Consider the following 143,317-nt stretch of genomic DNA (forward strand, 5'->3'; position numbering starts at 1 on the left):
GTGACCCTGCCCTTGCCGCCTCTGCTGTGTTCCCTGTTGGCTCTGCTGCAAAAACACTGTTCAAGAATCCTGTAGATCCAAGGGGGAGCATCCGAGACCTCCAGACTGTCCCCCCAATTGAGGTTGTTAACAGGAGATTTTTTAGGTGCAACCAGGCTTGTTTCTGACTCAGTGGCTTCCAGCTGTTGCCCCAAAGGTGTGCTGTGTGTCCATGCTTTAAACATGGAAAAGTAAGAGAGAGAGAAAGGCATAGAATTAAAAAAAAAATTATTTTATTTTAATCTTTATTTTAAAAACCAGGATTCTCCCTGCCCCATGCCCTGCTTGCACAGCCATTGTTCCACTACACATGGTTCATATGTTGGAATACAATGTGTTTTAAAATAAAATAAAATAAAATAAAATAAATAGTGGATTTTTACACCTTTTTGAACACTCGGGAAAAATTTCAGATAAATGTAGTCACAGGTTTCTGCACCCCATGTTGGCGTCCTGTGGTACCACAGACTGGTGCCTCGGGGGACATTTTTTAATTATGCAATTTGAAAGCTTTGATCTGTTTGGTGCTATTAAATCCGTTAAAGCTCTGTGTCCTCCCAGGCTGATGCCCGAGCACGGGCTGTTTGAACTTGGCTGCTCCCCAGCCCACAGAGACAGCTCAAAAGGAAAGCAGGAGTGGGACCGATGGCACTCGCTGATGAGCCCTTGCTTGTTTAGGAAATAGTGCAAATGGGTGTTGGTCACAGGAAACAAAGCTCCGGAGGAGCAACTGGGAATGTGTCAGGTGGCTGGTGCACTCGCTGGACTAACAGGAGTTGGAGGGGCTCAGGTGCAGTGTGCCCTGTGTGCCCCACCCAAGAGGGCTGAGAGGTTGATTTTTACCGTTTCCCAGTCACTCACTGGGAAAAGAAAAAAGAAAAATTACAATCTATAACTCTCTATATATTATATAGATTTTATAGACTGTGTAAATATGTGTATTCATAATATAAATTTATAAATATTTAATATATAAATACATAAGATATAGAGAACATGCAATTATATATTAATTATATATTAATATATATTTGATAGACATATATGTTTTTATACACACATACACACATATGTATATATATAGATCCTTGGGGATCCATGCTTGCTTTGCTGGATGCCCAGACACACCTCCTGGGATTATATGTATATAACACAAATTCTTGGATTTCTAAATGTATATTTATATTGTAGAAAAAGCTGTAAATATATATTTATATAATACAGAAAAATATATCATGTGTGGATAATATACGTAAGATATAGAAATCACATATACATATTACTATGGTATTATATATTATGTGTATTATGTGTAGATATCATATGTATATTATACATATATTTGTAACAGATATCATTATTAAATATATATAATTAACTGAGAAATGGCCATAAAGCACCTGTGTTACTATTTATACTATTTGGACAACAACAAAAAAGTTTTCTTCTATTATTTCCTAGTCAGTAAATTAAAATGTTCACACCTTGGCTTTCCAAGTGCCTCCTGGCCATATTTCCTTGGCATTTGCACTGTGTCTTTTGCCCCACAAATGCCCAGATTCCTATTATCTGCTGACCCTGCTCAGCTCGAACGAGTCAGTTAATTGGCAATAAATGAAGCGACTGAAAAACAGAGAGAGGAGAGAGGGATAATAAATGTCCTCAGCGGGAAACTTAACAAGGAATGCTGAAGAAGAAATAAATGAGAGTGCGATGCAAGGATGATGCTGGGTACCCATAAGGGCTTTTCCACCTCCCCTTGCCACCACCCACTTGCAAATCAGAAATGAGCCCACCCAAAAGATGACTTTTCCAGCCAAAAACTGCCAGTGCTGAGCCAAAAGTGGGATGGGGAGAAGGGATGGAGTAAGGGGAGGACAGGACCAGTTCTTTTGGCAGCGTCTTGCATTGGCGTAAACTTCTCTGTTGACAAAACCAAAGGAAATCGTGACAATTTTATTTATTTATTTACGAGGCATATTCATGAGACAGTTTATTTTTGAGCCATAAAACCAGGAGGTGGTTTGGGTTTGGTGCCCAACAACAAGCTGCTACTTTGTGATGCAGTCCAGCCTGACGTTCCCGGAAGATGCTGAACCGCCTGGGTGAAATGGTGACATCAGGCATGGGGTGGGGGGGGAGCAAAAGCTTCATTTTCATTCGGGCCCTTTTGACTTGTTTTTGGCATTTCTATGTCTACTTAACCCAAAATGTTGGTGCAGATGGATGGGCTGCCAGCGTGTTGTTCCCTGAGCATTCCTGGTTGTGTTTCAGGAGCAGCAGCGTCGGGAGGCTGCAAACCTCTCCTTCATTTTAATACAGCTCTAGGGCAATTAAGTGGGTTTTTTTTGGTTTTGTGCTGCACAGCCTCTCCTCCGTCCATCCTCCAGCTGATGCCTGCCAAAGGAGTCAGGAGAAGTTGCTTGGGCGTGGACTGACCTTATCAGCCCAACAGCTTTATTTCCTAAAAGGACACCGCCAGAGCTCTGAGGACTCAAGAGTTTTACCAAAATTTGCTGGTTTTGGTTACCTTCATCCTAAGCAACACAGTGATGTGACTGACACCATTGGTGCTCAGTCTTGATTATTCCCTTACTTCCACAAAACTTAGTGATGGAGGGAAGGTTTTCTCCTGGTTTCACCACAGTAAGACAGGTCACTGGAATTAGTTTTATTGCTGGCAGATAAAAAGTTATCTGTGTTTATTACCCTATAAATCATGCCTGTAATTATCCTGTAATTACCCAGGACAGCTGTACAAAAGTTGCTCTGGTCCTATCTGGAGAACATCTACGTTGTGTTCTTGGCTGGCAGGTGTTGGATGTGGGATCATAGGAGAGCTGAGCTGTAGGAATGGAGCAACAGGTTTAAATCAAAGCATTTTAATTACCAGTGCAAGGACAGGAGTAGGGCTGCTCTTGCACTGAAGATAACAGCAAGCTCCCATCAATGTCTGGAGAAAAGGCTCAGGACTTTGCTGAAGTCCTGGAGTGAACCCAGGACTTTTTTCCTGCTGGTGAATCTGGGACAGAAAGAGGAACATCTTCCCTGATGTCGAGAAGACAGCATGCAGTGAGCCACTGCACCCATCTGGCAATACAAAATGCAAAGGGATTCTACCAGGTCAAGTGGACTGGGACGAAAAATTTGCAGAGCACTTTAGGTCTTTGCACTTTCGGTTTTCTTAAAAAGCCAAGGAACAGGCAGAGGTAGAGGAGAGTTGTCTCACCCCAAAACGGACAGGCTCATCCTGGGAGTTGCCTGGTTTTTCCCAGAGACTGTACAGGGAGCTTTAGCCAGGAAGGATGAAGGCAGGGCTGCCTGTGCCTCCCACACATCCGCCTCTTGAAACTGGATTTCAGCAGAACCCTGCCAGTTCCCATACCCCTCTCCTCATGGTAAAGGGGCACTGGTCTGTGAAGGTAAAAAACCAGGGCGGTGCCATTTACCTGCAGGGTGCTGGGTGTTACTTACGGCAGGCAGGGGGCACGGGGTTTTCTGCCATAACTGGGTGTCGCCACCGAGCAGAGGGAAGCTCAAGCACCTCTGGGAAATGTCTGCAGGCAAAATGGGGAAAACATCTGTCGAAGAGGGAAATCACAGCCTAGTTCAGGAGCGACACTTGGCCTTTGGCACCTCTGTGCTTGCCAAGGGCGCTGCACCAGTGTGGCACCTCCCCAGCATCGAACGTGGCCCAGATACCTCCCCAGCACTGAAATGTGGCCCAGGCACCCGGGGTGGAATGCCACGGGTGGAGATGCTTTAAGTCACGATACACTTAATAAGTCAGAAATATTACAGAACCACACAGAGTCACAGAATCAATCAGGTTGGGAAAGACCTCTGAGATCATCGATTCCCACCGATAACCAGTCACCACTACGTCCGTCAGACCCCGTCGCAGAGTGCCACGTCCAGACTTTCCTTAAACATCTCCAGGGACAGCGACTCCACCACCTCCCCGGGCAGCCCACTGCAATGTGTAATCACCCTTTCTGTGAAGAAATTCTTCCCGATGTCCAACCTAAACCTCCCCTGAGGCTGTGTCCTCTCGTCCTGTCGCTGGCTGCCTGGGAGAAGAGGCTGATCCCCACCTGGCTGCACCTTTTCCTGTCAGGGAGCCGTGGAGAGCGATAAAGTCACCCCTCAGCCCCCTTTTCTCCAGACTAAACGTGTCCAACCGCCTCTCTCAACACTTGCGCGCCAGACCCCTTCGCCGAGCCTCCTTTAATCGCGGCTGTCGCGACAAAGCCCAGGTCGCCGCCGCGGCCCCTCACGGAGGGCGGGGCCCCGCCCACTTCCGGCGCGAGGGGCCCGCCGGGACGGTCGCGGGCCCCGCCCCCGCCGCGGGGGGAGGGGGAGGGCGGGGCCCCGCCCCCCGCCCGCGGTGCCGCAGGACGAGGTGGGTTCGGCGGGGCCGCCGCCGCCACCGCCCGGACACAGCCCCGGGGGGGCCCCGGCCCGGCCCGGCCCCGGGGCAGCACCCGCCGGGACCGCCCCCCCCCCGGCCCGGCCGCCGCACGGGGCGGGCGGAGCGCGGGGCGACCGCGCCGGCCTGGCCCGGCCCGGCCTGTCCCGTCCCATCGGTGTTCCCCCCCGGGAGTGGGGAGGAGCCGCGCCGGGAGCCCCCCGGGGGAGGCGGGCGGGCGGGCGGCCCGGCGGGGAGGGGAGGGGAGGAGAAGGGAGGGGAGGGTCGGGGGTGGTGAAACCCGGGGCGCGGCGGGTCCGCCTCTTCCATTGATGAAATTTAAATTGCTCGGCGTTCGCCGCCCGCCCGCCGGCCCGGGAGGGAGCGCTGGGCGGAGGGGCAGCGCGGCGGGCGGGCGGGAGCTCCCAGGGAGGCCGGGGTCGCCGTCGTTCCCGCCGCAGCCTCCGCAGGGGCGGCAGCCGCGGGGCGGAACCCCCCGGTGCGGGGCACTCCGTGTTTGGCCGAGTGTTTATTGATTAAAGAGCGAAAATGTCGGCGCTCGTGAAAGGTAAGCTGACGCGATTTGTTTTTCTCGGCTCCCTACAGCTGTGTGTTGTGGCCCCGCTCTCTCTCTCTCTCCCGGCGGCTCGGGGGCAGCGGTGGGTGCAGCAGCAGCCGAGGTGCGATGTGCGGGATATTCCCCGCAGCCCCGTCCGTGATCCCGGCGGGGCCCCCGCCGGCCCGGCTCGGCTCTGCCCGCTCCGCGATCCCGGGAGGAACCGGGCGGGAGCGGCGGGACTGTGCAAGGGGTCCCCGCCAGCGCAAACCTCCGCTCAGCGCTCCGCTAAAGTTGCGGGAGGAAGAATGCTGAGGTCCGACGTCTTCGCTTCTTTTTTTTTTTTTCTTTTTAATTTTTTTGAAGGCTTTAGTGCATTTTGGCGTTTTCTGATCCCAGCAGGGCTCCGGCGCTCTCCTTTACTCTCCGCATGTGTGTACGTGGTCTGAGTTTCGGATTCCCTGTGAAACAGGGAACCAAACCCGCAAGAGGTCATTTCGGGAAGAAAAATTACTTTGGTGCATTGCTGTTGCAGTTTTTTTCTCCCCCTCCTTTCCGGTATCCTAATGGTGTTTTTTGTAATGAAATCCGTGCCTGTGGGGTTCCTTAATATAAACCTGTGCAGGCCTATCAACAAATACAGTGCTGCCCGCAGAAGGAACACGAGGAGGTCTTTTGCTGTACGAACTTGGATATTGCAGGCAACTTAGGGCCTTTGCAAGCTTTGGGAAATCACTGTCCCCTCACACATTGGGTGTCCAAGACTGTACAACGCTGGCTGTGTAAATGCATCACCTGTCTGCAAATGTCCTGTGATATCTGGGCGAAAGGCAGAGAGCTGAAGGAGGAAAGTGTTTCTCAGCACGTTGCTCAACCGGCCACTCTGAAAGTTACCAAGATGAGCCCTTGCGAAATACATTACGAAAATACATTCCTAATTGTTCTTTTTAGATGGAATTGGCTTATCTCAGGCTACTGCTGGAGGTAGCCATCTTGCAGACAAGTGATGTTATTTATGAAACTGAAAGCTGTAGAAACCTGTGTAAAGATCATAGTTTGCTTTTTAAATATTACCAAAGATTTGACAATCCTAAAAGCTTTAAAAAAAAAAAAGTATCCAGTATTTAGATACTCTTTTGTCAGGCCAATGGTACTAAAACATGTTGCCAATGTCAAGTGATATTTTTAGCGTGGGGATCAGCTGCTAGACTGAGAAATCCAGCTGTGTCTGACTGTAACACCTAAACTCTTGGTGTGAGCAGCTGGCAAGAACGGCTTCCTACCTTGCAAATTCCTGAGTTAGCTCAGGCTAATGTGCTCATCTGTCAAGGAGTGTCAGAGCATATAGCTTTCACTTCACGTATTCTTCAGTCCGACATGTGTTGGCAAAGTTTGCCTTTAGTACTAGGAAAATAAAAATGTTTGTAAAGACCAAGTGGGTACGTTCAATTCTGAAAATCAAAGTGGTATTCATTAGCATTGCACTTTATAGTGTGGGTATTTAAAGAGAGTTTTATCCTTGCCAGAGATAAGGATTGCCTTGAACTTTAAGCAGAGCTGTTGAAAGTTATTTACTCTGTGCCCTCAGCACAGAGTTCAAGGATAGAGCATTTAAAGTTTAGCTACGTGTTGTAACTCACTGGCCACCCTTTCTTGATCTTTATGCTGTAGTCTGGCTCCAAAGAGACCCAGATACTTTTCTGCTGTAGGTCTTTCTGGATTGTTACTTGGATTGCAAAAGTAATCACAGTTCATAATCCTCAGTTCAAGAGATTCCCCATTTTTCTCATGAGAGAGAGAACTTCTTGCTTGACTTGTCCCATGACTCCCTCCTGTGCTGGGTCCTTGTATGCTGAATACCAAAGTAGTGAACTTCTCTTCTGAGTGGATTAATGAATAAAATTAATCAATCTTAATGTGTTCTCTGCTTTTAACATAGAATAAGATGAGGGGTGACAGAAAGGAAACACGTGCAAGTTTCTAAGGGGTCACTGTTTTTCTGTCCTTGTGCAGTTTTCCTGAGGACAGGAATTTTGTTTCTGATAGTGTACAAAGCCCTCCTTTTTATTGGCTTGATCTATCATACTTTGTTTTTTTCATATGTCAGTTATAAAATGATGCATCATAAACCTGCTGGTAACTCTGCCATGTGCTGAGGCTTGTGCTGTGAGGGCAGGGGCCAGGTTAGCAGTCAGAGCAGAGCACAAAGGCGTGCTAGAAATAACAGTGGGGGCAGGAGGGCTGGAGTGAAATTCTCCACGCGTCAAACACCATCAGGAACTTGATTAAAGAGCTGTCCTGTCTCTGCGACTCGGGAGGAAGCACTTTCTACCAAAGACATTAAAATAAGATATGCTGGGTGGTCATTTTTGCAAAACCTAGTGTTTTCTGAAATCTCAACTATTTAGTCATGCTCTTCTGGTCTGTGCTCATTTCCTGTGTGGGCAGGTCCCCCATGAGTCTTCCATTACCCTGTCCTACCCATTTCTTACTTCTGATGAGTGTTCAAGAGTATTGGTTTTGTAAAAGTGGGCTTAGGCTGAAATCTGAGGCATTGATGGCGAAATAGTTTGGAAGAGGCATTTCTATTTCAACACAATTTGGGATTTTATGGCTGCATATATCCTGGGAAATCTCTTCCTGCAATTATCCAGCGCCCCCACCTCCCATCTGATTTTTAGAGGCACAATAGTTACTTTTCATTATGGCCTTAGGAAATTTTAGTTGCCTGTAGGAAAGAACCGCTTTAAGATATACAGTTACACTGGCCTTTGCCCTAGTTGCTACTCAGGTGAAAAGGGAAATCAATCTTCACCCAGGCTGTTAAATTCATCTGTAGCTCACGTTAAAGGACTGCAGTTGCCTTTCTGCTGGCAGTAGGCTGGGATGCATAAATACCAGCTTCTTCCCAAAATCTCTGAGGGGCATGGGAACAACTAGTACTGAGATTGTTTGGAGCATGTGTACCAATGCTGATGGTGTGGTCTTGTTTTGGGGAGCCTTTAGAGAGTACTTCAGGGAGCCTTTAGAGATCCCTGTCCAGCCCACATCCTGGTGGACGTCTCTTAAGAGAAGTGCTCAAAGCCTCTGCCTTGCAATGGCGTGTTATAAGCAGAAGAGCTTTGTGTTGCTGTTTCTTTTGGCTGCTTAGTTACAGTATTCAAAGTCTTATGTATGCAGAATAGATACTTTTCCTGCACCAGGCAAGCACGTGTTTTTATGGACTCCAACCACGTCCTTCCTCTCTCTGTCCCCAAAATAATAATTGGACCAACAGCACTAACGGTACTCTGCCTAAGAAACCTTGCCCTGACACATTGAATCTGGATGAGACTGAGGGGTTACAGTAGTTGTTATGTGGTCAGTGTAAACTAAATATCCTCTGTTGCCATGAAGGGTGCAACCCCCAGTGCTGGCAGCTTTGGCAGGCTGGGTTTAGGTAAGAGCTGTCCCATCTACTGCCGCTCTGAGTGCCTGATGCTTGGTATTGGAAAAAGCAACAGGTTTACTTTGCTTCTCTGCGAGGGTGTTGACGATCAAATGTGTTTAGCATTTGCTCATTCAGTTTGTGAGAATTCATAGTATTACAGGAAAAAAAAAAGATGCCAAAACGAGGACGTTATCATGCACTTACTTTTATGATGCCTTTTTATTTTGATTTATTTAGTATGCTACTTAGTCTCTAAATGGCTTTATCTGGTAGATACAAGTCTTTTGGCCAATATGAGCGAGCAGACTTTTCCTACTTACATGGCAACCTGGGGAAGTTGCTGGCTAGCTCTGCCTCCTTCAGCCCCAGTGTGTTTAACAGCACGACTGAAAGTCTCTGAACACTTGGGAGGTGTGTTGGCGTCACATTGGGAGGTTCAGATGTTTTACAGGCTGATGAACTGTGAGAAATGGCCACTGTGTTGCTGTACCAGAAGTGGTGTATTGTAATATGTTGCAGGGAGGATTACAAACATGTGAAAGCATCTCCTAGCCGTTGTTTTGCTTTGCATCAACCCAAAATGTGTGAATGAAAAGACAGTGCTTGTAGCAGTTTGGTATGAAAGTATTAAGCTGGTACAGACCTCCTTGTTTTTCTGTAGGAAAAAGTGCTTCCTGATGAAGAGCTGTCTGTGTTTTTATGTATTTGACCTGGAAAGATGTGCCTAAAAGGCTTTCAACTCTTACCTGCTTTTACTACTAAATGAAGCATTTGATTAAAAAAAGAACCTATTGTTCACTGCACTGTTCATCTTGAGCTGATGTTTTCCCGTGTTGCACCACACACAGTATGTGCACTGCAGCACTTGTCTGTCTTTTTTTTTTTTTTTTTTTTCCTCCCTCCCCTACCTGCAAAACAGTGCAGTCAGGAAAATGGCTTCTGTGGGCTTCAAAGCAAGGATTACATACTGTCACTGAGGCTGAGGCTATGGAATACTTTGCTTAAAAAAATAAATACAATCAGAATTATATTAAAATGAACCGTCTCTGCCATTCTTAGGCATTCTCAATAGGAGAGCCTTTTAATGTGTGTTCTCAGAAGGTAGACTTTAAATGCAGGTTCCTCTCCTAACAATATTTTCTGTCAGTATCACTGTTCACTCGCGAAGTTCCCTTCTGTCCCTTTTTGCACTAGTATTCAGGGTGTTTCTAAAATCCAGCTATATTTGGCAATACATCACTCTCTGTGTTACAGGGAAGTCATTACTCAAGGGATTTGGCAGAAATTAAATTAACTGAGGTCTTTAGAGAACATACTCAGAATGTCTTTTGAGAACACACTCGCTTCAAATGCTTTCAGTTGGAAAACAGTCATGTTCTCTCCCGGTTCTTCCTGCGGGGTGGACTTTATAGAACATTTGTGTATTTACTCTTTTCCACATTCATGAAGCTTATCACTTTCAAAAGTAAAACAAATGCTGAAGTGATAGACAGCCCAATTTTCTAGGTTGCTTAGTAACTGAAATGCATGCTGTAGTGTGAAAATACTCACACGATAAAGTGAGGGAATATTTACTGGAACAAACAGAAGATCGTGTGAAAACGCGCTGTATAAATAACGAAAGCGTATGTTTTATTTGCTTAGGTGAACAGAAGGATACGCTCAATCACAATGTTCTGCAGAGCTTTCCACTAAGAAAATTCTCCTTTTTCACACTTACACTTGCTAAAGTGTGTTGATGCAGTAGGATGTGAATTCTTTAGCAAAAAAAATACGCTGCTGTGGATTTTTGGACACTTCTTGAGACGGATCATCGGTCTTTTCGGGTTCTTTTGAGTTTTGAAAGAGGGGTTGTTATTCTTTGGCCCCAATTTAAGGTCTGTTCCACAAGTAACTAACTACGAACAAAAACTTGAGATTCCTGTAGTACAAGTGATAAAATGAAACTAGATTATATGAGTTTATCATGTTTTTTTAAACAAAACTGAAGGCTATTTGTAATCTAAATAAACTAGGTTTGTTTTGGTTTTTTAACCCCTGTTTTCATTTTTATTCAAGATTTCAGCAAAGCAATGTCTCAAGCTGGCTCTTCACAGTTTCAGGAAGTCATTCGACAAGAGCTGGAGTATTCAATGAAAGTAGAACTCGATAAGATACTTGCGACCGCAAACTCAAATGAGATAGAGGTAAGGAGCAGGACGTGGGTGCCACTCAGCATGAGAAATTGAGTGCAGGACATTGAGGCAGATCTTAGACAAGGCCATAAATCACATACTACCATGTCCTTATTTTTAGGATGTGCTCTGATCCTGTGTGGAAGAGTAGCCTGGATACAATGTCAGTAGGAGACTTTCAGTTCCCTATAAACTGGGTGATGGAGTTATTAAGTGTTTAATCATCTTTAGTTATTAAAGGTTCTATGTAATCTTCAGTGGATTACAGAAAGGGAGGGTAAAGCTGTTATCTTAAAGATTGGGTCAAATTGTTAAGGTTATGATTTTCACAAAATACTTGTTGTGCAGGTATCCAAGTTGGTTTTGTACCTTGAGTTTTAGTGAAAATGAGCTTTTGGTACCCTCTAGAATTTTACATAAATTTTAGCATATCTACTTCAGTGCTAATGAAATTACTCTTGTGAATAGATTGTACATAAATGTGTAGAAATGCTTCTGTGATTGAATAGGTATGCACTAAATATCAGCATTTAGTAATGTATTTCTTTTTTGTAGCACACTAAAAAGGACCTGGAAGGATTTAAGAAGTTATTTCATAGATTCCTACAAGAAAAGGGACCGTCTGTGGACTGGGGGAAGATTCAGAGACCTCCAGAAGATTCTGTAAGTTGCAATGAAGTGGCAGTCTGTAAGGAACATAAAACTGATAATTGCTACTTAAGGCAAATGGTGTATCCACCCCTCGAGGGGATCTATCTGCCACGGTTCCCTAAAATCAAGTAGGACAACGCTTTGGGTTTGAACTGAGAAATAAATATTTGTTGACATATGCTGTATGTGCTCCTGAACATCAGGTCCTGCTTACCATATGTGTCAAGTTCTTTGGTGTTATTTTGTTAGCTGTTCTTTGAGCAGGGGAACAAAATGGGACTGATGCCACCTTACCATTTGGTACCTTTTCTGGAGTAAACTGGAACTTGTGTCAGAGGGGAAGTAGGTTCGACCCTTGTTGCTCCCATTTCCCTCCTGCCCCTAAAAGAAGGTTGCACGTCTCAGATGAGACTGTTTCCAGAGATCCATTATGCTAAGTAATTTGAAAGGGGACATATGGTGAGTGGGCTGGGTAATAGAGCTCATTTAGCAACTCCTCTAACTTACAGCAGCTCAGTAAAAGAAAGGGATCTGAAACAAGAAGTTGACTGTGGGGGGTTTTGGAGAGTAATTTCCTAGTGCCATCTATGTTGTTGTAACTTATAACCTGTAACTTGAGCTGCTGCTGAAAAAGCACTATATATTTTCTCTGCACTGTTTAGTACTGAAATAAATACTTCCTATTAAACCTAACCTCATTTTATTGATTCATCTGTGGCCCCAGGCTGTCCCTTTGACTCTAATGGTGTAGTTGTGCTACAGATTCTTGCTTTTCCCAGCGTAGTGATCTTGGCATATTGCAGGACTTCTGTGTCCTCACAGGTTTGTGGTTTCTCTGAGGCTCTCTGTGTGATTCAATCGAGGCTCTGTTTCCAACTGAAAGGCAGGCTGTCTGGTTACTTCCAGAACAGATGCAGTGCTGCTCTATAAAGCGTTGAAGAATGATGCTGTTTTAGAGCAAGTCTAGGGTTTTTCCAAGGTTGAGTGTTTTCTTTTAGCTTCAAAAACATGTGATGTCTTTCTTTTCTGTACTGTAACACTGAATGAAGTGTTGCTTTGGGGAGAAAAGCCCACCCTCAGTGAAGAGGCCAAGGTGAGAAATTGGAATTCTAGATAAGGCGACTTAGAAGGAAGGCTGAAGAAAAGGGGATTTCTTTCAGTGTAGGGGGGCTGAGACTGGAGGGGGTGATAGGTCTTTTAAATATGTAAAAAGGTAGTTACGACAATGAAAGGAATAAACTGTTCCCTGTGTCAAGATAAAGCCTGGGATTAAATTACAGAAATCTGATGCAAGTGAATGGGCTGCTTTGTGGAGAGGAAGAGCTGTTGTCTATTTTCCAAGGGTTGCACACCTTCCGTGGAAAAACTTACAAGTTCTGTAAAGGACTGAAAATGACTGAGTAGGACACTGGGAGCAAATGTCAAACAGGATGGTTATGGAAAGGCACTAAAATAGACTGAGGGGATATTCCCAGGCATGGCAAGGTGTTAAAAAAGAACTAAGGCAAAGGTCTAACTTAAGATCACAGAGGGCTGAATGGAGAAGGGCAGTATCTGTCTTCTTCCTTGTGGTCTGTACTGCTTATTCTCAAATGTGTCCCTGTGCTACGTAGCAACTTTTGACAAGGTAAGAATTCTGCAAGATCGGATCGCTGCTGGTCAGATGAGATGCATGCATGATCTTAAATGGAATTTTGCTTCCTAGCATGAACTCTAAATTAAGTAATCATATTTGATAAGTGCTACAGAAGAAAGCTAGGGCAAAATATCTGCAAACAAACTTCCTTCCATGCATTCTTCATGTCATAGTAAATATTTCTTTCTTTAGGGTGATACTTAAACTTCCTGATCTGGCAGGAGGTGAGTTTAAGAGCTTGCAAAAACCAAAAGCAAAATTAAATTACTTGAGTATTTTTTTCTTTTCTCTTTTTTGCTGACCATAAGAGTTTCATCTCCCTACCCTCCTTGAACCCTGCTCATATCTACCCCCTCCTTTTTAATACATCAGCCACGTCAGGTACACAACGTGGAAAGTGAAATGTGTCTTATGTGAAACCCTTTTCAAGTGACCTTCTCCCAGAGGATTCTTTGCTGAGGGATATGACTTGTGGAATTATTAGATAAAAGTTGATTTCTTAAAGACCAGAATATCAGAATTATTAGTCTAACTAGTACAGGTAAGAACAGTATGAGCTTTTAGAAGAGATAAAGAGGGATGATTTTTGAAGGGCTGTAGTAATGAGTTCTTTGGGACAAGTATCCATCTGTGAACATACGCTTGTTTTGTCTGAGTGCTTCTGTTCAGTTCCAGGTGAATTTTCTTTTCTGAGCTATAAACCCTCACATATATTCTCCTCCTGGTCTTGTTAGAACAGTGCAGAGGTTTTTATGCACAAGACTTGTTTACTGGTGATCTTGCAAGTGATTTATAATTGCCTATAGGGATGACCTTGTTTTATGAGGTGGTGGGTGTTTGGGTGTTTGGAGAATCTCACACTACAAGGGCCACACCCTAGAAAGCACCAGCTTACTCTCCCCAGTGGAAGTCTAATTGCCTATGATTGTTTTGGAGAATTGCTTTGCTGATGAGAATTCTGGGAAGTATAATCCTCAGCTGATGCTTAGCAGAGTAAAAAGCATCTGTTTAGATATATATGTGTGTTTATATACATACAGACATGCACATGTATCTGTAAACAGAGGCACCCAAAAATGTGCCAAAGTGTTAAGTTGCTGGTTTTTTGTTTGTTTAGCAGCTTAAAAAAGTTCATGAATACTTATAGGCTTTGTCTTTTAGGTGGGAAGGGTGTTTCAGGCTTTTGCCCAATGCCAAGGGACTGTGGTATGCAGGAGCAGAATTTCTGATCAGACTTCTGTAGGTCGTCTACCTGTGATATTTGTTCTTTGAATGTAGCTTTCTGCTTTTTCCTGAAGCATGTACTGACAAGTAAAGGCTCCTGTCAGTTAATTTAAACAGAAATTTTTCCTTTGCAATATTCCTCCATTTTTCTCTACAATGGGAAATTTCTCCCTGGCCTCCATGTTTTCAGTGTAACAACTAATACTGATGATGGTAACAGATGATTGAACCCATTTCACACAATATTGGTAAACCTTTGACTTGTTTTTTCCTTCCAGATGCTTTGCTTTCATATGTCCAAAGGCTTACAGTGATAGCTGGCATAGTTAGGACCCATTACTGTTACAGTCTCCAGAGAAGAAAGTACACTGAGAGTGCCAGTTAAAAGGGAGAGGAGGTAAAGAATGTGGACATGGCAAGTGTAACTTAATCCCCTCGATGTAGATTGCAGCAATGTGTTTGTTTGAATTGGAAGCAATAGCAAAGTCCTGCTGGGAGGCCTCAGAGAGAACTGCAGTGACCAAGTTAACCACAGAACAGCAATGCAAAACCTCATCTGGGATGTAAAGAGAGCATCCAAAGCAATGTGAGTGTGAAAGGAACTTGTCTGTTAGAGACATTTTTTTTTCTTCCCCATTGGTTGGATTCTTGTCTGCAGCTCAGGTTGTCATCTCAGTGAACTGAATCATGAAGGGAAAGAATGAATGTTATGCCCTTACTCAAAAGCAAAACACCTTTCTAATCTTCAACTCTGGAAACGGGTTTTAAGGGTTCGTAGAATCTTAGAATGGTTTGGAAGGGACCTTGAAGATCATCTTGTTCCAACCCCCTGCCATGGGCAGGGACAACTTCCACTAGACCAGGTTGCTCCAAGCCCCATCCAACCTGGCCTTGAACACCTCCAGGGCTGGGGCAACCACAGCTTCTCTAGGTGACCTGTTCCTCTACTTCACCACCCTCAGAGTAAAGAATTTCTTTCTGAGATCTAATTTAAATCTCTCCTCTTGTAGTTTGAAACCATTCCCCCTTGTCCTGTCCCTATCAGCCTGTGTAAAAAGTCACTCTTCCTCTGCAAGCCCCCTCTAGGTACTGGAAGGCTGCAGTGAGGTCTCCCGAAGGCCTTCTCTTCTCCAGGCTGAACAACCCCAGCTCTCTCATCCTGCCTTCACAGGAGAGGGGTCCTATCTCTCTGATCATCTTTGTGGCTTTCCTCTGCACCTGCTCTAACAGGTCCATGTATTTCCTGTGCTGAGGACTCCAGACCTGGGTGCAGCACTGCAGGTGGGGTCTCACCAGGGCAGAGACTTCTTCACTTGGTGGTATTTCTAGAACTGTCCCTTGATGCTGAGTAAATGTTTCCTGGTAGTGTAAGTACATATTAACTAATATGGGTGTACTCCTTTCCCGTCTGCCCACAATGACAGCCCTGATGCTCATTTTGTCTGTCTCTGACAAACTCTTGCAAAGCCTCCTTGCAGTAGGAGTATGATTCTGAAATCTGTTTGTCAGACTCCCAATGCTGCCTCATGCAAACTGTTCTGAGAAATCACTTTTGTGACATTGGCTGCAAAACAAAGGAAGCTGCATATGTCATCTTAGAACACTCCCAAACCACGGCTGTGAGACCTGTCTCAAGTGAGTAACACTGCAGCCAGGCAGCTGTAAGCCATGTCATTCCTGCCCCTGTTTTTTCCTGAGGAATTTCCCCATCAGCATTTACTTGTCAAGCCCACTGTTCCAAACCTTTAGAGCAAGGATTGATTTTTATTACTGTGGAGCACTTCTTACACTTGCGTATACGCTTGTAGATCATGAGGTAGTTCTGCATATTAGTGCCTACACGTGACTGGAACTGCTACATGATAGCACTGGCACCCAGCAGTCCTGATGCTACAACATTCCTGCTGGAACTTGAGTTCTTGACATTTGTTATTTTCTGAATTAAAGACCCTTCAAGATCCAGGGCTTCATTGCCAAGTTGTCGTTTCCAATGCCTGTGCCAGAAGAAACTGAAACATTTAGTGAGGCTGAGTCATAAATTGTGTTGTAACTGATGCAACATCCAGTGAACTGAGTCCTTGTTGGAGGGCCTGGATGGAACTGTTAACTTCTTCAGGATTTTTTACTTTGAGCTTTCTGCATAAGCTGGTCTCAGGCATGATGGTGAAGGCATGAAAGGGTAGTTGGCACTTCAGCAAAAGCAAATGATTTTTGAGGCAGTCTAGCCCTGAGCTGAGTGTCAGTCTTTCTGCTTTTTGTGAGTGATGCAAGAAGAACATAGTGAGACGTGAAAGTTGAGATAATTTTTCTGGATGTTCAGACGGTGTCTGAACATTGTGGATGTGACTCACGTCCCACCCAGCTAAAGCTCAAGCTGAAATGCTTCTAATCCATTCACAGTCTAATACAGAGCGCTATTGACCTTGGAGTGGATGGGAAGCAGTAAATCTGAGTGTAAATCTCTGTAGGTCCTGCTGGTAGTGAATCCTTCATTAAGCTTCCTGATGTATCTCCAAGACATTAAAATCAGTGTTTATCATCTCTTTGTTAATGAGAAGAACGGTTGTTTGTCAAGGTGTCTGCCCAGCCTGAACACAATCTCTGTTGTCGACAAAGCACAGCGAGATTCTGCTTTTTGCGCTCTTCTGTTCCTGAAAAGTTCCTGGAACCTTGGAAGGAAGTTCCTGTGTTTGTCCTCTGGGAAATGGCAGTGTTTGTGTTACTGCTTTCTGTCTGAGCCACAAGAACTCCGTGTGGAGTCACCTTATCTTTATATATATCCTATAAGCTTTTCAGATCCCATAAGGCAGAATTTCCCTAATGTGAGGGAACCGCTCTAATCTGCTGCCTGTGGTACACTGGAATGCTGGAATTGCACAAACTCTCCTCCTTACACCCACACATCCCAGTAAGAAATATGACTCTTGTTCCAGTGCAGTGCGAATTTCCATTTGAACCCCAGCCCAACTTGCCCAAAGCAAACACAGTTCTGAAAACTACTCTGTATGTATTTGTTCTTGGAAATCAGCTGTGGATCTCACACACCCCTTATCAGCATTTAAAATAATTTTCTTGCAGCTGGAACACACACAGCACTGAAACACCAAGGCTTTTCTGCAAAAGAAAATCTTTAGAAGGGGAGGCTAAAGGATAATTATATTGATTCTGCTCTAACAGTTTTGGCATGATTCTTACCGTGGCATTGTTACTGTTGTCTCTCTGCCTGAGGTGCTTTGGATTAGGGAACAAGCAGAGCCTAATGCGAGACACACTGTCATTACAAGCCTGATTTTGCTCTCCACCACTAGCCCTAAATGTAGCCCAGGCTCTGTTTTTAAACCTGTCAGTGAGGTAGAAGACTCTCTCTAAATTTTATTGTGAGCTGGATGAACACATCCTGAAAACAGCAGGATAAGAACTAGGAACTTTCTTCCACTTTGTATCATGCTGTTGGGAGAGATGAATTATTAGATCGGACTAGTAGTTGGAATAAAAGTTAGTTTAGCCTGAGTTAAAGAACCAACCTTTTGCCAAGAACGTTGCCTTTGACAACCTTAGAGCAAAGTATAAAAAAAAATAAATCTATGAGTTTAAGCTGCTCAGGGAAGGAAAGTTATATGCCCTGCATGCATATGAGTTCCTAAATTGGGCCTGACTGAAGAGGGAGAGGGGGTCATCTTACTGGGACAGTGAGTTAGATGGCACCCAGGGAAACCTTCTGCAGGACAAGAAGAGGGTTGTGACTTCTTCCTTACCCGTCTTTACCACTGAGTCAGTTCTCTGAACCTGGAAGAGCAGACAGAGGCATCTTCTTATCTGAGTGAAGCTGATGGTGACTGGTGTCACAAAGTCTATAGAACCTCTCAAGGAAAGAGGTTATTGTAGTAACAAATCAGGTTATTTGTACCATAACAAATCAGATTATTATAGACTCACTTTGCAGATGTTCTTTAGTGTCCTAGAGCATATAAATAAGTGTGGGTTTTCTCACCAGATTTAAAGTTCTGAAAGTTTTTAGGAGAAAACAATTTCCTTCCAAATACCTGACTGCTGGTTTTGGGGTTTTGTTTTCCCAGATCCAGCCCTATGAGAAGATCAAGGCCAGAGGCCTGCCTGATAACATTGCTTCTGACTTGAACAAGCTGGTGGTTGTGAAACTCAATGGTGGCCTGGGCACCAGCATGGGCTGTAAAGGCCCCAAAAGTCTTATCGGGGTGCGAAACGAGAACACCTTCCTGGATCTGACGGTTCAGCAGATTGAGGTAACGTTTGATGAGCTTTTCCTTCTGCGTTGGAGGAAGCAAGACACACTGAGCTGCTCCTGCTTGACCTTTTAAGAGGGATCACAGTGGAGGCTTGCCAAAAGGAAGAGGAGAGGGAAACGAGGTCTGGTCACAGTGCTGGGGTGAAGTAGAGAATTCCTTTGGGAAGAGTAGACTCCAAAGGGACGGAGCAATCAGCACCGTCCCCTCCACACGTGTTAGCACAAGTGTGATCCAGCCTGTTCACACCAGCCTGGACAGTGGGAATTGTGTCCAGAAACACAAGCAGTCACACTGTAGAGCTGGTCTGGCCTGGGTAACTAACTCCTGGGCTTGTTTCCGACTCCTCCAGCTGCAAGTTTATCTTTTTTAAAAAGGGGTTTTTAAAGTGCATTAGAACAAAGCTTTTCAAGCAGCTCCAAGTTCCTTGTTGAAGTTAAACTCTCATGCTGGAAGTAATTGCTGGCATTTTCCTCTGAAGAAAGAAGAGGGAAAGAAAATAACAGCTGCTGGTGTTGGGAGAGGACATTTCAGCTTATGCTTTTAATGCTGAATGTTCCTCTTCCAGCAGATAATGAAGATAGTCATTAGAGTAGGAAATTGGGTGTGCCTGTTCCATAGTTTCTGGAGTGCCAACAATTTTTGCCTCAGTGTGGTGTTTGTTTGGAGTTACTCTCCCATATGTGATAGATGGTTCTGTAGCAGACTCAAATTTACATCCAACTGATGCAGCTCTTTATCCAAAGGATCATTGTGGAAGTCTCCCAACTCCACCAAAGGATAATGATCCCAAACACGCTCCAGCAGATGAGGGCAAGCTCATACACAAAGCTTAAAACTCACTGAAATGAGTTTGGTTTCTTTTTTCCCCGCACACTGTTTTTGGTGAAACACTGTCGTGATCTCCAATTTTTTGCTGCGCACATGGAAATGCTCCTGTGTATTTCAGCTCCATTCTATAGATTCCCAAATAATTAACATGGTGACATTTCATTCATTATGTACTCTTGATACCGTTGTCCATCTCATGGCCTCCCAAGAAGGCTCAAAAGTGCAGAGACAGTTTGGAAATGTCATCTTGACAGACTGTAACAATTTGATGGAAAACATGCCTTTTGTACTCAACAGTAGCTAAAACTTAAAACCATCATTTTGTGGTGTTGTGCTTTTCAAATTACAAATTTTGATGCAGATTTAAAAACAAAGATTAATTAAAGCTACATTAATTAATACAGGCCCTATCTTTACTACTAACAAGGATTTATTTTCCTTTACCCAATTTATTATCCTTTCTGTCAGCATAAGTGCATCTCTCTTTTCTCTCATGCATTTATTATTTCTAGTCTGTTTTATCTAATTTCTTTCTCCCAAAATCTTAGATGTCAGGAGTTAAAGCTTAATAATACATGCTGAATTTACCATCTATTTCCCATCTCAGCATTTAAACAAATCTTACAACACCGATGTTCCTCTGGTTCTCATGAATTCCTTCAACACTGACGATGACACAAAGAAAATCCTGCAGAAATACAGTCACAGCCGTGTGAAGATATATACTTTTAATCAAAGCAGGTATCAAAAAACTTCACCACTTGGGGTAAAAGGACTAATTAGCTTGTTTCTCCAAATTCCAAATGGGGTGGATTTTAGTTTGAGGTGCTGGGGTAGCAATAGTGTCTTCTGTACCCATGTTCAGTCTATTTTAGGTCTCTTTTTGAGACTGAAACATGAGGGTGTTGGGCAGAGTCAAGGGCAATGTATTAAAATCAGGGAGAGGGGTATGTGTGGGACCCAGTTTCTAAGAAATTTAGGAATAATGGTGTATGAGATTCTGGCCACTTGATCCCTGAATTTGCTTTTAGTGTCCCTAGGCTCTGGAGGGAGACAGACCATGGTTCCTTATCCAGAACAAACTCTAATCAAAGTGGCTGCTGGGTCAGAGGTGTGCTTGGCATGTTCTGAACCTGCCTGTGAAAGGCAGGTTGGTTTACAGCATGGTCTGAGAACTGGCTTTAAATCCTTGAGTAGAGAGATTGCATTCTGTAGCTTCTCACCTCAGAATTTGGATGGGTCTTCCAATTGGGAGTACTTACAGTAACCTGGAGGGCACACCTTCAAAAGCTGTGTGGGAAAGCCCAGGGAGTTGCACCTTTGCTGTTGTATTTTTTTCTTTATGCCAGTCTGACATTGGTGAGAACTTAACAAAACCCATTGTCTTCACAGGTATCCTAGAATTAACAAGGAAACTCTGCTGCCAATAGCCAAGGATGTCTCTTACTCAGGAGAGAACACGGAGTGCTGGTACCCTCCAGGCCATGGAGACATCTACGCCAGTTTCTATAACTCTGGTCTGCTGGATAACCTCATTGCAGAGGGGAAGGAATATATATTTGTGTCCAATATAGATAATTTGGGTGCCACTGTGGACCTTTACATTCTTAACCACCTTATGAACCCACCCAATGGAAAACGCTGTGAATTTGTCATGGAAGTCACAAACAAAACCCGGGCAGATGTGAAGGTAAAGGGAGATGGGTGTGAGTGTGTCTGTGCCTGGTGTGTTGGTGGTGATCTCCAGCCTCTCACCTCCTCTGAATGCATGGATTCAGACATACATACATCCAATCTCCTTATAGCTATTTTAGGCACCATTTAACACATCAGCTTTGTTCTAATTTGACTTGCACAAAACCAGCAAGTTTATGACGTTCTAATTCACGGAACAAATTTGATCCACGTTCTGGGCAGCGGCAGACAAGGGCAGCCTGGGCTTGACCACAAACACGAGTGATTTCTGCAGGGTGCAGGTCACAACCTCTGTGCCTTCTCCAAACTGTCACTGACACAGGGGGAGAAGCTTGAGGGTGGTAAAAACAGAGCACTGAGGGCTGGGATGCAGCAGCTACATCCTCTGACTGAAAGCTGCCTAAGCTACTTACTGAGCTGTCCAGGTATGCATTGCACAACGTGTGGTGCAGCTGCACATCTGCTCCTGTCCTAGACCCTTGACTTTTGTACAAAGTCCAGGTGTGCCACGTGTCAGAGGCTTATGACGTATCAAATACTTGTGGCCTGCGCTAATTTGTCCTGTAAGTGTGCTTTGCCTCTGTTCCTGTAAATGTGAGTGTGGATGATATGTGATTTTTTTTTTTCCTGTGTTTATTACCTCTTAAGAAAGCTCTGACTTAGTCCTATAAAAGCACAGAAATGCCCTGTAAGAATCCAGTTCAGGTTACTGAAGTACTCAGATTTAATTTAGCTTTTGTTCTGTCATCTAGCAAAGCACTGCTGAAGGTGGTTCTTGACAACAGTGGCACTTGCAAAAGATTCCCAACAACTTTCATTAAAGGAATTAACTGTCTTGGAGTGCTGAAATATGATCGTTGGAGAGTTCTGACTGTACTTTAAACACACTCTATAATTAGTAACCTGCTAGCTGGTTACTAAAAACAAGAAATGTGTTCAGTTGAACCTTGCTCTGAGGCTCAAGTTTAAATGCCAACAAACCAGTGCCTCTGTTTGGGCTGAGGGGAGGATTTCTCTGGCTTCTATGAGCAGGACTTAAAACTTCTCATTTGCCCCTCACAGGGTGGCACGCTCACGCAATACGAAAATAAGCTGAGGCTTGTGGAGATAGCTCAGGTCCCAAAAGCACACGTGGATGAATTCAAGTCTGTGTCAAAATTCAAAATATTCAATACCAACAATCTGTGGATTGCTCTGTCTGCAATTAAAAGGCTGCAGGAGAAGAACGCCATTGACATGGAGATCATTGTTAACCCAAAGGTAACCAGCCAGGGAGGGTTTAGGGGAACTGTTTGTTTCCAGGTAACCAACAGGCACTGCTGCCTTCAGGAAGTGGGTGAAGGCAGAGCTCTGGCTGATGTTTGGCTCTAGTTCTGAGACCCAGAACCTGCTCGTTGTGCTCATGTGAATTTTCTCTTCCAGACTCTGGATGGAGGCTTGAATGTTATCCAGCTGGAGACTGCAGTTGGTGCTGCTATCAAGAGTTTTGAAAACTCTCTGGGGATAAACGTACCTCGTAGTCGTTTCCTGCCTGTTAAGACCACATCAGATCTCTTGCTTGTGATGTCAAACTTGTACAGCCTTAATGCTGGGTCTCTAACCATGAGCGAGAAGCGTGAATTCCCAACAGTGCCTCTTGTCAAACTGGGAAGCTCTTTCACAAAGGTAAACTCCTATAATTATACTTGGTGTTTATCTCTTTGGATAAAAATACAGTTCATAGCAATAAATAAGTTAAAAGTGAGGTTTACTTTATCTCCCTCTGCCCATCTGGGCATTGCCTTTTGCTCTTTGTAAAGAACTGTGAGAATGCAAAGTACTTAACGTGTACATGTAGCCTCCTCCTGTTGTTGGGTGCTCCTGTACCCTCTCAGCTGAGGAAATGGAAGGTGAGCTGGGCTGTGTGTGTTCTCTAGAGCTTGCCCAGCACTGGTGGGAAGCTGTCCCTACTGTTCCTCACACTTATCTCTGAAAGAAATTACAAAGTAGCAACTCCTATACTGATTCAGATGTAGATTATAGGAAGGTTCCTGAAAGGAGCAGTCAAGAGGCTTGTCTTTAATCCACAGATAGATTTAAAGCTGTCTCTATTATTTTCTCCTTCTAAAAGGTTCAAGATTACCTACGGAGGTTTGAAAGTATTCCAGATATGCTGGAGCTGGATCATCTCACGGTTTCAGGTGATGTTACATTTGGGAAGAATGTTTCATTAAAGGTGAGTGTGTAATTAGGATGCCCCTGCACTAAACATGACTGATCTCTGCTCCCTGGGCATTGATCCTGCCTCGGTCAGTGCCTGTACACACAGTCCATAGGAGCACTCCTGGGAATTAGGGAACTGGCCCAAGGATCATAGAGGCCAAGGCTGGACAGTGACCCCTGTGAAGGAGTGCAGGGTGTTAATTGCCAGAGCTGCTGCTCTATACAGGCCCAGGGAGAGATGAGGATTTTTTTGTGAGCCTTGAAAGTACCACAGACCTCAGGTCTCTGTTCAAACACTGCTGCCATCTCTGTCCTGTGGCTTCACAAGGCATGTCCCACCTCACCTCCCAGGCTGGCCTTACCACACCTTTTCCGGCCCCTTCTCATCAGTTTGATTTATTAGTTCTTGATTTATTAGTAAGTATTGGCGCTGAGCAGGTTAAGTTTCTCTCCCAAATTCTTCCTTAGCATCTAGGACAGTTCAGCAGCTGACAGATGGGTGCAAGGTGGGGCTGTCTCCCCCAGCAGTGGCAGTGGCTCAGCTCTGAGGCTCGAGGCTGTCCCTCTGTGCCCAGATTTGCTGTACAGCTGCAGCGGGGGGCTGGGCTGTGACACAGGGACTGATGGGGGTAACATTTTTTCACCTCAAAGCAAGCAGACATGACAAGAGCCCTTACAGCAAGTATGTATCTTCAAAGAAGTTACAATTCTGCTTGTAGGCTGACAGTATCTAGTCTGTTGGTAATTACAGTGTTTCCAATAATGCTTGTTTAAAACCTTTGTTCTGGGGGGGGGGGAAAACCAAACCATAAAAAAGCCTATGCAGAAACAATACAACAAAGTGCATCCAGGCTCTGGCTGTGCCACCTGTGACACCAAAATGGTCCTCCAGACAACCTACTCCCTCCTTCCAAATTAACAAGTAACAAGTTTCTAAACACTTTGTTTTCTTTTCTTTTCTCTAAACCCAGGGAACAGTTATCATCATTGCAAATCATGGGGACAGGATTGACATCCCAGCTGGAGCTCTACTAGAGAATAAAATCGTGTCTGGCAACCTGCGGATCCTGGACCACTGAGTCCATGAGAGGGCACGGTCAGGTCTGAGGCTGCTGTGCTAAACCAGCCTCATCATGGAAGAACCTTTTAAGCATTAGAAATCTAAGTACACAGAGGGCCTATGCTTTGTCATCTTCACAGTACCCTGCAGTATTAATTTAAAATTAATTTCTCTTGCTTATCTCTAAGCAGCCACATAGTGCCATGGATGTGCGTAAGTAATGCTTCAGTCCTTAAAGAGATTCTGTAACTCAGTTAATATAACCTTGAAGTGCAATACTGTTTGTCTTGCGGGAAGATGGACAGATCTTCTTTGATAAGAAGTTAAGAGGCTTGCCTCGAACATTCAGTAGTTTTGAATTGCTTGTAACTGCAGAAATAAAGCTGTGAAGCAATACATGTGGGACAACATGGTTGGCAACTCCTGTGACGTTTTAGGAAGGCACAGTTGAAAACCAAAAGTTTCACTACTGCTAAACAGGCTCTTAAACCCCTGTATTTCATGTGCTCACAACCTGTAGCCCTCTTCAACCCCCCCCAAACTACAAGTGGGATGTCCTATCCCAGTTGTACGTCGAGGTACTGGGGTAAGGCTGTCAATACCTCCATTTCCGTATCGTGAGAGTGGGAATCATCCGTGTTCCAAACTTGCCCAAAGAATCCAATACTTGAGAAAAATGCCTCAGTATCCACGTGTGGTGTTTGCTTTTTCACATCCCATTCAAGACTGGATCTCCTGTTAATATCTTAATCCTTGATCTGCCCTCTTTTTTCAATAAATGGATCACGTTGACTACACCTATGTTCATATTGTCACAGCCATGTATGTTAATTTATCTTCTCGAGTCATTTCTAAATTTGTACAGGAATCGAAATCCCTGTCCTGATCACTATTGATTTCTTAATGTTTCTCTTGTATTTACATGCAGACAACTTTATTTTATAAGCTTAGTATAACACTGGTATGTATCATTAAAGAAGTTGGTCTTTAAAAACAACTGTGATTTTAGAGCTTTATTTTGACTGACAATTAATGACATCTGTTATGCTGACAGGTGAGCATGCCTGGCTGAGGGAACCACAGGCACACACACACGGCAGCAGATCATTCCATCATCCATGATCATCACAGGGTTAGGCACTCAGACTGGGGTCAGGTAAAGAGGGGTGAGGTGAGATACACAGGCACTTGTACTTAGTACTGGCAGCCTCCAGTCCGTAAAAGGTAGTATTAAAAACTCTCAAATTAAGTTTATTTCAGTTGCGCCTTCCTTAATGGTGCAACCTTTTATAAGCAGCCTAAAAGCTTCAAAATTCTCTTCTTCCTGCCCTGTTTTCTTCTGTCCCAGTCCTTCCCACTGCCTGGGGCCATGCCAGCCCAGGGCTGGGCAGCTGGGGGTGACCATCCCCGCACCAGCCTTTCTGCTACCTTACAGTTCCCCCAGTAACCCCTGTCACTGCTAACAGTGATCAGGTCACCCCTCTGTCCCACAGGTAATGGCTTTGGGGAACTTTTGTTTGTTAGAACATCTTGCCTTCAGATGGCAGGTTGGAACCCAGCTGTGGGAAATCCCCTGGAACAGGACTGCTCCCTAACAAAGCTGAATCCTATATGCGAGCAATCAAAAGACATTTATTTATATAAAGTTCTGTAAAAAAATAAATTTTAGAACAGCATAGTTTCATAGAGAAAAACATTTTCTACAGAGTTCCAACTGCAAGATTTTTATATTGTACCATCATTAAATAAGGTGGGACACCATGTGAATTTCATTGCACTAGAAGAAATGCAAAGCATCTTTTTAATATAAAGATATACAGAGCATTCTAGACAACTACAGCTGTGTTACAGCTATGTGTTCTTTTGGATTTGGTCCAAAGAAACCTGAGTCTGTTTCCAGAGAGAATGAAAAAACATTGCACAGACAGCTGATCTCTTGTTTCTTGCTGAAGGACACTGGAAGGATCACTCCCTGCAGCTCCTTCTGAGTCTAGCTCCCCTGACTATCAATCGTGCCCTTTCCTGGAATCTGGGCTCAAGTATTCACCTCACCGTCGTCACGCTGCTTAGAAGAAAGTCAGTCTGTTGTCAGAGCCAAGTGACTGCTCCCAGTGGATTATCACCTCTTCTGCTCCCAGATTTCAGCCATGTTTAGGTCTAAGTTGTTAAGGCCTTTCAGAGCTTGAAGGTTTCCAGTGTAAAAAGCTACATCTGAAGTAACCAGCCTGCAGTGAAACACATGACAAGATTAGAATCAGACCCCATCCCATCCACCTGGAGTGCTCAGACAAATAGCCAGGGTTTGTTTAGGACTTTGGCACACAATTACTACAATACATGTTCAAATCCTAGGCCTGGATTAGATATTTTAAGTATCAGTTCAAAACTCAATGCTATGGCTGTGGTTTATTTTACAGCAGTGATCATCCATAACAGGATTACTGCTGGGCATAAAACTAGTTCTAGGGAAGGGAGATCAAACCACGAGTTCAGAAAACTCAGCAGGAATTAGGCATTTAAAACTTCTATTCTCTTGCTGTAATCCCAGGCTTATCTAGATTTGAACTCCCAATTCCATTGAAACCAAGAATATTAATTATTGCAACATTAAATTCTGTATTCTAGAGGGTAATGATTCTAAGGATAATGTAAAAAGTAACAGCTGCATTGTTTGTAACAGTTTATGCAGAATTAAAATCCCTCAGACATTGCTGAAACGTCAGGGGTCATGATGCTTCTAGCTAGCAAGATGCAGGAACAGAAGCTGTATTTTCATATTAAAAACTTAAGCAGGAGTCACAGAACTGGATTTTTACTATTACTACAGAAACAAACAGTTTAAAACAGGAGGAGGATCAGAAAACCATGTTAAAAACTCAGTCAATGAAGACTGCTGGAACAGCAGCGAGTGACATCCAGTGTTTGATGTTCTCAAACAGCCCCAACTATGTGCTCCCAGGGAGCTGTGTCTGAGGTAAGAACTGCTGCCATCCCAGTTCCTGGGCCAGCTGAGACCTTCTGCCTGCTGGGAAATACACCCCAGCATGTCACCAGAACACCTGCCCCAACCCTCCTGTCAAAAAGGGATTCATTTAATCCACCCGACCACAAATATCAAACAAACCCGACAGCACAGGATGACGACAGCACAGCTCAGTGTTCGGGACTGGAAATCCGAGTGTGAAACACCCCAAACACACTCCAGGTGCTCTCACTTCACTGGGGCTGCAGTGGCCTCACCCCATAAATACCTTTATTAAGTACCAAAGGGAACAGGATGTCACCTTGTGAATACACACCAAGGACAGAGAACCATTTCAGATAAACCCTCTCACAGAGGAATACTATCTCACAGAAGAATATACACAAGCAGGACAAACCAGAACAAATCGGACAGGAACAAAACTCTTTCCCTCCAGCGACCTTTGCAACATTAACTTCCTTCTCTGACTTCTTCCACCTAAGACAATCTCTTCCTGCACATGGGTAGGCCGACTGAATTTCACCCTTACTACACTGCAAACACCACATAACCCCCCTGAAGGTCATTAAGAATGATTATATAAACCCCACCATTTCAGGGGACAATCCAACTGACAACAGCATTCAGCCTGCAAAAGGCTGTAGGTTTTCCTGGGAGGTGGGGGCATCAGGCACAGCCAGGCACCCTCAGGAGAAGCACCACTGACCCGCTTGGGGATGGAGGGTTGAGCTGGAGCAGGAAAGGGCAAGAGCTCTGTTTCAAATCTAGTTCTGCTGTAAAAACCATTTCTGTAGAGCAGCTGTTCACTGCACAGATGAAATGCTGCTTTTTCCTATTTTTACTTTGCCAGTGCCATGAGTCACCATCCACGTTTCTAAACTGCTTCGGGAATCACGTAATTCATGTGAATTAAACTGGCTGCTGCTGTCACACAAAGGGAGAAAAAGCAATCCATGAACTGAGGAACCTACAGCAGTTTTCCAGTCTGACAGTGTCCACCTCCCAACCTGTTACCAGGTGGATTGCATTCCTACTTACTGTGGAACAGCACAAGTCATGTCCTTTACTGTAAGAAAGCTCCAAACCTGACATACTAAAACACGGAGCGTGGCTGCATTCTGCAATCACAACTTTCTTGCAGGAGATGATGCCTGACTATCTGAGCAGTAAAAAAGGAAGAGTGCCCCAACATACCCATTTAGAGGTCCTCCATCATTGACCACGTTGAGGTGGGCCAGCTGCCTCTTCAGGTGGAGCTTGTAGCTTGCGTTGATTCGTAAAAACAACATCTACAAGAAACCACAGCACCAGAGTAAGGATCTGTCCCTGTGCTTGCATCACTGCCTCCAGAGAGGAAATACGCTGCCAGTACGTTCAGTCACTAACTTTTGGTTTTGTTTTTGCAACTCATGTGATTTTTTTTTTCCTTCTGCCAGTCCTTTGGCCTCCTCATCTTTCTGGCCAACATTCAATTTGTAACACACAGGACAGAACATACCCTCCCTTACTAATTTTGTGTTGCACATTGTTAGGAGCATGAACTTTTCTTATCTGTTTGAAGCATCTAACAACTGGTATGAAGGCTAGAAGATAAAATCTCTTTCCTGTACTAGAACCACTTAAAGTGGTTTTTCCAAGAAAAAATATGAAAAACAGTTTGAAGGGACCATTTAATCTAATGTGAAAAAGAAATGACAACTTGGTGTATTCAATGACTGGATCAGTCCTTTCTGTTCTTTGCAACTCTGCAGTAGCAATAACTGCAGCAAAATACTGGAAAAGGACATCTGGTACAATTTCAGTGCATAATACATTTAGGGACTTTTGGAAGCCACTGATTTTGAGCATTACAGAATTATCCTCTGAAAAAGGGCTGTACTTGAGCCCTAAAGTGTTGCAATTTGTGTAGAATTTCAGCACTAATTCCTGAATTGAAGATTGTCCTCTCTAGACATTAAAAGGCAGCTCAAAATACTGAAATCTGTTCTTTTTGTGTGTCTCATCTCCCTACACATCCAAACACTTCCCTCAGTTCAGCCCAAGCTGTCTGCATGACTGCTGCCAAGCCCTTTAACATGTGGGTTTCACAAACACTCAAAAAAGAATTCCCCTCTCCACACATGAAGTCCTTCTTGTTACTGAGTTCATGTACGTTTGCAAACGAGGTGTTAGATGAGGCTCAAAAATAACATTCACCTGAGTTTGCTCCTCAGGAAGGAGATCATATATAGCTTCATGCATCTTTGCCATTTGCTTGCAGATATTCCTGAAGCATGCTGAAGGAACAGGAGCTTTCACTTCATACTGGAAATAAACACACAACCAGTTACTCCTTCCTACGACTTTAAAATGGTTTATATAGGAGAGTTCCCAACAGCCACCTGAAGCTCTGCTGTGCTAATGACATCAAGAATCAAAGTTCATTTAGCACATCACAAATTAAAATAGTCACTGGGCATGAACTGAGCCAGCCATGAATTACAGATGCAGAGAGAATAATCTGTGCCAGCCACCCCAGTGCAGTTGGCCCTCTCCTTCAGACTGGGACGAGTCAATGACAGACAAGCACTTCTACCTCTGAGAAATATGCCCCTCAAGTAACTCATGAGAGAAAACTACTTCTCTAGGATCACATACATCCAAATTTGTGAAGAATCAAGGAAAAGAAACCATCAAGAAATGGAAACTCCTGAAAACTCATCATTGGCCATAAAAAAAAAATGCAACCACACCACCAAACAAAAACCACACAAAAGCGTTGCAGAAATACGTTGGAAAGCAAAGTAAAAAACATCCCTTCTCCTAGTGCCTGAAATCCACTAGAAAACACCAGATGGCAAGAGATTTGCTACAAAGGGAACAAAATGCTTATGTCCCTACTCTGGACAGGGAAGATCTGACCAGAGATCTCAGTGTTTCTGAAATCCTCTCCCAGGAACAATGACACAAGCTCTGCAATTCCAGTTGGAGAGGCTGTGCCAGCAAAGGCCCAGGTGACACACTGGCAGGTCATCTTTGGAACAGTGACACTTCTCCATGGAGCCTTGCACAATTCAGGGAAGAACCAAATCATTACAACTACCTAATTTACAAACAGACTGGAGGAAATGCTTGCTCTTCTGCTGGCCTGAATTGCAAAAGAAAACAAAGTTTATCCTGACAGGAGAAAAAGAAATGGGGAGTTTTGAGAAAATCTTTACAGGAAAGCCAAACCATTGACCTAATTTTGACAGGACAAGTAGCAGAAAAATAGTGCTTACTGCTCCAAGGGACAACCATCCAGCATGCAGGATCATGCCTCGAGACAAGGAAGTTAAGCAAGAAATTATTTCCAACTTCCCAGCACATTGTAAAGCCAGAGGGAACTGGCAGGCTCTTACATGACTACAGCCAGAACAAACTCTTCATGGGCACAGAGAAAACCAACAGCCCCAGGAAGTAAGCCAAGCTCCAGCCCTGCAAGGTGCTGGCCATTTTATCTCCAGCTGAGGTCAATAGCATGTAACACCATGAGGGATCAGACAAAAATTCACTGCTCTTCTGTCCAAACAGTCACAAGAGACAAGCTCCAAGAGAACTCAGAACCTGCACTGGGTTTTCTCCGTGAACACTTATTCATGGAAACGAATGAGCCTTTTCCATTCTTTAATTATATTATTTCCACTGTTCAATATCCCCATTCCTGTTTTATCTTCCTGTCAAGGATAACAGACAGCTGCTGGGAAGTGTCGCTGAACCTCCTCCGCACACTGGCACTGGGTGAGGACATTCCATGGAGCTCCCAGGGGAAAGCATAGCCTGGAAACTCAGAACTAACTTGCTCATATTACCCAAGTGCCAGGTCTCCTGGTATCTCCTGTCTGCTGCACCAAACTGTTTGTCTCCTAAAAAGCAGGATCATGCAATTGCTGGTTTCAAAGCGTGCCGGACACCCATTGCTGTGGAACTCACTGACTGGTTCAGATTTACACACCTCAAGGCAGGTGTGCAATTTTATGCACAGGACTCTGAAATATTTGGACTCTCAGAAAAACATATAACCCCAAGAGCACACTGACATGGTTGTACTGACATGCCCATTTGCAAATTTCCTGGGTTTATGCACTTCACAGCCTTCAGATTTTATTATTTTCAGGAATGAGATGAGCCAAATGATGGGGTATGGTGGGAATGGCGGCAAATCAACACATGGTGTCCTTTGCTCCTGGACTCTGTGGGTTGCATTCCTGTGGGCCAAGCACTGTCACTCAAGCCCTTAAAGGCTCTAAAGGACAGAAATATTTGCAGTTTATAACTTGTGCCAGCTCCCAAGGGGAGAATGGGCTGTAAAGATGGAAGGACAGTAAGGGATGAGTTCTTATTAACTGTCATCAAGAACAAACTGTGTTATTGGTTTGTTGTGGGCTAACTTGTTTGGTATCAATGATGTAAATACCTGCATTTGTCTTTTACTCTCAAGAGATATGGGGTAAAGTGGCCAAAAAGCCACGTTAATTCACAGGACAGCTATTTTTATGGGGGATAAAACCCCAAAAAAGCAGCAGTCCATTTTTGTTTTCAGAAAAGAGCATAAACACATTTTTAAAGAAGTAAACACAATAGGGGCAGAGAATTCCAACTTAAATGCTTTTGGCCTTTTTTTTTCCTCCCCTAAATTTAGGTAACACTATTTGATAGACAAAAGAAACAGATGAAATGAAAAAACACAACATAAAATAACAGAAACAGAAAGGAAGACAGAAATGCTGCCTGCTACAGCTGCCTCGCTGCAGCTCTTATCAGCCTGTCCCCCACCTGTGCTCCCGTGCTTCTCATGAGCCCAGGCCTATCAATCAAATCTGTCACTAAAGAATTAATTTATTTCTCTCATGAAACAGCTTTTTTTTTCCCCCCAAGGACCATAAGATCCAAAGCACAATACTAAGCTTTAACAGCTCGTGTACTTTATCTGTTGGATCCGTGGGCCCAGGAGGTCCCATCCTGGGGAGGTCTCTCAATGTATCCCACCCTAACGTTGAGACACAGTGAGTAGATCCAGCCCAGGACCAGACTGAACCACTGAGGAGTGTTCAAAAAGCAAAATACACTAAGAGCAATTCATGGGACAGCTACTAATGCTGCTGCAGAGCAGGAACTGCTGAGCACAGACCTCCAGTCCCCAGGCCTGCAGCCCAATAGATGGGCTGGTCCTTCCCTTCCAAAAACTCTTCCTCCTCAGCATTTTTTTGCTGTTTCCTCAGCTGCTGGAAATGCCACCCTCCCCACTTCCAAAGAGGGACCACCGGAAAGAGCAGGAAATGGGACTTGCTGAGCCTGGCTGCAGACAAGAACTGTCAGTGGCAGGAGAGCACTTCAGCTCCTGAACACCTGAGCATCTGGGCCAGGCAAAGCACTTCTCTTCCTGCTGAAGGAGTCAATGGAAAATTTATTTTTTGTGTGATTGATGCCCCAGTGGCAAATGTTAACACAAAATATGTTCATGAGAACAGCACAGAGCTTTCTGTTTACACAGTTTAAAGGAGTTCAAACAAGTCCTGATTAGGAAAGTTTAAGACTCCATTTGAAACATCTAGGCTGCATACAGTGAGACTTCCAATTGCAATTTAGAGAGCATATAATTATTTCCATAAATCATTACCTTGGATAATAGTTTGTCAAATAAGCTATCCATTATGGCAACGAGCTTTGCTGAAATTTCAGCTATATGGTCGTGATAATCCTGTAAGGGAAGAAAGCAGGTTTCATTTTCTAATGGCATTCACATTCTTCAGAGTACAGTTGAAAAGCAGAACTTTGTGTTTAATTAGGAAATGCCACCAGAATTACCTTTGTAATGTGGTCAAAATGCCTGAGCATGCTAAACTGCTTCGGCTGCAGTCGAGCTTCAAAATGAGCCCTGATAATGGGAATGTAGTGTACAATGAGCTGTAGGCAACGTGAAGAAAGGGCTGTAAATTCAGAAAGAAAAATAATGTAATTATTGCACAGGAAAAGTAATTTTGTATGGACTGTATCTCCTTTAACATAAATAACAAATTGGACACAATTTATCAATTTTTTGTTAGTCTGTTTGTTTCCACTGGGAAACCCCACCCAGTGAAGATGCCAGACTGGTACCTGGCTATTCACACCCAGCTTCGGAAAGATACGGGATAAGGAACTAATTTTCCCAGAGGCTTTAAGTGTTTACTTGACATTTTGAGCCCTGGGCACACACAGACATTGGAGAGATCTCAGAAGACCTCACTCATCATCCACCTAACCACAGGAATCACATTCTCAAGGCATCAGTGTTTCTTCTGCTGTGGTGTACAGAAACACCCTGCCTTGCCAGTGCTGACGTGCCCTGAACCTGCTTCTGCTGCAGTGCCAACAGGATCCGCAAAACTGAGCTTATCCTGAGTCCAACAAGGCCTGAGCCAGTAGGAGGACACACAGTGTGACATATGGTCACCACACTGGCCAAGCGTTCTGCAGCAAAAACATGACCCAGCTGTAGCCCACAGCCCCTTGGGGGGCAGCCTCTCAACTTATTCTCCTCAAGCTGTTCCCTTTCCGAAAGGGAAATGCAGACTGCTAATCAGGACACCCTGAAACATGGGAACTGTAAGTTCAGACACCTGCTTCAACTCATCAGTCAAAGGCTCTTAATTTTAGGAGACAGTTTAAAACTGGAGGTCTGGAATAGTGTGTCAAGACTTTTCTGCAGCATGGAACAGGGCACCTGGTTCTCCCGGGCCTTCTGAGCAGCCAAAGCAGCCCAGGCAGGTAACCAGTAAGGTCTTATCACCCTCTGTGTCCATGCATGGCACAAAAACTCAAAACACAACATCATAAATGTTCAGGGTTTTTTTCGCATTTTGGTTTAACAGGCAGAAGAACAAGCTTTGACCTTTTATATAAAAATCCATACCTAGGTTTTTTGTAGTGATTGTTTTCAAACCAACAACTTGTAATGCACCAGCTCCAAGCACTAGTTGGCAACTTCTAGAGTTGAAATACTGTGAGAAAGAAAAAGACAGTGAAAATGCATGCTGACTCCTTATTAACCATACATAACCACAGTTCAGAAATACCATCAACAGAATTTTGCAAGATAAGACAATTATTATGAAGGCCAGTTTCAGAGCTTCACATATTTCTTACTCCAGAGGAGTCCATGACTATTAATTAGTAAGACAAAAGGAACTTTTTTACCACTCTCAGTAGTCACTGGTCCAGTGTTTTTTGACTCAGCTTATGGCAAAGCACTCAAGGCAGTGCTTCAGCAATGGGAAGCAGAAATACTGCTTTTAAAAACACTGATACCCAGTGATTTCAATTCAAGGACTAGTTTCTGCTTCTCTAAGAGATCTTTAAGTGAGGCTTCTCTCCGAGTAAAAGAAAGCAGCAAGACAGATTTGCTGCAGACTCACCACGTTCAGCCTTCCTTTCAAAGCTGTAACAAGAACAGGCTCGTACTACAAATCTATAAAACAGACTTCTCAAACCAGGACCTTGGATGGGGAAAAGGGTAAGGAACTTGCTAGTTTTCTTCAGTAGATGTGTAAAACACTCTGATAGGCCACCCAAATCTCTGGACAGTAAGACAGTTGCTGTCAGCATCTTCTGCCTTATATTGTAATTCTGCTTCATCATCCAGCTTGAGACACCAGATATTCCAGACTGGCCCGGGTGATGCAGTAGAAGAGCCACTGCTGTTGTCCCTGCACTGAATGGAAAGCAGAAGTTCCAGGGCTCATGTTTAAACATGTTTGTCTATTGACACTGGGCTGGAAATTGGGAGGCAAAACTTACACAGAGCTGATCCTTTCTCATACACCTAAAGATTCAGAAGAAATTGTGACAAGGTTGCCCTGCAGCTTGTGTCTGCAACACAGAGGATCTTCCTCACATAGACCTCCTTTTTTTAGGGGGGTACAATCCTGCTTCACAGGTCTTGCTTCACAATAATACAAGAACAAACCCAAAATTTCAAACGCTCCTTGGGCAAAAAGAAGAAATAATTTTTCTGGCTATTGCCTGGAGTCAGTCACAAAACACAGGCCCACAGAGAACACACCATGAACCCCACACCCCCAGCTCTGGGCTGCCAGTGGTGTATCCAGGGCCAGAAGAGCAACTCAGACCTCATACCACAACCGAACCAGAGCTACATGTGGCCCCTGACGTGAGAGAGGCACTACCTACCTACCCTGCTCTCAGACAGAGGTCAGGCTCTGAAACTGTCTGACATTCACTTCAACTCCTCTGGAAAAGCAAGACCTTTTCTTACACCTCTGGGTGGACTTTAGAAGTAGAACAACTGAGCTGAAGACAGATGTGTCTCACACAGCCTAAGTTCCTCTGAGATATTTAGCTCAGGTTAGTGTTAACTGTGAGGCAGACCATTAAAAACTCTGGCTGTAAAGGACGAAGGACACAGTCGCTCTCCCCTGCCTTCTGTGGGCATGACACTGTTTCCAGATCGCCTGTTGCAGACAGAGCAGTGAGGAAGCAGCACGTCTGAAACAGCAAAAGAGCAACACCCCCTCCTTGTGCCTGCTGGGAGGAAAGCATTTCTGCACCCAGCACGTGGCCACAAGCCTTCTCTTGTTTGCACCATCTAAACAATCCATTAATTACAACTACGTGTGGTCAGTTTTGGGCCCCTCCCAACAAGAAAGACACCGAGATGCTGGAGTGTGTCCACTCCAGGGCAACAGAGCTGGGGAAGAGTCTGGGAGCACAAGTCTGATGAGGAGAAGCTCAGGGAGATGGGGGGTGGCTCAGCCTGGACAAAAGGAGGCTCAGGGGGGACCTTATTGATCTCTACAACTCCCTGAAAGGAGGGTATAGCCGGGTGGAGGTTGATCTTTTCTCCCAAGCAACAAGTGACAGGATAAGAGGAAATGGCCTCAATTTGCACCAGGAAGGTCTAGTTTGGATATTAGGGAAAGGCTGTCACTGGAACAGGCTTGCCCAGGACAGTGGTTGAGTCACCATCCCTGGAGGTATTTAAAAGATGTGTAGATGTGGCACTTGAGAACACAGTTTAGTGGCAGACTTGGCAATCTTCAGTTAATGACTGGACTTGATTGATCTTAGAGGTCTTTTCCAATCTAAATGTTTCTATGATTTTGCCCATACACTGGTGTCATTTCACTCAGGTTGCAGCCACAGTTCATAACTGCCTGGAATTTCAATATCTTGAAATGGAACACTTCCTATTTTCCACCACAACAAAGTCTAGCTCTTGCTACCAACCCTCACAGTTTGGTAGCTCTGACTGTTGTCAAACAAAAAGCGTAGTGACCTGCCAGGACATCTTGAGTGGCTCTATTTTGTTCACAGCGTAATAAACGAGCTTTTGTTTCTGCTAGTTGTTCTTGATGTTTCTCCAATTGATGGCACCTTGCTGACAGACAGGAAATACAATAATTAAACTGCACATGATGTTTGAACACAAAGAAGTAAAGCACAAATGGCAGAGCTACAAGATAAGGTAAGGACAGGGAAGTAAAACAGAGATACAAATCTTGTCAAGTTTGAGACATCTGCTGCTATTCTACCTGCCTGTGAAAGGATGTTGCAATTTTTGAGAGAAGCAGCTGGAGAAGGAGAGATGAAGAGGGGCAGGCCCAAACAGACTGACCTGCCTTGGATAGTGCTTTTAAAGGGGAAGGTTTGTGGATGAATCTGAATGACAACTGCAGGGAGGAGTGTTCCTGCATCTGGTTATTCAAATAAGAACTACCAACAGGAAAATTATTTAAACGTCCATCTCCCTGAGTGTGTTTCCCCTTCCCTGGCATCTACAAAAGTAAAATATACTTCTGGAGAGTAGAATCTGGTTATCTTTTATTGATTATGTTCATGTTCAGAACTCTAATACCTGATATAACCTTTGTGGGTAAAGGCACAAGTGAAAGTCTCGACATAAATTAACTGCTAGGCCTTGGAGCCTATACAGATACATATATGTATGTATGTGTGTGTATATATATATATATATATATATGACAGTTTTAAGGTGCATTAACGTGCTCCTTTTATTGTTGTTTACAAATATTACCTTGCAGTATCTGGGCTTCACCAGCTTTCCCCTTCTCTAGTGAGAAATAAATGAGAAAGAGGTCCTGGTGTTTTATCGTCTTTACATTTTACATCAGAAGCTTCATCCCATACTATTTTTCATGCTTCTACTGACTATAACTCTACTGACTTATAAAAAACCAAGGGACTTGTTTTCCTTCCTCAATAAAGATGTGTTCATGTGGCATCTGAGATCAACCTGCTTTTTCTTCAGCAGCATTAATCGTACACCCAGCCTGGGTGGTTGGTGTAGATGGACAGGCAGCTGTGACAAATACTGCTAGATGGGATTTCCAACATTCCAGGTGACCAAGAGGAAAGACAGCCCTCCCAAAGTTAATTCCCACAACAAATTGTATCTTTAATGCCTTTGACTTAAAAGGCTTCCTTATGGCACAGTAGAAAACACAATGATTTCTAGATAATTTATATGAAATTACAAAAACCCAGGGGCATTACAGAGAGTAAGACATTTGTCCACCCTGACTGCCCCTGCTGAGCACAGGTGGTGCATCCTGAGTCATACCTTCAGTAAATCAGACAGGCGGGTCAGCATGTCAGTGGTGATGGAAGGAATGTTATCCACACACTGGCAGTACTCAAGGATTATTCTTATTAGCAGCAATACTGTCCTACAAGAGAGGAAACAGCCAAATATGTCATCTCAGGGCACAGAAGATGCTGAAAAAAAATCAAACACAGGCCAGTCATGTTGACAGAAAGCTACCCAATGCTAGAGATTATAGCATTGAATAAACCCACTAACTGATGTGAAATAGAAGTAAAATATAAAAGAAGGTATACATAAAGATAGTTATAATGAATACTCCTTCCAAAGGGAAGCGTGGGGAAAAAAAAAGTATTTTATATCAGAGAAAAATCTCTGAAAAAACATGTAATAAATTCTAAGGAGTCACAAACAGAGAAAGCAGTGAAGAAAGAAGCTGCGAAGAAATAGCACCAAATATTCAAAGATGCTGAACACCTGTAATTTCCCCTGAAGCCAGCAGGCACTGGAGAATTTGGGAGCTACTGGATGGAATTACGAAGGCTCCACACAGAGCAGGCATGCTCCTTTGAATTCAAATACATAGAAGGCAGGAAAACTGAGGCAAGATCAAATGTTCAGAGTAGATATTATAACATTTCAAAGAGTTAAATGTCTTTCTTCCTTTAGGCAGTAGAGTGCAGAGAGATGATGAAAAGTCAGCTGAAAATACACACCTGAAGAATGCTTTGCGAACATCAAGGCATTTTTGATGAATGCCTTTTATTTGATTAAATACAATGAAACTACACGTAAAAGTGTGCAGAACTGAAACAAATATTTGCACCAGGAGGCTTGCAATTGCTTCAGAGAGCTAAATGTAACAAGTTTCAAATGAGCAGAGATGGATCATCAAACACATCATATATTAGGCAAATTTTATCCCTTAAAGCAATGCTCCTACACAACCTGAAATGCTCTTTTGCAGTGATATCAGTTGGCTGCCACAGAAGTTCTCAGCTACAGCTTCTGCTTCTTATTGAACAACGATGCATCATCATGAAGCAACTCATAAAATGACAGCTGGTCCAAGACATTCTGCACATCACAACTTTTAAGTATGGGTAAATTGATGTGAGGACTCTGGGGAGTGAGATCTTCCAGGTTTTTACTCCCTCCTCAAAAAACACTTTCATGCATATTTAATGCTTAAGCCTCACAGTCTTCGGAAACACAGCACGCTTTTAAACGAAAGAAGTATGTATTGTATATTTTAAAATGTCTTTGATATAACCAGTTCTAAAAAATTACTTTCCAATTCAAAGCAACCAAGATGCCAAGAAATATCAGTGTATGCAGCTTCTGAGATGGCCCACTTCTCCTTCTGAATAAGAGAAGGAATTTTTCAGTAACGGACTCATGTATTTTGGTGCTGTTCAGCCTGGAGAAGAGGGCTCCAGGGAGACCTTACTGCAGCTTTTCAGTGGGCTTATGGGAAAGATGGGGACAAACTTCTCAGTAGGTCCTGTGGTGACAGGATGAGGAGTAATAGTTTTTTAAAGCAAAGGAGGGTAGATTCAGACTAGATATAAGGAAGGAATTTTACAATGAGGGTGGTGAAACACTGGCAGAGGCTGCCCTGAGGGTGACCCATCCCTGGAACATTCAAGGTCAGGTTGGACAGGGCACTCAGCAGCCTGGTTTAGTGGAAGGTGTCCCTGCTTACTGCAGGAGGGGTGGGCTAGATGACCTCTGAAAGTCCCTTCCATCCCAAACTATTCCAGGAGCCTATGATTTTTGCCAGAGATACTTCAACTACATAAGAAACAACTGTGTGCTACGAAGACAAACGTGTATTTTCACAATTATGTGTTTTCATGAAATAATGGAAAAAAGCATTCAAATAAAATCATAAATTTCAGCCAAGTCATTCAGAGGAAAACCAGCATTTTAATGTACAGAAGAGCTTTTATAACTGTTTGGGAACTAAAGAGAAACTAGTCTGTGAAAGGAGAGGGATTTCCAATTTAAATAAGATTGCTAAAGCTGTTAGCATTCATCACAGTTCTACTCAGAAGTTCTTGCTAACTAACCCACTGCTAAGAGAAAAGTGTGCATCTTACCCAACTGTTGCATATTTTTGTCCTTCAACAATAAGGAATTCAGCTGGCTTTCTTTCTTCAGTAGCTAGACATTTTAGCAAGACAGGAAAAGGAATGAGTTCAACCAAAAACAAGGGCAAAAAATGTTATTTATAAAAACGCAATGTTCACCTGTTAAAGTTTGAAAAAACCCACAATCAGTCTTTGGAACACTGCTCTTTTTTTTTACAATATTAATTAGACACTCGATCACCCATCATAATTATTACAATCCACAAAGTTACATTATTATATGCTGTGATTTTAGGTCAAAAATTCCACAACGTCCCACAGTCACTATGGTCTTAAAAACCCCAAGTACAACAGGTTACAAATAGAAGAAGAAAAGCAGAAAAAGTCACTAGGTTTTCTACTATACATTCTCAAGTCACTTGCTGTGTATATTAATATTTTAGCTTCAAATCACTTCTTCAGGCTTCACAGAAGCTCTTACTGATGCAGTTTTTCATGCTAAATTATCTGCCTGAAGGGAGCTGCAAATTTTAAGAGCAATGGTTGACAAATGTATTTTGGTGTTGTGTTCCATAATTGGAGAGACTATTACTAACACACTCTCTGTATCTGTTTTTTTTTATATTGCTTTTGGAAGGGTTTCTCTACGAAGACATCACTGTACTTTCTTTCTTCTAGTCTATGGCCATTTTTCTCCCCCTCTCTGTATGTTTTATTCCTCTTCTAGATATTCACACACATCCCTCACTGCAATATTGGATGAGTTTCCCCACGAGGTAAGAACACATTAAGTATTCCCATCGCACACATGGGGAAATAGGGCACGAGGAGAAAAAGTGACTTCTCTGAGGTCAAATGAGGTTTCTATGGCAAGGTAAATAATTGAATGAACATGAGTTTTCCCTTCTATGAGCAGCCACATGGCATGCTGCCTTTCATTGGAACTGGCAGATGAAGTAGTGGCAAGGAGCAAGCTTTGTTTCACACAAGGGGGGCTGAGCACATGCACGTGCTCCTCAGTCCCTGGCAATTCTTCAGTGGTTTGTTCTCGGAAAAGACCGAATTTGTGCAAAGACTGTAAGCCTCTACACTGGGAATACTTGTATAAAGAGGCAGTTCCCTCCCTGTGCTAACACTTCTGGGTGTTTTCAAGAAATAAATAAATAATTTGTCAAGGTCAGGACAAGAAGTTTCAACACCGGCAAGAGACAAAAAAAATAATAATAAAAAAAAGAAAACAGATATCAATTTCCTTCTGATGCCCCCAGAAGACAGTGAGCAAACGCAGATCAAGAGTGGCATCAGAATATGTCCATCAGCACTCACTAGCAGAATTTGCTGATAATAAATTCATTTCACAGTAGGACTGCAAGATACACACCTGCTGGTTTTTTTTCAGGGAGAGAAATTCTGCCATCTGACACTGAATCGACAAGGTCCTGAAACTCCGCGGGAACTTCAGCTTGCTTCCAGCGCTCGTTGTCCAAAAGCAGGCTGGTTATAAACACAAAAGAGAGGAGGCTGAGAAAGAAAAGCCTTGTATTGATCCTCCTCCTGCCTGTAAAAAGCCACTGTCCCAGAACATTGTGCTAGTCATCTTCATCAGAAGGAGGTGTCCAACAATGGGCAGCAACACAACAGAACAACACTGCGTTGGTCTAGAGATCTCACAGTTTGTTCATTCAACCCGTCATAGGGACCAAAAAACTACACTAGGCAATAAAGGTCTTCATGAGATCATTGTCCATGAAGTAATGTGCAAATACAATACTTCAATTTTTACAGCTTTTGATGGATGAAAGCAAATAGACTTGATGCACGTTCCCCAAGTGGTTTAGTTTTATCTTTTTTGTTTTAGAAAACAGTTGAAAGTGAATTATTCTTAAACTTCTGAGACAAAGCCATGTTGCTCTTCAATGTTAGTCTTGTGTACTTTCTGTAGCCATTACTGTCCTTAGAACAGTATCGTAGAATACAGTTTGAGGAAATCAAGTTACAAAGACAGTAAAAGTCTAAACCACTTAGAAATAATTGGGGTTTAATACAGTTTTTTCACCCCCTGCTCTTAAGTATAATAGGCTTACTAGTGCTCTAGGCAACAAAAGATTGCGTTTGGCTGGCACACAATTGACAAAATCATTCATGGAAGAACAATAAAGATCTTCTACCCAGAAATACCTTAGTTTTGTCTTTCTCTCCTCATGAAATCTATTCACAAATCTGTTGGCTTGACTCTGAAGTGCTCCTCGTAAGGACATACTCTTCTTGCCACAGATCTGCTCAGTATCTAAGATAAAGCCTTCCATCAAGCGAGAGAGAGTAACAAACTCGTTGGAATTCAGTTTCTCTAGGAAGCCATCCTATATGCAAAGAAAACCATTGTAGGGAGACAAAACACCACAAAAAAAAAAAAAAAAAGAATCAGAGATGTAAAGAAGTAACTGGTCAGCATATCTGAGGGTTACTAGTATTTTAAGAGGCACATCATTTAACCCTATATGGGACAGACAAGGTAGATCACAGTTACTGTACTCCCATCGTGAGTGCCATTTCAAAACCCTGGGAGCAAATTCCCATTAAGAATGATCCATGCTCCTTACCTTTGCTCTTGCCATGAGGAACTTGACTGAACGATCGTGGCAGATATCAGAGGCATTATAAAGTAACTCCTGAATATTGTTCGCCAGCCTGACTAGTTCCAGGTCAGTCAGCTTCATGTCATCACCGATCCTACAAGTGACAGAACCAGTAGACTGAGCATCAGTTTATAGAAAAAAACCAGTATTTCTGCACACAGATTGAAGGAGGAAAGAGCCTTGCAGCGACTGTCAAATGCAGACAGTCAATTAATCACTAAAGTCACTTTGTACATATGGGATCTTCTAAGCTGCTGTCAATGTCATGTCAGTCCCTGTAGCAAGGAAATGCATAACTACCTTTTTTTTTTTTGAATCCACATTCTAATTGCTATGAATGGTCTAAGAGGAAACTGGATACAGTCATTACCAATCCAATAAATAAAATTAACATTTACTGAGCTAAAATTTACCTAGCTCCTGTAACACTTGAGCAACACAAAGCATATGACAGATAAAATACAGCATTTATCTTCTGATGAAAGTATAAGGCCTAAAATATAGATATTGGCACTCCCCCCAACCTTACTCCACAGGCTGTCGTTCTATGAGCTCTTTAGACTTTAGGCTCTTAAGTTGGTTGTTTTTAAAAAGCTTGTACGACTTGTCTACTGTTTTGAGGTCAGCACATAGCTCAGCTCTGCCGTTCACGGCTCATGTCACTAGTGAAGATCACAATCTTCTGGTTCAGCTCAAGGGACTGACAGTATGAGAGGAGAGAGAAAACTCAGGACGCTACAGAGCAGCAACTGGGCTAACACTGTTCTGTGTATTTTTATTAGCCTGCTCCAAACACAGAGCAAAGGTGCAATAAAAAACAGAAGAGGGATAAAGCAACTTCATTTCAGAATGAAGTTATGCAACCAGCTGCAGAAACAACTTTGCTCCTCAAGAGCTCTAGCTGAGTGGTGTATTTTTAGCACATTTGGCAAACTGCTCCAGACTAGTTTGGATCCAACCTCTTTCTCTCTCCACCCTCTTCCCTGTAGCCCTGGACTCCTCTTCACCTCTTCACATTTCATTTCTCTTCCACCATAATGTATGCACAAAAGGATGCCAAAAAGTTACACCTCTGGAGTCTGGAGCACCTCAGGGCAGCACTGCTTATGGAACCAAAGCATTGAGATGGGTTTATTTATTTAACTATGCAACGACAAACGGGAGATTTTTCTCTAGAATTTATCAAGGTGTATTTCATGAAGCCAGCTAAAAAAGAAAAAAAAAAAGATAAAAAACTGCCAGAGGGAGCATGGACAGGGAACAGAGATGATTTTGCCTGCTAAAGGGACAACAATCTGTCTTTCATGTACGCTGGACTTGCACCTCTCCTGCTCTCTTCTGGCCTCCCCAGAAGAGCCTATGGAGAAGGAACAAGTGACAGTCCCTGTACCACCTACACACAGAGGTGAAAACAAGGCAAATAAATGAAACAAAGGTGAGCTGGAAGCAGTGCACTCTGATGGCAGCCTCTAGGGGCAGTGGTGGAGGTTCACTACACCTACCTAAAAAGTACTTTCCTCCAAAGTCAATTTTTGTACTGTATCATTAGAAACGACTGCCTGCACCTCACAACTTGTTCCTGCCATTGCTGCAAAGTGGAGACAGGCACCGCGTTCACTTACATCATCTCTACTCCTCCTGGAGTAACAGAAGAGGATGTTTGCTCCTTGCTGGATGAGGAATCGGTCGTGCACTCGGGTTCAGAGACTGAGTCGCTGCTGCAGGGCTCACTGTTTGGGGAGGTGTTCCTTTGAGAGGTAGTGTCAGCTGCTCCGGCCGGGAGCTCCCCTTCGCCGAACGCGTCGCTTATGAACATGCCCTCGTGGGTCAGGTAAGCCACTTCGGTGTCCACCAAGCTCTCCTTGGCAGAGTTCTTTTGTAAGGTGTCCTCCAGGTCTCTGTTTTTTTGGTTCTTGTCTAGAACCAAGAAAACCACGCTACGGATAGTATTTAACGTTGCCTGGAATAAAATATAACTTTTATTACAAAAAAACCCTATAACAAAACCCTGTGCCACAAGCTCATGCTAGGATGAGATTTTCTTTTACCCACAAAATTAAACTAAATCCTGGTTTTATTTTCTATTATATAATTAGTATTCGGACGCAGACCCATCTGTCTGATGGGAACCAATATCAGATGTTTCTGAGAATGAGGTTTCTTTCACCAATCTAACACATACAAAAGTTCTGTCCTAATCCCTAGCAGCCTAAAATAGATGTAATCATGCAAAAAGAGGTATTATCTCTTTGCCACTGCTCCCTTTGTTAGCACTAATCATTTTTGCCCTGGATGCCAATATTCACATCTCCCTCTTTCAATCAGAAGTTTGAACTCTATAAGCAAAACCAACACCTTAAGACTTCAAATGGAAAGTAACTTCATTCCCTTTCATGCCTGAACTGTGTAAAGCTCTTTGCAAATGAATGTCTTACCTTTATTCTCTTGAGGAAGATTGTGAACTTAGAAAAAATATTCTTCAGTAAATCAAACCACTGAGGAAAATTCATCATCCTCATCTGGTCTGCAAGCCTAAAAAAAGAGCAGTATTCAGCAAACAGCAACTGTTTGCTGGCCATGATGCCTACTGGCACATAAAGAAAAAAAACACATGCTCTAACCTGAATTGTAAATTGTAAATATAGGGAAAACTATACAGACTTCTATCTGGCAGAACAACAGACATTACCTGAACAACAGTCATGTAAGTGGAATGGGAAAGGAGAGATACAAAATGAGACAACACTATAAAAAAATGAAAGCTTCACATTCACCGTTTAGTTTCTTTCCCTAGGCATAATGTACTTTTCCCTGGCATAAGTATGTGTTACCAACAAGGGAGGGGGGGGTTAATAACACTTTCACAAATCATGTGGGAGGAAAACAAAAATTACAAAAAAAATTAAATGAAAATATTTTGTGTTACAAAAGCTGTGTTATTAAGCTCATTTTGTGGCATTGCAATGAGACCACTTGTGCTATTAAAGTACAAGTCAGCTGTTTGTGGCAAAGGGCAGAAAAGTCATTGACAGAACAGAAGTTAAACCCTGTAATACACAGTTAGGACCCAACAGCAGAATAGTAAACACTGGAGAATCGTGACCAAATATCCAATGTTTAAAAATGACCCTGTGCCCAGTCTTTTCCCAATCTGGACATGAATCCCATGTAGATTCTGCCACTCACTTTGCTTTATCAGCTGGACTATTTTTATTATTTTGGGGTAACACTTTGCTGAGTCAAGTGAATCATAAAGCCACGGAAAAAACAGAAGCTAGCAGGGGCCTCTGGAGCCCGGGGCCTCTGGAGCCCGGGGCCTCTGGAGCCCGGGGCCTCTGGAGCCCGGGGCCTCTGGAGCCCGGGGCCTCTGGAGCCCGGGGCCTCTGGAGCCCGGGGCCTCTGGAGCCCGGGGCCTCTGGAGCCCGGGGCCTCTGGAGCCCCTTTGGCCAAGCCCTGCTCAAGGCAGGTCCAACTAGACTGGGTTGCTCTGGGCTCTGCCCAGTTAAAGCATGACCACGTCCCAGAACACATTTCTCTGGGCCCCTATTCCAGTGTTTGACTATCCTTATAGGGAACAGATTTTTCTGGCCTTTCTCATCTTTCGTCTGGCACCCATTGCCCCTTGTCCTTCCCCTGTACACCTCTGAGAGGAGCCTGACTCCATCTCCATCTCTGCCATGGTATTTGCCTTTACTGGGCTTTGTGAGGTTCCCGACGGACCATTTCTAAGACTGAAGCTGTCTGATCTCATCTCTGGATAGTTCCTGTTCTCAATCACACAGGAGGAACTGAAACTACTGACGCATCTTAATACAAAATCCTGGATTATGACAACAGGGAATGCTTTCAAGTGGATATATATTTAAGAGATATATGCTTCATGTAGTGAGATTCACAGAATTTTATTATTTATTTTAGAGTTAAATTTAAGATAACATTAGAATCTGAATGAGAAGGGGAACACAGTATCCACACAGAGGCAGACAGAAGCAGAGGTTTAAGATGAAAAAGAAGGATAATCCTTAATTATAGCGAAATTTAAGCAAAAATTAGAACAGTAAATTTATCTATGCTAAAAAACATCCTATCCCCACCCACCACCAAAAAACAAAATCTGGCTGCATACTTACTTAACAACCACTTCTGTATCTATTTCTTCTATCTGCGATACCGTATTAACCACACACTGTCAAATTTTAAAGGGGAAAAAACAAAACAAAAGAAGATCTTAGCTTCCTTCTAACCGCTTCTGAGTTTCATAACATACACAACAATCCTCAAGTTAAATAAGGTAAAGTAAAATAACAAAATAAAGACACATTTGTATCACTTTACCAACTTGTTTCTCTACAAACAAATGACAAAAACCCCAAAAGAAACCCCCAAAAGCACCTGGTACACACAAAACTGGCCAGTTTCTTCAGGTCTCCAGAACAATCTGTTTTCATTCCAAACACATCTATTGTTTTACAGCCATTTCACTGATCTGTTTTCACACTACTTGTAAGCCCAAGGTACAAATCAACTCCATTCAGAACAAAAAAAGGGGTTTTCTCCCAAATGCCAATCAATAATCTGAATAAATGAGTCAGTAGCATGTGAATTCATCTTGCCTTTAACAAATATGTACAATCCCAGTGGTGACTGAGGGCTGCCATCTCAAGCTACATGGATTTTACCTGTGTTTTGAGTAATGGTGGTCAGTACACCTGCAGAACAACAGGTGTGTTGTTCTTCAAGAACACACTTTGTCCTTGAACTGTGTGTGAACTGTGTTCAGTGCTTACAAACCTCTGCCCTTTCACCTGCCTGGCCATAAACAGCTTCTAAAAAGCACTGACCAAAACAGCCCAACAATGCATTTGAAGAGGAAGCACATTTGAGGTGTGGGAAGGGAATAGTTTCCTTCATTAAGGAAAAGTATCCCTAAGAGATGAGACAATGGGCCACAACACAAAAGTGTTGCACAAACCACACAGAAATACTCCAATCCTATCTTATTTTCCTTATTCAACAGAAATGTACAGTCCAAGTTGATTAAACTTTACCTATTTTCAAGCAGAGGTGACACCCCAAAAAATTCAACATGACAAATATTCCCAGCAGAACACCTGCAATGTGAAGGGGATTGGGAGAGCCAATTCTGGCTTAAAACAGAAACCTTCAAATAACAATATTAAAAAAATAAATCCAAACTTCTTAAAACTAGGTTCCCAACCCAGTTCACAATGCAGCTGTGGACAGCAGACTACATACTATGAGGACAGGAGATGGCAAACCCAGCACCTATCTCCCAGTCACTTAGCTCCCAGATACAAGTCAGAGGGAGCTCACAGCACATCAGACCATAACTCTCAAAATAACTATGCATCTTTAGGGAAAAAACCCACCTCGTACACAATAGTCTCACATATGTGTGCAAACAAACAAGATGAGTAAAATTAAAAGTACCAAACACACTCAAAGTTCAGTCTGTGTTTTTGTTTGCAAACAAAAGCCGTCATGTCACTACCCAAACTAGCCCATGCATTTTCCCCCAAAGATGTAATCTGAACTTTGTTCAATTGTTGGTTTTAGCTGGTTTTCTTCATTACTTCACCTTGTTCTCTCAGAAAAAGGCAAGGGTGTTATCCAGCTTTTTAATCAAGTGCCTGTGCTAGGTCTCTGTTAACATTAAGGTAAGCAAAGTTTTCTGTAGCCTTTGCTGGGAATTCGATTCTTTCAACTGGCAAGTTCTTTGATTCTCTTTTATGTGTTTAAACCAAGAACTTGGGGAGTTTGCTTTTCAGAGGATTGGGGGTCAGGCTTTTTGGTGTGGTTTAGGGGTGTTTGTTTTGTTGTGTGGTGGTTTTGTTGTTGTTTGTTTTTTTAATGAAACATAGTGTTATAACACAACTACACTACTCAGGAGAGCCATGTGTTGAGAGAAAGGAAAATAGAGAACAACTGTAATTATACTGAGAAAACTGGGGTGTGGTTATGCTATCTACACCTTCCAAAAAGTCTTTTCTGCAAACAGACCTCTGTGCTTCTGGAAGCCCTTAGTGTCTGCAAGCTCAGCTGCTCTAAATCAGAGACCATCAGCCACCAAAAAACTTCATCAGAGCTGTTCTTAACAACTAAAAAAATAATTTGTAAGGGGTTGAGGCTTGTCAGATACATCAGAAATGTTTGGCTTACCTGTTTAATTATGTTCTTTGCAGTATTAATCATTTCATCTCCATATATTTCATAAAAATTTAGCTTCCTTTGTTTTAAAAGTCCAAAGACTAGAGATACGAGTCTTTCCTATCAAGAAAAAAGAAAATTAAAAAAACACATGAAAAATATCAAAGTGAAGACAAGAAACAATTTTAAGAAATTGCACAGCAGTAAGAAAGTTCATGTATCAAACACACAGTGAATAGCATTTAGATCAGTCCAGTACCTCGAGCCTAATTCCATGCTTTACTTCTACAAAGTTCCCTGTGGCAATATCAGCTGAGTTCCTTTCTCTCATCCCCTTTCCTGCCTGTTCCTTAGTTGGGCTCATTCACTAGGGCTTAAAAACATGGATATTTCTAATGATGAGTGAGTTTCCTTACCCTGAGCAAGACTAAGTACAGCCCAAGTGAGAGGCTGGCACACTGCAGCACAGAGGGGGGAAGAAACTATAGGGCCAAAATGGGTGTATTTCACTGCTATTGCCAATCACTACATTTTATGAAACAAGACTGAACAGTTCTTAGGGTCCAGTAATTACTGAAGAACAGTACAGGCAAAATCCAGAAAAATCTCTTCCAGGCTAGAGAGCAATCACAACAGCTTAATCTTCAAATGTTTATCATCTTCAGAGGAATGAGGAATATATATATATATACTGCAAATGAAGCATGTATTCAGGGCAGCCATAGGCTTGATATAAGCACCCATAAAAGCATAGGGAGACAAAATGAGAACAACATGCCAATATCAGCTTTCATTGCAAAACTGAAATTTTACAGCCAAGTCAATGAGAGTGTCCATGTTCTTTTCCACTTACATGCTGAGGTTCATAAAGTGAACTCAGGATACATATAACAGAGAAAAGTGAACTGATTATTTTTGAAAAACTAAAGTGGGGCTGGATGAGAGTTGAGTTTAATTAGAATTATTTAATTTTATCAAGCACAAAAATAAAGGGGTGGGGGAAGGTTTGGATGAGAAGAGAAATAGTCTAAAATTATAATGTTGCTACTAGGGACCTGAGTGAATTAGTTGGTGCTAATTAAGTATGTTAAAGATGCAAACATATTCATCAGACAGTTTATTTCAATAACAGACATACCTCTTCTAGAATCTGGCAATCATCTTCTAGGGGTCTATTTAAATCATTGCGAGCATAAGTTGAAAACTCTGCAATCATCATTTTATCTATCAGCTTTTCCAGTTCACAAAGCTGTGAGCCAAGATGCCTAAGAAAAACAGCCATTGAGATATGAGCTAAATAATCAACCTGAAAATGAATCATTAGTTCACAGCTGAAGAAAATAACCACCCAGCAGGTAATTTCCATGCAATCAACACCAGCTTAATGGGAGGCTCCAATCTTTCACTCCTCAGAGCAGCTGAAACCATGCATTTTTCAGAGACACTGTCACCTTGCACCAAAACATATGGACTTGAATATTGATGGAGGATAAAATTTGGAAGTAGGGCTTTTTTTTATTTTTTTTGGAAGGTGTGAAGTACCTCTCTGCCCAATGAAGCAAACCAGAACTAAGAATACACAGTGCTTGTCAGTATAAAGGTGTTGAAAAGAAAGAATACTTCTTTTGCTTGTTGAGTTCCTCAGCTCATCAGTCCATAAGTTCTTCTGATTCAAACATCTGAGTTTTTGATGTGGTTACACATTAAATTCACATGACTGAGATGCAGTAATAGCATTACGTGGCAGGATGGCTTTCAGAAAACACAGAAGAGTTTTTAAATTTTCAATTTTTATGCTACTCTAAACAAAAAACGGTTTTCCATGTACTGGAGATTTTAAACCATATTTTGCAGACTGTTTTCATACAGAATCACGAGGGAATTTCTCACATCAGAAATATCAACCACTCTTTAAAAGTTGTGCAGCTAGAGAAATTTCTAGCAAAGTAAAACTAAAAGTGGGAACTTGAGAGATGTCAAACACTCCAGGCTTTTCAACTTCCCCTGACAGCTGGGAACAAATATCTGTAAAAATTAGACTGCTTTTTTTTTTTTAAACAAAAACAAACAAACAAGACACTTTACCAGTAAGAATTAGCAGAAACTGTGATATTTTAGATAAAGAACCTGGATACAAAATAAGGAGGATGAACATGGCTTTAATTCAGTGCTGGTGTAGCTGGACCATTAGATCATGTAGTTCATGACTCCCTGGTATCTCCTCCCTGCAGAAACCTACATGGCCAGTACTGAGTTGAAGTCAATGAATCTTGCTGGATCTGGAGTTGAGCAGACTAATTTTTTGTCATTTCAAGACGATCAGGGACGTGCCTGCTTTTGAAATTGTTATTCAATGATTCATCCGAATGGACAAAGCAGATACATTTCAAATATTTAATTTAAGCAAAAATAGCCTCTAGAAAATCCAAGCCAGTTGCATCACGGACATTTCAAAACAAACACAACAGCAAAACCCCCTAACAATTATTATTTGTAACACAATAACTGGAGTCTCAAAACCTACTGTAGGACTAATACCCACGGCACAAAGGCTCTTGGGAAAGCATGAAGATGCTCTTTGGTACATTATTTCTGTAACTGTGCTTAACTGCACTGAAACACAACATAACCTGCCCTCTCCAAACCCAGGTATGGAAACATCCAACTAGAGTTCCCAGCACTTGCTCTCACCCTTTGCCCATGATATTCTAGTCCCTAACAGCAACAGAAATGCCCCCAGCCTGAAACATGCAGAAACAAGTCAAACCTTAAGTCACACTCCAGCAAAACACCTTGGCAATTATCTCTTAACAGGTCCCAGATCCCTTCAGTGAGTACTGAATATGACAACTCTGTGATACAAAATTATGACTGCAGGGCAAAACTCCATTTAAAATACACAAAAGAGAACTACTTTTCATGTACCTGGGTTTTACTGTGCAAAAAAGTATAAAAGTGTGGTTTGCCAGCATACCTGTGCAAAAAAAAATAAAACCACTGTATCTCCATCACCCCAACAAGGACTGTGAAAACAATACAGAAAGTGGTAGAACAGATTTGAAATTTAGTTAACTCATTAGTTTGGGGGGTTTTCGGTAAAATTAAAAAGATAAACTTGAAAAGGTTGGAGTTCTAAAACTTTAATTGTATCCCAGAGTAGTAGCAAGCAGTTACAACTGACACATATATAATTAGGGATATTAACCTAGATTAAAGACACCAATTTATTACTTCACAGAACCATTAAGGTTCTTTCATTTTTTCCTACAACTAGAAGCAAACCACATTTTTTTCTGCATATAGTATGACAAGAGAAAAATTATTGTCTATGGATGATCTGAGTAGTTTTCTTACTGTTTTATATTAAAAGACATGACTCAATTTAAAGCTGTCTGTTCAAAAGCAAATTCTAAAAGCTGCCATAACAACACTAAAGCAACAAGTTGTTTGGTGTTTTTTTTAATCAGATATAAATTATTTATGAAAAAAGACAGTAATTATTCTTTAAAAATGAGATAGTGATTTAGAAGTTCATCTCTTCTTAGAACAAACCAGGTATTTAACTCACTTGACAACTGCAGCAGTCTTGCTCAGAACAAAGCAAGAAGATCCCTTTGGTATTTCTTGGGAAAAGCTGAAGTATATGTTCTTGCCATCAACTGAGATTTTTAAAAATTTTACTTATTTTTTGAAACACAACATTCTACTCAGAAGTTTTAGCAAGATCTCCATCTTTCCATTGCACATTATTTTTCCACACAAGCTATATATATATGTAGACAGCCCACTAAGAGATTTGGGAATTGTGCTGGGAACTTCTTAACTGCACTTGCATGTCTGGTGGGGCAATGGACTTAGGCTGCCCTTAACTCACCTTTCCGAGTCTTCGCTATCCAAAGCAGTGGGGACATTTCCCACTCACATCACTATTTGTAACTCTATCAAAAAAAAAAAAACCCAGCTAAGCTTTATTCATAGAAATTATTCCTTACAGACAAGATGAATATCTACCTGCAAATATGTTCCACGTCTGAGGGTAATTTTAAAATATGGCACATTTTTGGGACATCATGTATATCAACCACAGTGACAACAGAACTGCACTCCCTGCTGACAGAGCACCCAGGTTACTCAACTGCAAAACACAACTAATTCTGACTGATGTTGTCACAGGGTTGTAGAAGTACATTGACTATCATCAAGATCAATACAAATGGGACTGAGTCACAGTCTATGCACCATAATCAAGTGGTTGAGAATAGGAACCCTAAAGGGGACAGAAACTGTACTGAGGTGTCTGAAGAGGGACAATCTACACTTTTTGGATGGTCTGTTTCTAGGTTTTTTAGAGAAGCACTAACAGCTTCCAGTAACTTTCGCCCCAACAGTTTATTAGCTCTTTAAATTAATTTTTTCATTTTTTTTTAATTTGTAACTACTTTTCCCAAGATCTTTTCTACATAAAATTTTAGTTTTCCAAACCTGCTGGAAGGGTGTTAGAAGAGGAGCTTTGACAGAACAGATGGACAAGAGCAGTAACCATAAAAACTTGTCAATATTCCTGTTACAGTCATTGAGCAACAACCATGCTTTTATTATGCAAGCTGAGGACCACCAGGCTGCAGGAACCACGTAACCTCGAAACAAACCACCCCCTCACCCAGCATAAATTTAAAAAATCTAAGCATACAGCTCCTCAGCTGACTGATACAAGCCTTGAGCTGATTTAACCACACACTATTTCTGCCAGCACCACACCACACTAGCAGCTTTGCCCGCAATATTTTTAAACTGTGATGGTTGTGATGGCTTATTTTACATCAGCTAAAAGAATTCTACTGTGTCAATACTCTTGCATATGACAGAGGACCTTGCCCAGTGCAGTGGCATCTCCCAGAGGAGCTCTAAGTATCTACTACTAACAGATTCCATCACATTCCCATTACTGTAGCAAACATGGGTAAAAAAGCAGCAGCAACAGCAGCAGCCTGGGCAGCACCTCCTCACTGTTTCTTCCCTTTGCAACTTGAGCAGCTCACAGAATTGGACTTCCTCAGTCAAATGGAGCAAGAGAAAACACTCCTGGCCACAGGAGCAGATATGGCTGAACACATCCCATCTGACCAGCTGTCAACCTCAGATCACATTTTGAGCCGCTGCTTGACAGTTTTGCACTGGCTTCTGCTTGCAAAGCTCCTTCCAGCACAAGCTCAGGCTGGGGCTGACCCACCTGACACATGGTCCGTGCATATTCCCCTAACACCACAAGCCCAGATCAGTCACTAAAGATGCAGGCCTGGAGCACATCTGTGTATCAAAGACCCCACCTCTGGGGTGCTACATCCATGAGGATTGCAGACCCCCACGTGGAAAAAACCCTCTCAGCTGTGGGCTACAAGCCGTGCACGATGAGAGTCCAGCCACAGCTCACCTCTCATCTTTGCACCCCTAAAACATCTGTAAACAAGAATGCAGTAAAAAGCATCTAGATGTTAAAAGTTCACCCCACTTAAAAAAAAAAAAAAAAATCATCAGGCATTAGTCACACTGCTTATGCCACACTTACATTTTGTACCTTTTGTACTATGTCCTCTAAGAATGAATGAACAAAGGTAGAACAAACCCCTTCGGCCCACAGAACGTGCTCAACACATTCCAGCTCTACTTGCATTTTATTCATTTCCTAGATGGTTACCTACCGGAAACTGTGAATACCTTGAAGCTCTTGCTGTAACACCTCCTGTGTTGTTGCTATTAAGTCCAAAGCTCCAACAAACTCAGAAGTGGATAGCAGCAACTGTACTGTGGGCTGTGTTTGGTGTACAGTAGCCATTAACTTCAATTTATTGTATGCTTTTATACAGTTATTTCTGGTGAGTGACAGTCTGAGAACTCTGAGTGATCCTTCACACATTACTTTATCAATTTTAGAGATTTTCTCTCTAAGCAATTTTACAGCCTGGGAGGTTTTCCTGAGGTAGTCCTGCAACTCATGCTGAGAGGTCATTGCATGAAAAAATGCTTCTGAGCGCAGAGAAATCTGATGAGCAATATTGACTTCCACAATGTCCAGGTAATGGCTCAGCTAGAAAGAGCAGGGAAGAGGAAAAATGAACACTGTTGTTATGACTTTGAAGTTTTATCACCATGCAAATACACTTTCAGGGTATTTGTCTTATTGTATCATGAAGAAATTTTGCTCATAAAAACTAAACCTCTTTGTCATATTAGCAAGCAAACAACTATCCATTGTGGTTTAATAATTTCTTTGTAAAGGAACTCAAAATCACTTTGGGAAGGCTGATTTGATGCTTCTCCTGCTTGAAAATAACAAAGTTAGAAAAGCAAATAACTCTAAAATACCCAAACTTTTGTAACACATGGTTGCACACTGGCTCTGTTAGAATATGGACAATAACCAGGAGACTGCTCTGGAATACTGGCTTGCAACCAACAACAGTATACACATGCAAATATTCTATGTCTAATTTGTGCCACTGAAGCTGCTAAAGGTGTAGCTGACTCTACTTGATGACATGCCATTGGAATGGCTCTGCTTATTTCAAGAGCTGTAGTACCTTCTGGGTAGAAAAATCTCCAGGATACCTTTGGCTCTGGTTTGCTTTTTTGCCAACCAGTAGGAGTTAGTAGCAAGCATATTTCCTGTGTGCTGGCACTGTGAGATTCCCAGGGACAGACTACACCTACATGTTCAGAACCTGAAATTCCAATTCTCTATGTTGAACAGTTACCAGACCACTGGCTTGTCCCGATTATTTGACCTGCAAAAGTTCTGTGTTCTGGCTGATGCTGAATATGCAAACTCAAAGGACTGAGGCATTAGGATGCTTGTCTGAATGCTAATACTCAGATGACCTGGTTTCTAAGAGATGCCAAGCATTCAAACCTCATCCTGAATTTCAAAAGGCCCATCCAGAGATGGAAAGGAAATCGCCTGGACAATGTTTCCTTGTTAACAGTTATTTTCATGCATTTTCTGTGGATACACTAGGGATTTATACAATATGCAAACCCATCTTTTTTTGTGCATATGTTTAATCAAAAGCATCCTCCACCAACCACCTGTGACACATGTAGCCACAGGAAAAATGGAGACACAGGGATCAGAGAAGGGGCTATTTATGTGATTGTACCAACCAGATGTCCCAGGTCCTTTCACTATGCTAAATGAAGTAGAAAAACCAGAACAAAATGATAGTACCTGCCTCAGAGAGTTTACAGTCCCAATGTAGGGCAACACATGGAAGGAGGTAAGGAAGAGAAAAACATCATGGGGAAATTGTTGAAGTAGATCAGCAGCAGCTCAAAAGCACCAACAGCCTAAGGAGGTGTGCTTAAGGCACTGTTTTCAAAATCCTGCTGAAACACAGTGCCTGGAGCTAAGGACAATTATGGCAGCAGGGTGCATATTTACATGTGGTAAGTGTAAACCTCATGCAGTTCAGTCTTTACAAAGTAAAACAAAAAATTTGGGCTCATTTCAGTAATATGAAGCAGTGTAATAATTTGTTTGTTAGGCAATTGGCTTTGGAGGCAACAGAACAGTTTTGTGCTATTTGTATCACCTCTCTCCAAAGCAGCTTGGCTCGTGGCTATTCGAAGCCTAATTTTCACTCCTCTGAGGGCTCTGAGTCTCCTTCACTCAAAGTCCTTCTTGAGTGTCCATCCTGCTGCTACCAGGAACACTTTGGAAGTTTAAAACACATGCCAGACACTGCTTTTTCATATTCAGATGGCAGCTGCCTCAGGAAACTCTAAAGTATTCCTCCAACTTTAGGTGTGGAGGACAACTTGATGAGTTGGCCTCCAGCAGAGCTTGTCTCTTCCTCCTGACCTGGCAGGAGTGCAGGAAGACTAACTCCTGGAAATTTGGAAACACTTTCCAGAGGATCTCATGTTATTTTTTCTTAACATACCTCACTATTTTTTTTCCCCTAGCTCCCAATAGCTTTGGTAGATTAAACAGAAGGAAAAATTAAAGTTAGAAAACAGACTCCACAATTATGCAGATTTTCTAAATGCATTTTATGGGTATTTGTACCATAAAGATGATTCATTATGAGATTTTCTACAGTGTGACTACATAACTAACAAAAAAAAAATTAAAAAAGACCAAGTAAAGACTTCTCTTTCCAATATGAAAGAAACAGCTCTGCTTTCATGCTCTCCTTTGTGAAATGCAAAAATAGATCAGTGCAGATGCCATGACAACTAATGTAAGAGGAATCTCCTAAAATACAAAACCCATAGGATTTAGTATTGCTTTTAGCATAGAAACCACAGTGCCTTGAATCTGGAATTTTCCTGAGATGTGAGAAAAATAATAGTCTTACACAGCGTACAACCTCTAGCTTTCCCTTGTCATGGAAATGCTCTCCCTCCCTAAAAAACTGCTCCACATCTTTGAAGTTCTCAATATATACCTGCTTCACTAAGTTTTAGCCAGCTACTACATCATATACAGATTCTTTTTTCCAGATTTGACAGATTTATTTAGCAGGGAAAAAATAGTTCTCTTTTGGTAAGATGCTTCTCTAGTAACAATCTGCAGCCTGATGTAAAATGAGAGAGAACAAAGCCCACAAGAGTGGTGTCTCAACAAACAGTACCCAACAGCAGCAATGGGGTTTCTTTGTAGTACCTAACAGCTGCAATGGATAACAACATCTCACATCAGCTGTACCTTTTCTTGAAGTAACTTGGAGGAAGCTGCATCACGATTTCCTTTCCCACCAGCGGTACTAAAATGAGACCATGGTAAAACGGTATTAAATGTTAAGGAATCTTCCAAGGCAAAATCTGGTTTCATAAAAATCTGAAATAGAAAAACAAAAGAAATAAATGTGCCTCACTCAGCCCTACATTTTCTGCCCCAGTTAAACACACCTCCTGTCTCATTAAGCTAACAGAGACCTTATTTGTTGATGTCAAAATCCAGATTTTCATTTATCGAGGCAAACAAATGCATTCCAGACCTTACAACCGATCTACTTTACACTTTAAAAGCTTCTGTGATCTGACAAAATCTTATCTTCCTAAAAGTGGAAGGCACACGTCCAAAATTGCATGGGTGTTCAAGCACCTGAGATGATCTAAGCATCCTGAGTGTGCAAACATAGGCAGCATTAAAGTGCAGGTGGGTCCTCTAAAGAATCTGAGCCAACCTTCTCCACTAACTGGGGCACCCTGCTGCTGGATTTCTGGGGCCACAGCTTCTACCAGACTGAGCCAGCTGTCAGGGTGCAGCAAGTGTTGCCAGGATGGAGCAGAGCTTCAGGCTGATCTCCTTTAGCAGGATGCAGCAAACACGCTCAGGAAGAGTCAGTAACATGTAACATTAATGCCTTGGAGAACTATTGATCTAAAATTCTCTCCAATAACATTATTTACACTTGACAAAACCAGTACAAACCTTGAGCTTCCAGGCACACAGTAGAACCCTTCTCCTTGTATTTATGGAGTGTAATTTCAAAAGGTTCAACATAAACTACAGTATCACACCACACTCAAGCATTCTTGTTTCCTGGACTTTAAACAATGCAGTGACAGCTATTCAAATCACAGCCCACACAACTGGCACAGAGATGCTGCCCACGTTAACACTCTGACTTCTTAATGTACCCAGAAAAAATTATTCAGACTAAAACAGAATCTGGAGTTGTGTCTTTGGCCAACCTAACACCGAAAGTACATATATACTGCATGCATATATGCAAGAGCTTTGATCAAGGATTCAAGGAGTTAAACCTAATGCTAAGTTGTACACTATGCAATATTCAAGCTTCTGCCAAACTCTTCAGTTTCCCTTTTCTCCTAGGGTGGCTAATTTTGTCAGTTCTGAGGTTTTAACTTTTTCTTATTTAAAGATGAAAAAAAAATGGTATTTATATTCTACTTTAAGTGAAAAATCAAGACCATGGGTCTAACAAATCGTTCTTCATTTTTTTTTAATTCTGAGCACTGCAGATCCTCTTGAGAATCAACCCAAGTCATCAGCAAGGACAAAGTTGCTACAGAGCACATGCATATATTCAACACTTCATGTGAGAAAACCTTACAAAAGCTTAGAGTGCACAGAAGCCATACCTTAGGTACTTGTTCCAGATCTGTTCTGGATTTATCTAAAATTAAACAGAACACAAGTAGTCATTCATAAGCAAACAACAGAATACAATTCCCTTGAACAAGACAACGATGCCATGTTCCTCACAGAGAGGGAACAGGGTTATAAATTGAAATGAAACATTCTGACCGAACATGAGGAGAACCTTTTCCCCCATGAGGACAATCGAGCATTGGAGTAGGCTGCCCATCCTTGGAGATTTTCTGGCTAAAGCTCTGAATGGCTTGGCCTGACCTCACAGCTGAACTAGTTTTGAGATGGCAGCTGCACTAAAGACATTCTGAAGTCCCTTCCAACCTGAAATATTCTGATTCTTTGAAATGCTCTGTTGCCCTTTGTAGTTCAGGTCTCATGCTCGGAGCACTCAAAGGTGCTTGCACTTGGCTGATTTGACAGTGACAATGACATACAAAGCACTTCACATTCATTAATGCACTAGAGCAAGGGCCAGTAAAAGGTCCTTCTACCATCATTCCACTTTTGATGCTCCAGACTGAAGCTGCCAGCATAATCACTTCGGCAGAGCGCTTGGAGATTGGATGCACAAAGACTGGCAAGAAGTACAAACAAGGGCTCAGGACAGAGTCCCAAGCACAGTGAGCAAGCAGCACAGCAGCTGTACTTCCCATGAAGTAAGCTGACCTGACAGCTGCAGAGGGTGAGGGAGTTGAGCTGGGGAAAGAGCTGCATTATTATACATCAGCAGAACTTGAAGAAAAGGCAAATTCAGACTCTTGAGGTTCAGTCAAAATCCCCTTTTCCTTCCTTACTCACTAACTTAGGAGCATTATGGAGGGAGGGCACATTGGAGGACAAAAACGTTAAAGAATTTAAAAGCAACAAGCCCATGTCTCTGCTGGATGGTCTGCTCACCCCTGACAAACATGGTAAGTGCTAGCTCAGCATCCTCTCCCACATTGCTCTCACCTCTTTGGTTTTCACTTGATTTGTTTCTTATTTTATTTGTATTGAAATACAAAAGACAACCTCGGAATCATCCTGCTGTCCTCAGTCTTTGACAGACCAATTCTTACGGAAGTGAAAGGCCAAGTCTTGTGGGCTGGAGTTAGAGGAAGACAGGAAATGCTAACAGCAGAAATTACAGAAAATTTTGAGATTCAGTTAACCAAATGATGCTTCAGCTAGGAACTTTCTGGCTACTAAGGACCTCCCAGTTAATTTGGTGACACTAATTTTCTTTTGAAAAACAAAAGACTCAGACTCTTTCAAAATGGATTAAGGTAAGACTGAAGAAGGAACTTTTATTCTGCCATATGTGCCATAGACATTCAGGAGCAGCTATTCCAAAATAACACCCATATTAAAAACACCCTGCAGAAGGGTTTCCTTTTGCACAGAAAAGGAGGAAGAAAGTCAACTGAAAGAACTTTATTGAAGTAAAGTACTGAATGCTTCTTGCTGCATTATCTGTAGACATTGATATAGATAAGCCTTATCAAACAAGGATTGGTAAATGAACCATTTTATGCTAGCATTTTTGAGAAAGTAAATTAAAATAAATATTAAAAACTATCTCCAAGCTATGAAGTGTTTCTTTTCCTTTTGCTCATCTTTTCTTTCTCATTTTGCCTCTCACCTTCCTTTGTCTAGTTTCATATTAATTGAATATTGCCATAAAATCTTGAAATTCAGCCTTGCCCAGTTCTGAGCTCCCCAGCACAAGACATACTGGAGTGATCCTGTGAAGAGCCACAAAGACAACTAAGAGACAAGGAGGAGAGGCTGAGAGAGCTGAGATTGTTTAGGCTGCAAAAGCCCAGGGGAGATCTTACCAATGTGTCTAAAGATCTGATGAGAGGGTGTAAGGAAGACATAGCATTTTTTTCTCAGTGGTCCCCAGTGGACAGAGGGCAAATGGGCAGAAACTGATAAATGAAAAATTCCATTTGAACATAAGGAAATCCTTTTACCATGAGGGTGGTCAAACACCAAAACAGGTTGTTCAGACGGGCTGTGTAATCTCCATCTGTGGATAAATTCAAAACCTAACTGGACACTGGCCTCCCACTGGTGACCCTGCTTGAGCAGATGGTTTGGACTAGACCATCTTGAGATGTCACTTCCCACCTCAGCCACCCTGTGATCCTCGTAGCAGAGGCACAGGAATGGCCCTGCACTGCTGTTCTTCACTGCCAACACAACAGCTGCTACAGATTTGATGCAACAGTTTCAGTGGATGTTAAAATAAAAAGCAGTTAAAGAAAACACTGCTGGGGACACAATGACCTGCCATGAATGCAAACATGCCAAGAAAAAGTTTCAAAGCAGATATCACAAGCATTCTGACCTATAAAATATCAGCAATGTTCTTGAATAATTCTAGTCAACCATGTTTGAGTTTTCAATTACTGTTACAATGAAATCATCACCAGCTACTACTGCACATGAAGCCCTTGAGCAAGTAACAGATGATCAGTATGTTATAGAATCAATAATAAATAACATTCATAACATTCATTATTGATGACATAACATACTCATACAAAAAGACATTACTTTTTAATGACTAAAGGACAGCTTTGACTGTACCGTGTGTGTGTAATAGAGTCCTGCCAAAGGTATCTTTAGGAGTACAAATATTCTTGCATCTTTCATGAACCCTCTCTCTCTGCAAAAGAGAAGATATATTAAAGAATTATTCTGAGGCTTAGAAACCATTTTTAAAAAGTAAGTTTTTTTTCTTTCAAGTAGAACATTCAGTGAAATACAACTGCATTATGCCAAATAATTCTGACAAGTTCACAACATTATTTTCTTCCTGTAATAAGCTCAGACAGTTTGTCCAGGTAAAAGGTACCAAAAATTTCAACCTACAGTAGATAGGTTGTTTTTTTCCTGTATCTTTACATTTGAAAGAAAATGAACACAGAAGTTACTGAAGAAGTGTAATAACTTCTCTACATAATGATATATAAACATAGATCAACTGTAATTACATAAACATTTATTTGATGTCTAATCCAGAAATCACACTAACACACAATGAATGCTTTTTCATTACTAAATTAAATTGGATCAAAGTAGAAATTGCTTCCATATCTTACTAATGAGTACCTTGCTGAAACCACATATCTTGTTTCATCATGCTGAGCTTCAAGTTTCATACACCACCAGAGACCACAGTGGTGAGAAATTATGTTTCTAAAGAACACCAATGTTAACTAGATTTCTGCTAGAAGCTACCTCACAGGTCAGCTCCCTGTTTTCAAAATCTTCTTCCATTTAGCAGTCACTAATGAAGTGCTAATTTTACAGGATGAAATCTTAAACATTTAAAATGCTGAATATGTGAGTTAATGGTGGCAATAGTTCAGTTGTAGTTCAGTTATAGACAATTCACTTCCAGTCTTTAACTACAATTACGTAAGTAACATTTCCTGCAGCAAATTCTGAACCAGCAAAAAAATAAGGAAGTTACAAACCAAGGAAGCAGAAAACAGCAGGAGACTTCTACATGTTCTTTCAGTGAAAAAGAAAAAAAAAAAGAATACTACATACTTACTGATACCTGTATTTTAAGAGTTTGTAGAAGTCTCCTACTGGTCCTGGTGTCCTTAGATTTAGCTTAAACCTTCCTGTTACAAAAGAAATCATCAAGATAATAGGCCTATTTATAGTTTAAGAACTTTGTGTATAAATGTTTAGATTGAAGACTCTTAAGAAAGTATCTTCAACCCTTGTAGCATGTAGTCATTTGACCCAAAGGTCTGAGAATGCTATGTTGGCACTGTAGAGCCCAACCATTAAACAACCCTCACAGAAAAAAAAAGTATTCTGAATCAGAAAGAATAAATATGAACTGTAAGCCTTGGTGCAGAGCTCAGTATTCAGAGAAAGAAACTAAAAAAAAAAAAATATATATGAAATTGGCCTGGGACAATTCAGACAGCATTTCCCACATGATGGATACTGAGATTATAAAACAAGAAACATCTAATGAAGGCCCAACGAACACTGAAAAGGAAATTAATTATCAGCTAGCTGTATGATGGACTACTAGCAGGGACATTCTAATCAGAAGAAGGATATCCTTCTGGTCCCTTGCACTATGTGCATCTACCTGGGCATTCTTACCGGAGTGATTTCCTGTTGGTATAATGCAAAATGTTCCTTGGTGATCTGTGGGAGGTAGAATGAAGGCGTGACTTCAGTGTCCACAAAGTCCACTCCCCATGTTTTTGTAAAGAAATCAGATTCCCTTTTTGCTAACCTAGGATCATTTAGTGCTGCTGGGAGATTGACTTTGGAATGATAAATAGTCCATCTTTGCTGATCCACAACTAGAGATGGGCTGTCACATAAGTTACTTGGATCGCCTGCAGCACAAAAGACAAGACAGTTTGTTAAGGTCAGAAACAAAGCTGTAGTTTTTGCTAAACTGTGGTTCTTAAGCCATGTTTTCCCAATTACATAGTGGATTAGCATTATCTATGCAAAAGACAGATGATGTTCTTCAGCAACACTTCAACTTGCACTGCTATCAGATTAGCCAACACAAGGTTCCAACACAGTATTGGTGTATTGACACTCATTAAATATATTTAGCTCAACAGCATTAGTTTCCACTGAAGACAAAAAAAATTCGAACCACAAACAGATTTCTAATATTCTGAACTTGATCAGAATGACAGCTGCAATTCATTAGCATTATATATCATAACTCTGAAGATCCCACCCCACCTACTCATTTTTGTAAACTAAGCTTTAGTGCACCACAGCAGCTGGAACTGTGACCAAAACCTGGTTTTATGACAGCACTAGAGACTTGTAACAGTACTACAGACAAGTCTCTTGCTTCGTAGTGCAGAAGGGCTGGGACGTTCCACAGAAGTAATGCAGCCAGACTCCATGCACACTGGACACATCTGCTGCAGGCTCTGAAAGACTATACCCCCTTATTGCATGGAGTATGGATTACAGCTGCAATGTGGAATCATATCCCATCTCTAATGGGACCATCTTAAAACAAGCTGCAAATAGGAAGTCTCTCCTATTGCTCCAAAGGGACACTGGGTGGCACAAAGCAGAATTACAGCACACTTGGACAAATATGACTATGGCTCAGTGCACTACACCCACTACGACAAACCCTGACTGAACAACTGCAAACAGTTTAGTAAATTCAACTGCATTCTCACTCTCCCTGCACACCAACATTACCTGTGGGTTCCTTGGGACACACATCAGGCAGTGACTGCACAGGGCGAAAGCGTTTCGTGGCATCCATTTCTTTTTTAAAGAAAGCATCACTGCTGTTTGACTGAGGCACTGGTGAAGAACTGTGGCTTGATGCCATTGCATAAAATCACCACTTGATAAAAGCTAAATAGGAAACAGTAAATATCAAGGCTTTAATATGGCTCTGCTGACACACTGTAGCAAAACAATGACATTCCAGTATTTTTTAAACTGCAATACTTCAACTGACACATTTCAAGAACAACAGGAGAAAGTTTACTTTAAACATAAAAACAAAGGGCAGAATATAACTTCATAGTCTGTTCCTCCCACACCTCTAGGTTTGGAGGATAGCTTGTTCTTGTGCACAGCACCAATAAAATGTTACATTAAAAAGAAAAAAAAAAAAAAAAGTCTTTCAGGCACTTCTTGCTTCCTTGCCATACTTACTGCAGCCATAGTGCACACATTCACAGTAGAATTTCCTCTCAAGTATCAGGAAACTTGGAACTTGAATCAGGAAAATTGATAATTCAACTTTTCATGGCTGCCTAGTAAACTACAGTTTACTTCACCACAAAAAGTATTCGCACAGACAAGACAATTAAAACATAGATCAAAAAGCTTCAGAGCAAGGAAAGTCCCACTAATTTTCAGTTCAATTTTAAGCTTCCAATTTGAAAATAAACAGCCTCAAAAAATTTATATCAGGGCTGAACTTAATGAGTTCTTTCCATCTGTAAACAAAACTGCATTTCCATCAAAGTATCAGTCAGTAGTAAAATGCAGAACTACAAGAGGTTTGAGAGTTTATTAAAACCCTTAAACAGAGATGTTTATTAAAACACCCCCATAATGTACAGCTCAAAGAGAGCCTGTTCAAAGGGACCGATCTGGATCCTTGCCTTTAAGGAGAAATTAAATGCATCCAGCAAGATCTTAGCATTTAACTATCAACCCTTAATGGACACCTAAATTACTCACTACCCTGTGAAGGAGCACAAAAAGATAAAAGGCCTATTTTATCTTCAATCACTGAAGGAGGCACAAAGAGATGACTGTACCTCCCCCTGTCAGATTCTAACAGCATCACACACATTACAGCAAATCCCATTTGGAAGAGAAAAAAAAAAAAAAGTTCTACGTTCTGAATGAGGTTGAAAGTGTCCTACAGAACAATTCTCAAGACCAGTTAAGATATGTAAGTACAGCTGTAATAGAGCATCCCAATGAAGAGGCCCATAGTAAAAAAACCCTACTGGTTGACACAGAGAATTGCAACAGTCAGAAATAGAGAAAACCTTTCCAGACATCTGACAAACATCATAAAGCATCAGTCTCTCTCCACAAAAAGCCCCAAAACCTCCTTTTTCTCTACTACTTCAATTGCATGTTCATATTTTTATGTTCTTCCTTTGACATTTCCAAAGCAACTTCTTTCTTCATGAAGCTCTTCCCGGATGTTTTGGGGTGGTTTTGTGAAAAACCTAGTTTGCTAAAATGACAGTGTTTTGTCATAATATTCTTAAAAAACACATCCAGTGCTCTGCTGCAATGACCAAGTCTCCCAAAGGCATACAGTAAATTTATCTGCACTTGGAACTGCTTCTGAGTGCTGTATTTGCAGCTTTTCTCCTGTAAAAGGCTCTGTAATATGAGACACAGTCTGTTCTAGCCAGATGTATGAGCAACTAGGGCAATTTGTAGAAAGCACTGAAACCTTGTACTCTTGCTAGCAAGTCTTTCATTAAGCCTTGCTCCTTCCCCACAACGAAGTACTACCTAAAAGGACTGTCTAGGATGTGAACTGTCTCAACTACATAAATCTGAGTGGAGAAAATGCTAACAGCATTATGCTAGTCAAAGATTAAAAATAAATTCAAAAGACAGTTTAAGACTGAAGTCTAGCTCAGTACCTCAGCTTTTCAAAAAACAAACTATACCTACTCTTGCACAGATATTTTTGTTACTTATCACCATAAAATATTCACTGACTAATCTTAAAATAGAATGAAAGGAGTACAATAAAATATCAGTGCAAGCAGTAACCTCCATATTACTGAGTGAATTTAAACAAGATATAAGGCTTCACAGGCAGAGGCCTTCTTAAGTGGCAGGCAATCTGATGCTGTACTAAATTATTCATAGTTAACAGCTATTCTAGTATCCTCATAAGTCAGGACCTTATGGATAATTAACCTCAATGAACAGCCACATTTGCACAGGAATAAACCCATCGGTACTGCCCCAAACCAGGCATTCCTCAAAATGCAGTCCTTAAATCAGGCAAGGAAGTGCAGCTTCAAAGAGAGAAAGAAAAATGGGCAATAATGCCTGAATTAAATTCAAATTAGAAAGGAGCATTTGCCAAGTCCATAAGTAGACAAAAATCCTGCCCTACACCCAAACCCTCCTCTGTGCACTAACTTTGCCCACAGCTGGAAAAGTTTCATTTGTTCACCAACAGAACAGCTGTTCCTTCTGCTCCACTACAAAGCATTCTATAGCCAAACAAACCTATAACCAGCCTCCCGAATCAACATTTTAAAATATGCAATAATACATAAATTTGCTGATCTAAACATACCAAAGCAAATGAAACGCAATGTTAACACAGAACAGAACTGCTGCAGAATATTTTATCTCATTCAATTTCCCATGCAAGTGAAAGGCAGGTAAATGCAGTTAACTGCACAAACTGTGCAGAATGAGTTATGAAATGGTGACTCCCCGTGAGTATCTTACTCAGAAGAACCTATGGCCACAGTAAGAATATGCAACCGTGTAACTTCATGACATCAGTATTTAAATTGTATACAATTATGTGTTACATAAACTGTGTTCTCTCCAGTAATCACCATAAGTTACTCACATTTTGTCTAGCAATGTGTATTAAACTAAGACAATTAAAAAAAAAAACAACAAAAAACTTTAGAGGTTAGATACAAGAGTAATGATGGAACCTGGAGCCCATGATTATGGTTTTAGTTACAACATGCCTTCAAATATATTACATCTATTTTGTACACAATGTATTAATTTCCTTAGCTAAAATTAAATTACACTGTTACTGTAATGACTCAATATCGCTGAAGTTAAACCAAATGAACCGTGGCAACAATGAAAATATCTCTGATGAGTTGAATTTACAGTTTTCTTACAGCCTGAACACATGAAGGGTAACCTTTCATCTTACAGCTTCCTCTTTAAAAGCATTCCTGTTCAATAACACGCTCAGCAGCTACGATATGACACAGCTGTACAACTCACAGCAGGGAACAAAACGGCTGCCATGACGAAAGTAATAACCACATGCCTGGATACTTGTACAGTCAGCAAAACAGAAGATCTGTGCAGTTAGTAATGTATTAATCACATGACTCCTAAGAAGTTATTTCTGTGATGACTACGCTCTGACTCTGGAGTTTCGCACCCGAGGTTTCAGCTGTTAGAAGAGAACACAACAACCAACCAAGTGTATTACTCAGAAGTAATTGCCCAGGGCAGTTGTAACTCTGCAGCGTTGGCTTGTTTTTCCAAGACTTGTACAAAAGTTCTTTGGAAACTGTCTCTCCATATTCCGAGTGTTATTCACATGCTTTGTGCTTATGATGGTGAGTCTTCGCTACCGAAACATCCAGTACTATCACAATATAAACACCTTATTAGAGAAGGTGCAAACTAAGCCTTGTCTATTCATGGATACTAACTTCATATTTCTTTATTTTTGGGGAGATTTTAATTAGCATTATCAACCCATTTTCTATTTCCTACTTAAGATGACAGTTTTGCACAAGTTAATAATTTTTACCGGGAATTTTCACGTGTGCATACTTTGGTTTGTAAAGCTTTAATTTGTATTAATGCAAATTAGAATTTATTAAGCCAGTATAATCCCTGCAAGGTGCCTCACCATTTATGCATTAAATAAACTCATATTTCTCCTTTCTCTGCACTCTCCCTCTCAAATGAAAATAAATCTACAGCCCACTAGTAATACCTTCAACTTAAATTGGCAGTTTTGATAAGCTAGCTGGTACTTCAAAGGACACCCAGGAACATGGAGTTTATAAGCTTCAGCTCTTCAGACACTTCTAGAACCCGCCCTCCAAACTTTACTTCGGCTTCAAAAGCCGAAGTCATATCAGAGAAGAGACACTAAGCACCCAAGGGAAAGACAGCGGGGTTCCAACTGACCATACAACACTGTGCAAGCTTCCCTTTAAGTATTCCACATTGTCCACTGTGTGCCCATTGGACACCAGCAGGTTCTTCTGAAGAGGTACACTCTGCATCCCAAAAATAAGGCAGGAGAAGTTTCTCTGTGAACACAAATGGCACAGGAAAGTCCCCGCTGCTTTTCATGGCTTTGGCAACCCAGGGTGAAATGAAAAGATTGCAAGTACTGTTCTGGTTATCCAACACCCTTTGGAAGAGAAAACCATAAGAAGCCACACATAAATTAAGCTAAAGCAAAATATTTCACCTCTTCTAGAAGACACCATAAATACCAAAGATCCTTATTAAGAAAAAGTATACCTGAAACATAACTGAAGGAGAAAAATGCCCAGGGGATTCCTTCCAGGGCCTCAACAGCCAATAGCAAGTTGTTATTGATCTAACGTATTTACTCTGTCCTCAAAAGTTTAGGTTTCCCTACCTATTATTATGCAGCTCTTTTTGCTAAATCACCATGACTTCCCCTGTAACAGGGAAGTCATGGTACGAGCAAAGTACACACCACCTTTGCAAGACAATGTGAACCAAACTGTGTTAACACAAGCTTTCAGGTTTTTTTTTCAACCACCTAATAATTCCTCAGGCTGAAATTTCCACACTTGTCCCTGGTGCCCTGAGACAGACATCCCTATTTCAGAGGAGGAGCTGAGAAGATTAGTTTGGAGCAGAAATGTTGAAGCAGTTTCAGAGAATGAGCTGTAGCTGTTCTGCTAAGCCAAGCTCTTTCTGAACAACCTACTTCCACCCTGGGCTTTCAGACTAGGAAGCAGATGACTGTCAGGGGGATGATGAGGCCGGAGTCAGAGGACAGCTGTGACTTGTCCCCATGGCAAGGCATCTACATTTGGGGCACACTCCAACATCAAACCTCTTTACACAACTTGGAGAGGAGCCTGGGTCAGCCTGGCCTTTCTGAAAGCCTAATAAATATACATATATTTGTATTCATAAACACACGTGTATTTTAGTGCATTTTGCACATCCAAATAGTATCCCAAATCTCCTGTTCTCACACTGAGGGTGTGAACTTCTCTGCAAAGTTAGCAGGAGTGTCGACCACACATTAGCTCTGCTGGGATGAAAGCAACCCAACAAGGAAGCAGTGTAAGAGTTATCTGCCTTTCTCATCAGCCCTGCTTAGCCACATGTGCTGTTACAATCCAGCAGATTCTGCAATTCCTCAGACTGTGCCACCTTCCCAGCGAACTGCATAGTGGGGACTGGGGAAAAGCAAGAGCACTTGAATAGCTTAAAGAGTAATGCCACCAACCCTCCCCTTAAATTGCCTCTTTCATAAAGGCATCTCAAAATGCTCTCCTCAAACAGGGAAACAGGGAAGAAAGAACAGTAATCTGACTCCAGAGAAAGAACTGGACAGCTGCATCCTCACTGCAAAGCACCATGGATAGACTACAAGGCCAGGACAAAACATCTCATTTTCATATTATTATATTTTGTATTTTGTTTCTTTTGCCCTCCCCAGCTGAAGATACCACAACAGCAGATGAAAAAAAAACCCACCCAAAACCAAACACAAACTAAAAAAAGCTTTAGTTGAGCTTCACTTCTTTAAACCCAAGAATAAGATCCTCGGAAAAAAATTACCCAAGAAGGTCCCATCACTGAATAACATCTTTTGACTTAGAATAATACAAAAATGTAAACATTTTGTCAGAAACTGGAAAGCAATTATCTCCTTATAGACAAACTATCTGGAAAAGTAATATTTCACTTTTGTTCAGGTACTGAATAAAATAATTACACGAAACATCTGTGATGTACCCAATGTACCAAATGTACTTCCTCTCATCCGGAAACCCAAGCTCCCAGTGCCGAACACTAATTTGAAATCGGAAGGCAGCTTCTCTGCTGGAGGAACAGACCTTTCTACAGCTATTTAGGTCATTATGCACCAAGTTCTTCTGTGCCAGGGGTGCTAGAATCATTCAGAAACAATCAGCAAAGCAGTAAAAATATATGCCAGAAAAGGCCTGTGGTTAATTGCCCACACTTTCACACAAGATGGGAGTGAAATCTTTTTTGTACTAATTTTTTTCAGGCATCAGCATTACAGTGTGTATGATCCTCTTGGAAAATGGTGAAATATGAGCATCTTCTACAGCTCCACAGAGGCCCATGCAGCTGAACAAAGACCACGGAGCCCCGGCAGGCATTCCTGCTACAAGTCCGTCACGGGCAGAGACTGCAGAGCAGTGACGTGTGGAGGAAAGGCAGAAGAATTTCACCAGCCCCAGCAAAAATCCCAACACTGAAGTCCTGACTTTACAAAAGGAGTCTGACAGAAGCTCAGGGCAATTTGCATCAACAGCAAGTTTCCCTGTGCAACCTCTCTGCCTGCTGTCTCCAGCAGGGTCAGGCTCGTCTGAAACTAATCTTTCAAATATGTGAATTTTCGTGAGAATTTCATCTTTCCAAAGCCTTACCCAAGTCCTGAACTGCAAGTAGCTATGAAGGAGTCGAATTAAAATACATAACACCTTTGACATCATGCATAAAGCTGAGCCCAGAGACCATCAAAAAGCAGGCTCAGCATACCCCATATCAAGTCTTACTGAGCAGTCTTGACACAGGATGCCAGTCCACTGGCACGAGGCAGGAAGTCACTCTACAGGGCAGGTCCTCAGCAAACAAGGCCATCCAAACTTCAGCTTGGTGAGAAACAGAGTGTGCCACCCACGTTTGCTGACAGTTCTCGTGGTACCTGATACCTGCCCAACAGAAGGTCAAACGAGACTGATCACCTCTGTTCACATCACCTCCTTTTCATCCCTCAAATGGCTTCCGCTGACACAAAGGATAAATAATTCTATAACCTAAAAACCAGTATAGTTATGCTGCATCTAGAACGCCAAAAAACAAATGGGAGGCCTTACACTGCTGCTTACAGCAACTGTGTAAAACTGGTGGGAACTCCCCTGGCATATTGCAAAGTGTCAGATACGCTATTCCAACTCTAATAACCCATCTTAAACATGCTCCCACACACATCCAAAGCGGCTCCTCTCCTCTTTTTATTTTTTATTTAAGAACCAGCTTGATAGAGAAAAGGCTGGGATATTTCAGCTATTACATATGAGTATTTCAGAACATCTGATCAGTAAACAGATCTGTCATTTTTGACTACGAGGGAAATACATTAAGAGTTCTTTACCTTTTGAGAAGAATACTTGGTTGTTTTTTTTTTTAATCTAGCACCTAGGTGAAGTGGGTGCAAAAAGTTAAAAACATGGGGAAGATAAATCTTAAATGTGCCAGTAAATATTTCTTTGGACTTAATCACAGGAGGCCCCAGAAACATGTACGTAGAGCCTCCACATTCATGCTCGTCCACTTGCTTTTTCTGCTCCATTCATAAAACAAGACGAAGAATAAACAAAGGGTAAAGAAAAAATAAACCAAAAGAAAACTGAGCCTCCCAACTGGAAGGATAATATGATGTTTGTTGCCCTTCTCTCTTCTTAAGAGACTCACAGCTCCTCGTTTCCCCAAAGTCTGAAAAGGAAAAGCAGAAGTGGCTCCTACACAGACTTGCTGCCCCAAAAGAAGAAATAATATGTACATGATTCCATTTCCCAACCTCTTCCCACCTGAACTGCCAAAGAGCAAGTCTGCAGTCTGCTTCCTCCACTCTTTCTAGTGCCTCCTGACACCTTCCAGGCAAACAATATCCTCCTTCAACCTTGGAAATGTACATACTCTTCTCCTCCCATGAGGTTTGTGCCGTCAACAAGGCAAGATTCCAACACGCACACCAGACTCCTGCTACAGAGAAAGATGGTACTGAAGACACAGGGACACTCAGGACAGATCCTGTTACTGGCAAATCAGATGACAGAGGTAGAGATGCTCCTTGGTGTGCAACCTTCTGACCCCACTGTGAGGCTGCCTACATGATGCACAGCGACTTTTGCTTAAACAGACATGGATCTCCTGTCTGTTAGTCCATTTTAGGCATTGTTTTCCTAACCAACAGAAGCACTATCCTATCTCCAAAGAACTGCAAGGGAACTATAGCTTTTGCCTACACTACAGTTTGGCCAAGAGTTACACTGACTCCCAGGCAAAAATAGTAATTACTGCAGCCACTACAACAATTAATGTACTACCGTCGGGTCTTTCAGTAAGAGTGTTTTTTCACAGGGTCGCAAAGCAGATGTTATAGCACAGCTACAAGGAAATCCATTGGACTTCTCATTCACAACTTCATCAGACAGGGTACAGGTAACACACTGAAGACACTACCTATGCTTGAAAAATCTGAAAAAACCCACACGTGCAAGTCTGAAGTCCAATGATTATTTTGACGTACACTCAATGTCATGTAAGAGAAACCCTAAGTATTTAGAGAATATAAGAAAAACAGAGAAGGAAAAGAGAACCAATAACATACTAAGGTCTAAACCAGACAGTCGGAGAGGGAAAGTTTTGGTTGAGCGTGCAGAAGGTTGGTATTTTACACACACATATGGGTATTTCTCTCAACAGGACATACTGTGCTTGAAAAATTACAGTAAGGGAAGGCGAAAAATTGCATTTGCCCATGCACACAATTTTAGGATCATCTACAAACCCGGGAACCATCGCAATCCTAAACAGCTTATGGAACCAACAAACCCTTCAGCGCTCCGCAGCCCAGTCTATCCCATTCCTGCTGCCATGCGCCAGCGCTACAGAGGAAACCCCAAAACACTCGCTCTAAACCAAAGCCAGGAGCCGGCCATACCTTGGGGAAAACACGCCGGGAGTATCTCCGGGAGGCCGTCGTCATATCTGTCCCCGTAGCATCGCTCGGAATGCTGCCGGGGGCTGGGGACCTGCGGGGGGGGAGAGCGACCACATGAGGGAGGCCCGGCCTCCCACCGGCACCTCCAAACACACCCGGCGCCGCTCCCAGCCACCGCCCGCTCCCCGCCGGGGGGTTACCATGGAAATCCAGACCGTGGATTTGCAGGAAAAGGGCAGAGAAAAGCGGGGAGAAGCGGGCAGCCACCCCCGCCGCCCGCCCTTCCCTCACGCCGCCCTCCCCGCCACCCGGCCCAGGCCGCCGGCGCCGCTCACACAAAGGGGCGCCCCGGGGAAATTAAACTTTCCCGGCCGCTCCCCCGGGGGGAGCCCCGGCTGCGGGTGGGGGCGGGAGGCACCTGCGGCGCCGAGAGCGGGCGGGCGGGCGGGCCGTGGAGCGGGCGGGCCCCGCTGCCTCACCTGCGGCGGCGGGCGGGATGCGCGGCCTAGCGCGGCTCCTCCGCCGCGACACGTCGGTGCCCCCGCGCAGGGCGGCGCAGGAAGCGGCCCGGGCGCCGGCGGCAGCGGGAGGAGGGAGGAGAGAGCCGGGCACCGCCTCTGCCACCGCCCGGGGGAGGAGCCGCGGCCGCGGCCGGCGGAAGGGGCCGCACTGGGGCTGCGGTTCCGCCCCCTCGGGAGAGGGGCCGGCTGAGGGTGGGATGAGGGGTTGAGGCGGCGCTGCCGCCGTTCGGGGGGCCCTGCGAGTGAGCCATTGCTGTGAGAGCCGCCGTCAGTGACCCACAGGTGCAGCTCTCGCCCCGACCCCCATCAGTGCCACCGCCGTCCCGGTGGTGAGATCCTCCCCCTCGGTGATCCACAGCTGCAGCACCAGCCATCGTCCCCCGGTTGGACGATGGGTGCTGCTCCACAGCCAGTGTTATTCAGATTTATATTTATTAATTCTTCATCAGGCCACAGGAGATTCTGAAGTAAGGGGACGCTGTTAGGTCGCAGTTAAGCGACAGCAGCCTCGTGCCTGGTCGTGCCTTAGACAATGATTAAATCCTCGGCCACGGTGGCACAAGGAGGTTCTGATTAACAGCAGCGATTCTCGGTATGTTAAATGGCAGAAGCGTGTGAGCACGTGGCCATGGGCTGTGTAAATGGATGTGTGTGGAAATCCGTGGGGTCACGCCTGGGCTTGTGGCTCGCTAAGTCGTGTTTGTGTCTGCCCCCGTGCTGACACCAGACAGAGTGGGCTGAGGATGTTGTTTTGCTCCTCGGTGATTATGCTGGCAGACACTTGTCGCGTTCAATTTGTTTTGCAGACTCAGCAGATAACCCCAAATGAGTGTCGCCAAGATCAGATGCTCGAAAGTCACAGGGACTCCTGGACTTCCTTGGGAGATGTGTCCGACCTGACCAGTGTTTGCCCTTCAAAAGGATGAGTTTAAAGAGCAGAAAATGTGACACTATCAGACAGAAAGTCCTGTTTATTATTACTGTTACTTCATAACTGTGGCCTTCAGTGTCAATGGTTGTCACCACCACTGCTGCATGTGCATCCTTTATACCTTTTGTAGACAAGCTAGAAAATAAAGATGTACCTTCTTTTCTTCAAAATTGAATCCTTGGCTTTCTAGAGTTATTATCAGCTCAGCACAGATCAAACAGACTTTATTGGAAGCTGGAACAGCAAAAGCTGTCAAAAAAATCAACTATGTTAAATTTTAAATGCTTGTTAGGAAGCCAATGGGAATTTCCCTCCAGCAACCTGCAAACGTCACTCACAATATTTTCATAGCGTGTTTTCCACTACCTGGCAGAAATCTCTTTGTGCCTTACAGCCTCTGCTGTGCTCAGACTGCAGACATGCATTTGACACACTCCTTGTGGGCAAAACATGGTGGTTTGGGGTTTTTTCTTGGTTTTTTCCCCTTGGGGATCACATTAGTTGGCGTCTGTCTGTCTTCTAACCCCTAAAACCTGACACAACAGCAATAAAGTGAGAGATCATGAACATAAGGTAAAACTGATCACTGTGTATCGATCCAGACAGCAGAAAGACTGAGTTTGCAGGATTTGGTCATGTGGATAAAGTCAAGGAAATCGAAGGGGCTGTGGGAGGGAGGGAGGTGGTGTTGGCCCTGTCCTACCTGCCGTTCTGCTTTACGTCACTTACTGTTTTCCCTGAGGAGTGTCCTCAGCCACGTGGATTAGGGATAGCATTCCTGCCTCGGCATGGCTGCCAGCTGGCTGGGGGTGTCTCCATGGCTTCTGCAACCGCTCACAAGTGAGTCAGAACGTTTGGATTTGCCCAAATCATGTTCATTGTTTGCTTTCAGTAATCTGACTTTCTGGAATTGAACCTGGGAGTATCTACATAACCGCTTTCCATTAGGAAAGAGACAGATGGGAGGGGATCAGAAGGGAGAGGCAAAAAGAAAGGGAATCCCCAGCAGAGAAGCAGCTGTGGGTGATTATTAACTACAGACACTGGTTTTGAAGGGAAAGCCCTTCCCACAGCCTTGGTGGCAAACCAAGTTTCCCCTTTCCAGCCCTATGGGTCAGGCTGAGGCTGAAGGCAAATCCTGCAGGGTGGATACTATTTTCCATGCCTCCCTTGCATGAATCATGGACTGATCCACTTGCTGCTGCAATGTGTTTGGGTCCTGGTGAGTAAACTGAGCCAGAGCCAAGTCCAGTCATGCAGGACTGACCTCAGTTCTCAGCTGGTGAGGTTCACATCACCAATCTTGAAGCATCTTCACTGAGTCAGGGGGATACCCTGCCGGGTTCATCTCAGTTGATTACTGAGAGCAGCTCTAAAAAGAAATTTTGCATCAGTGGTTTAGCATGAAATGTCCTTTATGTAGAGCTGGGCTTACCCCACAGTTGACATTTGCCCAGGAAGCCCTGATCTGGCTGAAAAACGTCAGGTCTGTGTTTCTCTTGTACCAGAGAGGTACATTCAAATCCAGTGATTAATTGTGTCAGAGACACATGGGAATGCCATACCCTCAAAGTGACCTTTTAGCCATGCACCCTCCCATGACCTTTAATATTTTCCAGTTGCAATGAAAAGAGTCTTGTTATCTGCTCACACAGGGAAAATAACAAACTGTTTGATTTTCTACCTTATGCTTCATTGACGTTCTCTCTGAGCTGAATGTTGTTACTCTTCTGCTGCATTTTGTATTAACAGCAAAGCCCTCTGTTCCCCTTGAGAAAAATAAACTAGTGCTGCATCAGAGTTGTGGATCGGAAGGAAAGGGTGACAGCCAAGCAGTTACCTCCTGCTGCTTGCTTTTCTGACTGTCACCTTTCAGCTAAACCCCGTGGTGGCAGTGACAACACCAGTCCAGCCTGAGATATCTCCTCTCCTCTGGACCGTAGGATACTCAGTGGGTGATTTCTAGAGACTTTGAGAAGAAAGGCTGCGGTTTAAAGCATAAAAAGCCTCCCCAAGGCACGTGGAATGGCTGGGCTTGTGAGCTGTCGTCTGAATGTGCTGACGGATCTCTGCGGGTAAGAGCAGCCATTGCTTTACCAGCAGGGTTGGTGAGGTGAGGGAATTGTGAGTCAGCAAACCACAGTTCACTTGATCTGCCCCTTCAAGTACAGCTTCTGTCCCTAAAGTCTGCTTTTATGGTGGCATTTCAGTTATCTTTGCTTCCTACTGATTGCCAAGGGCCACGTCAGCTTTGCAGGACAGCCACGACTCAGCCCTGGTGGTGCTACAGTGCCCGGGTGACATAAACCAACAAACACTCCTGGGCATGTGGGACATAGTCCTACAGGGAGTCTCTAAGGGAAAAAGTACAGTCCCAAGTAGTTTTAGCCAGGAAAATATGTCTACTGCTACTTTTTCAGCTACATGAGTTAAATTGGCATTCTTGCAAAACAACAGAAACATGACGGGGTTTTTTCCTACACTCACGCAGGTTCAGGAGTCTTCTGCGGACTCTTCCCGGGAAGGAAATGGGAAACAGTGGGTTTAGTGCTGTGGAAAATAAACAGTAAAAAGAACAAAGTAGCTCAATGTTTTCCCAGATACGAGAGAGAGCAAGAGACAATAAAAGTAAGGAAATGCTTATTACTGCTCAGTGGCAGAACCAGCAGCCAACTGTTGTAGCAGCTGGGTTATCTCCAGGAATATCTGGGCTCCTTTCTTGGGATGCTATAGTGTTTTACAGGGTCCTTGGTTACAAGGTCCTGGTATCACTAGCTTTCAGAAACTTCCATAGAAAACCTTTGCTTGACTTGTACTGCAAGTGAAAAAATTAGGAAGGTACTGCGATCCATAGGGAATATGAGGAAAAAGAGTGATTAAATGTAATTAGAGGGCAAGTCCCCTAGGAACCCTGAGTGTAGTGGGTAATCTTGTCTCTAAAAGAGCAGCATTAAACAATGATAGGAACAACCAAACTTCGAGGAAAAGCTCTCCCTGGAGGAAGCAAGGGATATAAAAGAAATATGTAAAATAATGAACACTGCAGAGAAAGCAGATGGAGAGTTTCTGCTCTTCTTGTCATAAGTGATGCGAAGTGATATTAAGACTGAATTTTTCATGCCAATAGCAGGGAAGATATTTCCATGCCCTGTGTAAGTGGAGCGTAGTGCTCAATGCCACGAGAAACCTTTCAAGACAGGAGCTTAGGAAGATGCAGAGTGGGATGGCAGTTTTATAGGGCAACATTGCTGGCTCTCAAAATTAACGCAGATGACAATTTTGAAGATTATTTTTATAATGTCAACCAAAGGCTAACTATTATAGCTCAGGATCAGACCTGTGTAGAGAAGACATGACTGGCCTACATCTACACTCATGGGCCACCACCTGACATGGGTCTTTCTAGGACAGTTTCTTAATGGACTCCATGAAGACACTGTCATAACCTAAGGACAACCCATAAAACTGGGATGCCAAGTCTCTCCTGTTGTTCCTAAATGCTCTGGCACGTATTCCTCCATGTTCCTCCTGGCTCTAAGTCATTCCTCAGCACGTTAGACATGCTGCATATGTAGCTACATTTCACGCAGTTTCTTCTTGGTTCTCTCTGTCTCCAGTAAAGAGGCTGTGTAAAATTAAAAGCTCTTTCTTCTGTATCTGGATTGAGCCCAATTTATCACATAGCAGTTTATTCTGATGGAGTACATTAATACCTGAGTCATCAGGGGCTCTGGCTTTTTTTATGTCAGCTTTCCAGGCTAGCTTTGTTATGTGCAGTGCTCTCTTTGAATCTGGACACTGCCACCCCAACATTACAAAAAGAGGCATTCTGGTGGGATGTTTTCAGGAAAGTGTAATGGGAAACAGTCTTGTCTGAGCAGCACCTCAGGCAAGGAAAAAGCTCTTGCTTCTGAGATTACTTGTGAGTTAAAATGTGCAGTTTCAAAGTGAGTGATGGTGTGGAGTGATAACAAAAGTACAGAAAAAGCAGGTCAAGTTGGTGATGTCTGAAGAAGGTAACAAGGAAGCAGGGCTGGGATCTTACGGACTTTCAGAGATCAGAATTAGATTATGGATACCACAGGGTTCAGTACAGGTTTTATTTTAAAGATCAAAGATAAAGGCCTGGAATTATAGATGTTTTGAGACTTTACTCTGCTCTAGGTTGCAAGATCTGTGGGTAGAGGGTACAGCCACTGGCCAAGTTCTCTCTCACACACACCCCACTGAGAGGAAAAACACCTTTCTGCATTTTAAAATTCTATAACTGAGAGGCTGTAGAATGATGTGGGTGCCCAGATTAAACAGAGGAAGCAGCACCCTGTCCCCTCACCGCAGGCTCACCCAGCCAGCAGCTTTCTAAATAGTGCCTCAGTCCTCTGTCTTTGACCTTGAGTGGAAGTCGCAGGGATTAAAGCAGGTGGGGACCACAGGGAGGATTCTCTTCCTCTAAGGGCATGATAGGTAACAGCCATTATTAGGAGAGGGATCTGTGTGGAAAGCATCACCAGGTTTTTAAGCGCACAGTTCATCTTTGCTTATCTTACCCCGCTGTTGCCCTGAGCTCATCACAGCTTCAGTGTGACTGCTGTGATTTGATTTAGGTCAAACGTATTTCCAGGAACCGCTTTGCGTGACAGCAGAGGGCAGCCTTTCCCCAGACTTCCAGAAATGACGAGTACATGGATTTCAGACAATCTTTTCTTGTCTCCTGGTGTCTGCTAGCTGCCAGCAGAAGCCTCCGTAGGAACAGAGCAACTGATTCAAAGCAAGCAGAGATAGAAACAGCACTTCAAATCATCTCCTTGCATTTGCACAGCTTGGCTTCTCACCAGAGGGTGATCAGCTCTTGCACCTCCTCATTATTCATCTAAGGTGAAGTTTCCCTTCCAACTTATATCAGTGTTCAACATCAAAGTAATTAAAAATCCACGCTAACTCATTTCTTCACCTTGACAACAACGCATAACAGAAAATACATCGTTCTTGGTGGGGAGTATGTCAAAATCAAAGTGACACTTTTCAGTGCTTGACATGCTGCATTAAAAAGCACCTCTGTTAAGAGACCTACGCAGCTGGCTGAATAAACTGTGGTGTGGGTGAGGCCTCAAATTACTTCATCTGCTGGTGACTTTTCAAAAGAGCCTCAGATATGCTCTGTGGATTCACCCAGCCCTGAAAAGCAAGGAGAAAAGTGATCAGCACTCTCATGTCCTGCCCCTTTTTATTCCCTGCTTGCAGAGCCAGAAGAGGAATGCTTACTGGGACAGGGTGTTTTGAGATGACCAGAGCCAAGCTCTTTCTAACATCTCCTGGATCCTGTGGAAGCATTTCTTATTACCACATGGCAACAACCTTGTCCAAACTGTGTTTTTGTACTTAATTGACTGATATTAGTCTGGCTGTTTCACAAGCACAAGAAAGATGCAAGGATGTCTTCTTCTGGGAGGTTGCTCCTGATGCAAACACAAAAGAACACAGACTTACTTCTATGTAGGATCTGCTTTCAATTTCTACTTTTTATCCTGCTTCTGTTCTCTCAAAACATGTTAATGGCATCCAGATGCTTATTAACACGCTTCATAGTAAGAACCAGAGACAGGAAATACAGGCCAGATGAGGAAGAGAACAGCTTAAACAACAGTTAAGAGAGCCGAGAGGAATCCAGAGTCAGCAGGACCAAGTTAAAATTTACTCTGGAGCCTTCAAGAAACTAATCAAATGGTTGTCAGTGAGTGACAGTATAAACTCCAGGAGACAGAGGGGGTCCCACAGGACCAGAGAACCTGTTATCAATATTTAGGGGGACATCCAAATACAACATTAATTAATATTAAAGGCCCATATGAGCCTTAAAGCCACTGCTATGGGCTTACAAAAACAGACCGTGCCTAATCAACTCTGTTCCTCTCTTTGATAAGGCAGCTGCTGGCCTGGAAACTAGGAAAGGGAAGTCACAGATGTGCTGCATCTTCACTTGAATCATGCTGGCTAATGGAGCCACCAAAGGAAATGGCCTAGACAGCATTACTAGGAGGTGACCAGGCAATCAAGTTGTTTACGCTCAAGGTGTAACATTCACCACGTCCCCGGCTCTGTCAGTCCCATCAGCCACTGCCACGGGAACATCGGCTCCCAAAATCTGACTGAAGAGGTAGGAGACTGGATTTCTGTGCACACACCATGTGGGGTGGGAGTCACAGGGAGACATTTATTTTCACACAGGAAATCACCATCAGCGAGGAAATGACGCCAATTCCCTACACCATACTCAAGGTCTTGGAATTCTCGAGCATCTTTTCTTTACAAGACATGCGGGCAATTCACCCCCAGTTCAGCTTTTAATGAAAGAAACACTTAAAACACTCTTCTACCAATCTCCCCAGCCCACAGAGCCTGCTGCAGCCTGCTGCTTCCAGCTGTCCCTCATAGGAGCCTTCTCATCCTTTGAAAGTTCCCCTCTTCTTTCCCAGCTCTGCAGAGAAATGTGGCTAACTAGGAATCTCAAGGCCATTCTAATCCTGTTCTCCTCTCTTCCTGGCTGCATTCATTATTAATAGCTCATCATTAAATGTTAATACATTGAATATCAGAGGTTTAAGGCTTGTTAGGCACCTTTTCTCCCTTTTCTTTCTTTCAGGTCTATTTGTTGGACAAGTTCATTCAGTGTCATGCTGGGGAAGGTGCTGATCGATAACAGACATACCTTTTGCAGGAAGCTGCTTTTTTGCTTTATTTCCAAGCTCTGCAGAAGTGCTCGGAATACAAAAGCTTTTGCTTGGAGTTGTTTCTTTTTCTCTAAGAAAACAAACCCCAAACAGCAGGTAAATATTGGGTCCCAGCTTGCTCCTTAGTTCATTTTAGTAGAGGTGAATTTATGAGTTCTATCTTTGTTCACTGATGAGTTGGTTTCACAGGGAAGATGGTCTGTGTAGGACTGATCCTAAGGCAGGATCTGTCCCCCGAAGAGTGTGAATGGTGGGTGCTCCAGGAGAAGCACTGAAGGCCATGGTAGGGAGAGAGCCTCTCCATCATGTTTTTCAGGATGGAATTTGCTCCACCCCCATCCCAGAGGTGTAGCAGTGACACTGTCAGCAGCACTAATATTTGCTTGCACAGGGTTGTTTCAGTGTGGATCATCCCCCTCACCTTGCAGTTAAAACCTGACAGGAAGATTCTGTAGAAGATCCAAATTGCTGAATGGTCAGGGCTCAGGCACCCAAAATTGAAATGCTTCTCTCTGAGCAAAAATGTACTGAAACAAAGAACCGTCAGGACATTTTTCCTCAGTGGAGGAGGTGGGTAAGTCTTTGAAAGGACATACAGCACGTGGGACATGGGCAGGGACCTTCTCTCTTCACTCAGCAAGCAGAGGGACCTCAGGGAGGATGAGGTGAAGCTGAAGACAGAGTTCAGGAAACAGAAGCAAGAACCTGTCAGTCTGGCAAACACAACCTATGAAGAAAGATCAAAAGGACTGCTCCAGCAAAGAGAAGAACAGGCTGAGGAGAGACATGCCGAGAGCCTTAACTACGTAAAACGCTGCTAGAAGGAGCTATGGCCTCCACGTGCTCTCAGTCCTAACTGCTTTAATCCTGATGTGCTAAAGATGTCCTTTTGAGGGGCTTTAGGTTCAGGAAGAGGAGCCATTTTTTCACTAAGAGGATGGCTGAACCAAGGACCAGGCTGTCTGGAGAAGCTGGGGAATCTCCATTACTGCAGCTTTTGAAAGAATAAGCAAGTGGCACGCTTGCAAGCAGCATTTGGGTAGAACTGACCCTGCCACAGGGCAGACTAATGAAGGAGAGGACCTTCCATGGATCAGTGGTTACATTATGAACAATATGTTCTTAAATCAGCTCACGCAAAGGAACTTGCATCTTAAACTTGCAAAAAAATTGTTTCATACAACCTGGGAACTCTTATTGGTGGTGGTTGGTTTTTTTTTCCTTCGAAATAGTGAGGAAATTCCAGATACACTGATGTTTTGAGTATTAAGAGCAGAGTTGGGTTAAATATTGCCCATCCTAGGGACTCCCAGAACTGCTCTTCTCTTCTTCTGCTGTGTCCTGGGGAAGCCCACCTCAGACATACCACCTTTATTCTTCTATACTGTGAATTAGCCCCTAAATTACAGTCTGAAACGTTATTTGGGGCCAGCAGAGCCTAACTAAGCCTCTTGCATGATACTGCTCAACATATTTTTTTCACTGCAGAAGCATAAATAGAGCCTGGCTTTATTAACCATTAGCCTATAAAGTTAAAAGTATAACAAAATGCAGGCACACATGGTCTATAAATATATATGCTGTTGTGAGGAACATTAACCCCAGGCCTCCACGGTATGAAAAACACTCCACCATATAAATAATGTGCATTTGGCAATACTGGCGTAGGGACAGGGGGACTGGGGTTTTTTTTTTGCTTTGGGGCTGGCAGGGGCTCTAGGCAAGCCCCACTTTTGCAGAGGCACTGGCCCCTGCTCCAGCCATGGCTTCCCTGGCAGGCAGCTGCCAAAGAGTTTGCCATGAGCATGATTCATCATCACCCAAAGGTGCTTGAACACACCTTCTGCTTCTCCTGCTCCAGAACAGGTGGAGTGAGATTTTCAAGTGATAAAAGAGTGACGCTGGCAAAAAGTGCTGAGTAACACTGAAAACCCCCGGAGCGGTGGTGGAGCCGAGTCTCTGGCATCGCTTACCCTGCCTCCTCAGGAAAGCTGCTCTGGATCCACTTTTAATGTGAATAAGTGAAAAGGCATTACATATCCGTGCCCTGGGTGGTTATGTGGTATTTAAAGACCCGCTGATTGATTTAGCTCCCCTTCAGAAGTGAAGCAAGGGCTACTTCAGTGACCTGAGGCCCTGGCAGCTTTGCTCTGCTGGTGTGTGCACAAGCTGTGGGAAAGGGCAGAGGATGGGAAAGGTGCCCACATCCCTGTGACCTAGCTCAGGCAGCATTTATCCCCCAGCACTGGTGCAGGGTGACACCACAGCCTCATTCTGTGGTGGGAGCCATGGAGATGTCCCCTTTACAGGGCAACACAAGCTGGGCAGGTAAGACCGTGACTTCTCAATGCCCTGCAGCTTGGAGCCTTTCATCCCCTCTGGAGTCATAACTCAGGTGACTGTCCCGGCAAAATCAAAGTGGGCACACCTGCACCACAGTCCTACAGAGACTTTGGAGATTGCCAGCCACTGTGCCAAGGGGAAGCACGGGCCAGAGAGAGGAAGGAGGCCAATTAAAAAGCCAGGCTCTGCCTCCGTGTTGCTCAGGGCTAACTGAACAGTTGATGGCATCGCTGGAAGCTGCATTTGCTTTTAATTGTCCTCGTTCCACTGAATAACTAATTCTCTCCTCCTCCCACATGACAGAAAAAAAAAAAAAAGAGGCATGGGATTTTTGGATAGGATGAGTTGACTCAATTCCTTTCATCCAGCACATGACAGCAAGCTGCAGTTTTTAGCTTTGCATCCAGGCAAGTTTAGAATATTACTGCATGCATTTGTTTTGTTTCAAATCTTCTGGGATCAGCTAAAAATATTATTGTGGAGAGATGTAGATATGGAAGCACTAAAGGCTTCGTATTCATCCAGCTCCTGAATTACAGCCAGCCAAAGGAAATTACCCAGGTATATCCCTTTTGTAAGATGGTTATATTAAAAAATGATTTTACATGTGTCAGAGGGCTGAGAAGTGGGAGGTGCTGGGAATCTGAGCATGATCCAGGGAAAGAAGTGTATTCCTTCAACCCAGAGACAGGCTTAGCTCGTCCTTCACAAGCTGTTGCCCAGGAAAGCCATTGCTCTCTCCTTATCCTTGACCAGCTCGTGTTTCCAGCCTTTTCCAGGACAGACTGAAGGGAAACCCTATCTAGGCTGAAGACTAGATGACCAAAAAACCCTCAAAATACATTTTGCAGGGCCTGAGAGCAGACAACATGGTTCAGTGCATTAAAAGTCACATATTTCAATAGAATCAGTTAATAACCACAGCAAACATGACAGAAACTTTCAGATAAGACATTTGCAGAGAAAAGTGAATTTAATTTTTTTGGGGGGAGGAGAGGGGATGTTTTGAAGCAGAAACAAATATAAGGGCCAACAGAATGAGATATAAACAAGCAGACAGTTAATCTTGGGAGTTGGTGGTAAAGAAAAATACTCCTAAGGAAGCTTTTCCCACTGAGTGATTGAACTGTACACTGCACTTACATCTACTGTCTGACAATGTGAACTATCATTTCCTCCCTCCTCTCTCTGTGCTGTTCACGCTTCATGTGGTGCTCCTGGGGAATCCTCAGGAGTCCAGTGTGTGCTCTGCAAGGGCTGTAGAGAGGAAGCCTTTTCATGAGACCTTTCCACTACAACAAGGAAAAACAGACAAATCCTGGCATGAGTTCTAACTGCAAAGGACTCCACTCTCATTGTATTTCTGAAAGGCAGCAGATCTCCAGTACCGATCCCAGTACAGGACTGGTATTCCAGACATAGACAAGGTAGAGGAAGGAAATTGGAGCACATTCATAATTTACTCTTGCCTCAGAGCTGTTTAGGGACACTAAATCAGCAAAGTATTCAAAATAAAAACATCACAATATTGCAGGCATTGCCATATTACAAAGGAGTTGCCTCTGACAGGAGGAAAGTCCTTCTGAAGTTGATCTCTAAGGTCATTTGCACCCCTGCAAGGTATCTGAGCCGCTGTATGGCAGTGATGGCAGAACTCAGGACCTGCTGGTGCCTTTGTTGCTGCCACAAACACATCCCCACCAGCAGAGCCAGGCAAACAGCACAGACCAGCAAACAGGGTGACTTTGGTGCTGGTTCCCATTCCCTCCTGCCAGCCCTGCAAAAGGGGCAGTAGGACAAGAATGGAGAACTGGGCACAACAGCAGCAAAATCAAGAGTGGCAGGGAGTGGGCAGGAAGCTCCTGACTGCCAGAGCTGGCACTTTGCCTCTGGTTACTCATCCTCCCTTGAGCTCAGCCTTGGGAAACACAGCCCCAGGCAATGCCTTACCTGATCCCACACAGGCTTGTGCCAGGCAAGGTGAACAGGATCTGCTTCTGCAGTTCCCTGCTCCTTGTGGCTGCATAATGGAACGCATCTGCCAAGGATGGAAGGCAGGAGGATGGGCAGCAGCTCACAGGGAGTCCAAGGCAAGAACATGAAGATTCAGGCACTGGGGCTTACAGCTAATGCCATTCCCTAACGCTGCACCAATGCCCAGGCATGTCCAAAGCCACCGGCCCTGCTGCAGGCTGTGTTTGGGATGGCTGCTCTCACAGAGGCACCTTAGGCTTGAGGGAGTAACAGCCCATTTTTTCTGCTCTTCAAATCTGCCCCTTTTTTGCTTTCAGGACAGGAGATGGGACCACACCAAACCAACAACCAGTAGCACCCAGCACAGCTGAAGGAGGCGGCTGTTCCTCGTGCACCCATCAGTGTTTCCCCGGCTCAGCTTGTGTCACCAGCTACGTTTCCATGGGATACTGCTCCCAACAGCACGGCGACGTGGTGCTGTTCTCTGTGAGGAAACAGGGTCCTCTGCTCTTGCTGCTGCCCTGGAAGCAGCACCTGGGAAGGGGCAAGGTCTGCTGCTGCCCCTGCAAAGGCCACACTTGCCAGAGAACCCCTGACCCATGTCACAGGGACCATTACAGCTCCTGCAGAGATGCTGTTCCAGATCTTTACAGGATGCACAACAGCACTTGTTTGAGTGATCTCCTGCAGCCACAAAGGAGCCTTAGAAACTGCATTTCTAGGATGATCACAGCCCTTGGTTAAAGCCAAGTGCTACGATTAAAAATAGATGAGCTTTGCCAGCATTTTTACAGAAAAGGGATGAGCCAAGACTAGAACCAGGAAATGTGGTCTAATGCAACAGCAACCAGGCCTAATCCAGGCTGAAAGACAGCGTGCAAATAGTGGTAGTCACGATGATAGATTTATATTGCAAAACTGGAAATGTATTTTTAGAATGGAGCCTGGAAAGTGTCACTTCAGAAAGCGATCAAGCACGGCACGGCAGGATCATTATGAGATTTGCAGAGCACCTTCAAACACAGGAGTCCCCCGAGGTGACTTCATCATGGTGTCAAACCTTCCAGGAGACCAGGCTCATTCTTGCAGGTATAACAAGTCTAGCACAGATGGGATTAGACCACCTCATCCACAGCCTGCACAAAACAGCTCAGAGCCACACCAGGTGCACATGGGACTGCTCCAACCTAATGGCTGTGTTGGCCAAGGAACCGGAGCGCACTCCGTTAGTGACAGGCTGCCCACCCAGGGAAAAGCCCCTAGGAACCTCCCCATCAGCTCCTGCCCTGCTGCCAGCCAACACACCAAGCTGCCCCACTGCTGCTTTGGGGGAAAAAAAAAAAACCAAAACCCCCAAAACAACAAAAAGCCTTTGTTAGCCAGCTGCTGTGCCAAGCTGCTGCCTTCTACTACTGTTAAACTCCTGCCATTTCTTACAGCTGAAGAGCAAATTAAGTTAATTAAATCACATCTCACTGCGCAGGACAGAGCAGCCATGCACAAACCAGCTGCAGAACACTGGCTGCTGATTTCCAGAAGCACTTCTGCAGCACTTCAACAAACTTTAAGGCTGGAGAAGCACCTACAACCTAACCTCATTTTCACATGCACTCCCATATCAGTTCCTCCTAATGGCAGTGCTCTCCAAGGGAACAGTCCTGTCCCATCTGCTGTTTGCATCACCAATGCTTCTGCCAGTTGAGCAAACCTTTAAAACCAGGTGAAGGCCACAAATCCCACCTGGGGCTGGTTTTTGCAGGTGCAAGAGGCTGACTGAGGCTGTCACAAATGGAGCTGTGGTTTGTCTCAAAGCCAGCATGGTGCCGCCTCCTGCACCTCGCCCAGCTCCAAAATTTGTTCAGAAGCAATGGCCTTAAAGTTCAGAGTGCTTCAGTCAGCTGGTTGAGTCTAAGGGATCATTTTACTTTTAATCTGATATTCATTTTACTGTTTACAGAGGACTACTGTTCCAAAAAAGAACAGAAGCCTGGGGGACCCCAAACAAGGAACCCCAGTCTGAGCCGCTGCTATTAGTGATGGAACTTGCTCCTCAAACTACTCCACCGTTACTATCCTGCTTTTGACAGTGGGATCTCCCTGTCTCAAGCATTTGAATGCCCGTGTTCTGCCCTTTTAAAAATGGGATTAACAAGCCCAGCTCGGGTCAAAAGAAGTATGCAACAGGCAGAGAGCATGGGGCAGACTCTGAAGACTGATCTTAGCCTAACACTCCCCAGAGACACAGCCAGTTGTGCTCTGACACCTTTGTATGGGGAGTCTCTTTTTGGGGGGGGTGAGGGTGGCGTAGGAAAGTACAGTGAAAGCAGAATGTATCATCTTAAAGAGGGCAGAGGCTTAAGGATGGCTGCATGTTGGGCGTGGACCTTTCTTCTTCCCCTCTGCAGTCTGATGTGCCTCCACCCAACGGCACCACTGGCTCCACACGAGCCTCCAGCTGTGCCTCCAACACAGGGTGAGTACATCGCTCTCCATACTCCTCCTACCATCCCCTGCTCAGTCTGTGCCCACAGTTCAGCTGTATGGTACTCACACTGCTTTGCAGCTTTCATCATGCCCCTTTCTGATTTTTCATGTTCCCATAGTCAACAAGATCAGGGCCACGGAAGTGTCAACCAGATTTTGTGGAAGACAGAATCAAGAGCTCTTATCACTTTAGAAGAGCCCAGACATTTAGTTCAGGTTTTGCTCACATTTCAGTATTTTTAACTTACTCGGGGAAGAGATCATTTAACTGTGTCTTTTAAACAGCACTCTCACCTTTGTTAGCACACAGCTAAATATAAAATATGTTAAGAGGTCACATCTGACAGGAACCATTCAAAGCCATGACCAGGAAAATGTGCAAAGTCTTTACAGCTGCTGCTTTTCTGTGCTCTTAACCCACATGAACAGTACAGACACCTTAGGTGACAAAAGAAGGGCCATCCCCATCTCTTGGAAACAAAGCCACAGACAATCCCAAATTTCTATTTTTGAAAAGTGTTTACTCATGTAGTTTGAATAAATTAATTTGCAAATAAAAATTAAAACTACAGTATACTATAGTTTGAATAAGATGATTAGAACAACTACAATACAGGGATTTCTTGCTGCATAAGTTTCATTACTTAATGCATATAATCTGGAAAATGTCAAAATCAGTTATATTTCTATGGAAAGGGAGTAACAGCAGTTACTTGTACATGACAGCTAACTGAACTTATAGTACAGGTTTCCTGACACATGCATTTCCTGAGTGAACCAAACAATATATATAATTTCTTTTTAAAAATGGAGAAATAATTGACAGTCAAAGTAAGTAATTTATGACATCTAAGCAACACAGGTATCTTTAAACCAAGAAAATTTTAGAACAGCTTCAAAAGAAAAATGAAAGCTATGCTATAAAGTACAGAAATTTGCTACTGTCAATTAATTATACAGTACATATTTTGGAAAAAAAAAAAAGTACGAAGCTGGCCGAAAAAGCTCAAATCAACCCTAAAAAGGTCAGGTTGTGTGTTTGCCTTGAAGCACAGTGGGTCAGCAGCAAAGCTGCATGTAGTGCACTGGTCTTTTCCGGTGGATATGGAGGGAATGGAAGGGGAGAGAGGGGAGAGCAGAGAGAGACCAGTTAATCAGAGCCCAAGCACAGCATCCCACACTGAGGGGTCTGAGCCCAGTCCAGCCCCAGCTCCCTCCGACAACAGACAATTGTGACCAGCTGCCCAAGGATGCTGGGACATGGGCACACATCCCCTGGGTACCAGGCTCCACCTGTGTTCCAGCTATGGCCTCGATGAGCATCTGCACCTGGTAAAAGCCCCCACGTACCAGTCTGAGGGTGGAAGGCAGAGCATCCACCTGACAAACCCCTCCCAAGCTGGGAAGTGGCCAAGTCACAAGTTGCTCCCCACACTTGTGCCCGAGTGCCTCTGCCTCTCCCCTCACCCCCACCCCAAACAGCAAGGAACAGAACAAGCCTCATCTTTCAGGTCTGTTCATTTTAACATTGGAAAAACCCTCACAAATGTCACTAATGCTAAATAAAGAGAAGTGTTAGCGTGAAGGGAGAAAAAAATCCTTAATCTAGACTAAGTTGCATATTCAAAGAGTCTGGTAAATATTCTCCTCATAACCAGATCTTAAGTACAGTCCTACCAAAAAGACATTTTAAGAAGTCCTTCTTCGCTACCTTTCGACGCGGTTAAAGTACAACTTTATGCCATCATAATTTGCATTAGCTTTGTTTAAAAAGCATTTTAACTATTCTAAGAACTCAGTATTTTAGATTAAAAGATTTTTCTACCATTTCCATCTCACGTTCTTCTCCATCCAGAACTACTCTACACATCCAACTGCCAGATGTAACACACTATGACCATGCTACTCTCTAAACATTCTACGTATGTTCAATAACAAAGATAAATAGAAAAGAGTTAATATACATGTTATATTTTACAATGTTTGCATCCAAGCTGTAAACTAATGTTCTTTGAACTTTTTACCCTCCATATACAAAAAGAATGAAACAACTTTCAAAGACTTGTGGGCATGTGATTCAAAACCATTAAACGGAAGGCATCGAAGTTCACTCTTACAACACTTCCTTCACCTCTTCAGAAGTAGTTATTAGCTAAAAAAAAAAAGCAGTTCTCCCCCTTCTCCCCCCAATTTCTTCTATTTCCAGACTTTTCTCAACAGAGAGGGATTTAGCTGTTGTAACAAAAAAAAAAACAAACCAAAAATTCTTCATCTTAATGCAAACCAGCAAAGCCCAGAGAATATGAAAAAACAGTTGGTTTAAAAATCAGAATCGCTTAGCTTATCAGTTTACTGCAGTCCTTGGTAACACCTGTGTTAGTCAAGAGGTCCTTGGAAAATGAGTCTGATGTAGCCCTGCTCACCAGCCAGCTGATGGGCACAGAAGGGACAGGCTGCGTGGAAAGTGTGAGTACCGTGAGGGAGAGGGATTTGGGACCAATATGCAGTTGTCTTTTCCGAGCACACGTGTCCGCACGGGCTGAACGCGTGAGTTGGAGGTCCGGCGTCCACATAAAACCCCGCCTCGCACCCGAGCCACAGCGGCACGTAGGGGCCGACGGAGCGGCACATGGGGCACTCGCGGTCCTTGCCGTCCCTCTCCTCCTTGTTTCCCCAGTTGTGGTAGCCGTGCACGTGGCCACAGTTCAGGTACACCCACGGCTGCTTTTCGTCTACAACATCTTTCCTCTTCATGCTGGGGAAGGCCAAGGTGTTGAAGCCCACGGGGCACTGGGGCCTGGCTGCGTTGATCTCCTGCCGCAGGGCCTCCAGGTGCTTGACGGTGGGGGTGCGGGACAGCCCCTCCGCCGTGCGCCACAGCAGCGTCGCCCCGCACAGGTCGATCAGAGACCCGTCCTGGAGCTGGTTCGTTTCGTTCTCAACCTTGTGGTGGACAGAGACAAAGAGAGGTGTCACCTAAGGGTGCCTGAAGAGGAACATCGTGCACTTCCATAATATAGATCCCCCTGGAAGATCCAGACAAAGTTTCGAGCAGTTCCTGACTGTCTATATAAGATGCCCATGGAGAGCCCAGTATCAGCTTCTCTCTCCCCTCTTTTTTTTTTTTTCTGAAAAGAACTTCCACCCCAACATCTTAAGAAATCAGTGTGTGCATTAAAATAGACCACATTAAGTCATGAAAAGTTCCTAGTTCCTCTCCAATCTCAACTTCTCTCAACCCCATCCCTTCCTCGAGCGCTCCCAACTATGCTACTTCAATTGAGGAATGGCACAAGCCTTCTCTAGTCCTCCATCGTATTTTAGACTGTTTTCTTCAAACACACCTTTACACATGGCCTTCCCCTCCTCCAGAAAGTCACCTGCTAGTACTCCAAGCTAAATACTTCACTGAAAGTATTCAGTGTAGCATTTCTTTTTGCTGAGAGATCCCAAAACCAATTATCTCCTGAAATATCACCAAAGCTTTGTAAACAGAGGAAGGGGAAAACTCAGAATGCAAAGGTGGGAATTAATATCCAATGACATTATAATTATTCTTTATTGTTCTATAAAAAAGGAGAAGTGGGAAAACCTTCAAAGCATACACTCAAGAGGTAGAATCAGAAAAATGGACACTTTGGAGAAGTACATAGCAGACCAGCAACTCAATTTAGAAGAGCAGTCTAGATGTGCAATTAAGTACTAGTTTGCAGATAAACTCAGTAATTCAGGTTGAGCAAGACATCTTTGTGCATGAAGACAAGACACACAGAAGTCAGTGTAATTAACTGCAGAGGTGACAACTACACTGAATTACAGCAGATTCCAGCTCTATGCCCCAACTTTACCACTTATGGCTGTATCCATTTTGAACAGGTTGCATAAAACACTGGTCACTACTCTCACCATTTTTCCCCTCTGCTGAGCCGATCTGGTTTCACGGAGGCTGAACACATTCCCACACACAGAGATCTCTCTCCACACCCCTGGCTTGGAGTCCTCTGTGAATCCATTACGAGGATGCATAACAAGAACCCCATTTGTTGTTAGTCCATCCATTTGCCCATCTGATGTCTTCCACTTCGCAGCTTTCTCCTAGAACAAATTACATCAACGAGAACTTTAATTTGTCTGAAGCGGAGCTATGAATTAATTCTAAAATAAGCCTGAACTGAACTTCTGGGGGAGAAAAAAAAGTCTCCTTACCCCAAGAAAAATGTTTTTTGAGGAGTCAAATCCTGCAGCATATATTCTTGCTGTGAAAGGAGGGTTACGTTCACATATGATTCTGCAGGCAAACCTTGATATAGTGCTCTGCACAGACTGTGTATCTGAATTACTCTGACTTCCAGGAACTGTATCTGTTACCACAAAGTCTATAGGGCTCTCCGTTGACCGACCAATCTGGAAAGAGATTAAAAAAAAATAAAACCAAACAAAAACGGTCAGAAGTTTGTCTTTGGGTCTGGGAATATTCAAATTCGAAGCACTTGTGATAATATAAAAATCATGATGTTATAGTTTAAAGCATTCCCCTCCACCCATCTAAAGCCTAATCTGAATTAATGAATTATTCTGCCTTCAAGTGATCACAGTTATTTTGAAAGCTGGATATGGCCAACTAAAGGAAGGGGAAGTAAAATGATGTAATTAAGTCAATTCTGAGATGATTTCCCACTGAAGGCCTTCTCATCAGAGAAGTTACACTCAGGTCAGGTGGATGAGCTGCAGCAGCACCAAAACAGCCAGGAAACAGCAGTTAGAGGGAAGAAAAGTGACATTCAGTCACTTTGCATGCCTGCAATATTCTGAACAATGCCAGACTAGGTGGAGGGGTAGATGTAGGAAAATTAGATAATGTGAGCTGTCTCTTCAGCTCCAGTGGGGCACTGAGAAGTAGCAAAACTTTTGTTAAAGACCAGGTACAAGGTGCTTCTGGCAGAGAGGGGTTACAAGAACACTCAGAGAACACAAGAATTCAACATCTGACAACAGTCAGATTTTTCTGAAAGCTGACTTCTTTTCAGAGAGTTTTGCAGTCCCACACAACTGTACTGAGTATCTGTACAGGTATTGCTGCTTTTCTAGTCAAATCACCTTGTCCTTTTCTTTACAAAGTAAGAAGAGGAGTAATATCCCTCTCCCAAACATTCACATAGCTGGGTTTAAAGCTCTTATACACTACTACTCACTCACTGCCAAAGCTCTCAGGCTCTGTGAAAATAGCTGGTTATATTAAGACTGATTAACTGCTGAGCAGGACAACTCAAAAGCTTGACATGCTTTTTTGGTGAAGGCTGGAGAGCTTTCATGAGACTAAAACTGCTTTGTCAGAATGTATTTTTCTATTGCTTCTTAGGCAGGATAACCCATCAGTACATGGGGATTGCCAGGGGCAATTTCAGAGCAGCACACATGCCACAGCATGCCTGAAGAGAGAACACTCACACAAACAATAGCTTATGCTGCAGTGAGTTCATTACAGTCCTTTTGCTCTGTTGTAAGTATTTGCAGTTGCAGAGCAGCTTCCTCCACCACTTCCCAACACCTCCCACCTCCTTAGATCTCGCAGTGGCATCACAGCTAAATGCTGTGACAGCAAAACTCCTTGCCATAAATTAGTGACAATAACGGGGGGGGCGGGGGGGGAAATCAATGCAAGATCAGTCTGGGAATCAGAAAGAACAAAGCACACATTAAAAAATAAAAAACCAAAACAAAACCCTTCCTTTTGAGAAAAACAGGAAACAATTATAAGATATGAGCGCACACCACAGCTGCAAATGTGTTTGTGGTCCCTTCTCAGACACACAGGAACTGCAGCAAAGTTGCTCTGAACTGCCAGTGTCAGCATTGAGGCTCCTCTCTCCACACCTCCCAGCACTTTAGACATTTCTGGGTTTGCTTAAAGAAGTTCAGGGTATTTTTCATATTAGTTGTACCAGAAGCTTTCCTGTGTTTCCACACTGTATTTCTTCTACCCCGTCTCCAACTGGCTGATCCCAAATCCCTTTGTAAATTCCAGAAGCAAAGTCCCAAGTGCTTAAAGAGAACTGTGCACTTTATTCTTCATTTAGCAGAGAGGGACTAGGAGACAGGTTACAGGACTTGCCAACCAGCAATCAAAGGCAAAACCATAATCCTGTGCATTAGTCACTCCCCCCCCCCCCCAGCTTTCACCTTTGCCCAAGTCTGAGAGAGATGCACAGACACAGCCTTGTTCATGGGATGGCCTTGGGAACAAACAGAATTAAATTGTTCTGAAGAGTAAAATGTAGAAACTTGACACATGCAAACTTTTGAGTCTGAGGGAAAAAAGCCTGCAGAGAGGATGCCTTGTTAGAAGCCCACCAGAAGTGAGAATACACTTACATGTTTACTTCACATACCTGGAACATATCTGTGTTGCTGTCATGTGTATATTCAACTACTACTGTCTGGGCCCGAGACAAAGTGTAAGATATGCTGTGTTGGTCCTTATTACTTATTGCCTATGGAAAAATGCCAAATATTATTGAACCAGTGCACAATAACTCTTCAGTATACAGCAACAAAGTAGATTACATATACATCTGTATCTATATAAAAAAATCAGGCTCCTATTCTACTAATTATTGCAGATGGTTGTTAGTAACATACCTGTAGTTAAACTTCACAAAACCCTGTCCTGACTATTAAAAAAAAGCTGCAGGACTGATTCAGCAACAGACCAAACTGGTCTCTTCACCACATGCTGCAACAAAATACACTTAACCAGGGCATATTATTAGTCATGTTTTGTGTTAGTGCAATGCTGGCCTTAACACAAAAGAACAAAACAACCAAATGCAAAGGCTAAAACTGAATGTAACACCTTCATGGCCATCTCAGCCTCAACCTGTCCAACAGCAAAGTGAGGAATAAAACTTAGGAACTTCATTGTAAAAACAGGACCCAAGTTGATACTAAAATCAGTGATGACTGATAATATATATAGACTAAAAAGTGGTGGTAAATAGGGTAAAATGGAGCAACTCAGCACAGGTTGCAGAAGTTGTAGCTAAGTAATCTAGTTTTCAAGTTTGTTAGTCTGAATGTTCATTCTGCAACTCCCTAGTAGGAACTGAGCAAAGACTATTCAGAAGTGCATCTAAACAGCACTTAACTTGAAGACCATGAAGACTTTGCAAAAATAAGTGTTCTTTTCACAGATCTCCTATGAATGTAATTCTACTACAAGAACTTGGGTTAGAAAAATGCTTTTGATTTCAGAAAACTTCATGGCAATTTCCTGAATTTAGGGATCTATATTTTTACGTATCAAGGTATTCAAATAGTCAAACACTTAACACTACAGTATTTGTTTAAGGGCCTGATCTTGTCACTGGCAATTTCTAAGCAACCACCAAACCTCCTCAAATTCCATTGTTTTAGTAGAAATGCTCAATTAGTTTTTGAACATAATTGCACACACACTTGAATAGCCACAATACAGAAATACTGCATGGTTAATACCTTAGCTATAATGTAGTTTTGACATGACATACAATTCAATATCAGGACCTAAGCCCCTCCTTTAGTGCTTCTTTATTGCTACTGATTATAAGCTCTATGAACCACATCCTGCAAAACCCACCTGGCCCCATCCCTGAGGAACTCCTACCAATTGTATGGAGCAGCAAATGCACATGGAGCTTTGGTAAAGAATCATTTAAAATTCAGCTTTAGTGAAGCAAAGTTAGCCCTAAAGCACGAGTGACTGTAAAACCACAAAGTCTAGAACAGATGTCTGTAGTGAGTTTGGAAGGAAAACAAAATACAAAGTTTTACATGACCGGTCTGTGCCCGGAACATTCATGTTTCAAAAATAATTATTTTTCTTTCTAGCTACAGCAAGGACTAGGCACCAAATCTGCCTTGCTGAACTGTTTCTTGCCAACCCTGACAGGTACCAAAAAACCTTGGATAAATATGAACCATTCTTTTCACAGCCAGAACTTCATGCTTTTTACACTGTTTCATAACAGCTCTGACTTGATGGAGCTCTTTGTTACAGCACTAGGAGAAATCAGACTTAACTAGAGAAATGGAGCTTACCTTTGCTGCTTGAGGGGTACAGGCAATGTGCACAGTGCTAGGTTTCACCCCATTTGCCTTGGGTCTTTTAAATAAAGCAAACCTACTTTTTCTTCTTCCTCTATCTCCATTTGGGAGAGACCCATTGTACCTATCAAAAAGCACAGAACAAGAACAAAGTCCATCTTCCTGTATTGCTTAGCTCCTCATGAGATACCGGTCCACAAGACCTTCCATTCTAAGCACAAAGTATCCTTAATTAGTATAGTGTTACTAATCACAGATTTTTAATTAATCATACTTAAATCCAAGAATCGATGAACACAATATTGAAACATGCCCACAGAATCACAGGACAGACACACAAAGCTTGTAGGGCAAGGAATGCTACCCAGCTGAATCTCAAATCTGCTATCAACAAGCCAGTGAGTCTTGGGTCCCAAACATGAAACCAAGGAAGATTATCTGCCTTTCTGGGGCTTTACCTCTAAATGGTGTGTTCATGCTGTAAATGAAACATTCTAAATATTCACCAACCCTGGTGGAGAGACAGTATTTTAGAGAATTTTGATTGAAATAAACCCCTTAGATACACTGTCCTCCAAGACTCCAATGTAACCCATGAGAAAACCCTCAGACTTTCACACTCAAACACTTACCCTAATACAATCAATTCACCATATTTGACTGGTGCTTTTGATGGATGATTTTCTTGATCAGGAGAAAACATGAGCTTAGCTAATGACTTCTTCTCAAATTTCAGATCTCTGATCAAGAGTTGTGGCACACTTTTTTCATTATTTCCTGGAAAGACAAAAACAAATTTAAGTGTCAGAGAAAGTACTCAAATCCATCAATTACACAAACTTGAACACCTATCTGGTACAGTAGGTACAATATTTTGTGCTTTCCATATTTTGGTTTTGGCTGAAATAACTTAAAAAAACATTTATATAAACCCACATGAACTAAGGTTGAATTGCCTTGAAGAACTAGCAGGTCACAAAAAAGTGCACTCAGAAAATTCCACTCTGGCCTTGAAATACCCACACCACTTTTCCTTCATGCTAGCTTTTAGAATAAATGGTACATGGCTTCATTTACTATATTTTGTTCAGCTATTAAGAAGTAGAGCCAGATAAACACTAAATGCAAAGAAAAAAAATTACAAAGCAAGACCAGTCCATTAGCCAGAGAGGTAGAAGCTTTCATGGAAAGTGTCTGATTCAGAGCTTTCCAAGAAGTTTCTGGATTTGCAGACGGAAGGAAGTTGTTTGACAGTTTGATATTGAATCTGTCATACAAGTGTGGGGTGTGCAACGTGATCTCTCATGTTTAACCAAGAGACAGAAGTCATACAAACATCTGTTTGAAGGAAATTTCCTGAGGGAATTCCACATAGTTCTTAATGAAAACAGTCTTGAAGTGCATTTTTTCCTCAGATTTCTGCTTTGAGGAACAGTTCATACTATTATATTTTGCAGCTTCTCATTAGGAGCATTTCCAGACACTCCTGACCTATCCAGCACACCTCTGACCTTCCTCTAAGAGAAAGCCTACCCAGCTGAGCACTTGGTCGATAAAGAATAAAGCTGATGCCAGCCTGTTTGAACCTTTAATAGAAATAAGAACATTCCCTTCCTTCCAGGTAAGTTTTCACACCAACTCAAAAAGCTACTCATCTTTTTTAGTACTGATGGTTAACATCCTGCCTTCCGCACAAATATACTTTTTGACACGCACAGCATTTCTTGAATTCCTGTCATTCCTGTCATCAACTTTGATCACAACTACAGTGCTGTATCTCCATTTTCTTCTACCTTAGCTAGACCATAGTTATTAGCAAAAAGACATCATCATGCAGATTCTATCTACCACCAACTCATGTGGTAAGAACAGAGAAAAGGATGTGGCAGTGCTTGACATCTTGCTCGTATTTGTTCAGAAGCTGATGCGAAGATCCCACTACTGACCTTATCTCTACACCCTCTCCCAGTCCTCTCTGCTCCTTCACTGAGAAGCCTGGCCTTCAACATGTCTTCTCAATCTACCAACTTCTTATCCAGCATGGACATATTGATTGCCACCTGCAATCCACTCACTGTGCTCCCTAAGAACTCAGTTTGCTCCTTCACGCTACTCCACATACTTGTGAGGGCTTCACGCAAATACAAAGACGTCTCACTGTTCTACAGATGTTTGCTGTGATGCCGGCAGAACACAACCAGGAGGATTCCTCCTTTAATCTCGCATTATTTTCCAAGTCTTTTCTCCTTTGTTTTCAAGTATGAGTACTGTAGATTTCATAGTGCTTGACACAAGTTAACTGCAGACTGTCTCTGTGGCTAGCACATGTGTAACATTATCACAGCTGACCCACTGCCATATGTGCAAGTGCACTGCAATAAACCTGACTGGCACAACACTCCCACGAAGTGTCTGTGTCCCATCTACGCAACACTTACACCAATATATTTTTGTTGCATAGGAAGCACTGTGCATTTTCACTGGGCAGCTGTCCTGGCTCAAGCCTTTGGGACCCATCACTTTGCTGGTGCTGAAAGTGCCTTATACTGATGCAAGAGTCCCCATCTGTCCCACAGGAACAGCAGCAGCAGCACAGGAGGGAGCAAAGCAGTAGAGTTTGCTCCAAGGCATTTCTAGATTGCTGATCCGAGTTTAGCAGTAACTCCACTGGGATTGTGAGGGTACTTACTGCTGTAGGGTTTGCATTTAAAATCCTAAGATAAAGAATTTAAAGCAAACTTATCATATGAAAACGAGACCTTAAGCCTTTATCGTGCCAGTAATCACAACACATGGAAGTGGGAATTGCCCCATTTGATAAGAGGAGCCCCACAACATTAACTGTTCACAATTTTCATCTTCATGTCTTCTAGAGTCCTCCTTGCCCCCTGACATCACACCACACCTTGGAGCACCACACCAGCAATTCTCTGAAACCATGTGCCTACAAAGACACCTCAGGGCTGGTTTACTGACAGTACTGAACTGTATTGATCTTAGTGTTCTACAGTGCTCAGTTCTCTAGCCACATCTCCTGTCTGAAGTACTTCCTCTTCTCAAGAAGTGAGGATAAATATTCATGCTTTATCTGTATATAAAAATAAGGATATATTTTCTATGAAGTATTTTTACTATCAACTTCAGCATTTCTTGTTTTATTTTAAAATCTCACATTATAGTTGCTTGTATGATTATCATCTTAAAAACAACTCATGTTTTCACCTCCTCCCCACATGATTAACCTATTTTCTACTTGAATATTGATCTCCTCAGCAGGCTCTCCCCTGCAATTCAGTCTTCTCCACATAAAACTAATTTCATCTTGGCCAACAGTTGTCCTTTGCATTGACATTTAAGAACTCACAAGAAATACTGCTATGAAATCTGGAGCACTGCCTATTAGGAAATAGCATACAATGAGTAAATACCATGACACAGTAACCAAAGATTTAAATAGTATAACCCCAACATTGCAGTGTTTGATAAAGAGCTAAAATCCTTTCACTCAGAGAAAGTGGGAAGGCAAGCATTAAAAATAACTTTAGCTATTAATACAAGAACAGGTTTGGTGTAGCTTCTCCTCTTCCTCTGTTCATCCAAATGAACAATTTCACAGAAAGCTAAAAAATACATCTCCCAGTGTGAGTCAGCTTCCGAGTCTCATTAAAACATGGACAGTTAAAGGAGACTCTAAAGAGTTACCTGAGCAAATGGTCAGTAACCTCCTCTTAAGAGATAACTCAGAAGAAATGATGTGCCCAGGGACAGACTTCAGCAATACAAGAAATTATACAGAAAATCTTAGTATAAGGAAAAGTGTCCAATGTCTAAGACTCAGCTCTTCCTTAAAACATTTTCTTTTGTTTTACACTTAAAGAAATCCAGCCAAGTTTACTTTGTACATATGATGGAAACCCACTTCTTATTAGATTCAAGGAAGGTTTGAGAGTTAGGAATCTGGAGCTATCAATAAAACACAGCTTGCTCATCCATTTTCAAAAGCCTGGCTTGAATGTTAGAACTTTGATTTTTTTTAAAATACATCTCAGAACCTTTATGAGCTGCACACACCACTTTCACAACTACTAACACCCCCAGATTACTTCAACTCAAGCACATACAAAATTCAGCACTCATGAAAAAAAATAATCAGCCCGACATACACACTACTTCTCACCCAGTGTGATCTGCCTGGTACCCAAAAGGAAACCTTTTCTTGTTCACATAAATAACAAAGATCAAGTACATCCTCCCAATGAGATCCTGACGACTAGTCCAAGGGAAATTTGTTGTCTGCAAATAAAACTCGAGTGCTGTCCCACTAGAGAGGAGTCTAATCTAGCCATGGGATAACATTTCCACTCCTGAAACAGAGCAGACTTATGGATCATTTAAATCAGAGTAAAGAAGTTACAGGAAGCAATGCTTTTGAGTTGAGAGGAAGGATCGACTAATATATAATATATAATATATATAATGGGTCTTCTCTTGTAGTATAACCTGATCAGTTTTTATTCCTAGAATACTACAGGAGACTTCCTTGAAGTGTTAGGAAAGGCTAATTAAATATGTTAAAAAGACAACTTGGCCCTGAAGTGACAACTAAGGAACCAACTGCTTGAACAAAATACATGCAAGTTACAATTCTGCTTTTTGCAGCAGCATGTCCAAACATCACTGCAAGATGCTTCAATGGAGCAGGCTCTGAACAACAAACCGCTCTAAACTCCTCCAAACACCTTCAGTGCTGATGAGGAACAAGGCGTCGATTACAAGATCCCATCTCATCCAACGTTCTTCCAAAATCACAGAACTGGCAGCAGCAAACTTTTCACGTCAAGACCTCTGCTTCTGCCAAAGAGAAGAGGCCAAAGCCTGAAAACCCCTACCTGTGCACAGTCCTGTACTACAGATTTGAAAACATCTTCTGAGTAATGCAACTTGCACGGTTAAGAGTCGAGCACAACTGTTTGCAGTTAGCACAAATCCACAATGGGTACCAGTTAAAATCCTTCAGTCTCAAAAATAGGAAACTGGACCAGGAAGAACTCATGAACAAGTAGTACCTTTTTATTCTTAACACTGGCTCCTCTGGAGGCAGGAAAAAGCTCAATGAGGGCAACTTGCTCAATACTATCACGTGAAACTGTTTTGAAAGACTGGAAAGAGATAACAACTAAGCTGAGAAAAGTATTTGTTTGAGGAATGTAAATCTAGTTTCTTACAAGCCTTCCTGTTCTCCAGGACTCACTGAAGTCACAGAAGGCAAAGACAGAAGGAAGCAAGCTACAGATTTCTGACTCGATTCAAGTAGAAGGAAAAGCCATATAATTCTAATCTCTCCTGTCTCATGCAAGCCCCAGTCTGAACCCAGACTATGCCCTGGAAAGACCTCACAAACCATGCTTCAGAGTACATGAGTTTAAGAGCTCACTTTCACTGAACACATCATTTTCAGTGGGGGACAGGCTAAATTTAGGTGGGTTTTGAACTATCAGCTTTAGTTACCAGCCATCCTCAACCACTCAGCTGCCTTTTCTGATCAGGAGACTCACATACAACCAGGCTTTGGTGGCTTCTACAGCAAGTCTTCAGGTCTTGTTTGCAGGAAGGCAGGAGCGCCTCGTGAGTAAGTTTGCTATTTAGCAGACCAAGTATAGCTTTTGGAATTGCAGCAGGAACAGCAGCATCTTAATGGTTAAAATGGGGCAGGGGGAGGGGAGAACATAAATTCAATGAGCCCAAGCAGAGATTCATTAAACACTCGGCTGTGAGCTAAAAATACTAGAATAAAAGTCTCTTTGTAATAAATTACCGTCATTTTCTAAACACAGAGCAAGCATTATAGGCTGCTAGCAACTGTAGCTAGTGCCAGACTAGCCCTTTTCTAAAATACTGCATAAAAACCCACTTTCACAGTATAGAAAGAAGTCCTCTGTCACTGAGTACATTAAAATAAAAACATGCTGATTCAGATGCAAACCCAGGAATTTTCCCCTCCATTTTTATAACATTATCTTCTTTACGTTCTATATCTATATCTAAAGTCTGGGGTTTTTTGGCTTTTAGAAATAAAGCACAAGGCATCTTGTCTATTACTGTTTTTATTTTTATATGATTTGCTATTTGCCGTTCTCCATTTACTATCCTTGCAATTCTCACATCCAGCTCTTCCCTCAGCAATTCTGTGTTAAATCAGGGGGGATACAGATGAAATAGAATCTAAGTACGCAGAGACAGAACAAGAGGCAACAAACAACCTACAACCCGGAAAATCCTGATTAGCTATTGGGGGGGGCAGGGGGAAACAATCCAGAGAGGCTGTGAGATCTCCATCCTTGGAGATCAACCTCAGCTGCATCTGGCCCTGAACAGGCTGATCTAAAACAGTCCAGTCCCACTCTGAGTTCAGGGACTGAATCAGACAACCTCCCAACCTAAATTATGCTGGGAATACAGTTAATTTTAGGAAGTCCAACACAATTTTATCAAGCAACTGAAACTTTAGGTGCACGTTTGACCAGTTAGACATAAACTATGAGTAACTCCATTACCAATGAAACACAATTTTGTCCTTATCCTCCTGAAATTTACCAAGCCCAAAAGTAATTCCCAGCAGACTGACTTCTTGTTTGAGTTCCCATCAAGTCCAGGCTGTCAGGTTTCACAAACAATATCAATGTTGTTACTGATTTCCACTGGTGTGAGCAACAAGGAATCAGCTCCTTTGCATCACTATGTTTCTGAAAGCTGAGGTTGAGAAATCACTTTCTTCTACGTGATGGTTAAATCACCACTGGAAAGTTATTCCCCTTTCACTGTTTTTCCTATCAATCTTTTTGTAAACTTGCACTGAAATAGTTTTTACTGAAGTGATCACTAGGTGAAAGAGTATGTGTTTATCAACCATAGTTTTCATACTTCTTCCAGTTTCTAGTTAAAAACGAGCTCATGTTTCCTTCAGACGCATTCTTGCAATTTTAAGATCAGCAGGCTTTATACTCCACTTTTGAGATTAGCCAGTTTCTGTTTACAGCTCACATCCTGCACTAGAGATGCACAGGGAAGGTTTGGTGATGCAGCTGACAGGCAATCAAACTGCACTATCACTTTAGATCAGTAGCCATACACTACCTTTCTAAGGAAGGATAATTCATTTTCTTTCCAGAAAAGGGAGCTTTTCAGCATAACCCCCCTTTCCCCCCCCAAGAATAAGCCTTGAGAGTTTGGAAAAAATCAGTCTAGCCTTCTGCTTCTGTATGGCTCATTATTTTCTTAGTCTACTCTGTACACCTTTTCTTTTATAACTCAGAATAAAGCTTAGCCATCCACTATACACATAACAGTGTCTTATGATATGAAAGCATCAAAAATAAGACAAGGCCAAGCTCTGAAATGAGCAAGGAGGCTCTCCTGACAGGATACCAAGCATAAACCAATGCAAACAACTATCTGCTATTGTGCCCTGAGAACATCTGTAGAGTCTCAGTAGAAGAGTTTTTCATTCTCATAAACAGAATGAAAGCATCTTTTTACCATGGACATCTGCCATTAGTGGGTTGGTCATCCTGGAAACAAGTCATGCAAGAGTCAGAGCACACACACACACAAAAAGGGCCGTTTTGTGTAGACATGTTCAAAGGGGCATTAACTTGATACACAAGAGCAAATCTACTGTTCTGCTCCAAGGCTACAGCTAACTTTTTCCAGGCTAAGAAACAGCAGTTTTGGTTGAATTGGCATCCAGCATCCTGCTTCGAGTTCTGTTCCAGCCTCAGAATTAAGTCTGAGTTCTCAGCAATTTTAGGAAAGACAGGAACAGCCCTATGAGGACAGACAACCTTGCTCAATGAACAAGGGAAGTGTTTTAGAACAGGACTTCTATTATGGGCACCTATACGAAAATCTGTACTTTATGATAGTAGTCAAAAATAGCATTCCTGTTCAGAAGATGGAAAAAAGCCATCTAAGCACAGGAGGCTGGTTTCAATCAGACCTCTGCTAACTTCAGTTCTCTTATTCTGAGCTGCCATTGATGAGATGAGAATGTGGTTGGGTGTACTAAACCTGGAAGATTTATGTAACCAATAACGATCCACTCCAACAGACTGACAAAAATCAATCCTGAAAATATTCCCCTGGGAAAAAAAAAAAAAAAAACAAAAAGTCAAAAGAATCCAGCATTTTTTTCAGTTATGAAAAAGTAACAGCTGATCCTCCCCTGAGGAAACCACGATAGCCTCCTACGGGTTATAAATGATGTAATTCAGACTGCGTGTGGGAAGCCAAAAACATTTGTCTTTTAGCACAAGGTGTCTATTTTAAAGCTGTCACCGCAATATTATCTCTATCCTTAATTAGCTGAGAAAGTTCTTCACCAGTGCTACATTTCCACACAGTCTAAGCCCCCTTGCCACCTCCATCCTCCACATCAGCTTTTGGATACGCTGGTGACGATGCACAGACGCTCACACGGGGCACGGCCCTTCTGCCAGCACTCCCTTTTAGCACGAGGGACAAATGCTACAGCCTGGACTTGCTCCATCAGCTGAACTACCTGTCAAAGTTACTCACAAAAGCTACTTCAGGAGATCAATTTGCAGCTTTCTCCATGAGGTTTTGGCTGCACCTGCACTTCAGCTGTTACTACAAACTCTGGGGGCTACGTTAAAAAAGGTATAGTTTTGATTTCGTTTCACTCAGATTATCAAATGAAGATTATTTATAATCTCAAGAAGCCATAAACCAATGCAACACAGAGCCATGCTGGGAGAACATCACGTGTTCGTTAGCCATAGCACTACCTATTTGTACCTTCAGGGAGTGCCTTGCCAAAGCACAGGCAGGAAAGAAAAAAAAAAACAACTTTGTTCAATATGGGTACGATGTGGCAAAAGTACAGTTCTCATAAAGAGAACTCTGCAGGTAGAAACCTTTAAAATTATTGCCTCTACTGCCTTCAGACAAATTACAAAGTATTACCTTAAAAATAAGCAGTCCCAACTTTCATTTCAAGTCAGTGACAAAAGCAAAACTTCTTAAGAGTTTAGACCAAAAGAGATGCGTCTTATTTTTAAGAGGGCTGTTACACAAATCAGCTTTGATGAATGAATCCAGGAAGATTCACTGTCTGATGTACCTGTACTGGACTACATGGCTGAGAAGCCTGTAATTGCAAAAAACCACAATGACTTCTTGTTCTACATTTCTGAACATTACAGTTTTGGCTTTTATGAGCCTCTGACTTCCTGATGAGGCAGTTCGTGTACCAAAGTATCTGCTAAATAGGTATTTGTATTACATTAAAGCCTTTCCACATAGCATACTGCACCATCTTGCAAAAATAGGAGTTACAGTTACATTTAAAGCCTCTATTTCAGTTAAGAAAACACAAATATTTAACAGCTCCATGAGAAATTCCCTTAGGTAATGATGACAGTTTCAAGGCATCTTGCTCTGCACCCTAAAAATGAGAAGTGACTGGTGCTTCCTACGAGCAAACAGCATTTATTATACTGGGCACTTTGAATGCCTCTTCCTCTCTGAGGTGGAAGGGGCAGCCTGCAGACACACTGCCCGCTCTCACATTTCCTTTCCACCACATCACTGAAAACCACTGCAACTGAGGAGGCTTCTGAAGACAGACTGAAACAATACCACACCGAAAAGGGAAAAGCGATGGCATGCAGAGCACTTACCGGAATCTTTGTGTCCTTTCAGTATTTCCACACAGTAGAGAAGAAAAAACCCCAACACTTCGATCTCGTTAAAAACCAGCCGAAACCCACCAACTCCTTTAAACCTCCGGCAACTGCCAGACTGAGTGACTCCGCTCTGAGTGCTTTCACTTCAGCCGTGGGTAGCGCCTTCTGCCTGAAGAGGGGCTGGCTCTGCCTTGCGTAAGCCGGGTAAACACGGCTGCAACCACACAGCATTGGCTGGAGGCAGAGCCGGCATCCTGCTCCCGGCTCCATCAATTCATCCGTCCCTCGCCCCGAAAAGGAAAAAAGGAAGCGGAGGGTGTGCTGAGAACAATACTGCGGCCCAATTGCCTGGCAGCTCTGTGGTTGAGGTTCTCAGAGAAACACTGATTTATTTCCTTCTCTTACATAACTGTACCCATGCATGCTATACCTTTTCTTTTTTTTTTTTTTTTAAACCATCATTTATTAGCCCAGCTAGCTTTCCTCACCTCCCACACAAAGAGTAATTTCTTAATACAGTCACTGTTATACCAGCAGAAACTCTTCAGGCGTTGCTACCTCGGTTTTCACTAACGCCGTAGAATTGGACACACCACACACCCGCAGACACCACCTGTGGCCAATGATTCTAGAACAGCTCATTCCTGTAGGATGCACGTTTAGAAAGGCAAATCTGCACGTGCCAGACCAGGTTATGAGCTCATTTCTCATTCCACCAACATCGAAATCGCTGCATCGAGCCAGTGGGTGGGATAATTTAAATGTCTGAGCCATAAAGCGGTGATCAAGTTACCACAGCTTCCAAATCGCCGCCTCTCGCAATCAATCATGCAAATGCTCAAAGGCTGCTGCAAGCATCATATGACACAGCAGCTTAACCTTTACATTAAGTTTTACATCACAGTTGTAGTGGGCCAAGAAGGTGTACCTGGTTAACCTGGCTCAAGCAACGTATAATACACAGGCTGACTTTTCGCATCCCCCGAGTTCTACAAGTGACTGTTGCTCCTGTTTCTGCTGCTCCCTCCTTGGCTTGCCACCTCAGCTTTCTAAGCACAGTTTTATGGTCTGATCTGTCAACATTTTTTTAAGTTGGTATATCCACTCTGTTGTTTTTCAGCTGGATCTCTTTCCTACTTCAGCTCACTGGGTAACCCTTAAATCTAAGAACTGTCAAACAAGCTTTCTGTTCATAATGCCACAACACAGCATAAGTTGCAACTCCACATATGGCAGCTTCACTGCTGAAAACCAGGTGAATGCATACCTGTTTTCTCTCTCCTCAGCCTATCCTCCACAGCCAACCTTCCCCTAAGTAATACTGTATGGCTGTCCTGTTACAGGATCTTGGCACCTACCTCAAAAATTCAGCTGCAGAACACCTTGCCACAGGATATTCTGGGTAATAAAACTATACATAGGCTCAAAGACATTTTTTTTTTCTCCTATCATAGATTACTAAGCACAAAGATACCACTTTGCTCCACAGAAGTGATTGAGCCACAGCTGCTTGAACACTGAGAAGTGCCTGGAGAAATATCAATGTACAGGTGCTCCCTTGTTTCCACTCTTCTAGTCACCAAAAAAATCGTGCTCCTGAACACTGATCTGAGATGGTATGGTCATTATCACAGCTATCAGATTACTAAACTGGTAAAGGGCTAAGGGAAAAAACCAAAATAAACAAACCTCCAACTATTTTAACCCAAATAATTTTGCTTATCTGTCTGTGGGTTTATTCTGTAAACCTGCTATACCAATGCAAGTGGGGGGATAGGGACCTTCTGGATCAATCTCAACAGTAAAGCCAGAGACTCATCGAGTCCCATCTTGAGACTAATGTTGAGTCCTCCTCCCTGCCAAAAACGTCAGTGGCTTCACCCTACTGGCACACGAACCCAGTTCTTCCACTGGTAACACGAAGATCCTTAAAACAGCACTTTTTACTGGGTTGGAAGAGTCACACAACCCCACCTCCCCTATCACTTTCAAGTATTTTCTATTTTGTCCTGGCCTATACAAAGCTGACAGCTTTAATACTGTTTTAAGCAGGGCATAGGGTTTGCTTTTGCAATGTTGTTTTTAAGAAAAAAAAAAAAAAGAAAACCACATCAGGACTGCATTAGTATCACTTAACACACAGATATGGCACCAAGAGTACAAAGGGTGCTCTGTATTCAGGTATTTAACAGCAGAGATAAGTTATTGGTAGGACCACTTCTAGGTTCCATTACTTTTCTCACACAAGTTGCAACACTTGCACTGTTTCAAAAGCATTCATCCTGAAAAGCACAACTCAAAGACTAATTTGTTTCTAGAGCTCCTTTATTTTCTCATTTTACAGACCCAGCTGTTCAGAGTTCAGGTTAATAAGATTGTGGATTACTTTATGCCACCTAAGAAGCTCCAGAGTGAGCAGCTGCAGGTGGATATGCCCCACCCAGCCTCCCTGAAGATAACAATCCTTCTCTCTGCGCCCTACCTGCCTTCCTATTAGTGACCCACTGTATTCTGGAGCACAGGCTTCTGCTATCAGGCAACACCAGATAACGTCCTTTTCATAGTTAACCATGCCCCACCTTAATGCAGGTTTTCTTGGGGTTTATTTTGCCCCTAGGCACACTGCTGTGTGGCTGCCTCTGAATCTCACTCTACAGAGTTTGAACCACTTGTTTCCCTGCCTGTGTTTACTCACAGCCATGCTCTACTCAGCTGTTCCTGTGTCAACAATGTCCCTCACTTCTATGAGGAGGAGGGTTTAATGATTTTCACTCGACACAAGACCCAGTGCTCTGTCTTGTGTACTGAAAGCAAATGCCTCCAGCGTGCTGTCGCTAGGCAAGCCATCTGATTTCTCCTGGAGCAGAGATACCATGCCAGACTAAAACAATGGAATCTGTAGCCCAAGATATCACTGCTAATTTCATGAAGTGATGCTGAACTGCAGGGGAGGTTCTTTCCTTGAACTTGTTAAAAGAAATAAAGGGCTGTATCGTCATGTTCCTCTATCTGACTCACGAGCAGATGCTGTACAGTTTGATACAATTACGTGATTTCACATGACATTCAACATGAGCTTTGAAGAGGAACACATTTCTAGCTGTTCCAGCTAAAAAGACAAGTCTTACTGCTATGGCCTCTGGTGTCCACACTGCCAAGAAGCCTGAATGGCAAGCTCTGCACCCTGGAGTTAACCTCATCAGTGTATTACTGCCAAATTTCAAGGTGGACGCTTTAAACAGCTGTTGATTATTTTATTTAGCAGAACAGGCAGGGAGTGGAATAAAAGCCTCACACAGGATAAGTGCTTGAAATTGCTGTACACAGGTATATAAGAACTGAGTCTGAAGGAAAGGAAACACTGAGAAAAGGGAGTAAAAATGTGGAAGACCAGGACCTGTAATGGTCCCAAGGGGGAAGCAGGCTTGTAAATTCAATACTGAACGCTGAACATGCACTATACACCACCTTAACTCTTCTTCCCACAAAGTCAGTGGCTGAACTCTGAGCAAAGCAAACAATATCCAAAAAAACCCCAAATATTTCATGTGTTGCAAAGCATTAACACTGTTAAGGGGTTCCCAGAAGCCTAACCCTAGGTGCATGAGGGAAGAAGAAGAAAGGGAAGATTACTGACTTACCAGCCCCATTAATGTTTTATTGTGTTACGTCACATGTAATCTCTGTTCAAGGAGTTCCCATGTTATACAGTTAATAAAAAGTCATACTACAGTGTTTTAAGGAGATTATGGGGGGGAAAGGGGGAGAAGCAGCTTGAAGCCAAGAACATGCTATTTAGAGTATACAATAGAAATGTTAATCAAATAATCTGCAGGAAGAGGAGAAGGGAAGGAAATGACCTAATCCTCTGCACTACTCTGTGGTGGCTTATGGTGAGAAGTAAAAAAATTCTTGAGCAAACAAAGGTCCATTGTTAGAGCTACAGCTTCCAGATAAGAACCCTTTTCTGCATCTCAAGTTTCTGTGCCATGAAGAGTAGATGGTACTTCATGAACTCTTCTACACTGACCACTTCAGGAGGGGGTAGAAGAGGCTAATTAGATGTCCAGGACAGCTGAGTGAAAGACCCAAGTAGAATCTCAAGTTCTTAAGGTACAATAAATGCTCCTTCAAATGGATCTGCCGACTCTAAAATGTCTTTCATCCAGCCATGGTGATCCTTGAGCAACAGTAGAGCAATTTGTCGCTGAGGCAGGCTACTGACACAGAGGCAACAAGTCCTCATGCTGCAGAGAGGCACTTCCCATGACACTAATCACACTTTGCCATCAGACAAACCTAATGAGCATTTCTCATCAAGTTCTGTTCCACCCTTCCATCTTCATGTGCCTGCTCCTCAGGTACACCAGGGAAGCCCTTCTACTCAAGGACAGCCTGTTGCCATCAATCCACATCCCATCCTGCAGACTGCAAAACACAATTGGCCCTGTCTTCAGTCTGATCTCTGCTCACACATGGCTTTCAGCACTGTACCAACTCAGTACTTTCAACTTCCTAGGGGACAGACCCCCATCAGGAAAAGTGCAGGCAAGATTTCTAATCCTTGGACTGAGAACATATTTCATAGTTAACCTTACTAGAAGCTGAAGGAATCTCAGGCAGGAATGAAGGAATACCTTCAGGACAGCAGGACAGCTGACTTTTATGTCCTTATGTGTTTTCAAGAGGCTGAGTCAACTCTTTTCCTCATAAGGGACTTCATGGAATCACAGAGCAATTCAGGAGATCATTTAATCCAACATCCTGCTCAAAGCAGGAATTGGTTTACCAGATATGGAGCTATCATTGCAAGAGACTGGGAGCTTTAAGTATGAAATGGCCTCTCAAGACACACATTCCCTCAGAAAATAGTAAAGGTGTACTGAATGCTGGAGAACAGCAGATGACAAGCAGACTTGCAGACCAGTCTGGGGTTTTGTGTTTGTTTACAGCCTTCCTATGACTGCTGGATCCAATGTTTGCTTAAAATAAAAACAATTCCCAAAAACTACTGCAGAGAGCTTGCTGTAGCCACACCAAAGATTGTTTGGGCTGATTAAACACTTGAAAGGGTGAGATCCACACCGTGTTTTAAAACAGCTTCACAAGAGAAATGTGGCCCAATAAGCAGTTCATTAATAAGCAGTAATAGTTGCCTCAGTAAGGCATTTAGGAATTCAGCTGCTCTCAAGATGGTGTTGTGGTTTAACCCCAGCCAGCCACCAAGTACCATGTGGCTGCTTGCTCACACCTCCCTCTGTCCTGTGGGATGGACAAGAGAATCAGGGAAAAAAGATAAAACCCTCAGGTTGAAGCAAGAACAATTTAGTAATTTAACGAAAGTAAAATAAAACATAATAAGGGAAAGGGAGAGAACATAAAAGGAGAGAGAAATGAAACCCAAGAAAGTGATGCACAACGCACCTGCTCACCACCCACTGACTGATGCCCATCCCATCCCTGAGCAGCTGATCAGCCACTACAAGCCAACTCCCTCCGGTTTATATACTGGGCATGACATCCTATTGTATGGAATATCCCTTTGGCCAGTTCAGGTCAGCTGTCCTGGCCAGGGTCCCTCACAGCTTCTTGTGCACCTGTTCACCGGCAGAGCATGGGACACTGAGAAGTCCTTGATTTAGAGTAAGCACTGCTCAGCAACAACCAAAACATCAGTGTGTTAACATTATTCTCATCCTAAACTCAAAACACAGTGCTGCACCAGCTACTAAGAAAATTAACTCTATCCCAGCTGAAATCAGCATGGATGGTCCTTCACCTGGCTTTCTCAAGTACCTCCTGAAGAATCAGACATACTCAATTCCTAAAAATCGAAGGCTGAAAGAAGGATAGGCAAGGACTCATTTCTGAAGCAAACACATTTGTTTCCCAAAAGGTCGAACTGACACAAGCCATCTGCCAAGTCAGAAACACACAGATATAGTTGCACCAGGCTTCCTTCCAAGACAATAAACTTGAGTTTCCCAGGTACCTGGAAAAAGCTATTGTTAAAGATTTTTTTTTTTAAGTTCTCTACGATCTTTTCTGGTTCAATTAACCTCGGCTATGAACAAGCACTTCCTCAAAGAATCTTTTAGTTGTTGTTCTGCCATCTTTCAACATCACACCTCAGACTCTTTGAGCTTCAGGTATTATGGTTTCCCCTAAATAAAGAAAGGGAGGCCCAATTTGAATTCATTTCCAAGACACAGTTTTCATACTTGCAAAGCCTTTTAAGGTACCAGCAGAACTAGCTGAACCTGCACTACCTGAAATTTTTCATTCCCACAAAGCCAGATCATTTGACCATGGACTTCTTCAGGGAATGTTAAGACAGACAGTTGCTAGAAGTAGAAACACTTTCAGTGATGAAAACATCTTTGCCTCACTTTCAGTGATGACAAACATTTTATACAGACCAGCAAAAAACAGACAACAAAAGTATTCAGCTGTAGAAATTCAGCTCTTACTGGCTGTCTCCCCACGCTCACGTTGTAGGGAAAGATATCTTAGGACGGACAAAGTTTAAAAACTGTACAGTTTCTAATCAACTCCCACATCACACAAAAGGATCTCTTAAAAGAAGGCAAATATATTTTCACTCAAAGACATTGTGATGCACAAAATCAAGTTTATCAGTTTCCCTCTGCTTTATCCTAAATTCCTAACCACACTGTACGTATACTCTTGACACTCACCATTTCAGTTGTAGTCCATCTGCAATTCTGGTAAAAAAAAGTGCTGGATAACCTCCAAATGGCCTCCTCACCTCTGCATGTGAATGTCCCAAGACTGTAGTTCACACCTGAATATTCTGTAAGTCACTGCTAATAAACATACCATCTTACCATATTCCTCCTCCTCACTTCAAACTCTGGACAGTCTTTATATAAGGTACAAAACTTGGCCCTTTTTAAAGGTATCACCTCCAGCATTTACACATAAAAGCATATGACCTACATACCTCTGGAGAGTTGTCAGAGGCCTCCTCTCTGAAAGCCAAGGGTCAGGTTTTTATAGTGGCCTGCAAGGATATATTAGAGTTCTACACAGAAACAGCTGGTTCAGTACCTTCTTTTCCTGTATTTCTGACATTCAAGCACATCTTTTTAGGAATATTTTAAATACTGTTGTATGAGCTCAGGTACAGAACAAATGTTACTTTAGGCAATAACCCAAGAGAGCAAGAATTGATTGCTTTTCACATGCAATAGGTTTCTGGTAGAGGTATACTGAAATATGTCCAGATACATTAAAAGCTGTCTCTTAAGGAGTCAGGTGAACCAACTTCTATGCTAATACAACTTGTATTTATACATGAACACAAAACTAACTTTTTGCATACTTCAGTTTCCAAGTTCATCACCTCCTACAGTCAGCAATGCAAACAGGACAGTCCAAATACCTCCTCATGTTAGACCACCTACCTGTTCCCAGTTACTGCTCAGAGAAAAAAAAATCCCATGCTAGTCAATTATATCTTTTTTTTTTTTCCCCTTTCTAATCCCACGGGCAATGCATGATTTAGCATATCTAGACAGGCATAATACTTTGCTTCCTACACTTCTAATCCAATTTGGATAAGAGGTTTGCTGCTTATAAAAATAAACAGGCAGTTGCATTTTGCCTCTATGCCGGCACTAACACCTAACAACAAAGAAGGTCATTCCCAAAGAGTAGTAAGAATTCAGTGCTAGAGATGCCATCTCTAAATTCTGCTCCTTGGTTGAGAAAGTAATTCAGTTACTTCTTTAACAGGTACAAGAGAGAACTGGCAGGTACTCTTGGTTCTTGTCATATGCAATTTTTGACGTTATTGTACCAAATATATTCTCAGCAAAAAAGGCCAGGACAGAACACCTCAACGTGGAGATGGAGCTGTACTATTTCTATAGGGACCCAAGGGACCTTGGTCTGACCATATGGTCCAGTTTTAATTAAGAGCTAAGGAAATCATTATGTTCAACATTTGACTTACAGCTGGAAGTTTTCAAGGTGTTGCTAAAGTTTTCGATTTGCAGTGTACACAGAAAAAAGTCACCCTCAAATAAGAGAAAGTATATAGTTCTATATGGCAACTTCATGTTTTGTTCTGGGAAAAATAACAAACAAAACCCCAAAAATAACGCACAAACCCCCGTGCTTAAAGCTGGGGTTCAGGTTCTCTGTACATACCAGCTCATATGTAAAAGCTACCTGAAGAAGCATGCAAAACAAATGTAGTGGAAGAGTTAAAGACTGAGCTAGATTTGAATTAGCACAAGCGTGAAAGAAAACCTACATTTCTTTCTCATTTCAGGCATTTCTCTGACATGCAGAAGTCTCTTAACACTTGCAAACTCACTTCTAGAAATGACCTTGGCTTTGCACTTTGTACCTGTGTGCACTGAGAGGCAGGCTTTAAGCAGCAAAGAATCACTTGCTTTCTCTCAAAGAAAAATTTTTCCATTCAGGAAACAGGAAACACCAATGGGTAAATATCCCAAAAAGAGCATATAGCCACAAAAAATGGCACTTTTGACAGCACCATGACCAAGCCATTTTTGAACAGTACCAGACAATCCAGAACACAGCAGTACTTTATAGAGATTGAAAATAAATTTCACATGATTTACAGCATCACTTATTTATTAACCAAATTGACTGGTTAATATAGTACAGATTTCTTCCTTTCTCAACCCTGAGAAAGAGATTGAGAGAAGCCTCCACCTTAACCAACGGTGTGCACTGCATACACCTACCTAGGCTACATTTGGGTACCTTCAAATGCACCTTCTGTGTACCATGGAAATCTTAAGTCCTGTTTTTCTAGTAGAGCAAAGTTAACAGCAATAATCTGTTCTGGAGGAGCTGTTTCACTTGCCCCTTTTCAGTCAGCCATTCAGAGCAGACTCCAAGAAATTCATTCCAAGAAATCTGGCTCTTCAGAAGTAATCCTTGCAAGTTTTCAGGGGTAGGTCGGCCCTCTCTGGACTGACATTGTTTATGAACGTTGCTTCAAATTACAAACAGCTGCTCACACTGAGCACAGCAGAGCTGCTCACACGCACAGAGAAGTCCTGCTCATGTTCTATTTGTCACTGGTTACTCTCCTGCTTAGGGATGTCTCCTGCCATCCCTTTGCAGAGCACAATGCTCAGGGATTATGAACTGTCATGGGCAACGCTGGCACACGTGAAGAAGTCACTACCCAGACCTGGCAGAGACGTCTGACACACTTCTGGACCAATGCAAATTCAAAGTTTAAAAAAAAAAAATCAAGCCAAACAAGTGCCAGGCGAGTGGGACAAAGGCTACAAGTCTGCCAGGCTGATCAGCAGAGCTGCCTTTAGCAGTAGATACACTCTATTCCTCAAAGCAACTTAGCAGCAGAACTTTTATTCAGAATTTCAAAAACAAACTTCCAGGCACGCTCAGTTTCACTTCAGCAACATCAACCCCAGCTGTAGAACATATATTCTCTAAACATAAAGGAAAGAAAACCCATCTCTCTGGGTTAGCAGCCACTGTTGCACTTAAGCTTTTTAAAACACTGAAGTCATTCTGTACTTCACTGATGGAAGCGTGTGGATTACCTGTCCCCAAAATAAACTTTGAACTACACAAATAAATACAGCATTGTTACAAGCTCAGCCTCCCTCTACTCTCTATTTTATAATAGGAATTCCTTGTATGCAAACATGACTGCTAGGACAAAAAGATGCAAGGTCAGCTACACCAAACAACTCTGAAATATTATCAACACTATACAATGTTACAAAACCAGCATGAGGAGGGTATCGGCTCCAATAATTTTACTAGTTTCTGAGGTGAAGTATTTTTCTTTTACTAATCACTTCCAAGCTGAGTCTTTTTTTCCTTGTTAGAAAGGATGTACTTCATTTTAATTGCAGAAAAACTAAAAAAACCACCAACAACAAAAATAGGCAAGCACAAAAACCCTATTTTCTTAAAAAAAAAAAGTCTTCACTTTAAAAGCAATCTGTGGCCTAAGCTCTTTATTTTGAAAGTACGGTTTAAGTAACATGGTGGGAAAGAACTTGTGTCAGTAACTTTAGATACACAGCTATTTAATTTTCATTATATTTAAAATCTAACAAAGTTATAGTAGCTATCTCATATTATTAGAAATAAGATACACTTTTTTTTCATTACTGAAAAGAGTGATGCAAATATCACAGCCCAAAATGTGGACATGTAACTGTTGACACAAAGCTCCAGTCCCAAAACTCACCTAACGAGAAGCGTGAGTTGGATCTCAGTGTCTGTGGAGCAAAGCACCACCTCTGGGAACCAGCACATATTCCCAGTTTTGTGACAGAGAAGCTATTTTACTGCTTCTGGTATTAAAACCTACAACTAAGCATCCTCATATTTGCTGTACTGGGATTTGGGAAAGTCCAGCTGCAGGAGTAACCGTATGTTTTGCTTGTTCTAGGCCCCTCTTTTTAAGAACAGAACTTAGCCTAAAATGAAGGGGTGCAAGTTTAGGAATTACTGGGTTTCTTTGTATATCTAGTCCTGTCTTTTCAGGTCATCCTCCCTTATTCAGCAATATGAAAAGGTTAATACATCTTCACAGGTTACTAATTTATTTTTTTTATTAACACATTTAAGTAAATGCCTCTGTTTCCCCAAAATGCAGCTTGGTGCTTATTCCTTAACTTCTGATATGGAAGTCTACCTAAAAACTGTATAAGTAAAAGAAAGGCTGCAAGCCTAACCCCCAAAGCAACACCACTAAGGCTGTACACACTGAAGCAGCGAGACTTATCTTTACCAGCAAAAAAAAGGTCCAGAATATAAAAGTTAAGCAAAGATAACAGAAGATCTAACACAAAGGGGCATTGAAATATTACAATCGAAACTCCCAGTGAAGTGGCAGCCAACTGAAATCAAAGATCATAAGAAAAGCTTTCTTGTTAATCGAAAGCAACATGAAATCTCTTTTGGACCACAAATGCCCAGAGTAACCCACACTAGCTCCAGCGCAAAGAAAACTGAACCCTTTGACAGAACTTCAGCCTTCCAGACAACTGCTTGCAAACTCAACATGTTACAAAGATGGTTTTTACTGTGGCACAAATGAAGACTCTCTAATTAAATTTTAAAAAAGTAAAAATATACTTGCAGCCTATAAGTTTAGCCCAGATTGGAATTCTGCAACAAGATCCTCTCCCTTAAGTGTCTTTTTTAAAGCGTGCCAAAACCATTAGTTAAAAGGATAATCTAAATAAAGCCATTGTTAAAAAAATAAAACTACATCATAACATGGCTGGAACAGCTAAGGAACTGGTCAGGGAGGAAGGATTATTTCCTGGCACAGTAATGAAGCAACAGACTGAGTTCTCCCTCTCTCTTTTTATTATTATATTAAGCCTTCCCAATGCTTCGCAAAAATAAAACTGAGGTTTGCAGCTCATCTGATCAATTGCACTGAGCAGGAGGACTTTGTTTCTGTGCAAAAAAGTAAAGGAATGCTTAGCAAGGAAAAGAAAATGAAGTCCAAACTCTGTTTTTCTTCATCTACCAGGTCAGTTCACCAAACCTGATACTTGAGCCCAATTATGCAGGTGCAAGTAAGGATTCAACTGCTCTGAAGGCAACTGAATTCAGCAGCGTAAGCGAGATCACTATCAGCCTAACTAAGCAAGACTGTACTAGAGCAGATCTTGGCTGGACACGCAATTTAATTCACCACTCTGATTTTGGATAAGCCCCAGACCTTCAGAATAATTACACTGCCATCAGAGACAATGCTCAATGTCAGTTATAGTATTTAAGTTGTGTACTGTTTGTCTGAAGAGATGAAGCACTTATATGCCAGGCACCTTTTCCAGCTTCTCAAGCCATTATACTCAATTGTGTTTCACAACTCTTCCTATGAGTTTTTTGCAAGTATTTTTGGCCTATATACAAGTACTTGTACATGGCAAGTCCTCTCTGACCCACCACGTTTCGTTAGAAAGAAATGTCTTCCTACCTTATCTTCCAAGGAGACTCTCAAGTTGATAAAACAAAGCTCTAACAGCTACATTACTAACAAAGCTCCAGACCATCGTGCACTATCTAGTGAGTTTCCCCTTGAAATACACTGGCAGAGTTCAGGAATTTTGCAGTATGAATTCACTTGTGATAGAAACCTGACAGAAAAATTGAGAAGCACAGTGGAATAATACAGAGCTGATCAGAAACTAAAATAAGTATGCAGCATGAATTCAAGTCAGCAAACTCACATGAAATAAATAATGAAGTGGTGTTTCCCATACCTAAACCATTTCAGGCTGTTAACCACCAATACTGACTGCTCATAACCAGTTTCAGGATTCTGGCAGCTGAAACACAAATAGCAGCCATTGAAGTACTGATACCTTTGATCATGAAAAACATTATTACGATTAGCATCTCCTGCCTATTTGCTCCAATCCCCTGAGATGTAAAATGAAACTATAAACATTTTCAAAGTTACATGCCAGAAGTCCTCTCACTGTTAATCACACCCTTTGTACTTGAGGTTGTACTCTCAATTTCAGTAGCATTAGCTCCATTTGAAAACTGGTCTAAGCAAGGAAAGGTTGGTGTTCTCACAACACCACATTCATTACTGCTTTCGTTCAAGCAACAGTGAGAGGAGGAAGCAGCTGCTGTCCTCAAACCAGAGGGCCAAGGAAAAAGAACAACACATAGATACATTCACAGACAAATCTATGGAAAGCAACGCAAGAATTTTAAGCCTACCACATCAGAAGGATATATAGTCAGTCTAATAAAAAAAAACCTTAAAGCACAGCTCCCTGAACCTCCTAGAGAACTCCCACACTTCATTTGTTTCTCTTGAGTTAGTGAGAAAACTCAGCTCGTGGAAAAACTCTGGTCAGCAGGTCTGGAGCAAAGACAGGCCCAGGGCTGCACAGCTCAGGGGAGGGGTTGCTACGTGTGTGCAAAGGCCAGGGAGACGAGATGGAGAAGGCATCGCTCTCAGCAGGCAGTAAACAGTGCATCAGCTTAGAGCCTCTGGAAACAACCTTGGGTAGAAATCCAGTATTAGGGCATGCGAAGGTAAATTTGGTACAGCTTAGGAGGCATCTCACTAATATAATAATCTCCAATTTTATAAAAGCTGGGAGTGGTTGCTGTAGAGAGATCCTGTCCAACGAACCACTTAAAGCATTCTCTCTCTCCACTTTCTTTTTTAAAAAAATAGCGATTAGAGAACAAATACCGTTACGGGTGGTTGCAGCAAGACAATACTAATAGTTTGCACTGTTCTACACTTGTACTTCTAGCAACTAATCTCAATCAAAATCTTTGAGAGGTAAACAAAAGCTCCATTTTAAAGGAACTCTAGAAGTAGTTACTGAATTCTCTAGACGAAAAAAAATCGAAAAGAAGTCGATGTGCAGGAGGAGAAGTTTGTTCTCGTAGAACAACTGCGTAGATGCAAACTCACCGTGTCCAAGAACCTCGAGATTGTAACCGCACTTCCACTTGGATTTACGATACATAATCAAAAGCCACACTCGCAGAGGGGAAATGACCTGTTGATGATGGTGGCTGTCAACAATGAGCTCAGATCAGTTTAGCTGCTAGTGGAGACAGGGCAACGGTTTTCAACACTGCGAGAGAAAGTCAGAGTGAGACCATATGGTTAAGCCCCATCCACATCAGCACCATCAACAACTGAGAACTGTCAGCTGGGACAGGCAGAGGTGGGAAGTCTACCTGTCACAGCCTCTGTAAAGAATGGTGTCCTAGAGGTTTATCAATGTTGGCTCAGTGTCTGCTGGAATAAATGCATGTTGAAAAAAGCACCAATAAAGTGTCTTTGAACACAGCATATTCCCTTCTCTCCAGTCAGTATTCCCAGTGCAAACTAAAATGTTCAGTTGGTCAAAGTTAGTCAGGGAATTCAGTTACCCACTGGCTGGTTTCAGTGAGCTCAAGATTTACTGAAATTTAAGAACATGTTCTGGAATTATACTGGATAAGTCAAAGTTTTACATTTCAGAAATGCCAGTTGCAGGTAAGCTTTAGACAAGCACTGTCAGCAGACACCCTGGCTGTGTGTTATCCAAAACCATGCAAAATAAAGGGATGAAAGGGCTGGCTTTAACTTCAAACTACTTAGAGTAGGGGGAGCTGGATCAGATGAACTCCAGAGCTCCCTTCCAAAATAAATTCTCCTCTTCTTTGACAAACCTGGCCATTTGCACAGAGGCATGAGCTCTGCATGCAAAGACAAGTCCTGAATCACAGAGCTATTATTTATCACCCATTCTCACGACTGCCTGAACTTAGTTGTTAACAAAGAGCAGGAGCACGTTCTGCAGTTAAACAATTTTTAAGGTGGCATAAAACACCACTGCCTGCAAAGGCAGCAGGAACTGCCTGCTCCTTGCAGTTGGACAACAGGAGGTTTGTGCACAACCATGATTCACAGATGTGTGCCCCCGTCTGCTTCTCAACTGGATTTACTGGCGCCGAGAGCACCTGAACAAAGGATAGGAACAGAGAGCTGGGACCAGCTGTCATATGACTTTCTTTTCATTTCCAGAAAAATAGTAAAATTATGTATTTTTAAAGGCATAGCCTAATCAATAGCAAGATCACAAGAAATAAGAGTTTGTTCCTGAGGAGTACTTAAAAGCTGTGTTTCATCTTGAAAAACAATGGAACTTAACTATTTCCATTCTTAACTCCAGAGCTAATTTTGTTTTCTTTATACTCACTCTTCTATTCAATTTACTTTGTTCCTCTAGGTAACAGAAGCTACATTTATCAGCAAAAGACTGCTTAGTACAGGAATAATCTAATTAGCATGCATTCTGAGTTAATACTAAGCTTATATGAGGGATGTTTTAAAATTAAGTTTGAAAACAAGCAGAGCAACAGGAATAAATGAAAAAATTAAAATTCTTAGTTACAAAACCACACTTGGAACAACCTATAGTTCTGTCTTCATCAGGCTTAGTCATTTCCCGTACATTTCTTCATAGGGCAATGTTTTTGTTACACATTTTGCTATGTTTAGCGGTCTAGGACTTAGGACAACTCCAGAGAAAAGAGGAAGACAAGCACCATTAGTCTACTCAGTTCTGCAGCATTATGTACCACCAGTTCTTCTTATGAGGAACAATATCATGATAAAAATGACCAAAATACTTTCAGGAGGCTAAAAGATGAGGCACAGCCTGTCTGTAAACGTGAGTCACCTGTATAACCAGTTGCTACAATAAAACCTGGGGTACACAAACATTTACACACAGTATGGTCTGGTTGCCAAAATTCTTCCACCAAAAATTCTCCTGAATTGGTCATTTGGTTGCATGCTGGGAAAGCATCTTCTAACACTGCCTGGGCAAAGGTAACCTGCAGAAATTGGACAGGCCCCAACAGAGACTCCAATACAAGGAGTGGAATGAGAAGACAGGTGTAGGACAGAAAACACAGACTCTGAAGACTGTGAGATAATACCTAAAGATTGGCAATGCTTAAGTAATACTTCCAAAGACTAATCATCTCTGAGATGGAGTCTGAAACATAAACTATGTCTGAGGACTAGACAGCTGAAGTTAGACTTAAAACCCATGCTCAGTACTTCAGCATAAGAGTGAGGTCTAACAAAAACCACCGAGTGTCATGGTTAAGCTTACAAAGCAAACTAACTAGGAATTCCCACATACTTTATTACAATGACTACTATTAATAGGGAGTGTAGAACTCACTGGGATTTTAAGTCGCTCTGTATCACGAGACACCTCACTTCGATGGAGGTCTTTGAAGCCCTGAGCAACCCTACCTTCTGCCAGAGTTGTTAGAGTAAAGCTGCAAAGCAAAAACCAAAACACACTGTCATTTAATAAAAGGAAGCTCAGCAGAAGGAGTAAAAGAGGCGGAGGGGGAAAACCCAGGCTCCATCGAATGCCATGCTGCTCCACACCAACACAGTGGAAGGGAATCCTGTTCCACTCTGAGGGCTATGAGCCACCTGGCCAGAAGCCATGCTTATGCACAGCTACTTGGCCCTGAGGGTTGAAAATAAAAGATGAACAGCCAAAATATGAGGCCAGCAGACACAGCTGTCAGGCAGGGATCAGCAGACCTGAGGACTGTAGCATTAGGAACGCTCCAGCCCATGCTGGTTGGCTGTTTTGAACTATACCCTATTCTTTCTCTCAGTTATTTCCTTCCTCTCTTTGTCTACCTACCATAACTCCTATTTGTGCTCTGCTTCTCTCCCCCTACCTCTTCCCTTTTTTGTCTCTTCAGAGTCCAAGGTCTTTCAGTCAGGCTTCTGTTCATACAACTGACAAGAGCTGAAAAAATGGAAGTTCACAATTTTTGGTACGTGGAGCTTCCTGTCAGAGGAATTTTTATAAAATTCAAGTTTCTTGAAAGACAACTGATTGACTGTTTATAACACTATTCTCAGTCACAGCATACCAGTCAGTATTAAAGACAAGAGTTCACAAATAATGCAGTCTGCTGATTTAGCTTCTATAAATGGAGGGTTTGGCCACTGCAGAGATGTCTGATCTACAGCTCTCACTCACATAAACAGTCCTTGACCACACAAATAAAGACTGTCATGATCCTTGCCCAAACTCCTGCAGGGAAAAAAATTAACATGATAGCAGATTGGATGGAACAGCTCTAAGAAAAATCAATAACAGTAGCTGTAAAATCTAAAATTAAAGTAAGTCTGTTTTTGATGCTTTCAGTACACACAGTACATTAAATTTGGCAAAAGCCCAATGGAACATGAAGTACGTGTGGACAATGTCTGCCAAGAGCTAGAAATATAGCACTTAAGTCTTTAAAGAACAAACAGAGAACCTCAGTTGATTTCTACTTTATGCATCTGAAAAAAAATTAAATCAAGGTGATCTTTCTGAGGGAACATTTGTATTAAATCTCATGGGTGCGCTTTGTGCAATGCTGAATGGAACACATGCAGATTGGCAGATAATCAGTATTTATCATTTTATAATCCGTTCCACTTGTGGCAAAGGTTACAAACAGATGTTATACCTCCCCATACTCCAAACCACTGTGCTTTCCTCCTTAGCATCAGGCTTGTGTCTGACACAAGCTCTGTACCTGGCCCTCGGTCAGGATGACACTTCCAAACATCAACACAGTGAAAGCAGAAGGAATGGGAAGTGTGAACTCAGGGAACTCACGCTGCACAATCAGTTTTTTCACCCACCTTCAGGTTTGTTGGTACTTCATTAGTTTACATGCCTCAGAGCAGAGCAAGATTTGATTAGTAACTGAAGACTAATTTGCATTTCTGTAGCAGCCCCCAAACATTAACAAATTAAGCATCAACACACCTGTGAGTTGCCTACCTTTATTAAAATAAGGACAAAAAAAAAGAGACAAGGCTAACAGCCATCTGGGGCTTTGGAGACATCATCCATCATCCCAGCACACAGGTTCCTCTCCCTGTCACCTCCCATACACAGAGTTCCTTCCTTGTTTGACAGGAGAGTTGAGCACAATTCCAGCTTTGTTATGTTTCAGCCTGAACCCTGCCTTGGGAAACTGGACAGCAAGAGGAGGAAACATGCAATGCTACACTTGACACCAGCCCAAAGCCAGGTAAGAAACTTCTCATGTCATCTCACTCTACATGTAAGCCAAGCACTATCTGGATCTTTAAAGCTGCTATTTGTTGATGACTGAGGTTTTGAAATATTAGAAACACCCAGATTATTCTGCCTGTTACTCCTCCTCATTAACAGCTATAAAATAGTAGCAGCATGCCTACAACACTTGGTGCTGTGGATTCTAAGAGACTGAAAGGCACCAGACAAGTGATTATTGGCATAATAAATAAGCTCTTCACTTCTTCCTGTGACAAGTCTCTTTGCTTTAGGGGTTAACATCTTGTATGGATGAGGCTCCTACTACCTCTGCTCCTCTCTAGATACTTGCAACTTGAATGAGCCCCTCCCCAAAGTTGCAGAGTAAGGGAAAGATGGCAGGAAAAATGCTTGTAACACCCTCCCTCTCGGGTAGAAGTTTCTCTTGCTATCTATGCATATCTCAGAACAGTGAAATATGCATGTTTATTTCAGTGAGGAAAAAAACTTAATAGTGTCTATACTGGCACAGAAATTCAAAAGCAGTTGCTATATCTGAGTCACAAGTGGCTTATAAGCCCACACTTTCTACTACAGCATCCTGACCCTTCTCAGCCAGCAGTGAGAGGTACGAGAACCTACTCTATGTTCACATCTGCTGCTCAGAAACCCTCAGACAAAGCTAATACACCAGCCACAGCACTGGCTGTAAAATTACACACATGCAAGAAAAGAAATGTATAAAAATAAAAGCTACTTGTGCATTTATATGCCTGCATGATCGAGTTGACTTCCTCAATTTTGGCAGGTGGCCGATGGCCTCGACACAGTAATACATCACATCTTTTAGAAAAAACAAGAAAAAAACCCCACCAAGCTGTTACCTCACCATGGTTCACTCCAGCCTTCTGGAACCATCTCGAGTAGTTTACAGAAACCTCACCCAACAGGCTTGTGCTGCACCAAAAGGGAAAAACTCTACTGGAATGATATTTCACAGACACCATGTACAGGACCAAATAAATACTAAGACAACTGATTCGGGCTATCAGCAGCATAGTAATTACCTTATTACAAAAACAACAACAACAAAAACCAAAACCAACCAAACAAAAAAAACCCCACAACTCCCCAAAAACCCAAAGATCCAGTATGATGGATCCACCTTCTGCAGGAATCAAGAGACAATGACTTGGCTGTGAAAGTCATCTAAGCACAAAGGGGTGACCAACTGTCTTCAGACTAATATGCTTTACAATATAATTTGTCTAAAGCTTTGTCTGCTAATCTCAGGGTATGAAGTGCATAGTCATAAATATATATGGTGTGTACATGCATATATAGATATAAACATATTAAGAGGCACAAGGACAGCAGATCAGAGCAGGAAGCAGCCCTTACCTGAAGTGTCAGCACTACCATCACAAATTTGCCTCAACATTATCACATGAGAAAAAGAACAAGCGAAACACTGTCTACTTCTGGGCCTCCTGGGTCTCTGCACTACCTATCTGAAAAACTGAAAAAATGTTAAATCTTTTCCCTGTTAAAAAGCAGTTTTTACTGATTGTCCCCAGAAGTTTCAGGCAATTTGAGCTGGATCTCTCCCAGCTCTTTATTGAAAGTACATAAAACAAATATCCCCACAACTAGCAGGTGTTGAAGTTAAGTTTTACCACAATGACTCATTTTACAGTTTGACTATTATCTTCTCCCCTATAACTATTCAACTGGACAGCCAATGTGCTCATGCCACTTCTGGGCATCACAGTTTTTCTGTGGAGTTCTAAAGGCAGCATTCCTAAATCTGAAACCTAATTACCATGCAAGTTTGATCATGAAAATGGATATAGCAGTATGGATTGCACAGTCCATAACTCTGGCTTCTCAAACATTAATAGTTAACAACTGTGGTTTCCTACACAGGAGGAACTCTCCCAATTTCTATCAGCAGATTCTGTAGCATGTTACATTTTCTTTCCTAATTTCAGAAAAGAGCACTTGCCCAGCAGAAAGGACTCGGATTCAAATCCAAAATGCAGCAGATACTCTACCTCCAACATTAGTAAGGCTGAAGCCACTTTACTCTTTTTCACTGCAGAACAGAAGTTCAAAGTCCTCTTCTGCCAACCTTAAAATACAGCAACTCAAATATCTACATGCATTTATTTTCTTCCATGTTGAACATTCCTCAGAGTATTTAAAGTGGCTCAGGAAAAAAGTAAACTAAGCCAAACAAAGAAAAAATATTAGTGGGAAACAGCAGAATTGACATATTTTTAGAATTAGCAGTTTATCCCAAGAGGTGCATTAAAGGAGGAAAATGAGCAACAAGTTCTTTAAAAGTAAGCAAATTACTTGTAGTAAGCCTCCATGTATGATGCATTTTGGATTTTTACCCCTAACCTCATACCAAACAAATTGTTCAGCTATATGATCTGACAAAAGAATCATTACTGATTTTCCAAGTTGAAACTTGTGTTAAGCCACGATTAAGGTAATATTTATTCTTGTAAAAATATTGTAGTGAACTACAGCTGCTTCAGATAAGTGGAAAGAATATCAAGGTAGCATGAGACAAAAATCTCAGTACACATATTAACACTTAAAGAGAAGAGGAGCCTTGAGATTTCTTAGCAGAAATTCTCCAGGGACCACTTTTATCATTTAACACAAATAATCTGTCTTAGGACAAAGAAAACACAGATGAAGTACTCAAGCTTGTACGGTTTTAAAATCAAGTCTTTACTCTTTAATACTGTTAGACTATGAAAGGCAGAATGACCTGAGAGCAGGGACAGGGGGCACTTTGGGGCAGCTCTGTAACCATAGGAGAGGTATGATCTTAACACAAGAAAAGGAACTACAAACACATGGAACTCTAACCCTAATTTTGCTGCTAGTTTAATGTTAACTTACACTGTCCCAGCGGACTCAATGTTTGAGGGGGCCATACGTGCAGCTTCCATAGGCACACTAGTTCCCATTCCTTATGGGAAGCAGTTCCACCTGGGTGCCTTGTGTGCTGTCCCAGACATCGCTGATAAATCCCTGGGCAAAGATGACCAGCTGGACAGAAATATCTCAAGCCACATCTAACCCAAAAATGCCAGTTTGACTGCCCTGACCCAAAGAACAATTAAGCCATTAGTGTTGTTGACACAGAACAAGGGGTTACCATCCTAGAGGACAAGCTGGCAGGGACAAACTAACCCAACAGCTGCAACTTTCCAGTTGCTCACTATTCCATTCAGACAATTAAGCAGAAACACTGAGGAGACAAAAAGGACAGTGTGAGGTGCACAAATCACATCCCTTAAGTTTGTTCTTACTATGCCTTCAGAAACTCTTGCAGGCCTTGAACTTGACCAGTGCCAAATCTTAACGCTCTTCTTAACAGAAAACAAACCAGTGCCCTCAAATTCAATCTCTGTTTCCCACCTTGTCCATAAATTAAAGAAAATCGGTATCCCAGGTCAGAAAAGAATATTTTTAAGCATTTGTAAAGAAGCCCAAAGGGTTGTGTAGCTGCAGAAGTATTGCAAACTTGAAATACAAACAGCTAAGTACATCCAGGCAGATGAATCAATTGGCAATGGAAGGGAAAAAAACATTGATGGCAGTCTACTTAAAGACAATTTTGCCTAAGCAGGGTTTTCTGTTTTATTATTTTTCTGGGTTTTGGTTGTTTTGGGTTTTTCTTGATTTTTTTCCAATCTTCCTTTCAAGTCCCAGCTCCAAGAAACTATCCCCCAAATAATCCTACTTGACTTTCTTCAAACCTACAAAGTATTTTTTAATATATCCCATTCACTCTAAACCTCAGCCAATCCACAAAACACCACTACCTAGCAGCTATTCATATTATCAACTATCCTAATAATAATAAGTATTCTAGAGATCACTTCTGGTTTGAGTCTTCTTCAGCCTTTCAATACCTTCCTGCTGTTCACACCTATAAACCTACCCTAACGTAGCCAGACCAGCACCTCTCCAGCACAAATATCTCTGTACTATTAAAAAAAACTTCTCACAAGGAAGGCTTTTCTCCCTTCTAAAAACATATTTATGCAATTAACTGCTACAAACAGGGCTGGCACAGGAAAATATCTCGTTGACATAGCTGTATAGCCAACATCCAGGGAAATCAAGAGCATTTTGAGCCAGCATGACACAAATCCCAAGTCTTCTACAACACACATTACTGGTGAACAAGGAAAGTGAGTGTGAATTTAACAGATCCTCTTCGCAACAGAAATATAATTACTGGACCAGAGTAAGAGGTTTTGACTGCTCCTAATCTAAAACCTGCAACAGACCTGTAATTAGAAGAGTAAAATTATAGGACACTCCCAATTGTGAAACCGCAGCAAGGTTTAGTCCACTCTGCTCTCGAGTACGAGATTCAAGCCCAAAAATTCAGCATTTACATAAGTACCACGAGTGGCAGTCAAGTCACTATGATTAAATTCAGCAGCATGGATTAAAAACAAGGTCAGCAGATTAACTTTTATTACCTGTTCATGAACTGAACCATGCTCCTGCATGGCAGGCTCCAGGGAATACCGTCAATCCTTAACTAAACACTTCCACCCAGGCACTGCGTTCAGTCTGAATCAAACAAGCTGCTGACTAGTTCACGCTTGAGCCCACGTCCCACAGTGCCACCTCACAGCATTCCCACCTCACATGCCAGCCAGGAGGATGCTGCTGTAGCAGGACTGGTATTGATGATTACCTACCTTCAGCACAGGGTGCTAGCAGGGGACAAAAGACTTTTCCTGTAAAGCCTGTAGTTTCCAGCCAACTATTTCACATCCATTCGTTACTACAGGGTTATTCCAGAAAGGTCATTTTGAGCAGTTAGGAACATTTGCTGCTCCAAATCATGTCACACTGGTCAGCAAAACAGTCCATGGCACAGGGCTTACCCAGGTAGCCCATAAGCTGTACACTCACTCGTGCAAAGCACTGAAGAACCTCTTCCTACTTGAAGTAAGAGCTTCTTTTCAAATCAATATAAATACAGGATACTTGTAAAAGAACATACTCTCAGTGCAAGGCTGTAATTTTTCTGCAAATCAAGTTATTGTCAAGAGTTTTTACTGCTGTACAAGGGTAGAGTTTGCTTTTTTTTTTTTTAATTTAAGGAGGACTTCTAGCACGGCAAAGACCTGCCATCCTTTTTAACTTGAAAGGCAGGCTTTTCAACACATCAATTCAAACATCTTAAGCAAGAAACACAATCACTTGTAACTATTAATTGCTACATCCACTGCAAAACATCAAGGCCACTAAGAATGTGCCATGATGCTACCCTGTTGTCACAGCCCACCCCCAACCACTCACTGGAGAGGAAAATCCACCCCATGAGCTGATCACAGCCTCCTAGGAGACACAGAGCCACTTCAGCTTTACCCCACTGACACGATTTCTCACAATTAAACTGCTGGTTTACCTTCTTCCCCACGAATCTTTTCATCCAGGTAGACTAACTGGGCCTGATTAGGGATGCAATGTTGCTTTCAGTAGAACTGGGGAACTACAGGAGGAGTATGACATTTAGTGGGGCATCTTGCTAACCAGTAGATTGAAAAGACACAGAAACTAGATCAGATGGCAACATGCTTACTTTTTTCCACTGAAACTCTCTCAGCAGTGTTCAGCGACGCTCGACCTACTTCCTATAGCATCTCTTTGCTGTCACTTCCTTTGACAGATTGTCAGCACGCTTGTGAATCTGGAGATTAAGGAATGAATGCCTTGGAAGCAAAAGAGCTGGACTTTTTCTTCTTGATGTTCAGTCAAAACTTTTACAATCTAACCAGCAAGGGCGCACAGCGACCAGCAAGGGAGCAACAAGTATCTCCAATTACTGGCATCCAGCAGGAATTGCTAATCAGCTGTGTAATTTCACTCACAAGTATGCACTTAAAAGGTGACTGATTTCTCATGAAACACCCTCATTCTTCTTTTTTTAGCTCAGGGCATGGATTAGCATCTACAAACAGCTTTGGGTTTTCTGCTTTCCCATGTTCCAGAGTTCCTGTCTGAAAAGGCATTTTATATCAAAATATACTTGTAATTAGTTCCTTCCAAATGAATAAGAGTTTTAAATACCACTGGCTCCAAGCAGATGATCCTCTATTTCACATCTACAAACACAGACGTTAGCTATAAATCCTGAAGTGAAAGGATCCTGTTTTCCATGCTTAGTTTCTTAATGGAAACCAGCGTTGCTACCAAAATACAAAACTGCCGTAGCAGATATTAGTATATTAAGTTCTGCTCTAACTGAAATACTAGTAGTTACTCAAAACTTTAATTTCCAAGATGAGCACTAGCGCGGTGACCTGCTGGGTTGAGAAATACGGTTCAGTGTTCGGTAAGAACGGAAACATTCCTGAGGCGCACACACTTCGCAGGACTTTACTCAGGACAACAGTAGGTGCTCCTACATGTTTAATTCATTTGAAACAGGAGATGTTGAAGCTTAAGGTACCCAGTAGCTGCCTATTGCATTCCCAAAGCTTCCTGCCAGGCCATTCACACGACTTCAAAGAGACACTTATCTTACACGGCACTAAAAGGGTCTGATTTTCCAACTACTAGTGCTCAATTTTCCAAAAAACAGCCTTTTTCTTGGGAGCAAGGACCGTGGGGGATAGGAGAAGGGGGAATACCTCGGACAGACGTCTGAACTTTGGCTCCACATTACTCACTCCAAAATTGTCGGCCTAAAACATTACAAAGCCACACGAACCACACACAACGACACACACACAGAAACGAAAATCCGGGCAGCCTGTTCACATTCACCAACCTACAGGCGCCTTTCGGAACAAAAAGCAACCGATGATGTATCATCAACAGGTCATCTGGCTGTTTCTTTGTGGGAAACAAAAAAAATACGAAAAGCCGCCGAACAGAAACCGGAAACGGCCTTTTTTTTTTTTTTTTTTTTTTCCCCCGGGTCTCCCCCCGCCCCCCACACGCGTTCAAAATGGAAAAAATAAACCCATCGCCCTTCGGATGCAGAAACGCCAGCACTGGCTCGCTGAAAGGCTTTGTGATTTTCCTTGCCAAGCAGTGTTTTGTCAAGGCAGAGGAGTCTCAGCATATTAAAAAAAAAAAAAAAAATTTAGGAAAAAAAAAAAAAAGGGTGGCCTTTAAGGCCAGAAACACGAGTGTTACAGCTACACTGCATTTTGCTTCCATGTATTACAGAAGCTGCATTTTTGCAGAGGTGAAGTAGCTGCAATTTTTGAGGAGGTAGCTAAAACAAAAACAAAGGGGGGGGGAGAAAAATGCTTCCGGTATAAAAACGTTTAAGTGCTTTATAATATACCCTTTAAGAGGAAAAAATTATTCAGCTGAAAACACAACTGCTCCTCCTCTCCCCTGCCTTCAGAAAATCTTCTCCGTGGCTGTTACAGGCGGAAATGTCCCCCTCCTATTAGATCTTCCTGAAAACGCATTATTTAACTAGGGGAAAACAAGAGTGAAAAGAAAAACCGGACACAAGTTGCGCTGGATGGCAGGCTGCTCACAAAAGAGCCGAGGCTGGGGAGACGGGAGAGAAACCCTGTGATTCCCCCAAGAAGCTTAAAATGAAAAGCACACAACTTACCTACCGACTATCTGGATTCTTCCAGAGTGAAACATCATCATCATATCTGGAAGAGCTAGGGATATTAAAAAAAAAAAAAAAAAAAAGAAAAAAAAAAAAAGGAGCAAGCTTTCCCACCAAGATCTTGCCAAACAAAATCCCCCTTTGTTTTGTTGTCACCCGCCTGCGTGCTGCTCCCATTCCGCGCTCCGGCACGGGGGGCTGTGATCGATGGACTTCGGGGAGGGAGGACGGGGGGACTTGTTCCTAGCCGAAAAAATATATATAACACCACCGCCGCCAAAAAAACCCACACACCCTGAATTCAACAGAACCCCAGTGTCCGAGTACCGAGCGACTTTTTTTTTTTCCTTTTTTTTTTTTTTTTAAGTGATGCTTTTTCCGAGGGCAGACGGCTCCGGCAGCCGCTCCATGACAAAGAGCTGCTCCAGCATATCCAGCCCCAGAGCGGGGCCAAGTCCGGGTGGGAAGGAAATAAGATTGAGGGGAAAAAAAAAAAAAAGACGAAGAAAAAAAAAAAAGACAAAAAAACTTCCCAAAGCTCGGGGAAAAAAAAATAAAAACAGAGAATTATTTTAGAAACAGCCTCAACGAGGGGAGCCCTGCGAGACGCAGCACAAAGCGCGCAGGGCGGCGGGGAGGGGAGGAAGGAGCCTGGGGAAGGAAGAGGGGGGCAGGCCCCGGGCAGGCCCCCCACCTTCTCACGACAGCGCCGCGCGGATGGGGCCTCTGTCGCGACAGGCGCGATACTCACCCCAGGGAGGAAGGCAGCGGGCAGCAGAGGCACCCCACGCCGGCAGGCCGGGATCGGGGGGGAAGGGGAAGGCGCAGCCTCAGCCTCCTCGCGGCCGCACGGAGGGCGATAGTTCCGACTGGGCGACAGGCGGAGGAGCCTCGCAGCGCTCAGTCCCCGCCACGGAGGGCTCCGGCGGTGCGAGCCACGGGCCGGGAAACTGCAGCAGCGGCGGCGGTGCTGGTGGTGGTATCTGCCGGGAAGCGGCGAGAGAGAAGCACCCGATGTACGCCGGCTCCGCCGCCCTCACGCCGACTGCCGCTGCCACCGCCGCCTCCCGCCCCGCCGGCCTCGCCTCACCGCCCGCCCGCCCGCCGGCGGGGCGGCACCCGCCCGAGAACCGCCCCCGGCCCGCGCCATGACGGGACTTGTAGTGCCCCCGCCGTGAGCAGAGCCCTGCGTGTGCCCACAGATACACATCCCTGTGTGTGCGTCCTCACACCCCCACACACCCGTGTGTGTGTGTCCCCACAGATCCAGTCTCCTGTGTGTCCCCTCACAGATTTACACATTTGTGTGTGTCCCCACAGATCTGCACCCCCGTGTGTCCTCACAGATCCACACACCCCTGTGTGTGTGTCCCCACAGATCCACACATCACTGTGTGTGTGTCCCCACAGATCCACACATCCACGTGTGTCCCCACAGAGCCACACATTTGTGTGTGTGTCCCCACAGATCCACACACCCTTGTGTGTGTGTCCCCAGAGAACCACTCTCCTGTGTGTCCCCACAGATCCACACACCCCTTTGTGTCCCCACAGAGCCACGGGCCCTCATTTGTCCCCACAGAGCCGCACACCCCCTTGTGTAGGTATCTGTGCTTTTCTGTACTTTGCTGCCCAGAAAGCAACTGAATCCTGGGCTGCATCCAAAGGAGTGTGGTCAGCAGGTAGAAGGAGGTGATTCTCCCCCTCTACTCTTCTCTTGTGAGACACCCTGGAGTGTTGCATCCAGTTCTGGGGTCCCAAACATAGGAAGGACATGGAACTGTTGGAGCAAGTCCAGAGAAGGGCCACAAAGTTGATAAGAGCACTGAAGCACCTTCCTTACGAAGAAAGTTGAGGCTGTTCAGCCTGGAGAAGGGAAGGTTGCATGGAGACCTCATAGAAACCTTTCAGTGTCTGAAGGGGACCTACTGGGAAGCCAGAGGATTCTTCATTAGGAACTGTAATGATAGGACAAGGAGTAATGGGCACAAATAGAAAGAGGGGAAATTTAGGTTAGATATTAGGAAGAAATTTTTTACTCTGAGTGTGGTGAGACGCTGGAACAGGTTGCCCAGGGATGGTTGCTCCATCCCTGAAAGTGTTCAAAGCCAGGTTGGATAAGGCCTTGAGCAAACTGGTCCAGTGGGATGTGTCCCTGCCCATGGCAGAGGGGGGATTGGGACTAGATGATCTTTAAGGTCCATTCCAACCCTTTAATATTCTATGATTCTATGTGTGCACACAGGTGTGTATATATATCCATATATGTATACATATGCATATATGTATGTACATACACATGTATGTATATGCATATGTGTTATGTATATGCATGTGTGTATGTACATATGTATGTGTATAAAAACGTATACATGTATATATACACATGTATATGTATATGTGTGTATACACACAGACATATATATATACAGAGCTGATGTTGCCTCAATCCTCCCAGATATGTCTTGCTATGTGTGTATGGGGGCTTAAATAAATATATACAAATCTACTTCAAGCAAGGCAGGAAGACTGCTCTGTATCACGGGCTGCTCCAGCTGTACTGCCAGTGATGACTATTGTAGTGGTTCTCCAAGAGTATTTGTCTGGACAAAACATATTGTTGAAACAAATGAATGAAACATATACCCGTTGAATGAACACATACACATGTTGAATGAAACATATACCTTGAAATACTATTTCAATTCAAAGACTCTTCTAGCCATGTATAGAAAGACTACATTAATTGATTTTGTTCTATGTTTTTCATAGCTCAAGAGAAAACACAGCCTGGACGTGGTCTTCAAACTTTTTTTTCATGTACGTAGTGAGAAACAGATTTTTAAGGAAAATGGGAGCTTTTACCACCACATCACTCAGAAAACAACGTGGTCCTTCTCCAGCACAACTCACAAAGCCAATGGAGATGCTTCCATAGCCATCATACCACGAGCTGCTGAATTATCCAGGGTTAGGAATATCAGTGATGCCAGGCTGTGTAAACTCTGCTAGTCATTAACCTGAGTTTCATTGGCCCTGGGATTTTTAAGGAGAGATTAAGAGATGTAACTCACAGCTCCCAGATTATAAAAACAAAAGGGTCAGGGTGACCATCCCTCCTGACCTCTGGCGTAACCCTACACATCCCAAAAATAGCTTTTGCCTCAAAGGCAGTATTTCTTTTGAAGAAGCATTGACACCTGAGAAATAGTCCCGATAATAAATCCACCCACCCCCGCTTTTGGTGACTGCTTCAAACAAAGCCCGGTGTTAAAACTGAGCTCTCCAGGGAGCGCTTATTGGTTGGCCTTTGGATTTGCTGTAACTTTATTCTCTGCACTCGACAGCCCATTATCTCTGCTGTATTTCCAACCCATGTATTTACAGCCCCCTGACAGAGGTGTCCTTTAATCTCCTCTTTGCTGAGCTGCTGATACCGGCATCCCCCAACCCTTCACTATGGGGCAAGTCATACCGTCATCCTTGAGCAGGAGCATACTCCACATCTCCCCAAAGCTGCTGGAGGTGTTGTTTCCCATGGGACTCAGCCACCAGGGAGTAAGGAGCACATGTGCAGGCACGTGGCAGATGGGTGGCGGGTGACGGAGGTGCAGAGGAATGGGCGGAGCAGCTCCTAGTATTGGCTCTGACACCGAAAGCCTGCTGAGTCCCAGCTGGGTGGAAGTCATATCTCATCCCAGGGACCAGGCACTTCCTTTCCTGGGATGGCAGGCAAAAGCTGAGGGAAACGGGATGGGGAAGAAGGCGAGGAATTGGTGGAAAGCCACCATAGGCACAGACAGGCATCACGCTGGGATGAGCCCGCTGCTGCCTGACCCCTGTGTGCTGCCTGACGTGCTCGGAGTTTTACGTGTAATGAATCACTTGCCACACATGTGATGTAACATGACAGTGGTAATAGATCTCATTATTATCCAATTTACAAGGGGAAACTGAGGTGTGGAGAGGTGAATATTATGCCTGGGGCACACTGGGGCTAGATTACAGAAGACCTCGTGCTGCCATCCCATGCTTACTTTACTAAGCCGTATGGGAATTAGGTACAGATGGTAGAAGCAGACATAGGCTATGTTGAAGAAAGCCTGGGAAGAGCTTGAGCTTGGGAAGAGGATGAGCTTGGCATTCACATTACAGAGCTTTGCCCCTAACATTCATATCCTGTCACAACAAACAGTCCCTCTTGCCATGTTGAATTCAACTCCCAAGAGCTGCTCCAGTCTGCTGTCACACACTGAGCTCTTCTGTAGTATCTGATGGGTTTATCACTTTGACTCCTGGGTGGCTCCTTCCTGGTTTTGTCTGGCCATGCCACTTTCCTGCAGAAGATGAAATGACGATGAGAGATTTCCAGTATCTCAGTATCCCTGCTGCAGCCTTGTCCCTGCTGCCTCTGGGACAAGTCCTGGGTGCCAGCAATGCCAATGCTGAGCCTGGCCCTGTCCTGGCAGATCATCCACAACACCCACAGCAGGACCAGAGCCTGTGTCCCATTGCTGACCATCTTTTATTTAACTCTAAATTAACACCTTCATGATGGACTTCTGTTTCATGAATTGGCCCCATCCCTTCTTATATCCATGCAAGCCTTTATTCTTCGCACAACCCCTTGGTTCAGCCCTGCTCCCAGTTCCCTTTTCCCTCTCTATCCTGCCTCAGGGTTCATTTCTTTCTCAACGACTTTTAGAGGAAGCTTAAGAGACAAATCAGCATTACAAAGCATTCCTCTTGTAGTAGAAACAGTTTTCAGAAAGCTTTCATTTCCCTACTTTAAAAAAAAAAAAAAAGAAAAGAAAAAAAAAGAAAAATAAAACAGCTGAGTTTGGTGACTGCTTTTGGTATTTCCTTATATGTAACACATGTCCCTTGCTATGGAAAAAGAGCAATCACCACTCAAGGCTTACAGTCTTCTATGACATGCCCAGAGGTCTGGAGGAGCTGGTGCTAAAAACTGGGCTTCAGAACTGAGTTCCTTGCTGGCAGGAAGCCTGGGGGCTGGTTTTCCCTCTGATCCTGCCGTGTCCCCTTGTATCATAAGCTTGTACCACTCCATGGAGAGACAGCAGGGAGCTGAAACATAAAAGACTCAATCTTTTGGGGGAGTCAAGCTGGCCTGAGGTGACCCAACACCACAGATGATTGGTTGGAGAAAGGAGAGTAGGTAGGCAGAACATCACCTTCCCTGATGCACCTCATTTCACAGCATTTTTTCCCTCCCAAAACTGAAACTTGGAGATGCAACTCAGCAAAGTGGAACTCTGAAATCATCTTTGATATTTAAATGACTATTTTCTGTTTTCTGACAGTCACATACTGTTCCAGTATTCATGTCGAACAGGCTCTCTGAGTCAGATGCAAAACAAAATGACACATGGTCCTCTCTAATGTTCCCATCAGAACACGTATGGTCCTGTGATCTCACTGCAGCAATGAAGAAATAGTGAAGGCTCTTGGCCAGGTTTCTGTGGATATGGCCCCAACAGCAACAGTTCGTTCACATCTCGCTGCTCCTGTCTATATTATTAAATAAAACAATCCTGATCTAGAGTGGCTTGGCTGGGCTCAGGGCCATGCTGCTAAGCTGTCTGTGACCCCAAAAGCACACGGCTCATCCAAAACTCCTCTTCAGGGCATCTCATGGCCATGCCTAGATCATCTTCTAGACCTGGGCTGCCAAGTTCAACCTGCCAATACTTGACCAAGTCCTCCCCAAAACCTCAGAGAAGCCCCTCCTTCCAGGAAGAGAAACCATGTCCCCAAGGGGTGTCTTCATGCCTGTCTGAACGAGCTGCCTCCCCAGACTCCAAAACAGAAGCTCGCATCACCTTTCTCATGCAGCCCATAAGATTCAAAGGGTTTCAAACTTATACCCAAGCAAACTTCATCAGAGACTGATGCTACTGGGACTGAGCATGATGACAGGGTGCTGGGCAGGTGCTGGTGCCATGACATGCTGCAATTCATGCCTGCGTGGGTAATCACTGTGGCTCAGTGCCACGAGCTGTGATTAAGTCATTAGTCAGTCGCGTGAAAATATTTGAGATTGCAAGTCAATGCTGAATTCCTTCTTGGAAGGGTTAAGGAAATTAATATGTAACTCTGATGGACACCAGGTCAGAGCTTGTCAAACACAAGGCATGACGCTGTAACCCAGAGCACAGACATCGGCCTGGTCGTCAGGTTTTGGGTTCTTTGAAAGGAGAGTGCTAATTCTTTTGACTCGTTACAAACTCAGACTTTGGTTCATCAAGGGCTCAACATCAAATCATGATAGAAAAATTGAAGCACCCTGAGCTGATCCCTTCTTTCCCATGCCCAGTGGTGTGCACTCGCATCTGCACTCCACTTAGGCAGAGCAAAGGGGTGGCAGTGTAATCATCCGCAATCAATCAGGATGATCGTGTACGCCAATTAAATTACGTTCTTCCACCAGTTCTTAGAAATGTAATTTGCTTTAAGTTAATAAGCAAACATCTACCCTCTCAAAGTGTATTTGCAGAGCTGTAAAATCAAGGGGCACTTCATAACGGCAGAGAGGAGGGAGGGATGGAGCTGTCGTATCACCACGGTGTTCAGCGAGGATGCTGCTGACAGTTGCAGAGCAGTTGGCCACCCCGGATGGACACGTATCAATCCCCCTGACATACATTAATTAATGATATGGGACAAAAACTGCAGTCCTTTCAGAGGACCTCCCTTTAAAGACAACTGCAAAAGAGGAACTTAAGCGGACCATGAAGCCTCCCGCTGTCACTTCAGTGAGGATGGGATTGCACCCTGTGGGCTCTGGTATGTATTTCATTGTTTTTCCTGGAATGTGGGTCTAGAGGGAAAGTTTGTTCACCATTTACAGACATTTCTCCACCAACTGTACCCTATTAGGTGCAGTAAGCCCTCCAACAGCACCTCCCAGGTGCATCTCTTGGGTTTTTCAGATGGGAGAGAGTGCTTGGCTGCTGCAGAACATCACAGTGGTCCTCCCATGGATCATGCAAACATACATCTCAGCTTTCCCAGACACCCACTCCCAAAATCAAAGTTTTTTTTTTTCCTCTTCTATTTCTTTTGTTCTAAGACACGATCTCTGAGCTGTCATGTGGAAGGACATCAGCCCCATGCATTTTCCCACAGAAGAGGACAGGGTAGCATCTCCCCCTCACCCAACTCACAACACAACCAGAAAAATGGAGGAGGCAGGTGTTACTTTAGCAAGGCATATTTAAATGCCTTTAATTAGGTGGAATGAAAACACCATGTGTCGCTCATTAGAGCTGTTGTATCAGTCTGGAGGGTGAAGTAATAAGAAAATCTGTACATAGACATCAGCATGTGAGTACTCCCGGCACCCGTAGGACGGGTCCAGTTCATAGCTGACCTCCACAGCCCCTTTTACTTATGAGGAAACTGAGGCAGAGAAAAATGAAGGGGCTTGGCCCAGAACATCATGAGCATTAGGGCCAGCACAGAAGAGTGAGCAATGGACGTGCTGAGATGGTACCTTACCCATATTTCAAAAGGACTGGCAAGCAGTGGGGGCACCCATAGCACCCACATCCATCCAGATGTTTCAGCCTTTCATGTCATACCCTCCTTTGAGAGGAGCAGCCACTGTCACCTTGCCAATTTACCACTTAGAGACCAGTCTATGCTACGTTTAAGTCCATGCTGTCTAACCATGGGTTGGTAGAAGAAACAAAGCAGTTTCTGAGTCCTTGAATCCTATGAAAACACACAAAACCAGAGATGTATATATATTTTTGCTTGCATTCAGCATAGGCAGCCAAAGCTTTTTTTTTTTTTCTGCCTCTCTGCATGTCATGGAAAAAAAATCCTCTGCTTTCTGCCTGGGAACTCATATGCCTGTTCATTGTAGCTATGATTTAAGCCACATGAGCTGGCTGCGTGGTAACAGAGTAATACTCTTTCCTCGGCTTTCCCACTCGAACAGTATGATTAACACAGTGTCTTCTGGATGGTTGAAGTCTGGCAGCCCAAGGAAGAAGCTAAAGGGAAGGAGGCCACCACAAGCTCTGTCAAAACAAGGTTTGTTCAATGGAGATTTGCAGAACCTGATTAAAAGGCTCTCAAGGGCCAGGCCAGCATAGCCACCTTCAACCCTTCGACCCATTTTGAGTGTTGAGAGGAGTCCCACGACAGCCTGGCTGTGACTGGACCTACCAGGTCTCCTCTGGGCATCTCCAGCAGCATCGGAACAGAGGCCTGAACACCACCAGTGACATGGGTAACATCTTTGGGAGAGGAACTTAAAGGCTCCTACCAGCTGTAGAGGCATTGGGCATTGGGCTTCAAGGGTTGTATGCCAAGCATTTCAAACCTCTCATTTTCCCCATTCAATTTAGGGGTCCTATGGGACAGGTCTAGCAGCAGCTCTTGGTCTTTCTTCTCTAGACCAGCCAATACCTGCTGTGTTTGCCCCTTTCTTGGGGTCTGCATCTGTATCCTACCACTGGTTTGGGATATCTCTTTGCTTTTAAGGTCACTGCTGGATTTTGGAGTCAAGACTTGGCCATTCATAACCATTTTTCCTTCCTTTCACCTAAACGATCAAAACATTTCCTGAGGATGCACTTTAATTTTCATTTACTGTCACTGAACTTCATTTGGCATGATCTTGTCCTGTCATCTGGGAAAATTTCCCTCCTTCAGCCCCTGAGTTTTACTCGGGCTTGCCTGAAGGAAATCATTAGGGTATTGTTGAGGAAAAAGCCTTGTTCTGAATAGTATCCAGAATATTACATCCCAGGCTGGTGTCTGCAGGCTTGGGATATGGCAGCCTGCTGCAACCCAGCATGAATCAGAGCTGTGAAAGCACAGGCTCACTAGGAGGAGCGAGCATCCCACCTTCCTAGCAAATGCTCAGCCCTGCCTGCCCACCAGCCAGGGCTCTGGTGGCTCCATGCATCCGGCATCACCCTGAGCAAGATGCGACACCATTCAACCCAACACTGGTGGTCTTTGTCAGGACCCCATCACCAAATAGCCTCTAATAGCTTGGTGATAAACGGCCCCTAATACATCTTTTCTGTGTCCGTGACAATAAAATAACCCATTCCAGAGCCTCAGCACCATTTTGGAGCAGGCTGATGAGCTCAAGCATTGCCCAGGCATGGTTAAGAAGTTGTGTGAGCTGGGGACCACTCAGAGGAGGCAGTTTGGATGGGACCACCTCATCTGGGCCTGCAGCAGGCACTGACAGCAGTAGTACATTGCCAGCTGGACTCAGGATCAAGAAGCCACCCACGACACACTTAATTTATTAATATATGTGTTGTCTTTGAGTCTTGATGATGGTCCAAGTGACACTGGTGTAACCCAAGCGCACCTCAGTGCTGGAAACACCGATGCTCCTCAGTGGGAGTGACCAATGTGATGCCCACCAAGCCAAGATTTACAGCCACGGGAAACAAGGCTTTCCCAGCAGGAAAACTAGAAAATGAAGGGGGAAACGTGTTGGTTTTCGAAACCTCATAGTCCAGTTGTGCAAAAGGGGAAGAGGAATGAAACGGTCATGGAGTGCCTCGTGAGTCACACAGACACTAAGGTGTGGTATCACAGCCCGCAGAGCTTGGCAGACCCACCCTTGCTTCGCTGCCTTTATGGCAGGAGCCAAGCAGTTTTTCAGGGCTGGGTGTTGACACTGTTTCTGGGTATAGCTGATCACCCAGGAAGATGGGCTTTCTTCTGGGCCAGCCAGCATCAATAGCCCAGCAAATCCCGATGGGAGTGAGCCATGCTCTGATGCAGCCCAGCCATGCCAAGACCAGCTGCTGCCCACCTCTGGCCTTGGCAGATACCATCACTTGTGTTCCTTTGGGGTTGGACACACAGATGCAACCGATGGTGTTGTCTTGTACTGCCTGACGCACCAAAGGGAATAACAAAAACTGCAGAAGCAGCATGAGAAAAACATCAGAGAGGCCAAAAGGAGGATTTTTTGGATGCATGCTCATAGCAAAGCCGGGCTTTGACCTCTGTAAGGCCAGGAAATGTAGGTGCGGTGTCCACGCCTGAATCTGGTGGCAGGAATTTTCCCTACGTAGCAACAGTTGTTATGTAGCAATAATACTTGGCAAATTTCAAGGCACTTGAGAAATATTAATTAATCTGCCCATCAGCCTTGTCAGGTAGGCAGCTAAATATTTTCATCTGTGCTTTACAGCTTGGGAAGTGAGACCAAATTAAAAAAAAAAAAGAAGCAGCTTGTCCATGGTCACAGCACGAGCAGCTGCCAAGATGCAGGTAGTGCTCAGCGACTGCCTCAGAGCAAGAGAGATGATGCAAAGGAAAACTAGACAGTGCATCAGGAGATTCAAAGAAAGCACCTAGTTTTTCAGTCCAGTGAAGCAAACCTCCCATCAGAGGGACTTCTCTGCTGCTGGCACTGGCATTTCACAGCTCAGTTTAATTATACTAATCACTTAGATGATGACTCCTGACATTCACCTTCATTAGCCACTGGCGGCCACGCTCAGCTGCTGCGACTTCAGAGCTATCAATGTCTGCTTTAAATAACCCATGAGTAAAATCAGCTGGGAGACAGTGTGTCTGGGCTCTCCTCTGGTGTAGCCTGCACGGAGGTGGCTGGGAATGCAAGACCAAAGCCAAACTGCAGTTTAACCCTGGCTGAGCGTAGGCATGACCTTCTGGATGTCTTGGGGTGGAGAGAGTTTTCTTCTTTGGCAGAGCAGAAGTGGAGTGAGGGGATGATGTGCAAAGGAGAACCAGGTAAAGTCAACAAGTTCAGTCCATGGCACCGTCTTCCCAGTTGCCTTGGGAATGGCATCATTGCTACACCTTCTGTTGCATAAACAAATAGCTGATGCCATAACCACGCTATAGCCCAAGGGTATTTTTGCCCCAGAGCCCATTTTCCCCAAACAAACAGAAATTCAGGTCATGCTGGGGGCAGTCATATCCTAAAGGCAGGGGATAGGACAGCTGGAAGGGCACAGCAAAAGGTAGGAGGACATGTGATGCCACAGCCACTTCTCAAAGCACGGGGCTGCATGGACAGGGAGCAAAGCTGGATCCTGTCCCACACCTTCAAGGCCACTGCCATGGACACACTGCCCTTGCTGGCAGTCTGCTTTACTTGCCTTAAATCAGGATAAAATGTAGGAAAACCACAAAATCTCAGACAGATCTCAAAGGTTATTAGGTGCTGCAATGCAGCTGCTTTGGTTTTCCTTCTTTATGGTTTAATGTACTGTTTCCAGCTTGTGATTCCCATTTTACTAGGAACACAGACAAAACTTTCAGTGATGCCATTTTTCAAAGCAGAAGAATTTGAACTCAGCAGAATAAAAACAGACAGAGAGGTGAGATGCTATTGCTTTGTAGTTAAAGATGCTGCAGCAACGCTAAATGCCATGTCACTCTTATCTGAGAGATCCCAATTACCATCCCCAAAAAGCTGAAGAGGGTGATGATTTCAAACTGCTAGCAAGTAATTCCCCCAATACTGACCACAGTCTCAAAGTCTTTCCCTGAAATGTTTCTTCATTAAGTTTCTTTGCAAACTAATGCCCACAATAAATTCTCTCATGCAGGTTTTATTAGCAGGGACCAGTCACTCATTAACTGCTGCGGCATGAAATGCTTGTTCAAAACACAGGAAGGCACCTGTTTGTAATTAATGAAAAAATAAAAAACACAAAACTTTTATGTTGTAAAAGCAGCATCATTTTAGCATGAGTAGAGCTGTTCAAAACAGGAGACATGAGTAATGCTCTCTGTGCCTGCAGCTCTCCTGAGAGGATCGGTGGGATGCTCTATTTATGAACGATGCACGGGATACAACACCACCGCCGTGGGGTAGTTGGACACTTAACTGCCATTGTGTCTTTGGTACTTTGTAATGAGATGACTCATGCTTTAAACAAAAAAAAAAAAAAGATGGAAGATGTGAGATGGTTTCACTTTGGAGGATTTTAAATATTCCTTCATTCAACCCTTATAACTGACATTATGCACTTTCCTGAGTGTGAAAGTGCATGGAAAAAAAGGGGTAAACATCTGTTCTTTGAGAAGAAGATTACCCATGGCATGCCCTGAGTGCTTATCTCTACTTTGAAGATCTTTGCTTTGCGTCTAGTCGAATTTCTCAGTGCTGGCTCTGGCATGCTGTATCTGCTGTATATTTTGGCTGATTTCTCTGCTGTACGTCTTGGGTTTTGCTGTGACACACATCACACAGTCTCTTAGGAATGCAATGGACTTTTGCACTCTCAGTGAGAAGGATGTTGTCACTGCAAACCTTTCCCATGTAGCCACAGGAGTGTTTCTGAATGCTCCTCTCGAGGAGCACACACCCTCCTTCCCAGAAAGGCCATTC

General features: G+C 43.0%; 3 protein-coding genes and 2 long non-coding RNA genes across 14 annotated transcripts; 2 read left to right on the forward strand and 3 right to left on the reverse strand.

Annotated features, from left to right (window-relative positions):
• Positions 1 to 202: 202 nt before the first annotated feature.
• On the reverse strand, positions 203 to 4,286 carry LOC116784377. 3 transcript variants are annotated; one of them, XR_004356035.1, is made up of 5 exons: positions 4,134 to 4,286; positions 3,489 to 3,596; positions 2,930 to 3,087; positions 1,524 to 1,662; positions 203 to 899 (listed from the first exon to the last, which is right to left on the reverse strand). It is a non-coding gene; the product is annotated as an uncharacterized LOC116784377 (long non-coding RNA). The 3 variants fall into 3 exon arrangements; XR_004356034.1 differs by having other exon boundaries at positions 204 to 899; positions 2,930 to 3,061; XR_004356033.1 differs by lacking the exon at positions 2,930 to 3,087 and adding an exon at positions 2,749 to 2,884 and having other exon boundaries at positions 231 to 899.
• Positions 4,287 to 4,388: 102 nt separating this feature from the next.
• Positions 4,389 to 25,165, forward strand: UGP2 (UDP-glucose pyrophosphorylase 2). Of its 3 annotated transcripts, none has more exons than XM_032684311.1 (10): positions 4,389 to 4,441; positions 10,492 to 10,619; positions 11,163 to 11,270; positions 18,195 to 18,380; positions 19,819 to 19,952; positions 20,604 to 20,901; positions 21,969 to 22,166; positions 22,329 to 22,571; positions 23,017 to 23,121; positions 24,080 to 25,165. In XM_032684311.1, the coding sequence occupies exons 2-10, from the start codon at positions 10,506 to 10,508 to the stop codon at positions 24,185 to 24,187; spliced, it is 1,494 nt and encodes a 497-aa protein (XP_032540202.1). In that variant the 5' UTR covers positions 4,389 to 4,441; positions 10,492 to 10,505; the 3' UTR covers positions 24,188 to 25,165. The 3 variants fall into 3 exon arrangements, with proteins under 3 accessions (XP_032540202.1, XP_032540201.1, XP_032540203.1); XM_032684310.1 differs by lacking the exon at positions 4,389 to 4,441 and adding an exon at positions 4,823 to 5,015; XM_032684312.1 differs by lacking the exons at positions 4,389 to 4,441; positions 24,080 to 25,165 and adding exons at positions 4,869 to 5,015; positions 23,228 to 23,900 and having other exon boundaries at positions 23,017 to 23,171.
• Positions 25,166 to 25,938: 773 nt separating this feature from the next.
• On the reverse strand, positions 25,939 to 73,502 carry VPS54 (VPS54 subunit of GARP complex). 3 transcript variants are annotated; one of them, XM_032684309.1, is made up of 25 exons: positions 73,436 to 73,502; positions 72,957 to 73,047; positions 63,956 to 64,117; positions 63,006 to 63,111; positions 62,870 to 62,914; positions 61,325 to 61,403; positions 58,738 to 58,772; positions 57,335 to 57,392; positions 54,330 to 54,715; positions 49,769 to 49,895; positions 48,643 to 48,750; positions 46,593 to 46,648; positions 44,898 to 44,994; positions 44,085 to 44,422; positions 42,427 to 42,556; positions 42,005 to 42,186; positions 41,208 to 41,320; positions 39,836 to 39,899; positions 37,752 to 37,857; positions 34,065 to 34,152; positions 32,978 to 33,099; positions 32,790 to 32,870; positions 29,348 to 29,455; positions 28,346 to 28,440; positions 25,939 to 26,393 (listed from the first exon to the last, which is right to left on the reverse strand). In XM_032684309.1, the coding sequence occupies exons 3-25, from the start codon at positions 64,089 to 64,091 to the stop codon at positions 26,288 to 26,290; spliced, it is 2,766 nt and encodes a 921-aa protein (XP_032540200.1). In that variant the 5' UTR covers positions 64,092 to 64,117; positions 72,957 to 73,047; positions 73,436 to 73,502; the 3' UTR covers positions 25,939 to 26,287. The 3 variants fall into 3 exon arrangements, with proteins under 3 accessions (XP_032540200.1, XP_032540198.1, XP_032540199.1); XM_032684307.1 differs by having other exon boundaries at positions 57,335 to 57,466; positions 62,870 to 63,111; XM_032684308.1 differs by lacking the exon at positions 73,436 to 73,502 and adding an exon at positions 73,157 to 73,227 and having other exon boundaries at positions 57,335 to 57,466; positions 62,870 to 63,111.
• LOC116785095 lies at positions 71,937 to 74,583 on the forward strand. Of its 2 annotated transcripts, XR_004356378.1 has the most exons (4): positions 71,937 to 71,946; positions 73,750 to 73,759; positions 73,927 to 74,069; positions 74,284 to 74,583. It is a non-coding gene; the product is annotated as an uncharacterized LOC116785095 (long non-coding RNA). The 2 variants fall into 2 exon arrangements; XR_004356377.1 differs by lacking the exon at positions 71,937 to 71,946 and having other exon boundaries at positions 73,542 to 73,759.
• A 13,854-nt stretch (positions 74,584 to 88,437) lies between these two features.
• PELI1 (pellino E3 ubiquitin protein ligase 1) lies at positions 88,438 to 132,014 on the reverse strand. Of its 3 annotated transcripts, none has more exons than XM_032683362.1 (7): positions 130,942 to 130,981; positions 96,652 to 96,796; positions 96,014 to 96,143; positions 94,327 to 94,428; positions 92,144 to 92,341; positions 91,844 to 92,032; positions 88,438 to 90,880 (listed from the first exon to the last, which is right to left on the reverse strand). In XM_032683362.1, the coding sequence occupies exons 2-7, from the start codon at positions 96,720 to 96,722 to the stop codon at positions 90,314 to 90,316; spliced, it is 1,257 nt and encodes a 418-aa protein (XP_032539253.1). In that variant the 5' UTR covers positions 96,723 to 96,796; positions 130,942 to 130,981; the 3' UTR covers positions 88,438 to 90,313. The 3 variants fall into 3 exon arrangements, with proteins under 3 accessions (XP_032539253.1, XP_032539252.1, XP_032539250.1); XM_032683361.1 differs by lacking the exon at positions 130,942 to 130,981 and adding an exon at positions 105,718 to 105,896; XM_032683359.1 differs by lacking the exon at positions 130,942 to 130,981 and adding an exon at positions 131,696 to 132,014 and having other exon boundaries at positions 90,092 to 90,880.
• Between the last annotated feature and the right edge of the window lie 11,303 nt (positions 132,015 to 143,317).

Source organism: Chiroxiphia lanceolata, chromosome 3 (assembly GCF_009829145.1).
Source record: "Chiroxiphia lanceolata isolate bChiLan1 chromosome 3, bChiLan1.pri, whole genome shotgun sequence".
Classification (NCBI taxonomy): Eukaryota; Metazoa; Chordata; class Aves; order Passeriformes; family Pipridae; genus Chiroxiphia; species Chiroxiphia lanceolata.

Excerpts from the sequence above, each read along its gene's own strand:
- PELI1 (XM_032683362.1), bottom strand. The coding sequence starts at position 96,722 with ATGTTTTCTCCTGATCAAGAAAATCATCCATCAAAAGCACCAGTCAAA. Across the intron at positions 92,033-92,143 it reads CAAAAAACATTTTTCTTGGG|GAGAAAGCTGCGAAGTGGAA; the intron begins GTAAGGAGACTT and ends AATTTGTTCTAG. Across the intron at positions 90,881-91,843 it reads CTCAGCAGAGGGGAAAAATG|GTTGAGAACGAAACGAACCA; the intron begins GTGAGAGTAGTG and ends GTCCACCACAAG.
- UGP2 (XM_032684310.1), top strand. Across the intron at positions 18,381-19,818 it reads TGACGGTTCAGCAGATTGAG|CATTTAAACAAATCTTACAA; the intron begins GTAACGTTTGAT and ends TTCCCATCTCAG. Across the intron at positions 22,167-22,328 it reads AGATCATTGTTAACCCAAAG|ACTCTGGATGGAGGCTTGAA; the intron begins GTAACCAGCCAG and ends TTTCTCTTCCAG.
- VPS54 (XM_032684307.1), bottom strand. The coding sequence starts at position 64,091 with ATGGCATCAAGCCACAGTTCTTCACCAGTGCCTCAGTCAAACAGCAGT. Across the intron at positions 42,557-44,084 it reads CCAGGAGGAGTAGAGATGAT|GATCGGTGATGACATGAAGC; the intron begins GTAAGTGAACGC and ends TGTCACTTGTAG. Across the intron at positions 29,456-32,789 it reads TTGACAAACTATTATCCAAG|TATGAAGTGAAAGCTCCTGT; the intron begins GTAATGATTTAT and ends GTTTATTTCCAG.